General features: G+C 46.1%; 1 protein-coding gene across 2 annotated transcripts; it reads left to right on the forward strand.

Moving 5' to 3' along the window:
- The first annotated feature begins 27,995 nt into the window (after nt 1-27,995).
- Nucleotides 27,996-103,961, forward strand: PPP1R12B (protein phosphatase 1 regulatory subunit 12B). Of its 2 annotated transcripts, none has more exons than XM_075335735.1 (7): nt 27,996-28,125; nt 77,776-77,792; nt 80,821-80,965; nt 83,648-83,752; nt 90,140-90,190; nt 90,276-90,326; nt 97,508-103,961. In XM_075335735.1, the coding sequence occupies exons 1-7, from the start codon at nt 28,021-28,023 to the stop codon at nt 97,592-97,594; spliced, it is 561 nt and encodes a 186-aa protein (XP_075191850.1). In that variant the 5' UTR covers nt 27,996-28,020; the 3' UTR covers nt 97,595-103,961. The 2 variants fall into 2 exon arrangements, with proteins under 2 accessions (XP_075191850.1, XP_075191851.1); XM_075335736.1 differs by lacking the exon at nt 27,996-28,125 and adding an exon at nt 52,272-52,584.
- The last annotated feature ends 38,464 nt before the right edge of the window (nt 103,962-142,425 follow it).

Here is a 142,425-nt window from a genome sequence, read left to right on the forward strand (position 1 = left end):
CAGTGTTCTCCCGCCTACCCGGTGACCGAGGTACTGGACCTCGCTCATGGCCAGCTGACACTTTCCCGGCTTGATGGTCAAACCTGCCCGGTGGAGCCGCCTGAGCACCTGTGCTAGATGCTCTAGGTGGTCCTCCCAGGTGGGACTGAAGACGGCAATGTCATCCAGGTACGCGGCCGCGTACCCTTCAAGTCCCTTGAGCAGGGTGTTGACCATCCGCTGGAAAGTGGCAGGGGCATTCCTCATCCCGAATGGCATCACCGTGGACTCGTATAGTCCAAATGGGGTAATAAAGGCAGAGCGTTCCCTGGCCTTGCGAGTCAGGGGGATCTGCCAATATCCCCGGCTCAGGTCCATGATGGTCAGGTACTGAGCCCCGGCCAACTGATCGAGCAGGTCATCGATGCGTGGCATTGGGTACGCATCGGCGACCGTGACAGCATTGAGCCCCCTGTAGTCCACGCAGAACCGAGTGGTTCGGTCCTTCTTAGGGACGAGGACTACAGGCGAGGCCCAAGCGCTGTTGGATGCCTGGATCACCCCCAGCTTCAGCATCTCGTCAATCTCCTGGCGCATGTGTTGCTGCACCTCCAGGGAGACCCGATATGCTGAACGCCGGATCGGGGGATGATCCCCAGTGTCCACGTGATGGACAGCCAAGTCAGTCCTTCCGGGCTGGTTGGTAAACAACCCCCGGAAGGGGAGTAGGGTGGCCCACAGCTGGGACCGTTGGTCCTCCAAGAGCTGGTGGCCAACCTCCACATCCTCAATGGATCCGCCTGCCCTAACCTGGGCTAGCATATCCAAGAGGGTTTCCGCTTCTCCCTCCTCGGGCAGGTTGCACACGGGGAGCGCACATGCCTCCCGCTCATGATGTGCCTTCATCATGTTCACATGGACGGGCTTCCGCCTTCCACGGGCAGGGTCCAGGGTGACCAGGTACGTCACAGGGTTGAGCTGCTGGTACACGAGGTATGGGCCTTCCCAGGCTGCCTGAAGCTTGTCCTGTGGTACGGGGACCAGTACCCACACCTTTTGACCCACTTGGTAGGTCCTCTCACAAGCGTTCTGGTCGTACCAACGCTTCTGATCGGCCTGGCTTGAGCCATATTGTCGTGTACCAGTTGCGTCAAGGCCTGCATTTTGTCCCGGAAGCGCACGACATACTCGATAACCGACACTCCAGGGGTGGCCAAATCCCCTTCCCAAGCCTCTTTCACCAGAGCCAGGGGGCCCCGCACACGTCGCCCGTACAGGAGCTCAATCGGTGAGAATCCTGTTGAGGCCTGTGGAACCTCCCGGTAAGCAAATAACAGGTGTGGGAGATACCGCTCCCAGTCACGCCCGTGGGAGTCGACCAACATCTTAAGCATCTGCTTTAAGGTGCCATTGAACCGCTCGCACAGGCCATTAGTCTGTGGATGGTACGGGCTGGCCACCAGATGTCGCACCTGGACTTGCTTACAGAGGGCCTCCATCAGCTGGGACATGAATTGGGTTCCCCGGTCAGTGAGCATTTCCTGGGGAAAACCCACTCGGGAGAAAATCTCCAGCAATGCGGTGGCCACCTTGTCAGCCCGAATGGACGACAAGGCCACTGCTTCTGGGTACCGGGTGGCATAGTCCACTACCGTCAGTATGAAGCGTTTCCCGGAGCTACTGGGGATGGCCAGCGGGCCGACCAGATCCACAGCCACCCTCCTGAAAGGCTCATCGATGATGGGCAGAGATACCAGTGGGGCTTTGGGGTGTGGCCCCGCCTTCCCCACTCTCTGACAGGTTTCACACGAACGGCAGTAGGCAGCCACATCGGCCCCCATTTTTGGCCAGTAGAAATGCTGGTTTAACCTGGCCTTGGTCTTAGCGATCCCTAGGTGTCCGGCCATCGGAATCTCATGTGCGATCCGCAACAACTCCGTCCGGAACGGATATGGTACCACCAACTGTCGGTCCCTGGGCCACGCCTCCGGTGAACCCTGCTGGACCGTGACCCGGTACAGCCGTCCTTGGTCCCAGACCACTCGCTCCGGGTCCGAGTCCGAGGGAGGCTGTGCCGCCTGCTCCTTAAGAGCTTTCAGGCTGTCGTCAGCTTCTAACGCTGCCTGAAACCCCTGACTAGATGTGGCCAGAATCGACGAGACTGTCACATCTTCGGTCAGTACCCCGGGACCTGTGTCCTGGCCTCCGCCTGACTCGGCTGCCACTTGGTCAGAAGGGGAAGAGCTATCGGACCTCCGGGAGGCCCCTTGGCTTCCAGCACTCCCACTGCGGGTGACAGCGGCCACAGCCGCTGCGACCGTGGGTCGTGCCTGCTCCTCCTCCGTTCCTGACCAAGTCGCCGGTTCAGGCAGACCTACCTGGCTTCCTGACACCCCGGTTGTGGGGGAACCATGCACCGAGATCTTACCTGGGAGCACTTCCGCTCCTGGACCGGCCCCAATCTCACCTGCCTGTTCCCCTCCTGCAGCAACAGAACCCCGCTGTGAAATCTCTGGGGACCCCACATTTGCTGTGGTAGCCCCCACCCCACACACTGGTCCTCCCCCTGCAGCACCCTGCTCTCTGCTTATCCCTGCAGAGGGCAACAGATCCCAGCTCACTGGCTGGTTACTTGTAGAGGCATTGTCACACCTTTCTCTGACCCCCTCCCCTGTCACAGCTGCAGCTGAGTGTGTGTCTATGGTGTCTATGCAAGCAGAAATATCAGAGTTCACTCCCTCCTCCCTTACATCATTCATAGATAACACATTAACATTGTTAGGAGTCATGTCAGTACGGGCTGAAGGTTCAGCCCTTGGGGGGGGCCCAAACTGGGAGGTTATCTGCCCCAAATCTGTCCCAAGTAGCACGTTTGCAGGGATCCGATCAGTTACCCCCACCTCCCTCACCCCTCGCCCTGCGCCCCAGTCCACATAAATGTCAGCAACAGGCAGCGCCGGGTCAATGCCTCCAATCCCGGAGACAGCGAGGGTTTTTCCCGGGATCAAGTCTTGGGGGGACACCATGTCAGGCCGCACCAGAGTCACCTCCGAGGCGCTGTCTCGCAGTCCTATGGTCACAGACCGGCCGACGGTGACAGGTTGGAAGCTGTCCAGGGACCTACCACCACCCCCACCCACACAATACACCTTGGGCGGCCCTTGGGACGGGGACGGAGCCGGGGCCTTGGGACGCTGAGGGCACATGGCCTTGAAGTGTCCAGGTAGGTTGCACTGGTGGCACCGTCTTGGTTCTGCCACGGGCCTGGAGAGGGGAGTTGAGGGGGACACCCCCTGCAGTCTAGGGGCAGGTGGGGCAGTCGCAGAGTTCATCTTACCCCCTCTCTAGGTGCTGCTGGTGGCTGCTCTCCTGGCCTCAGGAGCCCGATTGTTGGTGTAGTCATCGGCCAGGGCAGCTGTAGCCGTGGACCCCTTTGGCTTCTGGTCTCGGATGAACTGGCGGAGATCCTCAGGGCAGTTCCACAAGAGTTGCTCCGTGATGAACAAGTCCAGGATCTCCGGTCCGGTGGAAAGCTGCAGGCCTTGGGTCCAGTGGTCGGCAGCTCGGGCAAGTGCCCGCCGGTGGTCAGCCCAGGAGTCCTTTGGTCCCTTTTGCAGGGTCCGGAACTTCTTGCGGTAGGACTCTGGAGTGAGGTTGTACTGTTGGATCAGGGCCCGCTTGATGGTGTCGTAGCCCTGATCTGCCTCAGCAGGCAAGTCCCCAAGGATATCCAGGGCCTTACCCCTTAGACGGGGGGTCAGGTATTTGGCCCACTGATCCTTGTCCAGATGGTGCTGCAAGCAAGTCCGTTCAAAAGCAGTCAGGAAAGAGTCCAAGTCTCCATCCTTCTCCAGCACTGGGAAGTCCTCAACACGGACCTTTGGAAGTTTGGTGTTTTGAAGGTCACATGTGGCTGATGAGGGCCGGAGCTGAGCTAGCTGCAGCTGGTAGTCACGGTCTGCCTGTCGCTCTCGCTCTCGCTCTTCACGCGCTGCCTGCCGCTCCGCAGCCTCACGCGCTGCTTGCCGTTCCGCAGCCTCAGCGTCACGCGCTGCTTGCCGCTCCGCAGCCTCAGCGTCACGCGCTGCCTGTCGCCCACGCTCGGCCATGAGTATCTCGTAGGTATCCCGGTCTCCAGCCATAAGCCTGGCCAAGGCAGCTTGAAGGAGGGCCTCTGCACCTCTCAGGCCGGAGGGATTGGCAAGTGGTGATCTGCGGCACGCTGCAGAGCCAGGTGATTCACTGTCCATTTCAGAGCGGAGGGCTGGCATCTGGCTCGTTGAGGACCCTTGGGCGAGCTCCTCCTCATTTTGTCCAGCAGTGCCAGGTTGTGCGATGTCCTCTGCAGAGCTGTTCTCTGACGTCTGGCTCCTGGAGGACTCGTGGACAACCTCCTCATCGTCTCTGGCCTTAGCATCGGCCATTCCTTTGGCTTTGCTCCTGGTGCTCTCAGCCATTCTTGCAGACTTTTGGTCACTGACACAGAACTGACACCTGATGCCTCCACACACCTTACAGTATCTGCACTCTGACACTCTAGTGTTGAGCTAGTCTGAAGACCCCAGCAGCCACAGCTGCTGCAGGCAGTCTTTAGTGTCTGGGAGTATGGGTCTCACACTCACACACACTATTATCTCGATCCCACCGCTATGCCACCAATATGTCACAAACCACCGGGGGGGTCACTCAGAAATCCCCCGCGCTGGCTACCAGTACGTCACAATCGGGGGGTAACAAGTGGGGGTCACCCCTCCTTTATACCTCCCGACCGACAGACAGAGCACGTGACGCGCTCTCTAGCGCCCCTCTTATAGTCAGGCCAATTATGGAATTGCCCAACAATAAGCAAGGAGGCCGCTATACTACTTATGCCGATTATTGAAGGGTCCCCGGTGAGAGTAGGGTATATATTCCCCCGACCTCCGCGGGCGGAATATATAAAACCTCCCCGAATCTCACTGGCCTCCCCACAATAATCCTTGGCACAACTCGCTGCCACCAACCGCTTCACGGTAACTATTAGCCGAACACACAGACGTGGGATTCAAGATCGAGATAACAGAACAGCCCAAGATTAATTATATAATTTAATCAGCCTAAAGCCACACTAGAAACTACAATATATACAATAGGGAATCTACAGAATATACATATGTCAGAGTACAGTTACAGATAAAGCATGGTTTACAAACAGGCATACACAGTTCCAGCAGTTACCTTGTGCGTCTGGCCACAGGGGGGCGCTGTAGGCCAGGTTTCCAGGAACTCCCACAGATGTTTCCTACACGTGACCCCCAGCGAAAGAACCCTGGAAAATGGCCGAAGTAGGGTTATCAACCTGGGCAAATCCAGGTCCCCTCCTACCTTAGTGACCTCAGAGGGAGCACTGCTCCACCCCTGGCTGGAGTTATGGACAATCCACAACATGGAATATGGGCCATAACTTTGCCTGGGAGCGTCGTAGGCGGACGCCAATGCTCTCATTGTGACAGTTATGAATTTAGCTACAGAATGAGAGGACTCATGACTCGTCTACTAGTTCCACATTGGCTGATATCACGCCTGGGGTATTTCCCAAGCTCCCGCTCCCATAAAAAGGGTGTGCCAGCATCGTCCGCATGCGGAGACACCATTTTTATGGTTGCCATATTTATCGGAAATATGGCTTGCGAGATATGAACCATTTTTTACTGGAGTCGTTCTGTCTGGATACTTCCAAGCTTGCTAATTAGATAGCAGCTCCTACCACAGGGTCACGGCAGGGAGTCCTCCTGTGTCCATTGTTCCCACATCATCTCATCTCCATATCACAGGAGATGGCCATGGAGGTGTAACACCTTCACAGATGCTGGACATTGAGAACAAGAAGGGAGGGGGGCACTGCCAGGGAGTGATGAGCGATTATGACTGGAAGTCATAATTCATCTTCATATCCCGGGATTTGCCTCACAGGTACACACAGGGACCAGGGACAGTGGCAGCTACCCTCCCATGCTGCATGCTGGGAGGGGCCGGAAGACCCATCCCTGCTTCCATAGGGTGGGAGCTTAGCAACTGGGTGAGTGGGAGGAGCCAGCTGAGAGTAGAGTAGTTACAGGAAGGTCAAGTGAGAGAGTTTCAGTTTACCTCAGGGAGGAGGGGAGTGAGGAGGTCTGCGTGAGGCAGAAGAGCAGTGAGTTTGGAGGTTTACCTCAGAGAAGGAGAGGAGTAAGAAGAGAAGTGCTCTAGTCAGACAGGAGCAAGAAGGAGAAAGTGACGCTTCCTGGTGAAGACCCTGGGACCCAGCTAGGTCCAGGTGACACCACGACCGAGAAATACAGAAGGGATTCCAGGGCCACTGTAAAGCTTTCAAGCTGGTGGCCTGTTCCACAAAGTCATTCGGTGGAGGGATCAAGCTGCAGACAGGGGACGGTCCCTAGAAACTGGAGGAAGAGAAGTCAATTCCAAAGGTAAAAACCGAGGCCCAGGGTAGTTGCAAGCACCCCGGGCCACAGCCCACAGCAGAACCTCTGGAAAGGGGGTAGAACACCCACTAGGAAAGCCCCTGGCCCGGAGGTTGTAGTGGAGGCCAAGCCAGGTTCATCCAGTAAAGGCAAGGCTTAGAAGTCAGCTGAAGAAAGGAACACAATAGAGGGGTCCACCGGCTTTCACCCCCAGAGCTACCCAGGATTGGAGGAGGTCCCTGACAGTGGGTTCCAGCAGTCCAACGGCACCAGTGTGCACCAGCCAGGAACTGTGAGTAAAGACCTTGAAACTGCACCCCCTGGTGTTGTCTCCGTTATTTCACTGCACAGACTTCCATCACTACATCGACACTTACAAGCACCAACTGTTGCCCCGGGGCACCGCTCCACCTGTGGGGAGCAGTACCACCATTGCTGCCGTTCCATCACCCCGGAGGCCCCATACAGCAGCGGCGGCTTAATAGCCGCAAACCACAGGTGGCGTCACGAATAATATAAACTTTAAGCACCCCCACTGAAGCCATATTAATTGACTCTCACCAGGGTCACGGAGTCGGGCCCCGCCACCACTGACTACCCCCGGACTAGTCCGGCCCGGCACCGGGTGCCTGGGGTAGGTGAGTCACATTTCCTTCCAAGGGAGGGTTCCTTAAATGCTTAGTGTCTTCCAGCCATAGCCTGGGGAACACTTTCTTAGTACACATGCTGCCCTTTAAAAGGTGGAGAGAGTGCACGTTACCTAAAAACATTGCCAGGAGATCTGCACAACGTGTAAAGGTCTTGGAGCGTGGGAACTGCAGAAGGAGCAGGATAGCGAGCAGGCCAGAGGCAGTGGTGAGTATGTTCGCAACCCTACCGATGAGAGGAGGTGTCACAGTGCTAGACCGGCAGCATTGCAATTGCTATAAAATTGGGGAACCCTGTAAATGTTTATATCTATTGCGCCTCATTCAGTTGCCCATTTTTCACGTATATATTCTGTCCGTATTTTCATGGATAGAAAACGTAACCCCTTATAGTCTATGGCTGTTCATATGTCTACATTTTATTGTGTATACTCAAGCCATAGCTCAAACTCACCAATAAAAGATTATGGGTCTGAGAAAAACTTGGACAGTGCATTGATGTCATCCTTATTCTGTTTGTTTATAGTTGACTATTTGCTGGGGAAAGCTTGGGAAATCTTAATCAGTTTAAGTTGCATCTGAGAAAAACTGATCAAACGCTGATGATAAAAACTGACACCCCTACCAAACACAGCACATAGATGTAAATCCATTGTCTTTTCACATATGAAAAATAAGGCTTTCTAAGGAAAGGGATAGTGTCACGCTCACCACCGGGTGATGGTACTGCGGCAAGCAGAAGTGGACCCACTGCACCCCGGACCTTCCCTTTATGTGGGAGAGGCTTGACTAAGTGCCCACCGCGAGGCGGACACCAGGTGTTACTCCCAGGGCAGGGACCGGGACTGTGGCAGCTGACTTCCAGAGCAGGTGCGGACACTGGAGTACACAGGACTGATTCTCAAATGTAGACTGGGACCACGAGGGTAGCAGAGGCAGATGGCACGGTCAGGGCAGAAAAGTCTCTAGCAAGGCTGGGACCACCGAAGTGGCCGAGGCAGAGGGCATGGCCGGGATGGACAGGCAATCTCTGGTGTGGCATGGACCACTGGTATAGCTGGTACTGGAGGCACAGCCGAGGCGGACAGTCACAGTCTCTTGCTTGGCGAGGGCCACAGGGATAGCTGAGGTTGGAGGCACGGCCGGGGTGGACAGGAACAGTCTCTAGTGTGGAAAGAGCCACAGGGATAGCTAAGGCTGGAGGCACGGCCGGGGTGGACAGGCACAGTCTCTAGTGTGGGGAGGGCCACCTGGATAGCTTAGGCTGGAGGCACGGCCAGGATGGACAGGCACAGTCTCTGGTGTGGCAGGGGCCACTGGGGTAACTGAGGCTCAGCTGGGATGGACAGGCCTGGATACTAGTACCAAATGAATAGGATGGGAGCCGTCAGAAGCCAAATGAACGGCAGCCAAAAGGACGGGACAGACACAGGGACCTGACAACTAGCTAGCTGAGGTACTGGACACTGACTAGCTAAACTAGGGCATTGATTGGGCAACTCCCTTAGTGGGAGCTTGCACTAAATACCAAGTGCCTCTCAGACCTATACACCCACACCTACTTTGAAATCTGTTTTTTTTCTGAACTACAATTGGCTTATAAAAGTAATATTAAGTCCTGGTGGAAAGTCCAGTCTCCGGATCATTATATTAAAAACAATATTGTTTCAAGGCGTGTTAGGATCACCATTCATCCAGCAGAGAACTCAAAAACTCCAAATCTACTAAAAAAGGGAGAAGAGGACTCAATTTCTTCCTCTATTCATTTTACGGTAATATTATTAGAGGAGGAAAACACTGCGTTAGAAACTTCTTATAAAAGATTACAAATTCTAAGGGAGGATGCCCTGAAATTTAAGTCAGACCCCGAATTCCAAAGTATGGAAATTCAGTTACAGACTTCCATTGATAAGTACCAATTGAATTTAATAAACAGTAAACACAAACATTCTCTTTGGGACCAGGGGGATTTTAAAGAGAAGAAAGCATATACCTTCTCAGAACCCCAAGGAGATATCACTTTCTCCGATATTTCGGATTCTGGATCTAGATCTAAGCCCACTAGGACAAAAAACTGTAGGGGGAGTGGGAATACAAAGAGAGGAGGTGGATTTAGATGGGGAAAGTCCTCAGACAGAGGAACCATGGCATATGGAAATGTGACGCCCTGGCAAAACCAGGTAGTCACAGATGACTGTACCCCCCACCAAGGGTACAGGAATCGCCTCCTCCTTGGAAATTAACACCACTTCCACATCAGGAACACCAGCCACAAAGCCTAGTTGCCCCCCCTATGACAGCCAGGACACACCAGTGCGTGGGATCAGGCGGATGGGAACGCCCACCTAGGGGTCTTGAGATGACAAGGGGTGGGAACCAGTCAGTGTAGTGTAGTTGAGTTTTGAGTTTGGAGTTGAGAGGAGCTGAAGTGCAGCGTGGTCAGGGTTGGAGCCCTTGGACCACGGGAGAGCCGACTAGGTGGCAGACGGCAGAGTGGGGCCACAGGCGACGGAGATCCAGTCACGGGAGACCTGAAGTGGACCGGGGCAGGGTTTTAGCCCGCCGGTACCGACAACGGGAAACCGGTCCGGAGGCCGTGCACAGGAGGGGTACCTGGACCCTAGGACGAGGCAAGCTTCAAGCCCCTTGTTAATTGACCAGCGGGACAAAGTTTCAGGCCTTGTTTCTAGAGAGAGAAGCCCAGAGAGATCAAAACGGCAGCCCAACGCGGGGGATAGGGTGTCTGCCAAGAACCCATTAAAATCCCATGGGTCAGATTTTGCGGGCACGGTTCACCCTGTATACAAAACATCATGGGAGCGGATTTCTCCCATTCCAAGCGGGTTAAATGAACACACAGCAAGACGCGAGTGCAGGAGGAAGGGTCCCTACTTTGCTAACCCGTGTGCTGGACCAGCAGACCTCTCCAACGGCAACCGGCATCTGGCCTTGGTTTACAGTACAGACTCTGTGTGGATTATTCCTAATAGTGTGTACATCAGTGTCATCTGGTCCAACCTGCAGATGGAGCCCCAGCACTGCTTCCCCACCTACACCTAGGCCCTGGGACTACACCTCCCCTACCCGTGGAGGGGATACCATCTTGCTGCCCAGCATCATCGGTCCTGGGCGCTTGCACAAGAGGCAGTGGCGGTGCCACCATCCCATCACCGCAACCTACGGGTGGCGTCACAGACAAAAACTATCTCCCTTGTAAATACCCCCTTTTTTCACTGTTTTGAGGACGGGCGGTTGCACAAGCCCCGGGTCCGGTCACCACTCAAGCCCCAGACACGATCCCGGACCTGAGCGCACCCGAGCAGCCCCTCTGCCGCGGCATGGCACCCGTCTGCGAGAGAAACACACTACCCAAGGCCACCTTCTCCCTCATTACCATCATCCTCATCATTGGGGGGACCCCCTCTATAACTTTTTTAGACATACGGGAACCAAGGAGTCTCAGACCACGGGTTCAGGGATTTTCCAAACGTAAGTAAGTAACTCATTGGATCAAAAACTGATTAATGTGTCCAGTTATAAATTTGACTGGTTCTGAAGAAAAGGTGTTGGGGTTTCGTCTGTCCTTTGTACCTATGGTCAGATTTGACCCTTTTTTATGGATTAAGAACATTAAATTATTCCTCAGAAAGCTACAATGCAGAAAATTCTTTAGTAACCATGATGGACTGGAATGGAAAAGATTAGGGATCTTCCCTGACCAACTTTCGGATGTTAGGTTGCTTTCAGAGATGGCAGAGGAGAGGGGCTGCAACATTGGTGATGGTCCATTCAAAGACTTTAGACCAAAAAGCACCAAGATGCCCCCACCATCTGACTATAGCAGCATAGACATATTTGGTAAACTGGTCACAAAGGCAATAAGGGGGATAAAACCCAAATTAGTGTCAAATAAATCAAACCTATCAGTTACTGAAAGGGAGGCACTTTTGGGTATTGAAAATAACGAGAGAATTGTAATTAAGCCATCGGACAAGGGTGGCAATCTGGTGGTAATGAATGCAGATAAATACCCACAAATGTACAAAGCCATCTTGTCTGATGGTTTTACATATGAAATTCTAACCTCTGATCTCACTGATGAGTATGTGGGGCTTCTCTTTGACATTTTATATAAGGCATTAACAGATTAACTGATCTCAAAAAATGAATTCCAATTCATGTTTCCAAAGCATCCAGTCGTAGCAACTTTCTGCTCTATACCCAAGATGCAAAAGGGCCTGAACCCCCTAAAAGGTCGCCCGATCATGTCAGGAGTGGATGCATTGTGCCAAAATGTCAGTCAATATCTTGACAGAATCTTAAGGCCATTCATTACCACTGTGCCCTACCACATAAGGGACGCAACAGACCTCTCTTCTAAACTCGAAGGCATCCAAATTGGTCCAAATACTATCTTGGCTGCAATAGATGTCAAACAGGGGTAGAGCGGCATCTCTCATGATAAGGGTCTGGCGGCTGTTTGGCTTTTTATCTCCACAAGAGGTACTCATCTTTGCAGACATAATTGTTTTATTATGGAACTACTCGAGTTTGTGTTGTGCCATAACTATTTTATCTTCATTAATAAAATTTACCACCAACTCAGGGTCACTGATATGGGGAACCCATGTGCTCCCTCTTACGCAAATCTGTTCCTGGGTTGGTTGGAAGATAAGATAGTGTTTCAGGATAAGGATGTCATCTGGACCCCCCCACATTCTGTTTGGGGTCGCCACATTGATGACATCCTCGTCCTGTGGTCAGGCGACCTTACATCTTTCAAAAATGTTGTGAGCTTTTTGAACAATAATGATTTGGGCCTTTCTTTCACTTTTGAGTTTGATTTTGAATGCCCACCTTTTTTGGATCGCCATATCCGAAAAAAATCAGGATGGTACCCTTTCTACCACGATTTTTCTGTCTGCAGCAACTAACAGCCTCCTGAGATGGGAGAGTTTTCACCCACTGCCCTTGAGGAAAGGTATTCCCAAGGGTCAGTTCCTCTATCTCAGGAGGAATTGTTCATCTCTCTCTTATTTTCATCACCAGTCTCAGGATTTGAAATGTAGACTTAGAAACAGAGGGTATGCAATAGATGTCATTGAACTGGCTTTCAAACAAGTATGGTCTTGAAACAGGGCTGAACTTTTGTTAACACATCCCAAATAAGAGTCTGAAATAATTATCTTTCTCATCGGTACATATGACGACCATAATGAACAGATTATGGATATCCTGAGATGCTACTGGGGTGTTTTGATATTGACATCTGTGGCTCCATTTAGTCACATCCGAGTGTGACATATAGGAGAGGAAAATCCATCCATGACAGTGTTGTACACAGCCATTTTGTCTCTCCTAGATAGGCAGGTACATGATTAGATCGGAAACCTCGTTGCACATTTAGATATGGTTCATGTTTCTTTTGCCCACATATTAACCCATCTAAGAAGTGTGTTAACTTTGAAACTGGCAGATCATTTAATATACTTGGGTTTGCTAATTGCAGGACAGAGGGTGTGGTCTATGTTTGTACATGCAGCTGCCCCCTGAGTTATGTAGGAAAAAGCAAAAGACAACTAGGGGTCCGGATTAGCGAACGCCTTGGGGACATTGCACATACAAGTGACGCCCGTTTTGCCAGTGGCGTAACTAGAGTTGGATGGGCCACGGTGCAAAGTTTAGACCTGGGCCCCCCCTCCACATACACAGACACTTGGGGTAGGGGATAATGACACTGACACTCGGGGTACAGGATAATGACGCTGACACTTGGCTCTCACCCACAGCACCCTGAAATCCCTCTATCAGCACCCAGCTTTCCTATGTTCTGATATTTATCTTGTCCTCAGCACCCAGCTTTCCCATATCAGAGCATGAGAAAGCTGGGTGCTGAGAGATGTATATCAGAACATGGGAAAGCTGGGTGCTGAGAGATGTATAGCAGAGCATGGGAAAGTTGGCTGCTGAGGGAAAGAGCCTTTTTCCCTCAGCACAAAACATTTCATCCCATACTTGTATCTTTGTCCCCCCTGTATAAAGTTCTCAAAATACTATAACAGCCCCCACATAGCCTTCCAAATAATTGTATAAAGCAGGGGTGGGGAACCTCCGGCCCGCGGGCCGCATGCGGCCCGCCATGACCTTTTATGCGGCCCCCGGGCACATTCCCGGGGGCTGTAGTGCTGGGGCCGCCAGCCCTTTAAATGACCACATGCACTGTTTGGGAGAACCAATGAGCTCTCCCGCTGTCCAGTAGCGTAATCAGCGGTGTGTGCCTGCCCCTCTGTCCCCTCGTGCTTGTGTGTGCCCGCCCCTCTGCCCTCCGGAGCGATGTGCCCGCCCCTCTTTCCCCTCGTGCTGTGTGTGCCTGCCCCTCTGCCCTCTGGAGGGCAAGCTGCCCGCCTCTCTTTCCCCTCGTTTGGTGTGCCCGCCCCTCTGCCCTCCGGAGCGATCTGCCCGCCCCTCTTTCCCCTCGTGTGGTGTGCCCGCCCCTCTGCCCTCCGGAGCGATCTGCCCCCTCTGCCCTCGGCGCGATGTGCCTGCCCCTATGTCCTGTCGTGTGGTGTGACCGCACCTTTCAACTCCAGAGCGATCTGCCCGCCCCTCTGCCCTCCGGCCTGCACTGTCTCCGGCGCTGTGTGTGCGCGCCTGCACTCTGCTCCCTGTCCAGTACTTTGTGTACCCTCCCTCCAGAGTTGTGTGCAACAATCAGTGCTGTGTCCCTCACCCCATGCTGTCTATCACCTCAGGTTTGTGGCTCCCCGTTAATGTCAGGGCTCTGCAGGTGCTGTGTGCAGAGCCTTGACATTACTGGGGGGCAGTGCTGTGTGCCCTCCCAATGCTGTGCATCACCCCCAGTGTGGTGTTCCCCCAGTGATGTCTGTGCCCCCCTCAGTGATGGCTTTGCCCCCAGCTCCTCTTGTGATGTGTATGTCCCCCAGCCCCTCTTGTGTTGTGTATGCCCCCCAGTATCTCTTGCGTTGTGTATGCCCCCCAGCCCCTCTTGCGTTGTGTATGCCCCCCAGCCCCTCTTGCGTTGTGTATGCCCCCCAGCCCCTCTTGTGGTGTTTGCCTTCAGCGTCTCCTGTGACTTGTACATCACATTGGAGATGCTGGGGGCATATACATCACAGGAGACACTGGGGACATACACAACACAGGAGGGGCTGTGGGCATTTACATCACAGGAGGGGCTGGGAGCATATATAGCTCCTCATGTGATGTATGTGCATCCAGTGTCTCCTGTGTTGTGTATATACAGCAGTCCCAGCGTTTCCTTTCTGTGGTGTATACGTCAGTCCCAGCGTTTTCAATGTGATGTATATGCCCCCAGCCCCTCCAGTGATGTATGTGCCTTCAGTGACTCCTGTAATGTATATAGAGCAGTCCCAGTGTCTCCTATGTGTTGTGTGTGCCTCCAGCGTCTCCTATGTGTTGTGTGTGCCTCCAGCGTCTCCTATGTGTTGTGTGTGCCTCCAGCGTCTCCTATGTGTTGTGTGTACCTCCAGCGTCTCCTATGTGATGTATATGATTTAGCAAATATTATCACAAAGAGTTGACTGCGCTTCAGACCGAGACAGAAAAGCAGTTGTGAGAAGAAACATGATTAGTATCATCAAACATCACAGCCGCACCAAAGAGAAGCCGCCACAGTAGGGGTGAGTTAATTGTTTGACCAAATATAGCCGGGTAATTTTCACATTGATAATTTTGTGCGGCCCCCGAAGGTTGGTAGAAATTTCCAAATGGCCCCCGGCTGAAAAAAGGTTCCCCACCCCTGGTATAAAGGGTCCCACATAACCCTTCATATATTAGAATGCAGATACATAGCCCTCCATATATTATAATGCACCCCCATAATCCTCCATGTATAAAGTAGCCCTTCAATTATAATGCATTTCCCATAGTTCTCCATGTATTAAAATTCACCCCATAGTTCTCCATATATTATACTGCACCACATAGTCCTCCATGTTTTATAATGCACTTCCATAGTCCGTGTATAAGGTAGCCTCCATAGTCCTCCATATATTATAATGTAGCCCCCATAGTCCTATATGTATTATAACACAACCCCATAAAACTTCAGATGGTATTATGCAGCCCCATACTCCTCCATGTATAATTCACCCCTATATTCCATGTATAAGGTGTCCCTTCATTTTGTATTATACAGCCCCCCACCTCCATTTTAATGCAGCCCTATAGACCTCCAGTATAATGCAGCCTCATAGACCTCTATGTATATTACACCTCTATATTCAATGTATAAGGTGTCCTTCATGTTTATTATGCAGCCTCACCAGGCCTCCATATATAATAATGCAGCCAACCTCTCCAGGCCTCCATGTATAATATAGCAGCCAGCCTCCCAGGCCTCCATGTATAATATAGCAGCCAGCCTCCCCAGGCCTCCATGTATAATATAGCAGCCAGCCTCCCAGGCCTCCATGTATAATATAGCAGCCAGCCTCCCCAGACCTCCATGTATAATAATGCAGCCAGTTTCCCCAGACCTCCATGTATAATAATGCAGCCAGCCTCCCCAGGCCCCCATGTATAATAATGCAGCCAGCCTCCCCAGACCTCCATGTATAATAATGCAGCCAGCCTCCCCAGGCATCCATGTATAATAATGCAGCCAGCCTCCCCAGGCCTCCATGTATAAAAATGCAGCCAGCCTCCCCAGGCCTCCATGTATAATAATGCAGCCAGCCTCCCCAGACCTCCATGTATAATAATGCAGCCAGCCTCCCCAGGCCTCCATGTATAATAATGCAGCCAGCCTCCCCAGGCCTCCATGTATAATAATGCAGCCAGCCTCCCCAGGCCTCATGTATAATAATGCAGCCAGCCTCCCCAGGCCTCCATGTATAATAATGCTGCCAGCCTCCCCAGGCCTCCATGTACAGTATCATACAGCCTCCTCACCCCAGGCCTCCATGTACAGTATCATGCAGCCTCCCCACCCCAGGCCTCCATGTACAGTATCATGCAGCCTCCCCACCCCAGGCCTCCATGTACAGTATCATGCAGCCTCCCCACCCCAGGCCTCCATGTACAGTATCATGCAGCCTCCCCACCCCAGGCCTCCATGTACAGTATCAGGCAGCCTTCCCACCCCAGGCCTCCATGTGCAGTATAATGCAGCCTCCCCACTCCAGGCCTCTGACCACCGTGTACTCACTTATATATATATATAAAAAAAAAACAAGTACTCACCGCTCTCCTCCTTCCACTGCTGCTCTGTCCTGACGTCTCCTTGTTCCACTGCTGCTGTACTCCCTGCTCTCCTCCTTCCACTGCTGCTCGTCCTCCCCTCTCCTCGTTCTCCCGGTGCTGCGGTCGGCGTCCTCCCTCCCTGCGCTCTGTGCACTCAGCACAGCAGTCGCACAGGAGTGACGTCACCGCGCAGGCACAGGGGGAGAATGATGATGCAGAGCGGCGCCGGCCGCTCTATGCTTCATTATTACTGTGCGCGGTGACGGGGAGGGGGGCCCCGGTGCCGCCGCTGACATCGGGCAGGAGGGCCCGGTGTCGGGGGCGGCAGCGGGTCATATAGTGGGCGCGTGCACTGTGACAGATCAGCGCAGCTTCTCTCTCACTGAGAGGAGCTGGCTGCTGATCTGCCGGGTCCCCGCGGGCCCCAAACCGCCCGGGCCCAGTCGCGATGGCGACCGCGGTAGTTACGCCACTGCGTTTTGCTATAAACACACATTGGGGCAATATTAAGGAAATATCGTCAAAGTAATAGAGGTCGTCCCAAAACCAATTAGACAGGGGCACTGGGATAAACGAATTCTACAATGGTAGACCAGATGGATATGCTTTCTGGACACCGTCAGCCAAAGAGGTATGAATAAGCTCCTTAGTTTTACTAGCTTTATCTAGAATGTTTATGCTGCACTCTGTGGGTCATATCCGTGGCTGGGTCCAGGGATAGGCTGTACTCCCAGCCTGGATGTTACGGCCATTGGACCACATTAACCTCTTTTTATAAGATTTAAGTACCTTTTTATATGCCTACTATCCCCGTTTGAAGATATTAGGGCTACCCTGGCATTGTGTCAGTCCATATACATTATCTTGCTATGGAATGGGTAGCGTCTTTTAACAGTCCATAATGACATCAGGCACTAAAAATCTGTCTTAGTGTTTTTGTGATCTATGTTAATACAGGTCACAAGGAGATTCATTTACAGATATATGATATATACAATTTTTTTTTGTTTCTTATTGGGATAACTAATGACATCATACATATCACCATGTGATATGTTAAGCTATGGAGAGATTACATTTTTCAATTCTTCATTTACCTGTGTGTTCTGTAATGATGGAATATATCTTTTAACCTGTACTTCTGCGTTTTTTAGGTGGAACGCATTTGCGTTCCACCCTGCCCATGCATGACAGGCTATTCCAGCAATAACACACAATGCGTTTCATGGAGCAAATGCCGAAAATGCCCGAAGCAGCACCGATGATAATGCGCACGTGCGGAGTGTTCTGGTATATGGAGTGCATCTGCGTTCCACAAGGAATTCCTCCTCTGATCAGGTGATGTGGTTACCTGATGCGAACAGAAAATGTACGCTGATTCATTTAAACAGCGTGGTGCCAACACAACTGCATTCACAAAGGGGAGATAACATCTCTTTATACCCCACGTGAATCCCAAATATGGATTATGTTATACAAGTGAATGAGGGTCTAAAAAGGTCATTTGAATGATTATTTATATACTCTCCTCGGAATGACTCGATCTGGTGACCTTGTGTTGCATGGTCAGTTTCCATTCTTGCTGAGCCTGGTCAGCCACTGTCCAAATGTTGATTGTCTTTTACCTTTGCTTCTATCCTTTTGGTTTGCGGTTATCAGGTGTTTTAAATTGCTCACTTTCTCTGTCCTACCACATCCCAGGTAGGGCTATATATACCCTTCTGATACTAGACTTCTCTGCGGGTTGTATTTCTATGTGCTACGGAGTTCCAACCCTGCAGCTAATGGATTTAAGCAGAGATCAGTGTTGTTTTCTCATTTGCCTTTCTGTCACCTATCTTTGTTTTCTGTTAGGTTGTTAGGAGTTTACCTTTGCTTGCATTATTTCTTCTTTGTCCACTTGTGCTAATGTTTTATGTTTCTTCACTTTGGGTCCCTACTTGTCTCTGCATGCTTTTCCTAATTTTGTTTATAGTCCTTAGAAAACTCCCCTCTAGCTCCTCAGGGGGTACAAGGAACAACTTGACAGCCTGTTAAGCAAATCCGTCTGAGTTTTGGTTTCTAATGTTGTGGCTAAGGTTATTCCAGCCTGTGCAGGAGCGATTAGGGGCTGTGCAGCTAGGGATACTAGTATGTACTGCCTGGAAACATTTGGGTGCAGGTGTGGCTACATTAAGATAGGCTTTATTTCTCTTTTTACCTGTGTTGAAATAGCTATGTACATAACAACTATATTTACATGTAGAGATAACAGGACATTTGAACAAGCACACAGCTCAGAGAGATGTGCTTTGGGAGGAGCCAATGCTAGGAGGCTGGCGATTTTACAAGACTTATAACAGCTGATTGTCAGGAACTGGGACAGGGAGGGGGAAGAAGGTGAGCAGCTAACTGCTGTAGAAATTAATGGGCTGCAGAGAGGTGGTTGGTATGTTAGGAAATTATCATTATCAGACCCTCAGCCAGGGTCTGTGAAGGCTCTAGTTGCCGGGCTCCATGGAAACCAGCTGTACACTGAGATAAAAATGCTCATTGCAGGAGAATGACAGCAGATAGATAAAGCAAGTCAATTGCAAGATTGTTTATTTTCATATTGGCTAATTAATTAAAGCAATGCAATAACTTGAGAACACCCCTTTAAAGACCATCAATAATTTCTATACCACTAAGAAAACAATGTTCTGTCTACTGATTAAGCAAATGTTCAAACTTGTCTCAACTGGAAGGATAATGGTATGGGAGTAATATGTTATTTCAGGGCGGACTTCCAGGGTTTTAAAGGATTAAATTCTAAATTGTATTAGGAAATTTCATTGCAAATTATTGAGACACTTTTTTGTGATCTAATCTTCAAAATAAGGTGACTCATAGTAGTTAACAAAATATGAAGCCAGCTCAGTCCTGACCTCACCACAATAAAGCACTGAGGCGTAAGCTGCAGCAGGCTGATAATAAAGGAATCTAAAAAATATAGAGGACTTAAAACAATTTTACATCAGGAAATCCATCAAAATAGCCTCTAAACCTGGCCATGCACACAAGAATGCTGGTAGGCAATGCTATTGATTGAACGTCTCCACACTCTCCATAAAAGAATATTCATCTGGTGAGTTCAGTGGTTGATCCCAAAGGATTGAACAGGTATAAATCCAACTTTTATTTGACCATTGTTTTCTGTTTAGCTGTTCTAGTATAAGGAGTAGACACTATCCCTTTCTACAGTGTTTACGGAGCATAGACTGCCTCCCATACAAGAATCCAATGATAGGAACAACTTAAAGTTGCTTTATATACAGTCATACAATAAGGAAGTATTTTCATTTTTGATGTTGTATAGCAGCAGTAGTTGTCCAAAAATATATAATCTTTGGGCTCTTTACCTTTCCTGACATGCCTGAGCTTGAGTAGCCACTTAGCACTACTCCCACCCTGTCATAGGCAATTACTCATGTCTGGTTTCAGTGAGGCGGCCCGCACTCACACTGGTATATGTGACTTCTCTCCAAATCATCTGTTCTCTTTGAACTTGAGGACCTCACCCTCACAGTGCCCATTTGCACATCTGGAAGGTTCTGGATTCTAATCTACACCTCAGACCTTCATCTTTGAAATGGCTTCCTCCTCACTGGCAGTTTGGACCTTACATGGGCTAGTCTTTCCCATTTGGTATTGCCCCTCACAGCTACTTCAGGTGGCACACGGTTACTCTCTCAGCTGTTCTCACCTGGACTTTGACAATTACACATAGCATGCATTCACTCCCCAACCTCCCACCTAAGCTCTTATTTCTTATTTCCTCTATGGTGGGTACACTTTATCAGAGAATTCTTTACCTCCGGGAGCGGACACAGAATGCAGAGGGCCCCTGTGCAATGAATATGTCTGGGCAAAGTTATCTAAATATATTTTTCATGTTATTATTAGCTGAAATCATTTTTGAAAATGGAAAAGATTGAGATCCAAGACAACTATGAGTCAGAAGATGTCATTTCAGAATGCTTCTAGAGTAACAGGTACCTGGTCTTATAGCTCCTTTAGCTGATGGTTATCTTATCTCCTGTTTTATTATTGAAGGCAGAAATTATTTTATTGTGTGCCGCCCCCGCGTCAGCAGCCAGGTTGCTCGGATCCGGACCCGCGGTGGCTCGAGAGGCGTCCGGACCAGGGGGGGTGCGGACACTCAAATAAAGAGGGTATTTACAGGGGATTGTGTTTAGAGTTCGTGATGCCACCCGTGGTGTGTGGTAAGATGGAGTACCACCGCTGCAATTGGGAGTACCCGGGGGTGATGGAGTGGGGCGGCCAGGTGTTGGGACCCTCCATGGGTAGGGAAAATGCCCCGGGACTCGGTGCTGGTGCTTGAGAAGTGCCGTTGGGGGTGAAAGGGTCAACTGCGTACTCACTCAGTCCATAAAGCTGACACCAACAACTTGATAAATCAAAGTTCTGGACACTGCTGCCGCCGAGGGGAGCTAGTTTGGGTCCCGTTCTCACTGGTGTTGCCTGATGATCTGTGACCTTTTCCTTGGCACTGAGTTCTCTGCTGGTTGGCCCCTGTGGTGTAAAACTAGTCGGGTCCCGCTCCCCAGTGTGGCTAACTGTGGGAGCTTGCTCTCAGGGTTCACGCTTTGGATTTCCTGGACCGTTTTAGTGGAAAGTCCTATCCCCCTCATTGCGCTAGTACCCCCGTGGAGAGCGGATCTTGAAGGCTCCGTTCTCGTCGGGTTAACTGTCAGGTTGCCTGAAGCTACTCCCTGACCTAGGGTCCACGTACCCCGTCGTGCCATGGTCCCAGCCCGGTGATGGTACATGGATGGATACCCCACAGGACGAGCGATCTACCTCTGCGGCACCACGGGTTCATGCCAGCTACCTTTGACTCCCTCCAGGGCCAACGGACCTCCCTCCAGGCCATATCACTAAAGTCATTAGCTGAGGTAACAAACAGGCACATCACCTTGACGACAAGTGTGAACTCTGGACTCTGACTCCGTGCTACAGGAGCTGTCCTCTGTGTGACCCCCTCATGATTGCTGTATTCTCCAAGTCCAACGGACCTTCCTCCAGGCTATATCTCTGAAGTCACAAGCAGAATTTCAATCAGGCACAATATCCTGATTCCTAGCATGAGCCCGGGACCCTGACTCCACACACAGGAGCTGCCCTTTTCCTTATTATCTTATGACTGTAATATATCCCAGGCCGTGCGGATCTTTCTCCAGGCCATACCACCGGAGCCAATAGGAGCTGCCTTCTTCCTTAGACTTACATGGTCGCCACCCTTTCCAAGCATCTGGATACTTCAGCAAGGGGTAAAAACAACCACTGAGACTTCCCCACCATGATCCACATACTTTCCTAGGATCTGATCCCATATGCCGACATTACCCAGGGATTTCCACATTTGATATAGGCTATCTCCGCACGGAGGGCACTGCATTCTTGCAGCCACCCTACATATTTACCAGGTTGCCATCCCAGTATAAGTCAAGCCTGTCCGACCTGATGAAGGCTTGTTAGCCGAAACGTCGACACCTGGCGAACAATTGTACAGCACCGTTTTTCTCACATTTTTGCACTTACAAAATGAAATAAAAGAAAAGGATTTATAACATCCAACTACTGCGTTCTGTTTTTTGGTTTATGGGAAATCGGTAGTGTGCCGGAGTTAGCCTCTTATGACTGTTTATTTTCTCCCGAGCACCTTCGAGAGGTGATGCGAGGTCTTCATTCCTTCACGGTGATGGTACAAGGCCGCCGGCTGTCCTCCTCGACAATTCCGTGCCCCTTGTCCCGATCTCCTGTGACCAGGGGTCCAGCTCCTACTAGGCCCAGACCACCGTCTGCCACCTAGTACTTCCAAGGAGCCCAGCTCCTGACCTCCTCTCTCCTTCACTTCCAACACTTCACTAACCTACTCCTGACACTCCTGACCTCCCCTTACCAACCCCCAAAGTGGGCGACCCTATTCCACTCAGGCCATCCACTGGTATGTCTGGTGGGTGTGGTGCAGAGTGTTCCTAGGATTTTGATTTCCTGGTTTTGGCAACACCATAAATTGTGGACCCGTAACCAAGGAGGAGGTGGATATTGCACAGAAGGGCAGATTGCACGATACCCTGTGACGACCTGATAGGCCAGGACGTCACATTTGCTCATCTGTTGCTGGAATTTCTTTTCCAGGTAAAGACTCAGTTCAGAGTTTCTTTATTGGCTCTGGCTCATCCTACTGGATTGTGATGAACTAGAATTCATGACCACTAAATGTAGAGTGGGTCAAGTTTGGACTATAGAAAGATTTCAGTTTTATTTAACAGCCATAAGCCCCAAAGCAGTCTCGAGGCTGCTGACAAACCTAGTATGCTCCTGATAGGCACAAACCCAAACAGTTTGTGGTTTATGACAGTACATGATGGGCAAGAAGACAAGACAATAGCATGGCTACAGCTGTATGTCACCAATAGATTATGGGCACCAAGCCAAAATGTGAGCCACTTGCCTTACATAGCTGGTGCTAGGGATGCCATTGCAGTCAAAATGTATCTTTCTGAATATGAATGTTGATGCTTATCAGCTGATTCCTGACACCTGCACAGCAGCTTGATCGCCAATTCAAGAAACTGACCAGGCATGGAAACTGGTCCCAAAAAATCTCCAGTATGTCTTACTGTGGGTTACTAATTGCACGACACGGCACTCGAGTAGGTGATGCACTCTTATGGTAGACCCCTCACCATTGTGGTTATGCTGACTTTCAACTAGCATGTCCGTACCATACATGTCTCTCCTAAATGCAATCTGTGTACCTGAAAAAGGTCTACGTTTTTGACCAAAAAATTGTATGTACAATTAATATGCCTATTGGATTGCATTGAATCTTCAGATTTACTGTGGGCTACTGTACCCTGTAACATGTAAGTTAGAATTACCCAAAAATTAGAATTACCAAAAAATATGTTGGAACCTAGGGAACATGTTTTTATAGATCCACATTTACAACATAATTACTGGGAGTGAATCCAGATTTATTTCCATTTTGTGTACACAATGTAATATTCCTCAATTTATTTACATGTACAGTTTGAGTAAAACATTTCTAAACCAGTCAAATGTGAAGTTATCCATCATGTGCGGTTGTTTTGAATTGTACATAATGTGACAAATCTTTTCTGAAGGATCTTTTTGTACAAATACCCTACTGAAAATTGAACTGATAAAGGAAAATGCCAATCACAATATAGAACAGAGGTTCAAGAGAGAGTCACATGTGGCTCATGGGCCTATAATGGGCTTGCAGCTGTCTTTCAGCTTGCTACATTACTATCATGTATAGCAAACCAATATAAAGAGCAGGTCTGCAGATGGTGACTTTGAAGAATGCTGCATCCAAAACGCAGCAAACACAGATCATGGGAACACAGCCTTATAGAGTTGTACGCTCTGCGATTGCTGGGTGGGGCTGGGGAAAACCCAGCGGTCATGGTGCACATTGGTACTAATGACAAAGTTAGAGGCCAGGTGGAAGGTCCTTAAAAATGATTACAGGAAACTAGGAGAGAAGCTGAAGTCCAGGACCTCCAAGGTGGTGTTTTCAGAAATACTACTGGTGCCATGAGCGTCACTAGAAAGACAGCGGGAGCTTAGGGAGATAAATACAAGGCTTAGAAATTGGTGCAGGAAGGAAGGGTTCGGATTCATGGAGAACTGGGCCGACTTCTCAGTCGGCTACAGGCTCTATGGTAGGAATGGGCTGTAACTCAATGGGGAAGGTGCAGCTGTGCTGGGGGAGAAAATGGGCAGATGGATGGAGGAGCTTTTAAACTAGGATCTGGGGGGAGGGTAGTGGAGCAAAAAAGGGGATAGATAGAGCAGATACAGACAGTGAGATGGTAGGGGTCAATGAAGGTTAAGAGGGGATGGGACATGCAAGGAACGTAGGGAGGCTAGGAGTAATAAAGGTGTTAATAGTATTAAATGTCTACTGGCAAATGCAAGAAGTCTTGCAAATAAAATGAATGAATTGGAGACTCTTATGTCAACCATGGATTATGATGTGATGGGCATTACAGAAACCTGGCTGGATGAAAGCCATGACTGGGTGACAAACATGCAGGGTTACAGTACATTTAGGAGGGACAGGAAAGACAAAAAAGGTGGTGGGGTGTGTATATTTATCAAATCTAACCTAAAACCTGTGTTGAATGATGACATTGGGGGGAACTGCAACAATGTAGAGTCAGTATGGGTAAATGTACATGGGGAGGGGAATAATGGAAAAATGCTAATTGGAGTTTGCTATAAGCCTCCTAACATACCTGAACAAATAGAGGGTGAAATGCTGGAACAAATTGAAAAGGCAGCTAATAATAATAATTGGGTTCTTATTATGGGGGATTTCAACTATCCAGACATACAGTGGGACATAGAATCTTCTGGTTCTGCTAAAAGCTGTAAGTTCTTATCTACTATTCAAGACAATTTCTTCTCTCAGATGGTAGATGAACCGACGAGGGGAGATAATTTGCTAGATTTGGTCCTGTCAAATAGACCGGATACAATTTCAGATCTACAGGTCTGGGTGCACTTGGGAACCAGCGATCATAATATGGTAAGCTTCAAAGTAATATTCAATAGAACATTTCAAAGGGGAAATGCTAAAACCTGGAATTTTAGGAAAGCTGATTTCAACAAATTAAGGGAAGAGCTTAAATGTGTAGATTGGGACAAAGTCATGATAACTGGGGATACTGAACATAAAAGGGGTAAGTTTAAGGATATACTGCTACAGTCCTGTAAAAAACTTATACCCTCTGGTAATAAAAAGTCCAGGAATAAAAAGAAACCACTATGGATAAATAAGACTGTACAAAGTATAATAAAGCAAAAACAGAGAGTGTTTAAAAACTTAAAGGCTGAGAATACAGAAATAGCATTTCAGAAGTATAAAGATATCAATAGGAAATGCAAAAAAGAAATCAAACAAGCAAAACTAGCTACTGAAACAAAAATCGCCAATGACATTAAAATAAATCCCAAAATCTTTTATAAATACATTAATGCCAAAAGGAAAACAAAGGATAGTATCGGCCCCTTAAAATATAATAACAAGTTAGTTATAGAGGACAAACAGAAGACTGAGATATTAAATAGGCATTTCTCATCTATGTTCACCAAGGAACTGACTGTACCAGGGATCATTCAACAAGTGAAAAATAAAAGTTCACCATCCGATATAATTAATTTAACACAAGAATAAGTACGACTACGTCTGAGTAAATTAAACATTGACAAATCCCCAGGGCCAGATGGCATTCATCCACGAATATTGAGGGAATTGAGCTCCATAATCTACAGACCGCTGTATCTCATCTTTATCTTTCTAGACTCACTTGTAACAGGGTTGGTGCCTCAGGATTGGAGGATTGCTGATGTGGTACCGATATTTAAGAAAGGTAAGAGGGTAGATGCAGGCAACTACCGTCCAGTAAGCCTGACATCAGTAGTATGCAAAGTTTTTGAGGGCATTTTAAGGGATGACATGCAAAAATATATTGCAGAAAATAATATAATAACTGACAGACATCATGGATTCATGAAAGATAAGTCGTGTCTAACCAACCTGTTGGGGTTCTATGAGGGGGTAAGTGCAAACATGGATATTGGTAATGCAGCTGATGTGATTTACTTGGACTTTGCAAAGGCATTTGATACTGTACCACATAATAGCCTTATACTAAAGCTCCTGAAGCAAGGACTAGAGGAAACTATATGCAACTTGGTAAGGAATTGGCTAAAAGATAGGAAACAAAGAGTAGTCATAAATGGTACATTCTCTAAATGGGCTATAGTCAGCAGTGGGGTGCCGCAGGGATCTGTGCTAGGACCGATTCTTTTTAATCTCTTTATTAATGACCTTGTGGATGGGATTGATAGTACAGTGTCAGTCTTTGCCGATGACACCAAACTATGTAGGATATTAAAAACTGACCTTGATAGTACAATATTACAAAAAGATCTGGATAAGATGTCAGAATGGGCAGATACTTGGCAAATGAGATTTAATGTTGATAAATGTAAAGTAATGCACCTAGGACGGAGTAATCCTATAGCTGTGTATACATTAAATGGAAGTAAATTCGGGACTACAGAACAGAAGAAGGACTTGGGTATTCTCATTACAAATAAGCTGAGCACCAGCACTCAATGTCAAGCACCAGCTGCTAAAGCAAACAAGATTTTAGGGTGTATAAAAAGAGAAATAAGATCCCGTGATCCCAACGTATTATTACCCCTCTATAAATAACTTGTAAGGCCACATCTGGAATATGGGATCCAGTTTTGGGCTCCACATTTTAAAAAGGACATTCAGAAGTTAGAGTCAGTTCAAAGGCGGGCAACTAGACTACTACAAGGAATGGAAGGCCTCCCATATGATGACAGGTTGAAAAAGTTAGATATGTTTAGCTTAGAAAAAAGACGTCTCAGAGGAGATCTCAATTACCGTATATGTATAAATACATGTGTGGTCAATATAAAGGACTGGCACATGACTTATGTCTTCCAAAGACAATACTAAGGACCAGGGGGCATACGCTGTGAGTGGAAGAAAAGCGATTCCAACAGCTAAATAGGAAAGGGTTCTTTACAGTTAGAGCAGTCAGACTGTGGAATGCCCTACCACAAGAGGTAGTAATGGCAGATACTATAACAGCTTTTAAAAAAAGGCTGGATCATTTCCTCATCACACAACATTGTTGGTTATAAATGACTTAGTGACCAAATGTAGAACTGGTGGAGGAAGGTTGAACTAGATGGACCTAGGTCTTTTTTCAACCTAAGTAACTATGTAACTATGTAACTATGCTCATTGACTATTAAAAGACATTTTTTGCATAGTGCAACTTTGTCTTTATATATTTATATTTTTACTGCCAAGAGAACAGGTTTTGGCTGCAACAAAAACACATTGCATGAACGTAGCCTGATTAAGGCTATGTTCACATGCGGTATCTTTTATTTTTACCACAAAGATGCAGCGTTTTTGTCCCAAAAAACACACCAGAAGCGCACCGCGGCAAAAACGCATCCAAAAATGCAATACCGCATTTTGCCTAATGCGTTTAAGTCAAATCTATTGACTGGAAGGGCTCAAAAACGCTAGAAAAACGCAAAAAGAATTGACATGTTGCATCTTCAAAAACGCAGCTAAGATAAGATGCTCTGTGTGGACTGAAATATAGAAATCTCATAGATTTTGCTGGGAGAAGGAAATGCATGCATTTTAGTGCATCTTTGTGACCTCAAAAACGCACTAAAAATGCAGGAAAAGATGCCCTGTGTGAACTTAGCCTTAGGCGTCCCCATAGTAGAGTTGCTCATGATTGTACAGTCACTGCCATAGAGGCATTTATATCATCATCAACTAAATATAGATAAGCTTTTTTGTCATGCAATCTTAAAACCGCAAGTTTAAAGGAAATGGTGGCTGCAAACTCATGAACTGCATATAATAAACATCTACAGTACATTGTTTCAATGGTAAATACAATCCACTGACACGTGCTGCTGAACATGTTGCATCCTATGGGTGGAGGAGGTGCACGGGCAGACACACCTGCCGCAGGAAGCCTTCACTTAGAACTACTCACACATAATCAATCCACCCTACTTCATCTGTATAGTTGGTAGCTTGGCTATAGAAAGGGAATAAGGAGAAACACTCAGTTATGACAGAACAACGCTGGTTGTGGAGCGCTCCGTCTTATGAAAGGTTCGGATCACACGTCAGAGAGAGGTCCCCACGAAGCACTGAAAGCCTGCGGAGCAGTTGGGTAAGTAGAATCTGCACTAGATGGGTTTACGAGTTTATTTAAACTTGTGTCAGTATTTTTTTGTTGGATTTGCTTTAAATGCTTAGATCTTCTTCTAATCAGAGGACTCTTCCCTCAAATCCCCCGATTATCACATCGCTTCTGTTTTAATTATAACCTATAACACAGGGGTCTCAAACTCGGCTGGGTGTATGGGCCGCACAGAGGAAAAAAAATAATGTGGGGGATGCATTCTTTGCAGGACAAAGTGGCATTTTTATTGGTACCATATTTTTTTACACACATTTGGATCACTGGTTTTGAACATTTTTCACTTGTTTATTATAACAAACATGCATGTTCTTTAAGTATAAAAAAGAACCCCAAAACATTTTTGATGGTAAAAAAAAAAGTCATGCCTTATTTTTATTTTTTTTTAACATTTTATCCCTTTCTTGTAACTAATAGTGCTACAATTAGCACCATATAGTAATTTTGGTCAACATCTTTTAGTAATGTTCCCTATCTTGTTGTAATGTGCCCATCCTTGTCCCCTTGTTGTATTGTGCCTCACCCTACAGTAATGTGCCCATCCTTGTCCCCATTCTATAATAATGTAACAACCGACGGGGGCGGGTACGCTCGCTAGTGATATCGATACCGATATTGCAGCATGTAAAGCCCGCTTTATTCCAAGAGCCATAACATTTTTATTTTTTGGTCAATATAGCCATATCGGACTTGTTTTTTGCGGGACGAGTTATACTTTTGAATGACACCATTCATTCTGCCACATATTGTACTGGAAAATGGGGCATAAAATTCCAAGTGCGGTGAAATTGAAAAAAATAAGTGCAATTGCACAATTATTTTTTTTTTTTCGCACCAAGTTCACTATATGGTAAAATAGATCTGGCAATGTGATTCCCAATGTCAGGACGAGTTTGTAGATACCAAACATGTATAGTTTTACTTTTATCTAAGTGGTGAAAAAAAAAAAAAGAGAAATGTGTCAAAAAAAAAAATTGCGCTTTTGTCACCATTTTCCTAAACCTGTAATGCTCTCATTTTTCAGGATCTGAGGCTCAGTGACTGCTTATTTTTTTGCACCTTGAGCTGACGTTTTTAATCACACTGTTTTTGGCTATATGCAATGTTTTGATCACCTGATACTGCATTTTAATGCAATGTTGAACAACCAAAAACAAACATAATTCTGGAGTTTTGATTTGTATTCTCTCTATGTCCCTTTTACTGATCAGTTTGGGCATTTCTGAACTCAAAGATACCAAATATGTGCATTTTTTTTCTTGTTTTATTTTCAATGGAGCAAGATTTAAACTTTTAGTTTTGTTTTTTATTTTTTTCATATTTTTAAAAACTTTTAATAATTTTATAGCCCCATTTAGGGGACTTGAAGCCTGCACTGTCCGATCACTACTACTAATCAAAGCGGTGCTTCAGCATCCCTCTGAACAGCAGAAATGCTCATGATCTGTGAAAGCTGATGCTCTGCCGTCATTCACAGGAAGCACGTCATGACAGTAACAGGGGTCATCAGCTGCCCACCCCCCCACTGTCATGACAACCCATCGGCGCCCCGCGATCAAGTCACGGGGCTGCTGATGGTGGCAAGAACAGCGCGATCTCAATCACGGAGCGTTAGATCGCACTACCAGAGTTTCACAGCACAATCTAACTAGTTAACGCTGGTATGTCAGAGATCCACCAGCACCTCTTAGCTGCACATGTCTAATGAGATCAGATCAGCAGACATGGACAGCGAATAATGTGGGCTCGCCTCGTGAGCCTGCATTAAAGGGAAAAATACAACCTTGGTCGTATAGGTACATCTATAGTCATAAAGGGGTTAAGAGATGATGGCTTTCTGGTGGACCCCTTCAGGTGACAGAAGACACATTACTAAATAAATCTTGGCCAACTATCAGCTTTTATTATGGAGACACTATGGTTTTTAGCCATGGAGGCACAGTAATGGCTGACAACTCCAAAATTTGCACCTTTCAAAAATTGTGGGTAAACAACTTTATTTCAAGCATGTGATACACATTTAAGCTCACCTGTGGCAAGTAACAGATATTAGCAATATGAAAATCGCATCTGAAAACAGATAAAAAGGGAGAAGTTGACTGAATCTTTGCACTGTGTGTGCCATACTAAGCATGGAAAACAGAAAGATTGGAAGAGAACGATCTGAGGACTTGAGAACCAAAATTGTTGAAATATATGAACAATCACAAAGTTACAAGTCCATCTCCAGAGATCTTGATGTTACTTTGTCCATGGTGCGCAACATAATCAAGAAGTTTAGAACCCATGGCACTGTATCTAATCTCCCTGGACGTGGATGGCAGAGAAAAATTGATGAAAAGTTGCAACACAGGATAATCCGAATGGTGGCTGAGCAGGCGCAATCATCTTTCAAAGAAATTCAAGTTGTACTGCAGACTGGGGTTGCATCAGCATCAGTGCAAGTTATCCGTCGACATTTGAATAAAATGAAGTGCTATGCAAGAGACCCAGTAGGACCTCACTGCTGACACAGACAAAAAAAAAATCTAGACTGCACTTTGCGAAAATGTAGGTAAGCTGAAATCCTTCTAATAAAGTGTCTTGTGGACATATGATAGAACTTTTTGGTAAAGTACATCATTCTACTGTTTACTGAAATAAATAAAAGAAAAAAAATGAGGCCTACAAAGAAAAGAACACAGTAACTACAGGCAAATACGGTGGAGGTTCAAAGATGTTTTGTGGTTGTTTTGCTGCCTCTGGCACTGGATTCCCTGACTGTGTGCAAGACATCATAAAATCTGAAGATTACCAAAAAATTTTGGGTCGCAATGCAGTGTCTGCAAGCTAGGTTTGCTTCGTAAGTCATGGGACTTGTAGCAGGAATGTGACTCCAAACATATTTCAAAAAGCACCCAGAAAATGGATGGAAACAAAGCCCTGGAGAGTTCTGAAGTGGCCAACAATGAGTCTGGATCTAAATCCCATTGAACACTTGTGGAGAGATTCTAAAATTACTGTTGGGAGAAGGCACCTTCAAATATGAGAGACCTGAAGCAGTTTGCAAAAGAGTGATCCAAAATTCCAGCTGAGAGATGTAAGAAGCTTGTTGACTGGTATAGGAAGTGATTGATTGCAGCTATTTATTCCAAAAGGTGTGCATAGGTGGGAGAAAATACAGCTCTGAGGGTTATACAGCACTGGGGTGGGGGGACATACAGCTCTGGGGGGTACACAGCACTGGATTGGGGTACATACAGCTCTGGGGGAGAATGATAGTTCATTCCGAAGGTGGAGAGACAGAAGCTGGTAGTGATTGGACGTGGGGCTCCCGTGATGTCACAATGTAATGTGAGCCACAAATCATTACTGACAGCGCTGAAATGGTGCCAGCACATAAGTTGAGGGCGCCAATAATTTACTTCAGCCCATTTTGGGGTTTTTGTGTAACATTATGTCCAATTTGCCTTTTTGGTTTTTTTTTTTGTTTGTTTTTTTGTGTACAATAACATCTGGCCTAATTGCATTAAAAATAAAGACTCTTGATAAATGTGCCCTATTCCTATACGGAAATGGTGGTTTGTGCTCACTGTTAGCAGCAGTGTCCTCATTAGGGCCTGCATAGAAATACACTTTCTACAAAGGTTACCCCAATAGTAAAAAGGGTGAGAAGAGTTTGTCTGGACCAATGGATAAGAACTGTGTGTGCATCACTGGTATGGATGGGTAATATAGATTACAGGTGCTGAAATATTAAGTCTCAGTGATGTCAATAGGTCAAGTATTGTGCACACCTGAATATTATAGTGTTCTTCATGATATAATTATAGGGTGGAGTAGGGAAGAAATAAAAGCCTGGGATGACAGATCCCGAATACTGGTACTGCCACATTCATGTCTTCCATTCATTGTAATCACTATGATACATTCAGCACCATTTATTACACAATGTTCGTCGTGCACTCAGAGAATTACTGTTTTACAACAGCTGGATATCACGTATGCATATGGCTGTTTATAAACTTCCATACCATGTACGGTACCAACAGCTTTGTGCAGAATTCTCACTCTGATTTGCCTTGTTTAGAAGAACCAAATTACAGGGAACCTGTCAGGTCCAATATGAAGCCAGAACCATGAGCAGTTCTGGGTGCATATTCTAATCCCTACCTAACCATCCCTGTATACACTAGCATGGATAAAGGGATCTTTAGAAAAAGTTTGGGAGTTTGGGTCATGCGCACTACTTCAATTTGAAGCCAGGACACGTACACCCGTCTTCATAGTGCGCATGACCGAAACTCCAGGGTCATACACACTGAGTCGAAATCCAGTGTCGGGTGGCGATTGTGGCAAAGAGGTGAGTGAGATCATCCTGTGACTCTGCACATTCATTAGCATGTTAGTGCACCCCTGTGGGCGTACTTCCATGCTAATGGAGCTGACAAGACAGGGGAACTAATGCCCAGGGGACTAGTGCCCTCGCTCATTAGCATAAGATAAGATCTTTAGCAATACTCTTTCTAAAGATCTCTTTATCTATGCTACTGCATACAGGGATGGTTGGGCAGGGATTAGAATATGCACCCAGGACTGCTCGTGGTTCTGAGTGCATATTGGACCTGACAGGTTCACTTCAAGGGTTGTCCAGGTGTCTGCAGACTTTTAAATCCTCACCATGTGCGTAATGAAAGATGATTTTTTTCAGGGAAACTATTTCTATTTAAGTATGACTTTGTGTTTTTATTGCATTTTTTTTTTGTTGCCTGTATAATGTAAACAGGTTTTGCTACTATTTTTTTTTTTTTTTTCTTCACTGTAGGGATCAAATGAGACCGTTTTATAGATCAGGTCATTCTGAATGCAACAATGACAAGTGTACTTTTTTATTCTTCTTTTTACATAAATATGCCTATTTATTAGCATAACAGAATTTTTGTTTGTTTTTTTTTTTCTTTATTTTTATATATATATTTATTATGTGAGGCATCAGCTTTCTATAGCCAGAAAAGTGAGGCAGTGACCCAGGAGCGTGATCACACCAAACAGATTTTTAATGACCAAACACAAAACACTTTTCTACAGTTCTGGAAGTACAGACTGTTGCGGGCAGGGGGCGCTGCCGTCTTCCTGGGGCCCGCTCGGATCCGGGTTCGCTGCTGCGGCTCGAGTGGTGATCGGACCCGGGCTCGCACGGCCGGCCGTCCTCACAACCGTTGGAAAGGGGGATATTTACAGGAGGGAATTGTCTGTGATGCCACTCGTGGGTTGTGGTGAGGGATGGTGACACCGCCGCTGCCTGGTGATGGGACGCCCGGGGCTGGTGGAACGGGGCAGCTAGATGTGATCCCCTGCACGGGTAGGGGAGGTGTAGTCCCGGGGCCCTGTGTCGGTACAGGGGAGTGATGGGTGCCGAAGGTGGTGCGCCAGACTGGGCCGGGGGTCAATGGTGTACTCACAGTTCAGTAATTTCACACAAGTCCAGTGGTAAACCAAGTTGCCAGTGGCCGGCTGCCATTGGAGGGTGTATTCGGGTCCCACTCCCTGGTTAGTGAACAGGTGTCCCTTCCTCCTCCAAGCTGTGTTTGTCTCTCCTTTTGTACGACTTCGCATGGAACGGAGAAGTCCACTCCTGGTTCTGTATGTATTTGGGAGCTGTGGCCTGCGAAATCTGACCCTTGGGATCTCTGTGGGTTCTGACAAGACACCCTATCCCCCGCGCTGGGCTTCCGTTTCGCTCTCTGAGCTTCTATAGAACAAGGCCTGAAACCTTGTCCCCGGCTGGTCAATTAACAAAGGAGCTTGCAATCTTCCTCGCCCTAGGGTCCAGGTACCCCGACTGTGCACGGCCTCCGGACTGGATTCCCGCTGTTGGCACCGACAGGCTACAACCCTGCCCCAGTCCACTTTGGGTCTCCCACTACCGGATCTCCGTCGCCTGTGGCCCTGTTCACTGTCTGCCACTTAGCCATGTAGTCCAAGGGCCCCTACCCCTGCCTACACTACACAGTCTCCGCTTTACTTCTCCTCCACTGTCAACTTCAACTCTCCAAACTCAACTTCACACTGCACTCTCCTCAACTCAACTGACGTGTTCCCGCCTCTGACACCTCAGGACCCCTAGGTGGGCGTTCTCATCCGCCTGATCCTGCCCACTGGTGTGTCCCTATTATCATGAGGGGGTGGCTAGGCTTTAATGGCTGTGTGTTGTACCTGAGTGTGGGTTTCTGGTGGTAATAAGGAGGATGTACTCTTTTGTGACTACCTGGTTTTGCCAGGGCGTCACACACTCTCCAATGTCCCGGTCGACAAGTGGACCGCTGTAGGAATCTTAGATGCAGGGTTGTGCTCTGTGTCTGTTTGACTCCTGCACCGCTGTAGGAATCTCGGGTGCAGGGGTCTGTTTACAGTGTCCCGTTCTCACAGCGCTTGCCTGTGTTACTCCCCACAGCCAGCTCACTCAGCATCTGCTGCTAAAGCAGCCTGGATCCTATCTAAGTCACCTTGCTGTGCACAATAAGATTAAATGCAATTCCCCGGACATGAGCCTGTTGCAAGACCTGGACTGGGGGAGAGATCCGTTCACTTCCAGACCTACAGATCTCTCCAAAAATAAAAGCCTTAATAGGTTTACTTCAACACCTATTTGACCAAGTATTTTGTTTAACATTTGCCATCATACAGGGACCCCTAAACAGCACATCCACATTTCCCTGCAACTTCCCCACAGGATGCTCCACAATAAAGGTAAAGTTTTGCAAGAAGAGAAATCACCTGGTAACTCTGGAGTTCCTCTCCTTGGCATTTCTAATCCAGACCAGCAGTGAATGATCTGTCACCAGGCGAAACTGTCATCCCAGCAGGTAATAATGCAGGGAATCCAAGACCCACTTTACGGCCAGGCACTCTTTTTCTACCACGCTATACGTTTTCTCTCCTGGGGTGAGCTTCCTACTCAAGTAGGTGATCGGGTGTTCCTCTCCATTTATCTCCTGTGACAGGACCGATCCCAGACCCACCTCTGAGGTATCTGACTGCACTACAAACCACTTTCTAAAATTGAGATAGAAGAGGATGGGCCGTTCGCACAGGACCAACTCTAGTGACTGGAACGCTTCCAGCGTACCATGACAGACTTCTTCCCTTTTTAAGAGATTGGTCAAGGGTGCTGATGTCCCAGCAAAATTGGGTATGAAACACCTGTAATAGCCAATTATGTCAAGAAAAGCTCTTACCTGTTTTGTGGTAAGGGGGCGTGGTCAGTTTTGAAGGGCTTCAACTTAATTTGTGGTTTGATAACCCTTAGGCCTATCACATAACTCAAGTAGCGAGCTGTTTTGAGACCTATTGCACATTTTTTTGGGTTTCCCAGCAAACCTGCAGCCCTGAGCGAGTCCACTACTGCTTGTATCTGAGATAAGTGAGAATGCCAGTCAGTGTTATAGATGATATCCTCCAAATACACTAATGCATACTTCTGATGGGGCTCTAACACTATAACCATCAGCCTCTGAAATATGGCCAGAGCCCCATGTAGGCCATAAGGCAAGACGACATGATGACAAACCCTCTGGCATGACAAAAGTGGTCTTTTCTTTTGCTGACTCTGTCAGCGCTACTTGCCAGTAACCCTTGGTCAGATAGAGAGTTGTGAAATACTGTGCTTGTCCCAGTCTCTCAATTAGCTCATCCACCCTGGGCATAGGGTAAAGGCCAAATTTTGACACTTCATTCAACTTTCGGAAATTGTACAAAATCGTAACGAACCATCTGGCGTCGAGATCAACACAAAATAGGGCTAGCCCATTCACTCCTGGACTTTTCAATAATGCCTAATTGTAGAATTTTTATTTTTTTTACCTCCCCTGGGATGGATTGCCAACGAGCCTCCGGCATGTCGTTGTCATGCCGGATTACGGACGTTCGGCAGGGTAAGTCTGAGAATACGTCCGCATTCTGCTGTACTAATTTCTGACTCCCGTGTCTGCTGTTTTGTGAGAACTTCCCCTATCTTCACTCCGAATTCCTAATCACCGGTGTCCACCTTGGCAGGTGTCAGAGGGACCGAAGGAGATACAACGGGGGTTACATCAGTCACCGTACACTCTCTATCCTTCAAGGCCTTCAAGATGTTTACATGTTTTATTTGTTATGGTTTTCTCCCAACAGCCTGATACACTTTGTAATTTATTTTCTCAATTTTCTTGCGGATCTCATAGGGCCCTTGCCAATTGGCTAAGACCCTACTTTCAACAGTGGGTACCAACACTAACATGTGGTGTTTTGTTTTTTTTGTTTGTTTTTTCTCCCCCCCTTTTTTAAAAGGTCCTGACTGTAGCCTTTCTATTATACCTAGAGCTTTGAGTCGCCTGGATATCCACCAGATGTTCTTTAACCCCTTTACGACCGCCGATACGCCTTTTAACGGCGGCATATTCGGGTACTTTTTCCGATCCGCCGCTTTTTAACGGCGGTCGGAAAAAAGGGTCTAGCGCCCCCCAGAGTCGGAAAATTTCCGGGGTCTCAGCTGCCGGGGGTAGCTGAGACCCTGGAGATTACGGTTCAGGCCGGTTTTTTCATTTAAAGGTACGGTGATCGCCGTTATTAACCGAATAACGGCAAGCATGTACCTGCAAAATGAAATGCCGGTTTTCAATGCATTTTAATGGTTTCTCTCACATTTGACGTGATCCAACAGTCAAATGTGAGAGAACGGTCCTTGTCCGGTCCCTCTCGGTCCCCCCCCGGTACCTGGGTCTCGTTACCGAGTTCCCACGGCATTCCCCCGGCCCCCCTCCTTCTCGTGTCCGTGTAAAATGGCGGGCGCATGCGCAGTTCGACCGCCAAAGTCTGCCTCCTTCCACCTAGCAACGTCAGGAATTTATTTCATTGGTTCCTGACATTTGAACACTGTGTTAGACCCTATCACAGTGATCAAATACCCCAAATATTTTGGAAATGGCAGCATTTGGGTCTGCCTCCCTCTTCTCTCCCTTGTAGTTGATCTGGGAGAGAAGAGAGAGAGAGACTACATTTGCTGCCGTTTTCTGTCAGAAAAAAAAACACCAATTTTTATTATAAATCAGTCATCCTCATCCCCAATATCCTCACCCAAAATATCCCCCCCCCAAATATCCTCATCACCTCCGTCAGAATCCCCCCTTAGTTAGAATTTTTATTTTAGATTTTTTTTTTCTTATATCAGGGTTAGATCAGGGTTAGCATCAGGGTTAGCATCAGGGTTAGATCAGGGTTAGATCAGGGTTAGGATCAGGGTTAGGATCAGGGTTAGGGTTAAAAAAATCTAAAAAAAAATTTTCAAAAAATTTAAAAAAAAAAAAAAAAATTGTAGTATTTTTTTTTCTTTTTTTTGCTAGGCAGTGAAAAATACTGTAATGGCGCGGAGAACATTTACCGCCGAGCAAGCATACATGCTTCTTGCCTCCGGCAGTTCAGGCTCGGATACAGAGTCTGCCTCTGAAATCGAGCGATTTTCGGATGGTGACGACTCGGCTTCCTCCTCGGGATCCGACAGCCCGATGGTAGCGGAGTCGGTCGTCACTGCTGAAACGTCAGAGGCAGGTCCAAGTAGTGCCCTTCCCCGGCCACTGTGGTATCCTGACCCGTCCTTCTCCCCTCAAATTCCTCCGTTTGTAGCAACCCCCGGTATAAATGTAAATGTCACAAATTTTACCCCATTAGATTTTTTCCAAATTTATGTTACCCCAGAAGTCCTCCAATTATTTGTCCACCAAACCAATTTATATGCCCGTCAATATATATCCCAACATCCTACCTCCATCCATTCCCGCTCCTGGATCCCCACAAATGTCCCCGAACTTAAAAAATTTTTGGGCATAACTTTTAACATGGGGTTAGTGAAAAAATCTACACTCCGCTCGTACTGGGCAACAAAAACAGTGCACAGCACCCCTGTGTTTGCAGCCATCATGACCCGATCCCGATATGAGACCCTTTTGCGATTCCTGCACTTTAACGATAATTCCCAAGCCCTCCAAAGAAATGACCCAAACTATGACCGACTTTATAAATTGAGACCCCTAATATCCCTTCTAAAAACTACCTTCCTAAATTCGTATACCCCTGACAAAAATGTTTCTATAGACGAGTCCCTTATGAGCTATAAGGGCCGTCTGTCTTTCCGCCAATTTATCCCCTCCAAGCGTGCCAAATATGGTATAAAATTATACAAAATGTGCGAAAGCACAACCGGTTACACGTGTGCCTTTCTCATTTACGAAGGGAGGGACCGCCAAATCAACCCCCCAAACTGCCCCCAGACAATTGGCATCCCTGGCAAAATTGTTTGGGAGCTAATGACCCCCTTCCTTGAGAAAGGCTATCACGTGTATACCGATAATTACTATACCAGTGTCCCCCTTTCTAAATCCCTCCACGCTGCAAACACAGGGGCCTGTGGAACAATCAGAAAAAACAGAGTTGGTCTACCCCCACAGTTGGTGTCTAAACGTGTGGAGAAGGGTGCGTCCTCCTCAATGGCAAGTGACCATCTTCTTGCCATAAAATGGAGAGACCGCAAGGATGTTTTCATGCTCACCACATTGCATGCGGACACCACTGTGACGGTCAGGGACAGGGGCGCCACCAGTGACAAACAGAAGCCGCTCTGTGTCGCAGACTACAATAAGTTCATGGGAGGTGTAGATTTGTCTGACCAGGTGCTTCAGCCTTATCTAGTGAAGCGAAAAACCAAAACCTGGTATAAAAAGGTAGCAATCTATCTCCTACAGGTTGCTACCTATAATAGCTTCATCCTCTATAGAAAATCTCAAGGACCGCTCTCTTTCCTCCAATACCAGGAGAAAATTATTGAGAGCCTCCTCTTTGACTCGGAGGCACAGGAGGAAGCCTTCGAGTCAGAGGATGTCCGGAGACTTTCCGAGCGTCATTTCATTCGCCCCATCCCTTCCACTCCCACCCAAAGGTATCCCCAAAAAAGATGCCGTGTTTGTAGAAAGCACGGCACAAGGAGCGATTCCCGGTACTTCTGCCCCATGTGCCCCTCCCAACCAGGCCTTTGCATCTCCCCCTGTTTTGAAACCTATCACACATCCCTCAATTATTAATTGGCATAAATAAATTACACCAAACTGTGTGGTAGCAGCTTTTTTTTAATTTTGAAAATACTTTACTTTTATATTTCTGTTCAGTAATTTTTTTTTCTTGGACTAGTAATAAAGAGAAAATTTTCCGCAGTAAAACACATTTTACCCCATTTCACAATTAATTCCAGGACTTTATCATCACATACCAAACAATTATTCAGACGAAACCCAGTCCACATGCCCACGTCTTTAGACTCCAGAGTGTGGACCCCACTAACGTTCTTGAAAAGTCTCATCATTTGACAACTTTCCAGGACTTCATTACTCAAACATTTTTTTTACCAATTATTTTAGTTTGACTCATATTACCACTAGGTCTTACTACACAAAACTTTTCTTTGCATTTATCTTGGTATTATGGGCATGATCATTTTATTGGAGGATCCCCTAACAATGATGCTGTGCCATATTCAAACACTATGGGCTTTACTGCAGGGTTCTTGCCGAACCACCTGCATCGAACAATACTTTCAGAATTCTGTAACGAATTGGTCGTTTTGTGCACATAGCGGTTCCTACCTTGGCGGGCAGGAGCCTGTTATGATGTACCATGTCGCTTGGCACATTTGTCCCTCATATAGGGATTGATGGAGCTAAGAAGACATTGTACGACCAGTTATTTGGAAGATAAAGCTGTCCTTCCGGCCCTGCTGGTGTTCTGTCATCTTTGGCACACTCAGGTTTGCCACATAGTGGCTGCCAACTCCTCCACATTTGAACATTTTGCCCTTCCGTCCAATAAAGTTTATTCTTCCTTCTACAACTGTTTTGTTAGCAAGACCAAGTCCAGTAAATGTGTTTTTAGGGGCATGCCGCCCTTTGTGAGTAATAATTCCTGGAAGGATTTTCTTGTTTGGTAGCACAATGTCTCTGTAAGCTTTGAATAGGTTCTGGGATTCCATCAGTTTTACCCTGAAGACCAAATGGTGCACCATCTATAATAGGCATCAGCTGCATAAAAAATGGTGTCAAACTACTCCCTACCTCTGTAAACAAATACATTACAGGGTATAACTTACAAAGACATTTATGGGGTTTTTCTGTTCTTGAAACCCAAAAGCTCTGCAAATTTGAGAATATATTCCAAATTCAGCCAAATTTGCTTTCAAAAATTCAAATATTGCTCCTTTCGTTCCAAGCTCTACCATTTGCCCGTACAGAGGTTTCTCGCCACATGTGGGGTATCGGCGCGCTCATAAGAAAGTGGGTAACAAAGTGTGAGCTCCAATTTTTGGAGCTACCTCTTGAAAAAGTGAGAAAATTGATGCTAAAGCAACATTTTTGCTAAAAAAATGAAAATTTTCAATATGACAACCTAATGTTATCAAATTCTGTGAAGTACCTGTCAGTCCAAAATGCTCACTATACCCCTAGATAGAAGCCTTAAGGGGTCTAGTTTCCAAAATGGAGTCACTTGAGGGGGGTTTCTGCTGTTTAGGTACCTTAGGGGACCTGTAAATGTAACATGGTGCCCGCAATCTGTTTCTGCCAAATTTGCTTTCAAAAATTCAAATATTGCTCCTTTCGTTCCAAGCTCTACCATTTGCCCGTACAGAGGTTTCTCGCCACATGTGGGGTATCGGCGCGCTCATAAGAAAGTGGGTAACAAAGTGTGAGCTCCAATTTTTGGAGCTACCTCTTGAAAAAGTGAGAAAATTGATGCTAAAGCAACATTTTTGCTAAAAAAATGAAAATTTTCAATATGACAACCTAATGTTATCAAATTCTGTGAAGTACCTGTCAGTCCAAAATGCTCACTATACCCCTAGATAGAAGCCTTAAGGGGTCTAGTTTCCAAAATGGAGTCACTTGAGGGGGGTTTCTGCTGTTTAGGTACCTTAGGGGACCTGTAAATGTAACATGGTGCCCGCAATCTGTTTCTGCCAAATTTGCTTTCAAAAATTTAAATATTGCTCCTTTCGTTCCAAGCTCTACCATTTGCCCGTACAGAGGTTTCTCGCCACATGTGGGGTATCGGCGCGCTCATAAGAAAGTGGGTAACAAAGTGTGAGCTCCAATTTTTGGAGCTACCTCTTGAAAAAGTGAGAAAATTGATGCTAAAGCAACATTTTTGCTAAAAAAATGAAAATTTTCAATATGACAACCTAATGTTATCAAATTCTGTGAAGTACCTGTCAGTCCAAAATGCTCACTATACCCCTAGATAGAAGCCTTAAGGGGTCTAGTTTCCAAAATGGAGTCACTTGAGGGGGGTTTCTGCTGTTTAGGTACCTTAGGGGACCTGTAAATGTAACATGGTGCCCGCAATCTGTTTCTGCCAAATTTGCTTTCAAAAATTCAAATATTGCTCCTTTCGTTCCAAGCTCTACCATTTGCCCGTACAGAGGTTTCTCGCCACATGTGGGGTATCGGCGCGCTCATAAGAAAGTGGGTAACAAAGTGTGAGCTCCAATTTTTGGAGCTACCTCTTGAAAAAGTGAGAAAATTGATGCTAAAGCAACATTTTTGCTAAAAAAATGAAAATTTTCAATATGACAACCTAATGTTATCAAATTCTGTGAAGTACCTGTCAGTCCAAAATGCTCACTATACCCCTAGATAGAAGCCTTAAGGGGTCTAGTTTCCAAAATGGAGTCACTTGAGGGGGGTTTCTGCTGTTTAGGTACCTTAGGGGACCTGTAAATGTAACATGGTGCCCGCAATCTGTTTCTGCCAAATTTGCTTTCAAAAATTCAAATATTGCTCCTTTCGTTCCAAGCTCTACCATTTGCCCGTACAGAGGTTTCTCGCCACATGTGGGGTATCGGCGCGCTCATAAGAAAGTGGGTAACAAAGTGTGAGCTCCAATTTTTGGAGCTACCTCTTGAAAAAGTGAGAAAATTGATGCTAAAGCAACATTTTTGCTAAAAAAATGAAAATTTTCAATATGACAACCTAATGTTATCAAATTCTGTGAAGTACCTGTCAGTCCAAAATGCTCACTATACCCCTAGATAGAAGCCTTAAGGGGTCTAGTTTCCAAAATGGAGTCACTTGAGGGGGGTTTCTGCTGTTTAGGTACCTTAGGGGACCTGTAAATGTAACATGGTGCCCGCAATCTGTTTCTGCCAAATTTGCTTTCAAAAATTTAAATATTGCTCCTTTCGTTCCAAGCTCTACCATTTGCCCGTACAGAGGTTTCTCGCCACATGTGGGGTATCGGCGCGCTCATAAGAAAGTGGGTAACAAAGTGTGAGCTCCAATTTTTGGAGCTACCTCTTGAAAAAGTGAGAAAATTGATGCTAAAGCAACATTTTTGGGTAAAATGTTATTTTTTTTTTTTTTCATTCCACATTACTTTAGTTCATGTGAGGCACCTGAAGGGTTAATAAACTTCTTTGATGTGGTTTTGAGTACCTTGAGGGGTGCAGATTTTAGAATGGGGTCACTTTTGGGTATTTTCTGTCACCTAGGACTCTCAAAGTCACTTCAAATGTGATGTGGTCCCTAAAAAAATGGTTTTGTAAATTTTCTTGAAAAAATGGGAAATTGCTGATGAACTTTGACCCCTTATAACTTCCTAACCCCAAAAAATTTTGTTTCAAAAATTGTGATGATGTAAAGTAGACATGTGGGAAATGTTGTTTATTAACTATTTTGTGTGACATAACTCTCTGGTTTATGGGCATAAAAATTAAAAGTTTGAAAATTGCAAAATTTTAATTTTTTTTGTCAAATTTCATATTTTTTCACAAAAAAAAAATAAAAATATCATCCTAAATTTACCTCTAACATGAAGCCCAATATGTCACGAAAAAACAATCTCAGAATCACCGGGATCCATTGAAGCGTTCCAGAGTTATAGCCTTATAAATGGACACTGGTCAAAATTGCAAAAAATGGCCTGGTCATTAAGTACAAAACTGGCTTCGTCCTAAAGGGGTTAATAGAGCTAGGCAGACTTTCAACAAAGTGGGTCCTGCTCTCTTTTAAAAAAAAAAAAATCCAGATCCGGTCCAGAATCTGTCCCCATATAAATCTACGGGGATCAGAATCCGGAGATTAAAAATGGTGGTAGAAAGGATAGAGTAACGGGAGCAAGCCCGCTGTACTTACCAAGACTCTGGCATGGCTGTACATTGCTCCCATGCCTTGCATTCACTTCCTAGACCGCTAATTACAGTCAGACGCGTACCCCAACCTGAATGGCAGGGTGCAGCTGATTGCATCAAATCACAGGTGCCAGGACACGTCGCCCTTTCCCCCAAACCACCCCCCCACTGCACTCACCCTATCTGGGGTCTCATGACCAGACCCCTGCTTCTATTATAAACAAATCCATGCCCATGTGGACTTGGAAACAGAATGGCTTGTCCTGGCTGGAAACATCAGTCGGCATTTTGAACATGCCCATATTTTGTGATAGGTTGCGTGTTAAAACGACATTTTTTAATTCCCCCCCCCCCCCGCCTCCCAATTTTGATATGCAGCCATGACAAAACCAGCTGGGGGCTGGTAATCTCAGGCTGGAGAGACCCAGCCTAAAAAATATAAGCGTTCAGCCGCCTGGAATTGTCACATGCGTTAGATACGACAAGCCCGACGCTTTACCGACTCTTCCCGATTGCCCTGATGCTGTGGCAATCAGGGTAATAAGGGGTTAATAACAGCGCACTGCTGCTACTAAGCCCCAGGTTAGGCTGCTTTCACACTACATTTTTTTAACATGCGTCATGAATGTTTTTTGCTGCAAAAGCGGATCCTGCTTTTACAGCAAAAAAACGCATGCAAACACATGTGTTATTTTGCAGGATCCTGTCACTTTAAGTTTATGGGCGGGCATTGGAGTCATGTGATCGGGAGTGAGGGGAATTGAACGTGACAGACTGGGAGCCGGCATCTAACAGCTGTGGAGGCTCGTAACCAAGGTAAGCATCGGGTAACTTGCTTGGATACGCGATATTTACATTGGTTACGAGCGTCTGCAGCTGCTAGGAGCCGGCTCCCTGCACACGTTACCAACGTAAACATCAGGTAACTAAGACCGCGGTTACCCGATGTTTACCTTGGTTACGAGCGTCCTCCACTCTCAGGCAAGGGAGAGTGGAGAGAGGGGGAGGGGGAGGCAGGGAGGTGGAGAGAGAGAGGGAGGAAGGGAGAGAGGGAGGGAGGTGGAGAGAGGTGGAGAGACTGATCACCCGAGGCTGGTTTCTGTGCATGCTCAGTAGAGCAAGCAGGATCCTGTCTATCAGCATGCCAGCGTTCACATGCGTTTGCGTGCTGTTTAGTCAGGATCCAGCAATTTGCAGTATTTGGACGCAGCTCAAAAACGCTACAAGTAGCGTTTTTGAAATAAGTTAAAAAACTGCAAGTCGCTGGATCCTTACTATAACGCACGCAAACGCAGGTGAACGCATGCTGACGCGAGTCCATTGCAAATGCATTGAAATGAAAACGCATTTGCACTGGATCCGTTTTTTCGTTAAAAAAACGTTAATGACGGATGTTAAAAAAACGTAGTGTGAAAGCAGCGTTAGTGATGGCAGCGTCTGTGACACTCGCATTATTAGTCAGTAAGCAAAAATACACAAACGCCCAAAAAATCTTTATTTTGAATAAAAAGTAATCCACACGAGATCCCATGGCGATTCAGCTGCTACATCCAAGTCACAGCAAGCGGACATACCGTATTTTTCGGACTATAAGACGCACCGGACCGTAAGACTCACCCTGGTTTTAGAGGAGGAAAATAGGAAAATAAAATTTTAAGCAAAAAATGTGGTCATGACACACTGTTATGGGGGTAATGTCCCCAAATACCCCATCCTGATAATGATCCTCCTGCCTTGTATATGATCCCCCATCCTTGTGTATATATATCCCTCATCCAGGTATATATTCCCATCCTGCTATATACCGCCATCATGGTATATCCCCCATCCTGCTGCATAGCGCCATCCTGGTATATGCTCTTATCCTGCTATATACCGCCATCCTGCTATATACTCCCATCCATCCTGCTATATACCCCCATCCATCCTGCTATATGACCCGCTACATGTGACACACAAAAAAAACATTCATACTCACCTTTCCTCGCTCCATGAAGTATCGCTCCTCCTCCTGTCAGTGCCGGCAGCAGCGCCGCTGGAGTGTGGACCTGTCACCGTTGTCTGCAGCATCGCGATCTCCTCCTGTCTGCCTGTCAGCTGACCTGTGTGGAGACTAGCGGTGCGCACAGCGATGACGTCGTCGCTGTGCTCACCGTTTCTACACAGATCAGCTGGCCGGCAGACAGGAGGCGATCACGATGCTGCAGGGGAACGGTGACTGGTGAGTATACTTACTCACTGACCCCCACGCTCATGATGACGCGCAGGGAGCAATGAATATAGCCGCACATGATCACTCCAGGCTGTAGTTGCCAGGGGTGATCATGCAGGCTGGCTCTTTACTATGCGCGCACCCCCCGCTCACCTGTCAGCACCGGTTTCAGCGCTGAGGGATGATGGGCGGGAGGATGGCTGCGCATATGAAATGAGCGGGCTCGCGTGGTCACGGCAGGCGCTGCTACAGCCTGCTCATGCCACAGATGACCCGCTCCACCTCAGCACCCTCATTCCCCGCAGCCACATTCAGACTATAAGACGCACCTCCCCCCTTCTTTCCCCCAATATTTGGAGGGGAAAAAGTGCGTCTTATAGTCCGAAAAATACGGTAGTACATGACTGCCCGCTGTGAGTGCAGAGAATGAATGAGCTGTGCAATGAGCGGTGACGTCACTCAGGTCATTTGTGGTCACAACTGGAGGTTCCCATGGTCCTTCACCTGTGATTGCAAATAACCTGACCTCAGGTGAAGTCACTGAGTTCACAGACCTGCATCTCCTGGCAGAAAACTGCAGTTTTTTTTGTGAAGAGATGCAGATTTGGTGCTGACATTTTTACACCATATTCCTGCACCCAATCTACACCTCCTGGCATTATAACTGTAATCAGGTCCTGCATACCCATAATGTGCTCAACTATGTTTTTATGAAGGGTAGGTGCCTGCTCCCATGCTTCTTTAACAATGTTCAACAGATCCTGAGGATGTCTGCCATATAACAATTCAAATGGTGAAAATCCTGTGGAAGACTGTGGTACTTCTCGGATGGCGAATATTAAATACGGTAATAACATGTTCCATCCTTCCCGACCTTGGAAACCACCATTTTTAACATAGTTTTCAGTGTTTTATTGAACAATTCTACTAGTTAATCAGTCTGTAGATGGTACACCGAAGTACGTAGCTGCTTAATCTGGAGAAGTCTGCACAGTTCTCTGGTGACCTTAGACATAAACGGGGTTCCCTGCTCCTTAAGGATCTCCTTGGGCAACCCAACACGACAGAACATGGCAAATAACTCCCAAGTGACAAACTTCACCAAGATGAAGCACGTGCATTGCGATGCATTAAAGCAGGGATCTCAAACACACCGGTCAATCAAAGGCCAGCTAGTAGCTGATGCATATAACGTCAGTTGCTGCCCTCTGATTGGCCGGCGGCTGCCAGTGGATTAGCTGTGCACAAAGCTTGTCTCTGCGCAGCGCCTGCAAATCAGTCATCTGAAATAAAGTGCTATAACACATATAATTAATGCAAAAAAAATCTGCTTTTTCATTAATATTCTTTTCCAATAATTATGTTTTATGCCATTATTAAGTCAAAGTGAGGGATTTGCCAGCTGCAAACTGAAGTTTGATTGATGCGCTGGTGTCAATCCTTAAAGGGGGGGGCCGCAGCAGTTAGCAGTTTATTTCATAAAAAAAAATATATACAGTGTGTGTATATATAATATACTCACTGTATATATTTTTTTATGAAATAAAGTGCTGACTGCGGCGGCCCCCTGCACAGGCTGCGATCATCAAGGGGACTGCGAGCTGCAAAAAAGACAGGGAAGAGGAGACCGAGGGAACTGAGAACAGGTGAGAATTGCTTTGTGTGTGAAGAATGGCACAATATGTGACACTTCTACAGGATGGGGCATTGCTAGAAGAAGAGGGCCAGAAAAGGGGACATTACTACAAGAAGAGCACCAGCATGGGCACATTAGTAAAAGGTGACAGTGATGGGCACATTACTACTGGAAGGGGACAATTATGGACACATTACTACAGGATGGGGACATTATTACAGGATGGTGACAAGGATGGGGCACATTACTACAGAATGGGGACCAGGATGGGGCACATTACTAAAAGATGAGGACCAGGATGAGAAAATTACTTTAAGATGCTGGCTAAAATTACTATATGGTGCTAATTGTAAGACAATATTATTTACAAGAACGAGAGAAAATGTTAAAAAATAAAGATAAAGCATGATTTTTTTTTTCCTATAAAAATGCGCATATACATACTGTATATGTGCACGTTTGTTATAATAAACGAGCAAAATGTTCAAAACAGTGATCCAAAGGTGTATCTAAAAAAAGGTACCACTAAGAATGTCACTTGGCCCTGTAGAATGCAGTCCCCCAAATTAAGTTGTTTTTTTTTTCTCTATGTGCGGCCCATATATCCAGCCATGTCTGAGACCCCTGTATTAGAGCTAACAGTATGACACTGACGGAACGCCTTTTAGACCATGCTCCTGGGTCATGACATGGTCTAACAAGTAACCCCCAACAGGCAGACCCCAGAGGTCATTATCTGACCTCCAGTTGCCATGACTAGCATCGGCACCCCGTAATTACGGTGCAGAAGTCCCGATTGGGTGGGAGAGAGATCCCGCTACCTCTCATAACCTTCTAAATGCAGTAATCACTATTGATCATGGCATGAGTTTTATACGCCCAGGGCCAGTGGGGGCATCGGCCCTGGCTGTGATAGCTGGAGCTCAGCTATCACTTAAGTCAAGCTACTGGCGGCGATTGTGTGGGTACTATTCCTGTGCCTGCATAATCGCCATGATGCAGTGATACGTCAGGGGCGGACATGTCATTGGTGCAACATGCACAGAGGCCCAAGAGGTGGAATTAAGCATTATGATGAGCTGTTGGGCTGGAAAGGGCTCCTATATTGTTCTTGCACAGGGGCCCTTTTCTGTCTATGTCCACCAGTGCGGTATGTCAAATGTCAGGAATGGATTAGGAGGTTCGCTACTGTAAGAAATGAATAAAATCTACAGACATAAACTGTGCTGATCAGACTCCAAGGGTCCGGCTGACTGGCATTTTCTTCAGATGTACAGTGGCTAAGTATTCAGACCCCTTTAAATTTTTCACTGTGTTTCATTGCAGCCATTTGGTAAATTCAAAAAAGTTATTTTTTTTATCAATAATGTATGCTCTGCACCCATCTTGACAGGAAAAAACAAATGTAGAAATTTTTGCAAATTTATTAAACAAGAAAAACTGAAATATCACATGGCCATAAGTATTCAGACAAGGCTCAGACACACATATTTAAGTCACATGCTGTCCATTTCCTTGTGATCCTCCTTGAGATGGTTCTAGACCTTCATTGGAGTCCAGCTGTGTTTAATTAAACTGATTGGACTTGATTTGGAAAGTCACACACCTGTCTATATAAGACCTGACAGCTCACAGGGCATGTCAGACCAAATGAGAATCATGAGGCCAAAGGAACTTCCCAAGGAGCTCAGAGACAGAATTATGGCAAGGCACAGATCTGGCCAAGGTTGCTAAAGAATTTCTGCAGTACTCAAGATTCCTAAGAGCACAGTGGCCTCCATAATCCTTAAAGGGAACCTGTCAGGTGCAGAATAAACCCAGAACCATGAACCGTTCTGGATATATATTGCTATTCCCTGCCTAACCATCCCTGTATACACTATCATAAATAAAAAGATCTTTAGAAAAAGTATTTCTAAATATCTTTTATCTTATACTAATGAGCGTGGGCTAGTCGGCCCACATAACATGCTAGCATGCCACTGTATGCGTACTAACCTACTAATGAATACGCAGCGATGCCGCATATACCTCACTGTTCATGGCGGCCGGCGGAGGATGGATGTGCAGTGCGCAAGATCCGGAGTACCCGCTGCTTCCGATCTAAACGGATGTCGGGTGTAAGCTTCCCGGCTTCAGTGAGGTACAGTGTGCATGACCAGAAGTGCTGAGGACTACGGATTATGCCAAGTGCGCATCCATCCATCGAAATGAACCGTGAGGTATGTGCAGCGTTGCTGCGTATTCATTAGCATGTTAGTATGCCCACAGGGGCATGCTAGCTAAGGGGAGAAACGCCCTTGGGACTAGTCCCTGCACTCATTAGCATAAGATAAAAGCTCTTTAGAAATACTTTTTCTAAAGATCTCTTTATCTATGCTAGTGTATACAAGGATGGTTAGGCAGAGATTAGAATATGCACCCAGAACTTCTCATGGGTCTGGGTGTACATTGCACCTGACAGGTTCTCTTTAAATCGAAGAAGTTTGGGACCACCAGAACTCTTCCTAGACCTGGCTGTCTAGCCAAACTGAGCAATCGTGGGAGAAGAGCCTTGGTGGGAGAGGTAAAGAAGAACCCCATGATCACTGTGGCTGAGCTCCAGAGATGCAGTAGGGAGATGGAATAAAGTTCCACAAAGTCAACTATCACTGCAGCCCTCCACCAGTCGGGCCTTTATGGCAGAGTGGCCTGACGGAAGCCTTTCATCAGTGCAAGACATATGAAAGCCTGCATAGTTTGCAAAAAACACATGAAGGACTCCCAGACTATGAGATTCTCTGGTCTGATGAGACGGAGATAGAACTTTTTTTGTGATAATTCTAACCGGTATGTGTGGAGAAAACCAGGCACTGCTCATAACCTGACCAATACAATCCCCACAGTGAAACATGGTGGCAGCAGCATGTTATGGGGGTGTTTTTCAGCTGCAGGGACAGGACAACTGGTTGCAATTGAAGGAAAGATGAATGCGGCCAAGTACAGAACTATCCTGGAAGCAAACCTCTTCCAGAGTGCTCTGGACCTCAGACTTGGTCGAAGATTCACCTTCCAACAAGACAATGACCCTCAGCACACAGCTAAAATAACAAAGTAGTGGATTCAGAACAACTCTGTGACCATTCTTGACTGGCCCAGCCAGAGCCCTGACCTAAACCCAATTGAGCATCTCTGGAGAGACCTGAAAATGGCTGTCCACCAACGTTCACCATCCAACCTGATGGAACTGGAGAGGATCTGCAAGGAAGAATGGCAGAGGATCCCCAAATCCAGGTGTGAAAAATTTGTTGCATCATTCCCAAGAATCTCATGGCTGTACTAGCTCAAAAGGGTGCTTCTACTCAATACTGAGCAAAGGGTCTGAATACATATGACCATGTGATATTTCAGTTTTTCTTGTTTAATAAATTTGCAAAAATTTCTGCATTTCTGTTTTTTTTCCTGTCAAGATGAGGTGCAGTGTGTTCATTAAGGAGAAGAAAATGAACTTTTTTGAATTGATCAAATGGCTGCACTGAAACAGAGTGAAAATGTAAAGGGGCCTGAATACTTTCCGTACCCACTGTAAATAATGGAGCCTGTGATGGGAGACTCTCACATTAAGACTCATACAGAGGTATAAATCCGCGTGCCATGGGGCTGCTGTTCTCATGCCCAGAACCTGTAGGAATCGATAGTTCAGACACGAGAGCCGGACAGCATTAGTGACGTAGGAAGCAGAATTTTAGGAATACGGCCATCCCTCTGTGTAGACACCAATACTATCGGGCACGACACCTACTGACCCACGGTGTAGATGTAGCGCCCCTGAGACCCTCAGGGCACTACAGGGAACTGCGTCCTCTTGGGGATGCAGGACCTACCTCCTGGGGCCTGGAGTACCAGTGCCTTTTCCACCAAAACACAATCTAAATCCTAGTTCTCCTCTCCACACTGGGAATAGAGGGTTAACCACGTAAGGGGACGGTCGCCATGGGAACAAGTCCCTGGGATTAGCCAGCCTGGTGGGAGGGGTCAGTCAGTCAGAGAGGAGTCTAGAGTCGGGAGCACACAGGAGAGGTGTGAGGATGTGCCTGAGCTGGGTCCGTGTAACGGTGACCCCCGGGGGCACAGGAGAGAGGTCGCCAGGACGGGTACCGGAGATACCTTTGGGACTGGAGCACGCACTGGACACAGGGCCTTAGGTCAAGCGCAAGTTTTAGACTGCCAAATATCTGCCCGGTGAGGACATCTTCAAGGACTTCACCGAACCAAATAATCCGGGGGCATCAGCCGTTAACTAGGATCGGGGTTCAGACACTTACCTCCCCGCAGGGTCCGCACTGCCCGCCGTACGGAGGAGACTGTACCCCAAAAGGGACAGTCCGGGTCCCCAAATGATCCCTGCTACGGGAACTCAATCTACAGAGTGTGCCGAGGACAGAGCAACCTGGGTCACTACATTGGCACTGGTCCTCCGGGGACCTGAACCAGCAACCCCTGGGTCCACAGTGAGTAGAGACTATTAAAGACAACCTGGTGTGGTCTCCATTATTGCCCCACTACAACTCTCAGGCACAGCCCTACCTGCGAAGGGCCTACCATCTCAGCTGCCATTACCACCAGCCCTGGGAGTACCCACATTGAGCAGCGGTGGTCCTCCATCATTAACCGCAACCCACAGGTGGCGTCACATGACAAAAACTCTTATCTCCCCTATAAATACCCCCCATAACAAAAGGGGCCCAGAGCACGGGACCGGGCAACGGCCACCAGAGTGACATTCCCATTTGTTACCGCCCGGGACCGAGTCCCCCCTTCTCTGGGCGCTACAGACAGGGGACTGGCCCTTGAGTAGACACTAAGCAGGTGACGTCCCCTCCTGGCCCTATGTGTAGACAAGGGGCTGGTCTTTGGTGTAAACAGAGCCCTTGGTGTAGACCCCTCCCGGCCCTCGGCGTAGACACTAGACAGGTGACTGCCCCTCTATGTAGAGGGGACGGGCCCTCGGTGCACACAGGGGACCGACCCTCTGTGTAAATATGGCACGGCTCCTCCCGACCCTCAGTGCAGACGGGGGGTCGGCCCTCGGTGCACACACGGGCGCCCCTCCCACCATGTCCATACGCGGAGCCCGCCGCCTACATGTGGCGGATTGTTGTTTCCGCCGTCCCCGGGTCTCCAGTAAGATGCTGAGCGCCTGCATTGGTCCGGACGTGCCTGTAATTCCAGGACTCGCCCTCCCCCGTCTCTCCCGGCCGGAGGCTGCAGCTCCTGTGTACACGGCGTGCGGTGAGGACCTGCGGACCGTGAGGAGCCAGGATGTCCACGTACAGCCGCTCCAAGGATTACACCAGATCCCGGATCTCTCAGTCGGACTCTCCGCCCTCCTCCCCTTCACCGACGGCAAAGACGTTACGTGTACGAAACTTTCCGTTTTATGTGCTGTGTGTCCCGGCCGTGACCGCCGCTCACCGCATACCGGCTGCCGTGACTCGCACTGCTCTGAGCTTCTGTACCCGGTGCACCGGTCACCGCGCTCTGCCACCTGCTGTGCCAGGAGACCGGGGTCCAATGGCAAATACACGCCTGATTGTGGGGGCAATGCTGGGCTCCGAGATAAGGGAATGGGGGCTGGGGAAAACCAGAGGGGTCCCGGGGGGGACACATGGAGAAAACACTGAGCTCTCCTGCTGCACAGGGCACTGAGCTATTGTCTCTGGCACTGAGCTATTGTCCCTGGCACTGGGCTGCTGGCACTGAGATATTGGCACTGGCACTGGGTCGCACAGGGCACTGAGCTATTGTCTCTGGCACTGGGCTGCTGGCACTGAGCTATTGTCCCTGACACTGGGCTGCTGGCACTGAGCTATTGGCACTGGGTCGCACAGGGCACTGAGCTATTGTCCCTGGCACTGGGTCGCACAGGGCACTGAGCTATTGTCCCTGGCACTGGGTCGCACAGGGCACTGAGCTATTGTCCCTGACACTGGGCTGCTGGCACTGAGCTATTGTCCCTGGCACTGGGTTGCACAGGGCACTGAGCTATTGTTTCTGCCACTGGGCTGCTGGCACTGAGCTATTGTCCCTGACACTGGGCTGCTGGCACTGAGCTATTGGCACTGGGTCGCACAGGGCACTGAGCTATTGTCCCTGGCACTGGGTCGCACAGGGCACTGAGCTATTGTCCCTGGCACTGGGTCGCACAGGGCACTGAGCTATTGTCCCTGGCACTGGGTCGCACAGGGCACTGAGCTATTGTCCCTGGCACTGGGTCGCACAGGGCACTGAGCTATTGTCCCTGGCACTGGGTCGCACAGGGCACTGAGCTATTGTCCCTGGCACTGGGTCGCACAGGGCACTGAGCTATTGTCTCTGGCACTGGGCTGCTGGCACTGAGCTATTGGCACTGGGCTGCTGGGACTGAGCTATTGTCCCTGACACTGGGCTGCACAGGGCACTGAGCTATTGTCTCTGGCACTGAGCTATTGTCTCTGGCACTGAGCTATTGTCTCTGGCACTGAGCTATTGTCCCTGGCACTGGGTCGCACAGGGCACTGAGCTATTGTCCCTGGCACTGGGTCGCACAGGGCACTGAGCTATTGTCTCTGGCACTGGGCTGCTGGCACTGAGCTATTGGCACTGGGCTGCTGGGACTGAGCTATTGTCCCTGACACTGGGCTGCTGGCACTGAGCTATTGTCCCTGACACTGGGCTGCTGGCACTGAGCTATTGTCCCTGACACTGGGCTGCACAGGGCACTGAGCTATTGTCTCTGGCACTGAGCTATTGTCCCTGGCACTGGGTCGCACAGGGCACTGAGCTATTGGCCCTGGGTCGCACAGGGCACTGAGCTATTGTCCCTGGCACTGGGTCGCACAGGGCACTGAGCTATTGTCCCTGGCACTGGGTCGCACAGGGCACTGAGCTATTGTCCCTGACACTGGGCTGCTGGCACTGAGCTATTGTCCCTGGCACTGGGTTGCACAGGGCACTGAGCTATTGTTTCTGGCACTGGGCTGCTGGCACTGAGCTATTGTCCCTGACACTGGGCTGCTGGCACTGAGCTATTGGCACTGGGTCGCACAGGGCACTGAGCTATTGTCCCTGGCACTGGGTCGCACAGGGCACTGAGCTATTGTCCCTGGCACTGGGTCGCACAGGGCACTGAGCTATTGTCCCTGGCACTGGGTCGCACAGGGCACTGAGCTATTGTCCCTGGCACTGGGTCGCACAGGGCACTGAGCTATTGTCCCTGGCACTGGGTCGCACAGGGCACTGAGCTATTGTCTCTGGCACTGGGCTGCTGGCACTGAGCTATTGGCACTGGGCTGCTGGGACTGAGCTATTGTCCCTGACACTGGGCTGCACAGGGCACTGAGCTATTGTCTCTGGCACTGAGCTATTGTCTCTGGCACTGAGCTATTGTCTCTGGCACTGAGCTATTGTCTCTGGCACTGAGCTATTGTCCCTGGCACTGGGTCGCACAGGGCACTGAGCTATTGTCCCTGGCACTGGGTCGCACAGGGCACTGAGCTATTGTCTCTGGCACTGGGCTGCTGGCACTGAGCTATTGGCACTGGGCTGCTAGGACTGAGCTATTGTCCCTGACACTGGGCTGCTGGCACTGAGCTATTGTCCCTGACACTGGGCTGCTGGCACTGAGCTATTGTCCCTGACACTGGGCTGCACAGGGCACTGAGCTATTGTCTCTGGCACTGAGCTATTGTCCCTGGCACTGGGTCGCACAGGGCACTGAGCTATTGGCCCTGGGTCGCACAGGGCACTGAGCTATTGTCCCTGGCCCTGGGTCGCACAGGGCACTGAGCTATTGTCCCTGGCACTGGGTCGCACAGGGCACTGAGCTATTGTCCCTGGCCCTGGGTCGCACAGGGCACTGAGCTATTGGCCCTGGGTCGCACAGGGCACTGAGCTATTGGCCCTGGGTCGCACAGGGCACTGAGCTATTGGCCCTGGCCCTGGGTCGCACAGGGCACTGAGCTATTGTCCTTGCCACTAGGGTATTGGGAGTGAGCTACTAGTACTGAGCTATTGTCCTTGGCACTGAGCTATTGTCACTGGGATAATGGCACTGGCACATTATCCATTGGCACTAAGCTAATAGCACTGAGTTATGGTCATTGCACTACTGGCACTGCTCACAGGTGCACAGAGCGGGTTTCATCACTGAAATATTTGATGACTTATACACTGCCACTATTAACATATTGAAAGGCTCACTGTCCCAGCCCTATGCTTGTGGGGTACAATATACAGTGCCAGCCCTATGCTTGTGGGGTACAATATACAGTGCCAGCCCTATGCTTGTGGGGTACAATATACAGTGCCAGCCGTATGCTTCTGGGGTACAATATACAGAGCCAGCCGTATGCTTCTGGGGTACAATATACAGTGCCAGCCGTATGCTTCTGGGGTACAATATACAGTGCCAGCCGTATGCTTCTGGGGTACAATATACAGTGCCAGCCGTATGCTTCTGGGGTACAATATACAGTGCCAGCCGTATGCTTCTGGGGTACAATATACAGAGCCAGCCGTATGCTTCTGGGGTACAATATACAGAGCCAGCCGTATCCTTCTGGGGTACAATATACAGTGCCAGCCCTATGCTTCTGGGGTACAATATACAGTGCCAGCCGTATGCTTCTGGGGTACAATATACAGTGCCAGCCGTATGCTTCTGGGGTACAATATACAGTGCCAGCCCTATGCTTCTGGGGTACAATATACAGTGCCAGCCCTATGCTTCTGGGGTACAATATACAGTGCCAGCCGTATGCTTCTGGGGTACAATATACAGTGCCAGCCCTATGCTTCTGGGGTACAATATACAGTGCCAGCCCTATGCTTCTGGGGTACAATATACAGTGCCAGCCGTATGCTTCTGGGGTACAATATACAGTGCCAGCCCTATGCTTCTGGGGTACAATATACAGTGCCAGCCGTATGCTTCTGGGGTACAATATACAGTGCCAGCCCTATGCTTCTGGGGTACAATATACAGTGCCAGCCCTATGCTTCTGGGGTACAATATACAGTGCCAGCCCTATGCTTCTGGGGTACAATATACAGTGCCAGCCCTCTGTGATAACCTCACACAGCGTAGTGGCATCATCACACAGCGGCATGGCCACACAGCTTAGCAATATTATCACACAGCTTACATGACTCACTATTAAATGTGTGCTATAGCCATTCACTATTACTGAGTTTTGTTTGTGTTTTTGTTTGTTTTTTATCACTAGTGTTTTATAGTCTGAGCCAATGTATTAAAGGGAATGTCATGAGAGATTATCACTAGAGGACTAGTAAACCTGCCTCCATTTAGTCCTCCATATTCATGAGCTCTGTATAACCCTGCCCCGATCACTGATTATGCATAGGCAGAAAGCTGCCAATCGGTGCTGTTGGCAGGGTTATACAAAGCTCAATATTCAGAAAACTAGAAGATTCCAAATAAATAAAACTGATTTTTATCAAAACTGCAGTAAGCAGCCCAGTAAGTGACATATCGCTGGAATTAGGATCTCTGCCCCTACATTATGCTGCTGTCAGATGGTGTAGCAAAAACCTAGCGACAAGATTTTTATTTTTTTTTTCCCCCTTCAAGAACTGGGCTTGTACCATCATACGTGCACTGGGCTTGTATCATCCCTGAGCTATTGTATCACATGTGCACTGGGCTTGTATCATCCCTGAGCTATTGTATCACACGTGCACTGGGCTTGTACCATCCCTGAGCTATTGTATCACATGTGCACTGGGCGTGTACCATCACTGAGCTATTGTATCACACGTGCACTGGGCTTGTATCATCCCTGAGCTATTGTATCACATGTGCACTGGGCTTGTATCATCCCTGAGCTATTGTATCACACGTGCACTGGGCTTGTACCATCCCTGAGCTATTGTATCACACGTGCACTGGGCTTGTATCATCCCTGAGCTATTGTATCACACGTGCACTGGGCTTGTATCATCCCTGAGCTATTGTATCACACGTGCACTGGGCTTGTTCCATCCCTGAGCTATTGTATCACACGTGCACTGGGCTTGTTCCATCCCTGAGCTATTGTATCACACGTGCACTGGGCGTGTACCATCACTGAGCTATTGTATCATACGTGCACTGGGCGTGTACCATCACTGAGCTATTGTATCACACGTGCACTGGGCTTGTTCCATCCCTGAGCTATTGTATCACACGTGCACTGGGCTTGTTCCATCCCTGAGCTATTGTATCACACGTGCACTGGGCTTGTACCATCCCTGAGCTATTGTATCACACGTGCACTGGGCTTGTATCATCCCTGAGCTATTGTATCACATGTGCACTGGGCTTGTATCATCCCTGAGCTATTGTATCACACGTGCACTGGGCTTGTACCATCCCTGAGCTATTGTATCACACGTGCACTGGGCTTGTACCATCCCTGAGCTATTGTATCACACGTGCACTGGGCTTGTACCATCCCTGAGCTATTGTATCACACGTGCACTGGGCTTGTACCATCCCTGAGCTATTGTATCACACGTGCACTGGGCTTGTATCATCCCTGAGCTATTGTATCCAACGTGCACTGGGCTTGTACCATCCCTGAGCTATTGTATCACATGTGCACTGGGCTTGTATCATCCCTGAGCTATTGTATCACACGTGCACTGGGCTTGTACCATCCCTGAGCTATTGTATCACACGTGCACTGGGCTTGTATCATCCCTGAGCTATTGTATCACACGTGCACTGGGCTTGTTCCATCCCTGAGCTATTGTATCACACGTGCACTGGGCTTGTTCCATCCCTGAGCTATTGTATCATACGTGCACTGGGCGTGTACCATCACTGAGCTATTGTATCACACGTGCACTGGGCTTGTTCCATCCCTGAGCTATTGTATCACACGTGCACTGGGCTTGTTCCATCCCTGAGCTATTGTATCACACGTGCACTGGGCTTGTACCATCCCTGAGCTATTGTATCACACGTGCACTGGGCTTGTATCATCCCTGAGCTATTGTATCACATGTGCACTGGGCTTGTATCATCCCTGAGCTATTGTATCACACGTGCACTGGGCTTGTACCATCCCTGAGCTATTGTATCACACGTGCACTGGGCTTGTACCATCCCTGAGCTATTGTATCACACGTGCACTGGGCTTGTACCATCCCTGAGCTATTGTATCACACGTGCACTGGGCTTGTACCATCCCTGAGCTATTGTATCACACGTGCACTGGGCTTGTACCATCCCTGAGCTATTGTATCACACGTGCACTGGGCTTGTACCATCCCTGAGCTATTGTATCACACGTGCACTGGGCTTGTACCATCCCTGAGCTATTGTATCACATGTGCACTGGGCTTGTACCATCCCTGAGCTATTGTATCACACGTGCACTGGGCTTGTACCATCCCTGAGCTATTGTATCACACGTGCACTGGGCTTGTACCATCCCTGAGCTATTGTATCACACGTGCACTGGGCGTGTACCATCACTGAGCTATTGTATCATACGTGCACTGGGCGTGTACCATCACTGAGCTATTGTATCATACGTGCACTGGGCGTGTACCATCCCTGAGCTATTGTATCACACGTGCACTGGGCTTGTACCATCCCTGAGCTATTGTATCACACGTGCACTGGGCTTGTATCATCCCTGAGCTATTGTATCACACGTGCACTGGGCTTGTACCATCCCTGAGCTATTGTATCACACGTGCACTGGGCTTGTACCATCCCTGAGCTATTGTATCACACGTGCACTGGGCGTGTACCATCACTGAGCTATTGTATCACACGTGCACTGGGCGTGTACCATCCCTGAGCTATTGTATCATACGTGCACTGGGCGTGTACCATCCCTGAGCTATTGTATCACACGTGCACTGGGCTTGTACCATCCCTGAGCTATTGTATCACACGTGCACTGGGCGTGTACCATCCCTGAGCTATTGTATCACACGTGCACTGGGCGTGTACCATCCCTGAGCTATTGTATCACATGTGCACTGGGCGTGTACCATCCCTGAGCTATTGTATCACACGTGCACTGGGCGTGTACCATCCCTGAGCTATTGTATCACACGTGCACTGGGCGTGTACCATCCCTGAGCTATTGTATCACACGTGCACTGGGCTTGTACCATCCCTGAGCTATTGTATCACACGTGCACTGGGCTTGTACCATCCCTGAGCTATTGTGTCACACGTGCACTGGGCTTGTATCATCCCTGAGCTATTGTGTCACACGTGCACTGGGCTTGTATCATCCCTGAGCTATTGTATCACACGTGCACTGGGCTTGTACCATCCCTGAGCTATTGTATCACACGTGCACTGGGCTTGTATCATCCCTGAGCTATTGTGTCACACGTGCACTGGGCTTGTACCATCCCTGAGCTATTGTATCACACGTGCACTGGGCTTGTACCATCCCTGAGCTATTGTATCACACGTGCACTGGGCTTGTATCATCCCTGAGCTATTGTATCACACGTGCACTGGGCTTGTACCATCCCTGAGCTATTGTATCACACGTGCACTGGGCGTGTACCATCACTGAGCTATTGTATCATACGTGCACTGGGCGTGTACCATCACTGAGCTATTGTATCACATGTGCACTGGGCTTGTATCATCTCTGAGCTATTGTATCACACGTGCACTGGGCTTGTACCATCCCTGAGCTATTGTATCACACGTGCACTGGGCGTGTACCATCACTGAGCTATTGTATCATACGTGCACTGGGCGTGTACCATCCCTGAGCTATTGTATCACACGTGCACTGGGCTTGTATCATCCCTGAGCTATTGCATCACACGTGCACTGGGCTTGTACCATCCCTGAGCTATTGTATCACACGTGCACTGGGCTTGTATCATCCCTGAGCTATTGTATCACACGTGCACTGGGCTTGTATCATCCCTGAGCTATTGCATCACACGTGCACTGGGCTTGTACCATCCCTGAGCTATTGTATCACACGTGCACTGGGCTTGTACCATCCCTGAGCTATTGTATCACACGTGCACTGGGCTTGTTCCATCCCTGAGCTATTGTATCACACGTGCACTGGGCTTGTTCCATCCCTGAGCTATTGTATCACACGTGCACTGGGCTTGTACCATCCCTGAGCTATTGTATCACACGTGCACTGGGCTTGTACCATCCCTGAGCTATTGTATCACACGTGCACTGGGCTTGTACCATCCCTGAGCTATTGTATCACAATTCTGCAGGACGTTTGACGTCATTGAGTTAGAAGGGTCTCCTCAGCATTACTTGGCAGACTGTACCAGTGCCGGGCTTCCTATGTGTTGGGGGGTCTTCGGGAGCTGCAGTTGTGCTCCTGCTTGATTGACCCTGCGCTCTACAATGTTACAAGCAGAGGCAGATTTGCCTGTGCAACATCGGAGGAGCGCAGGGGCACTGAAGTGGTCCACCTGTTTATAAAAGCCATTCCATTCTCTATTGGAAACCCCTTGTAAGCACTGCTCCCCTTCACTAGGAGACCGGCCACCGCTGATAAACAGTGGCCCCAGCCTAGGCAAGGTGCACCCATTGAGAAAGGAGAAGATTATTCAACAAGTATATGTCAAAATGTATTTGTTTTTACAAGCACGTTGTACTTTTACCCACTTCTGCTTGGACGGGCTGATAAGTAGAAACAGGGGCTCCGCTTTTACTATAAGTGAGCCATGGTATCACTAGTGCTAGCACTGTGCACTAATCACATAAATCCTGGATCACACGTCTCTGAACCTTTCACGGCTAATAGGAGCCATTGTTGCCAAAGTGCACGGAGTTGACATTTTCTGGTTTTCTATTTGCTTTGACTTCCATCCTATTTTTGTTCCTTCGCTTATACAGCTCATCCTTGTCTTGTCCTAATATGGGAATACAAGTAGAGCCTTGCGCAAAATGCGTGCTGGAGGCTGCCCGGCTGCTGATGGCTCCGCTCCCCCTTGTACGTAACACAGCTGTTTAGGGTCTGGGGAAAAGTACATCTGAAAGTTAGAGTCACAGTGCTATAGATTTTCCATTTATAACCACAAGATTAATGGGAACTGCCTGTAAAGGGTTAACGCAGCGTTAGACAGTACATTGCTCTCAGGGTTACTAGTAAGCTTGGTTCCCATCTGCATTAGACCTCATGTAGAGGTCCGTGAGTCACGTACGTGTTCTAGGTTTTTTGTTTGTTTTGGGGGGGGAAAGTGTGCCCACAAAAAATCATGTTGACATGTCCGTTTTTATCTGAGTCATAACTAGAGAAACTAAGGCAGAAAGCAAGTTCAGTAGGGTCTTGACTAGTGATGTGCGGACTCGCAGGTAACAGGCCCAGAATCGATCCCGGTTATCTGGATGGATGCTAATCCCATATGTCTATGGGGTCTAGAATCCCGTGATTAAAAATGGTGGTAGAAGGGTTAAAGGGATAAGAGCAAGCGTACTATACTTACTGAGGCTCTAGATATAACTGCTCCTGCGACTGCTCATTCATTTCCGGGGCCCCTCATTTACCTTTATGCATATGCTCTGCTTTTCCCGCCCACCGGCATCTGTGATTGGTTGCAGTCAGACATGCATGACAGTGTGTCTGATGCTTCCAATCACAGACATTGTCTGCAAGTCTATAGTGTACAGTAAAAACAGATAAGTTAAAAAAATGTCATAGGGTCCTCCCATATTATGATAATCATCTCAGATAAAGCCCACTGCTACAGGCTGCAAGATAAAATCTGGGTATACCCATGGACATTCTCCCCTTCCCCCCCAGCCTAAAAATAGCAGCCTGCAGCTGCCAAAGATTGCCGCATCCATTAGATGTGACAGTCCCAAAACTTTACCCAGCTCTTGCCAATTGCCCTAGTACGGGGGCAATAATAGTAATACGGTGTTAATTGTAGCTCACAGCTGCCACTAAGCCCTAGATTAGTGATGGGACGTGTCATGAGATCCCCCCCCCCACCTTTACTAATCTGTAAGTGAAAAGAAATAAAGGATTTTTTTGGTATTTGTGTTTATTTGAAGTAAAATACAAAAAAACACACCTTCTTTCACCACATTATAAATCCTCAACACACCCCTGCAGGACCGTTATAATCCACACGACATCCCACGACAATTCCAGCTCTGCTACATCTTAATTCCCAGCGAGCGCTATAGAACATGACTGCTATCTGTGAGCTTCAGGCAGAGAATGAGTGAGCTGCGTGATCATCAGTGATGTCACTCAGGTGATTTGCGGTCATAGCTAGAGGTTCCCATGGCCCTTCACCTGTAACTTGACCTCAGGGTACTTCATTAAAATAAGTGATCCCACCTGACTTTACTAAGATCACCTGAGGTCAGGTTGCCTGTTTCACAGGTGGAGGGCCGTGGGAACCTCTAGCTGTGACCGCAAATCACTTGAGTGACGTCACCGGTGATCGCGCGGCTCACTTAGTCTCCGCTTGAAGCTCACAGCGGGCAGTTATATTTTATAGCGCTCGCTGTGAATTCAGGTGCAGCAGAGCTAGAATCCTTGTCGGATCTGCAGGGGTGTTTTGGGGGTTAACAAAGGGGTCAAACAATTTTGTTTTGTTTTTTTTGTATTTTAATTCAAATAAAGGATTTTTTTCAGTGTTTTGTGTTTTTATTTCTTTTCACTTTCAGATTAGTAACAGGGGGATCTCATAGACTCCTCCCATTACTAATCTAGGGCTTAGTGGCAGCTGTGAGCTGACATTTACCCCGAGTGCCACCGCACCAGGGCAATCGGGAAAAGCGGGGTAAAGTTCCGAAATTGTCGCATCTAATGGATCTGACCATTTCGGGCAGGTGCAGATTGCTATCTTTAGGCTGGGAGGGCCAAGAAGCACGGGTCTCCCCAGCTGTCGGATTTTTATCATGGCTATGTATCCAAATTAGAGGGGACCGCACACTTTTTTTTTTTTTTTTTTTGTTTTTTTAAATTTAATATTTATTTTTTTTTTTTTTAAAAAGTTGCATGGGGTCCCTCTTATGTTGATACACATCCAAGCTAAGCACACTGCTGGGGGCTGCAGCCTGTAGCCGTAGGCTTTATTTATTCTTACTGTACGATATAGACCCGCAGACAGGGTGTGTGATTGGAAACATCAGACGCTGTTACTCATTTTTGGGGAGCGTCTGACTGCAACCAGTCACAGACGCCAGTGGGCGGGGAAAGCCGTGCATATGCAATGAAGGATAATGAGCGGCCCTGGAGGTGAATGAGCGGCCACGGAAGCAGTTATAGCTGCGCTGGAGCCTTTGTAAGTATGAAGCGCTTGCTTCATTCTTATTTTCCCTTTTTATTCTCTTTTTTTTTTTTTTTAATTTCCTGAGTTGCTGGATCCAGATCAATACCCAGAATTCCCTGAAAATTCCGGGGCTAGCACTCGGGTACATTTGAAACCGTGCCTATCCGTACTTTTACAGGCCAGGTGCGCCCATCACTAGTCTTAACTGGTTACACTAGGGGTAGAGATGAGATCATCATTTCCTCACCTGGGACAGTTTTGTGTGACACTACTACCGTGTTTCCCCGAAAGTAGGACCCCCCCGAAAGTAAGGCAGGGTGGGGGTTTTGGGGGGGTCCGCCAATGTAGGGCACCCCCCGATTGTAAGGCAGGGTAGCGGGGGGGGCCGGGGAATGTAAGGCCGCCTATGGGTGGTGGTCGCGGCGTAATGTAAGGCCGCATATGGGTGGGGTCCCTGGGGAAAGTACAGGAACTTACCGCTGCCGCTGTTCCCTCGCTCCATCCAGGCCTTCTCCAGTCTCCGCCTCCGGTGAATGGCCCCCGCAAGGCTCCCTGCTGGCCATCAGCTCGAGCTGTGATTGGCCAGTCAGCCGGCTCGCAGCTGATTGGCCCTCAGCTCGAGCTGCGATTGGCCAGTCAGCCGGCTCGCAGCTGATTGGCCCTCAGCTCGAGCTGCGATTGGCCAGTCAGCCGGCTCGCAGCTGATTGGCCGAAATCAGCCGCGACGTCACCGCCTGCAGGCTCGCTCCGATTTCGGTAAGTTCCGAAACTCTGTGTGTGTACGGTATGTGTATGGGTGCCGTATGGGGCTGTATGTGTCAGTGTGTGTGTGTGTACGGTACCGGTACGATATGTGTGTGGGTGCCGTGTGGGGCTGTACCGGTACCGTATGTGTCAGTGTGTGTGGTGGCAGAGTGGGGGGCAGAACCACTGTATGTGGAGGCTGCAGGGGGGAGGAAGGAGGAAGGGGTGGATGCCGGATCTCAAACAATGGGGAGGCTACAGGGGGGAGGAAGGGGTGGATGCCGGATCTCAAACAATGGGGAGGCTGCAGGGGGGAGGAAGGGGTGGATGCCGGATCTCAAACAATGGGGAGGCTGCAGGGGGGAGGAAGGGGTGGATGCCGGATCTCAAACAATGGGGAGGCTGCAGGGAGGAGGAAGGGGTGGATGCCGGATCTCAAACAATGGGGAGGCTGCAGGGGGGAGGAAGGGGTGGATGCCGGATCTCAAACAATGGGGAGGCTGCAGGGGGGAGGATTGTCATTTTTTTTCCAATGTAAGGCCTCCCCCGAAAGTAAGGCAGGGTGGGACTTTTGGGGGTAAAATTAATGTAAGACAGGGCCTTACTTTCGGGGAAACACGGTAGTGTGTAACAGGCTGCTGCAGATCCGCGGGTGATGCACACTGTGATAGGAGACGATCAGAAAAAAAAATGGAATTCCTCTGCGCAGCTTCAATGGACGAGAGACTCCAAATGGATCAAGTTGAAAATGGTTTTTGTCTACACGTTTCAAGGGAATCTAGCCCCTTCCTCAGGACAAAACCATAGTATCTATGGCTTTGTCCTGAGGAAGGGTCTAAATAGCATTGAAATGCATAGACAAGTATACCATTTTCAACTTACTCCATTTGTGAGTTTTCTCGACCATTGAAGCTGCGCAGAGGAACCTGACTTTATCCTGATGAATCAAAACTAACATGTTTCTGCACTGGATCGCTGCCTTTCTCAAGGTATTAAAACCTTCCCATTCACTGCCATTATGCTCGGTACTTGAGCCTGTTCGAGGGTCCGACCTGCTGATTTTAGTACCGAGCACCCAAGCATGGTAGTGTTCGCTCATCAATAGTCTGCAGTTATCACACTTTCTCCGAGTGTTTGTTGAAACAATAAGATGTCACAGAAAATCTGATATCTGTGGCCCCTTGACAAACTACCAGGGGCCAGAGATGGCCATGGATAAGTACTAAGTATTTCATGGTTTACCGCATGTAATATGAAGTTATATCCACTCAACAAAACATTCTCCAAAATTAGAATTTAATGTTAATTTTTCATTGCTCAGAAAAGTAGAAGTGCACTATTCATCATGTGGGTGCGGGGAAGTGAAAACTAGCGATAGGACCTTTTTATAGACCCCTGACCTAAACCCATATAGGATTCCGGTTATAGTGTAATGGAGGACTGGGAGGTCTTTGTCCAAAAGTATAAGTTATGTTTTTAATATCTCAAGAATGGAAACAAGTGTGACTTTTCACAAAAATAAAACCTATTTATGTGTTTTGTTTCCCGCCCTTCCTTGAATAAATCGCCCCAAAATCATTTATGAACGTGGAAATGTTATTTTACTTACCCTAAGAATCAATAAGGCTCTTAAATGGTTATGTGCCAACCATCAGGACTCACTGCATTCTGGACGCAGCGTCTCCTGACCTGCGGGGCCACGAGTCTCCTCCGCTGGAGAACGCAGGAGACCGCAGCTGCTTCAGGGTTCAGTGCGCTGCGGTCTCCTGCTTGTGTTCTCCGTACGGAGGACGCATGCAAATCCGCAGTAAACAGTTGACATGCTGCGGTCTGGAAAGCCGCATCGCAGGTCAGTGTTTGCTGCTGAAAAAACAAGCACAGTGGGCACGGGATTTCTAGAAATCCCTCCACTGTGCTTTTACTGTACATTGCAGCAAAACCACGCTACATCCAAAACACTGCAAACCCTGATCGTGGGTACGCAGCCTTAAATGTTTTACCAACCATATACGATGGACCGATTTTACAAGGCCATAATATGTTAACGGATATATAGATCACCAGGTTTTCCTATCTCATATGTGAGCAGCGTGCTGTAAGGCAGAGGCCTAGCAGCTCCCTGAATGATGAGCTGTGTAGAACCCCTCCCACACCACTGGGAGCTCATGAATATGGAGAACTTCAGGGTAGCTGGAAAACTAGTCTTCTTGTGATAATCTCCTGCTGATAAAACAGCGATGTTATCAAAACGACAGCAAGCCGTTTTTAGAGGCAGAGGTTTCGTTTTAATGTCAGGAATTGAGTTTTGAGAATTTATTTATAAATTTTAGTAGTTGATATAGATTCAATATCTTTTTTCCTATTACCCAAACACTTAGATACTAGTCCTGTCTATGATGAAAGAGAACCTTTCAACACTATTTTGTAAAGTAAAGACATGGCTGTAATACCGCTGTAATAGTGAGTAAAGGGGTGGTCCATTACACTGCATAGTGGCCAGACATCGATTTTAATCTTAGAAAGAAAGCTTTTCTCAAATACCTTGTTTAGTCAATTTTGCCCCTGAGCGGTGCTATTGCGGTCCGCTTATCCCCATCACGTTACCCCCCCCCCCCCAGGCTTCGTGACCTCTGAAATCCAGTGATGTCACGTCAACTTTCAGTTGACCCAACATCACCGATGTGGGCCCCAGTCTTTCCTGAGTGACTGGGCTGTGGGTGGAGGTTCAACTTTCAGTTGACCTGACATCACCGGATCCCAGAGGTGCGCTTTAAATGCTGTTGCTACTTACTGGTTTTGAAGTTCAGCGCACCTATACCACACATCCACATTCTGTGATAGTGGGTAGATGCACACAAAATTGTTCCTTTATGCTCTTGATGACCAAGGATGCCTCCAGAGCCATAAATGTATAGTATGAACACCTCCTAGAAAAAGGAAAGCCATTCATTCCAGTTTGCATATAGTACTGTCAAGCTCGTATCTGTGAAAGACATGGAAACCAAGGTTCTGATGGGGGTTGTGAGTTCTACTCCTCTGTGTACAACAAGGGGGCACTGGAAGGGTACGTGCCCACGATGAGCTTTACTTGCGTGTTTGACGCTGCATATTTTCTGTAAATAAAAAACGCAACGTTTTGCAGTACAAGCAAAGTAGATGGGATTAACTTTCACCACATGGCTAATTTTCATCTTAGCATTGTCCTCTTTTTCCAAGAGCCATAACTTTTTTTTAACTTTCTGTTAATATAGCCATATGAAGGCTTGTTTTTTGCGGGCCACGTACTTTTGAATGACTTTGTTAATTCTGCCCCATATTGTCCTTGAAAATGGGAAAAAAATACCAAGTTTTTAGGGTGTTTTTTTTTTTTTATTATTTTTGTTTTTTTTTAAACCGTGCTCACTATATGGTAAAACTGATCTGGAATATGATTCCCCAGTACGAGTTTGTAGATACCAAACATGTATAGTTTGTTTATTTACATGGTGAAAAATTCAAGTATTTGTAAATACTTTGTATTTGTATTTCTGGTGTTTTTTGATTTTATGTCTTGTTATGCCCTTTACCAAACTAATTAATTTATTTTATATGTTGATAGATCGGGCATTTCTGAAAGTGGCAATATAGATATTCATTGTTTTATTTTCAATAGGGCAAAAGAGGTGATTTGAACTTGTGTTTTTGGTTGTTGTGTGTGTTTGTTTTTTTTTTGTTAAACTTTTTTCACTTTTTATTGTTTTTACTAGTCCCCTTGACGCTATGATCTTCCGATCGCTTGTGCTATACAGATCTTCTTGTGGCATGGCAATCCTCTTTTTCTGATGTAGCTAACCTCACTCCTTTGCCTATATTGGCTGGTGCACTCTTTCCATACAGATTTAGGCTATGTGCGCACGTTGCGTAATTGCAAGTTACGCTGCGATCTGCACCGCAGCGTAACTGCATGCATCCTGCGTCCCCAGCATAATCTATGAAGATTATGCAGTAGCCATGCGCACGTGGCGTATTAGAGCGCAGCACTTCGGCTGCTGCCCGAAGCGCGCGATCTAAGAAGTGACATGTCACTTCTTTCCTCTGCTCTGCCTGCAGCCCCCGCTCTGTCTATGGGAGGGGCTGCAGTCAGAGCGCATGAAATCGGCTTTTTTTTTTTTTTTTTTTCCATTACAGACTGTTTCTGCAGCGATTTGAAGCGCACGTGTGCTGTTCAAATCGCTGCAGAAATTTCTGCAGGGACAGAACGCAAACGTGGGCACATAGCCTAAACCTTACTACTCTCCACTGCGGTGGCAATCTGTGCCATTTGCTAATGTAGACTTTTTTTTTTTTTCTCATGTAGGGGCGGTGGCCTCCTCCCCCTAGGATATTCCTCACATTCTACAGGTCAGGATGGAGCCTTTTTTGCTCCCCTGTTGCCCTTTTCTAAAACCCTAAGTAGTGCATCCAAATACCAAGTGTGGACTTCTAGCTTTAGGTATTGGCATTTGTCCAGAACAACCTCCTATAGTCATGGTTGAAAGTGTTGGCACCCTTGAAGTTATCCCGGAAACTAAATGTTTTGTACTAGAAAGTTATTGCAATTACACATGTTTTGTTATACAAATCTTTATTTCCTGTGTATGTAGTGGAACAGTACAAAAAAAAACTGAGGAAAAAAAGCAAAATGGACATAATTTTACACAAAGCCTAAAAAATGGGCCTGACAAAATTGTTGGCACCTTTCCAAAATTATGGGTAAACAACTTTCTTTCAAGCATGTGATGCTTGTTCAAACTCACCTGTGGCAAGTAACAGGTGTGGGCAATATGAAAATCTCACCTGAACCAGAGGGAAGAACTTTGTTCTCTATGGTTAGTGTGACACAATGCAAAGTTTGAATTAAGATGCGAAGAGAATGGTTTGAAGACTTGAGAACCAAACTTGTTGAAAAATATCAATAATCTCAAGGTTACAAGTCCATCTCCAGAGATCTTGATGTTTCTTTGTCCATGGTTTACAACCAATGGTACTGTAGTTAATCTCCCTGGATGTGTACAGAAGGAAGAAGAAAACTGATGAAAGCTCGCAATGCAGGAAAGTCTGGATGGTGGATAAGCAGCCCCAATCAAGTGCAAAGAAATTCAACTTGTTCTGCAGGCTCAGGGAGCTTCAGTGTCAGCCCACACTATTCATCAATATTTGAATTACATGAAACACTATGGCAGAAGATCCAGGAGGACCCCACTGCTGACCCAGATACATAAAAAAGCTAGACTGCAGTTTGCTAAAATGTACGTAAGCCAAAATGAGGCCTACAAAGAAAAGAACACAGTACCCACAGTTAAATATGGTGGAGGTTCAAAGATGTTTTGGGGTTTTGCTGACCCTGGCACTGGAAGCCATGTGACTGTGTGCAAGGCATCATGAAATCTGAAGATTACCAAAGGATTTTGGGTCACAATGTAGTGCCCAGTGTCAGAAAGCTGGGTTTGAGTCCTACTTCATGAGTCTTCCAGCAGGATATTGACCCCAAACATACGAGGGGCGATCCAAAAGTAATGATAATCTGTTATTTCTATTGCACACAGAAATTAAAATAAAATGTTTTCTTCTATCTTAGGTACCCACTAGTCCAGGAAAAATAAATCACTTAAATAGGCCACAATTCCCGGGAGCTACATTCATTTGAATATGAACTGCCGAGGAGTGAACATCAAAATGGAAAAAAACGAGCTCCGAGCTGTCATCAAATACCTCTGCTTGAAAAAAATGACTACCAAAGACATACACAGCGACTTGGTGGAAACATTGGGGGACTCTTCTCCTCCATATTCCACAGTTGCACTCTGGGCCAAGGAATTTAAGCTGGGAAGAACATCAACGGAAGATGAACATCGTCAAGGACGCCCATCCACGTCCCTCAATGAAGAAAACGTGAAAAAAGTTGAAGTTGTATTCGCAGATCAAAGAGTGACTATCAGGCATGTAGCTGAGGTCACAGGGATCTCATATGGCAGTATTCAAAGAATCCTTGCAAAAGAATTGCATATGAGAAAGGTCTCCGCGTTGGGTGCCAAAAATGTTAACCGACGAGCAAAAGAAGAAACGAGTTGACATTTCAAAAGCAAATCTCAAAGTTCCAAGCAGACAAGGAGAATTTTTTTCGTCACGTTTTTTGACCATGGACGAGACCTGGATCCACCACTTTGATCCCGAAACTAAACAACAATCGATGACATGGAAACGAACCGACGCTGAAGAAATTCAAAGTGTCAAGCTCAGCAGGGATGGTTATGGCGTCCGTTTGGGACGCTGAAGGAATTATTATGGTGGACTATTTGGAGAAGGGAGCCACTATTACGGGCTCCTACTACGCAGAACAAATAAGAAGATTGCGGGAGGCTATCAAGGAGAAAAGGCACGGCAAACTGCGGGCTGGAGTACTGTTTTACCAAGATAACGCGCCAGATCACAAAGCTGCAGTTGCCATGGCAACCACTCAAGAAGCGGGCTTTGAACTGGTGGAACACCCCCCCCCCCCTTCCCATTCGCCAGATCTAGCCCCCGGTGACTTTCCTCGCCTCAAGGAACACCTCCGGGGCAAGAAATTTGACGACAATAGCGACGTGATAACCGCTGTTGGGTATTTTTTTGAGGGTCAAGATCAAGAATTTTTTTCGAAGGGAATTCTAAGTTTAGAAAAGAGATGGACTAAATGTATAGACTTGTTAGGAGACTATGTAGAAAAATATATATATTTTTTTTAATCATTGTGTTTATTATTGGTTATCATTATTTTTGGATCGCTCCTCGTACTTAAAGAAATGGATAGAAACAAAGTGCTGGAGAGTTCTGAAGGGGTCAGCAATGAGTTCAGATCTAAATCCCATTGAAACCTGTGGAGAGATCTTAAAATTGCTGTTGGGAAAAGAGACCCTTCAAATATGAGAGACCTGGAGCAGTTTGCAAAGAAGAGTGCTGCTATATTCCAGGTTGTTGATGGTTATAGGTAGCAATTGATTGCAGTTATTTATACTAAAGGGTGTGCAACCAAATATTAAGTTGACGATGCCAACAATTTTGTCCGGCACATTTTTGGAGTTTTGTGTGAAATTTTCTCCAATTTTTGCCTTTTCTTATCTGTGCTTTTGTGTTTTCCAATACACACAAGAAATAAACATGTATAACAAAATGTGTAATTGCAATAATTTTCTGGAAGATATGTACTTAATTTTCTCGAACAATATCAAGGGTGCCAACACTTTTGGCCATGACTGTATTTCATCTGTGAGTTTGGGGGGAACATTCTCTTTTATGCTCTCTGGGGCTGCAGTGACACATGCCTGCTGCGCTGACCAGCCATCTAACCTGCAAAACCCTTTCCCACTACTGGCAACGCTTCAGAAACGTAGTTCGCCCTCAAAACAATGAATGCAGCGTTCTGACCCAAGGCCAATCTTCCATATGGTCTTTAGCAATGATATCAATAAAGATGTCATTCGCATTTGTCACGCAATGGCATTAATCATACATTAGGATGTTATTGCTGGAAAAATAAAGCTTGTATAAACCATTACATTGCCGTAACATATTGTAACTAAGAGCATAATACTACAGAGAGAGCATCTTCCTGACAGCGCGCAACATATATAGCACAACGTGATTTACATGACATACCATTATTTATATACCTGTGTGACCCTGACCTTATGCTAACAATATCTAGACCTTTTCCCTGAATCCACATAGGAACCTATGGTGCTTTTAGTCCGGTTCATTAGAATCACAGGCGGTTTGGGTGTATTGAAGGCAATATGGGTGGGCAATATGCCCATATATTACCATCTGAGAGCGACGTTGGGCCAAATTGCAGGGTTTTAGTTTGTATTTTGCCTTCGAACCAGGAGTGGTTGGGAACAAATGGGAAAAGGTATAATGTAAAGACTTGTGCTGGTTCTGGACCTATACTGCCCCAAGAACACTGGTTCAAATATATGGAAGTGAACAAGATGTTTTTAGGAATGGAAGACAATAAAGACCACAGGGCAAGTTCTTGGAGGTGGTAGATTGATTCAGAGCTATGATATCTGTAAGGGGGATGACCAAGGAGTTAGACTGTGGACAGGATGTATAGGGGAAAACGTCATTTCATCAAAATATTCACTAAAAATTATCAAGAAACCAGGTTCTTTGTACAGTAGGCCTCTCCACAACTACTGACCATGCTGTTCTGTCGTACAGTAGTATAGCTTATTGGAGTTCCCCATGGTGCTACCTAGCCTATATTTTACCATAGGTAAAATACTGTGTGTGTGTGTGTGTGTGTGTGTGTGTGTGTGTGTGTGTGTGTGTATAATATATATAGTTAGTAATATAGTTAGTAGTATGTAATATCTATGTAGTTAGTGTGATGGGGCTCCATTTACAGTATGAATAGAAGTTCCTCTGAGTGCTTGAGCTACCATAGTTCCTCTACTTACGCATTATAAAATATATATATATATATATATATATATATATAAAATGTGTGTATATATAAATTATAATGCGTAAGTAGAGGAACTATGGTAGCTCAAGCACTCAGAGGAACTTCTATTCATACTGTAAATGGAGCCCCATCACACTAACTACATAGATTCAGTAAATACATTGTGGTTTTGCTTTGATAAAAGGGAATTTATCACCAGATGTATGTCACTTAATCTGAGAGCAGCATAATGCAGGGGCAGATACTGTGAGTCCGGCAATGTATCACTTATTGGGCTACATGCTGTAGTTTTGATAAAATCAGCATGTGATCCATGGAGGACTAGTAAACCTGCTGCCATCCTTCATAGTCATGAGCTCTGTATAATCCATCTTCCATCACTGATTGTTAGCTTTCTGCCTATGAATTGTGTACACAGAAAATTGAACAGCTGGAATCGGGGTCTATCCCCCTAACATTATGCTGCTCTGAAATTGGGTAGCAAAATCCTGGTGACAGATTCCCTTTAGACCTGCATCAATGGTGAACTTTCTGAAATCCTCTAAAGGACACGCGTCAGGAGGCTGCTCTTTCTGCTGATTAATCTTTAATGAACGCTGTCATTGACTTTCCCTTCACTAAGATGGCTGATCTTGTTTATGTAAAAGTCCTCTTGCTCACTGTTTGGGTCTATTCCAGAAAATGTGAATGTCTCAGGCTCTTCCGCACTCCTGCAAGCTGTCTTCCCTAAACTGTTCCTACTTCTTACAACAGGAGTGCTCAACCTTTCTTACCATGAGAGCCACATTCAGCTGTATAGAGGGTCACGAGCCACATCTAGAGCCCCTGAGGCAGTGACATCCAGCTCCTGCCTCCCCCATAATAGTGACACCCAGAGCCCCATTACCAGTGTAGTGATAGCCATATCACACAGATACAGTATACCTAGATCCATGGGTTTCCAACTTATCTTTGGTTTCTTTCATCATACTGTCCCCCAGCTTCAAGCACCTTCTGTGACTGGCAGTATCATCCCATATACCAGTATATATGCCAGTAGATGCTTATCCAGATCTGTTCTTCTGTGTGGGGCTACTCACAAAAAGTCACCATCTGTAAACCTGCTCTTCATAACTATTACTTACACCTGGTGCTAATGTTCCATGCTGATAGATGGCGATGACCCACACCTCAAGAGCCTGCAAGCCCCATGTGCCTCCCGTGCCACAAGCTGGGGACCTCTGCCTTACAGGATAGCTCCTATAGTTTCAAGCTGCTACTCTCCAGGACATTACTTACTACATTGCTTTGTTATGTTCCTGCTCTTCAGGCTGTTTTGATTTCATTAATTCCTTACGAGTTTCATAACAACATGGATGTATTAAGAAAAAACAAAGCTTGGTTAAATGATCTAAAATATTCTGCGCAACTGTGTATTTTAGTGCATGAAATATTTAGATGTGTGCATTTATCTTACGTAAGGGATGCTTTGAAGGGAGTATGTCATCAGAAAATTACCTATTTATTTCCAATAAGTTTTTATGCTAAATGTGTTTTTGTTTTTTTTTTGTTTTTGTTACATTTTTCATACTATCTGTATATTTTTAGATAAAACGTCTTACCATTTTCACATTGGCCTCCAGGACTTACGGTATATTAGACGGAGTCATATGTCCTGTTCTGTACAGTGGATCTTACAGCTGGCTTACAATGAAAAGTGACACTTTCATATTCACTAGATAACACAGGATCATCACAAGCATCACAAGATGTGATGTTAAAGGGATGGTCCAAAATACTAATTACCGTACTGTATTTTTCGGTTTATAAGATTCACTGGATTATAAGACGCACCCCAAATTTAGAGGTGGAAAAAAAAGGGGTCAGTCTTATAATGCGGTGGTGTCAGACCGGAGGAGGGCAGCAGCGGTGGTGGAGCGGGTCACAGAAGGCTGGTAGAGCAGGGCGATGCTACGGGCGATGCAGCCGCTGGATGTCCCAGATGCTGTACCAGAAACTGTCATTGGTGGCGGCTGTGCTGGTGCGGCACTGCTGATACTGGGGCAGCTGTGCTGGGGCTGCAAGGGCTTCAAATAGTAGCGCCTAGGGCCGAAACGTGGGCAGATTGAGCTCTCAACTCCATGACAAGCCAAGATCTCATCTGCGCATGCGCCACCTCCAGGCGCCATTTTCCTTAAGTCCGCTTCTGGGAGATCAATGGGCTGGAGGCAGCGCTTGCGCAGATGAGATCTCGAGCTGAGACCTCCATCTGCGCATGCGCTGACTCTGGGCACCATTATTTGAAGCACTCACCGCCCGCAACCCCAGCCTAGACGCAGCCGCCGCAGACCCTGCACAGCCGCCGCAGCATTGGCCCTGCCTCCTGCTACCCCTCTCCACAGCCCCCCCCCCTCCCCCCGTAAGCTACATTCGGATTTTAAGACTCACCCTTCACTTTCCCCCAAAATATTTGGGAGAAAAAGTGCGTGTTATAATCCAAAAAATACAGTAATTTTCTTTCTAAATCCCTATTTATGTAGTGCCATAATCTGAACTATTTTCTACTATACTTCATTTTCAAATTCCCTCTCCTTCCCTAACTACACAAAATGCTTTCCTTTTTTTTTTTTCCTACTTTCTTTATGATGATGCTTAATTTAACAATCCTAGTGCATATTGAGATACTCAAATGAAGCGTCATCAGTGACACTTGTTTCAGGAGCTGGGCTAGTCTCGATGTGCACAATGACAGCGCACTCTCTTGCCTGATCAGATCAGAAGTAAAGAACTGGCTGGAGAGCGTACTGTCAGAATATCCAGCATGGAGAGGCCAGCACCGCCCCTGCGAGTAGCAAATGGCATTATTACATTAAGTCTAGTGGCCCTGTGGAAAAATTGCCTTTTTTTTTTCTTTCTCTAAACACAGACATTGATCTGAAAAATAAAAAAGGAAACATTATCACAAAATGTTGCACTTATAATAAAACCAAGATTTAAACAATAGGTCATTTTCTGAAGATATGTTTCCCTTTAAAACATTGCTTTTCATTCTTTGTCTACAAGGAACCTATAGGCCATAACTTACTAATGCTTAGGCCTCCCCAATAGCTGTAAGCCATACCAATATTTAAAGAAAATACCAAAATAGATCTAACCCTAGCAGGGCCGTAGGCACGCAATGAGATTGTGTTTTTGTTATTTTGTTGTTTTAACAACCCTGCTTAACACTTCACACCTTTTTATCCCTGACCTGTCTGGTGTATTCCTTGGTTTTCATGATGTGATTTGATCCCTAATGTCTTAAACAAACTATGAAGCCTTGACAGAGCAGCTGTAGTAATATTAAGGTTTCGTTGTTTTAGGTTTGTGGGAGTAAGGTGAAAAAAAAATGTGAAAATTCACGGTGCATGAATAGTTTTTCTAGGTACTAATACTCGTGTATATAATATTTTTGCAAATTTATTTTTGCAAATTTTTTAATTGTATCTTTTTTCATGGAAAAATACTGAAGATATGAAAGTGTGTGATAAAATTTAAAGTAGTTAGTTTACAGCTTGTATAATAGTGCAAATTTGGTGTGCCCTCTAACTCAAAACACAGCCATTAATGTCTAACAAATGTCTATCAACAAAAGCGAGTACACGCCTAAGTGAAAATGGCCAAATTGTGGCCAAAGTGTTAATATTTTGTGTGGCCACCATTATTTTTAAGCAATGCCTTAACTCTTTTGGGCATGGAGTTCACTAGAGTTTCACAGGTTGCAATTGGAATCCTCTTTCACTCCTCCATGACAACATCACCGAGCTGGTGGATGTTAGAGACCTTGTTCTCCTCCGCCTTCTGTTTGATAATGCCCCACAAATGCTTAATAGGGTTTAGGTTTGGAGACCTGCTTGGCCAGTCCAGCACCTTTACCCTCAGTTTTCTTAGCAAGGCAGTGGTCATCTTGGAGGGGTGTCTGGGGTCATGATCAGTCCCAAATCTGCGTCCCAGTTTCCGAAGGCAGGGGATCATGCTCTGCTTTAGTATGTCACAGTACATGTTGACATTCATGGTTCCCTCAATAAATTTTAGGTCCCCACAGCCGGCAGCACTCATGCAGCCCCAAGCCATGACACTCCCACCACCATGCTTGAGTGTAGGCAAGACACACTTTACTTTGTACTTATCACCTGATTGCCACCACACATGTTTGACATCTTCTGAACCAAATATGTTTTATCTTAGTCTCATCAGACCACAGACATGGTTCCACTAATCCATGTCCTTTGTCTGTTTCTCTTCAGCAAACTGTTTGCAGGCTTTCTTGTGCATCATCTTTAGAAGATGCTTCCTTCTGGGACAACAGCCATGCAGACCAATTTAATGCAGTGAACGGCGTATGGTCTGAGCGCTTCCAGGCTAACCTTCATATCCCTATAACTTCTGTAGCAATGGTGGTCGTACGCTTACATCTCTTTTGAAAAGATAACCCTTGAATATGACACTGAGGACGTGCACTTAACATCTTTGACCATGGCGAGGCCTGTTCTGCGTGGAACCTGTCCTGTTAAACCACTGTATGGTCTTGGCTATCTTGCTGCAGCTCAGTTTAAGGGTGTTGGCCTAGGCAATCTTTATGTAGAGCAACAATTCTTTTTTTAGATTCTCAGAGAATTCTTTGCCATGAGGTGCCATGTTGAACTTCCAGTGACCAGTATCAGAGTGTGTGCGCGATAACACCAAATGTAACACACCTGCTGCCCATTCACGCGCTGAGACCTTGTAACACTAATGAGTCACAAGACATGGGGGAGGGAAAAGATGGCTAACTGGGCACGATTTGGCCATTCTCACATAGGGGTGTACTCACGTTTTTGCCAGCAGTTTAGGCATTAATAGCTGCGTGTTGAGTTATTTAGAGGGCACACCAAATTTACACTGTTATACAAGCTGGACAATGACTACTTTACATTACCTCAAACTGCCATATCTCCCGTGTTGTCCAATGAAAAGATGTAATAATATATTTACAAACATGTCAGAAGTGTACTCACTTTTGTGATATACTGTATGTGTTATCTTGTGAACTGTACACTTTGCTTTCTCAAATCCTAAAGCTAATAGTCTATTTTATGTCTTTTTTTTTACAGCATGAAAGATTAGCAAGGTAAGTTACTTTTCTTATTAATTTGTGTGAAAAGAAATCACAACATTTCCATCACGTATTTTGGTGGCGTAACCCTTCCAATCTCTAAATGGCCAACTGTATCCACCTGACAGCATAGAGGAACAGGTTCAATTTGTGTGTTTCAAGGCCGCTTTACACGCAACGATATCGCTAGCGATCTCGTTAGCGATGCAACACGCCCAGATTGTTGCTACGATTTGCCGAGATCGCTCATAGGTCGTTTTGTAGCGGTCACACGTACCCATCTCACAAACGACGCTACATCGTTCAGTGATATATTGTTTGACCAAGGTGGTCGTGCGGACACCGTCACACAGCATTCCTCCCAACGATTCCGGCAACGTCAGGCGTATAATTGTCCATAGCATACACCCTGGTGTGACACCAATCAGAGCGGAGGAGGCATGGAGCATTGCTCGTAACGACACACCCGCGTCGCTGATGACGAATGCACTAACGATGTTGTTCATCGTTGGCAGAATGTCAAACGTAGCAATATCTTAGCTGCGTTCACAACGACGAACAATATTTTGAAAATCAACGACGTGTCAACGATCAACGATTTTCGCTAGTTTTACGTTCGTTCGGAGTCGCTCGTAGGGGTCACATGCAATGACGTCGCTAACGACGACGGAAGTGCGTCATGAAAACCGTGACCCTGACGACATATCATTAGATAAATCGTAGCGTGTAACGGGGCCTTAAAGGGGTACTCCAAGAATGTGATTACATGTTCTCATCATATAAATCAAACTGCAGCCCCTTCAAGTGATTTGTCAGGATAGGTCGAAGTCTGAAGAAACACAGCTCAAGACGTGTGTCTCATCTGACAGAAGAGCTGTATCGTAACCATGCATACCTCTGCTGAAACAGGGCTGTGACATGATAAGAAATAAATCTTTTATCTCAATGAGCACAAAGAATTTTTTTTTTTCTTGGCCTGCTCTGACAGCTCACTGAGGTATGTGTTTTTACGATACAGCTCTTCTGTCAGTTGAGATACACGTCTTGAGCTATTTCTTCAGACCGAAACCTGTCCTGACATGTGACAAGGGCAGATTTCCATTTGAATTACTTGAATGAGGGTATTTTATCACATTTTGATGAACCTTTTTAACCATAGACCTCTACCATAGAAAATGACTTAGTAGGCCTACGAGGCCCTAGGTATGCGTTTTAGGGTTAAGCAAGTGTTGCTATTGGATTATGGACCTTATGAATGAAGGAAAACTGTGTTCATAAGTTGTTTGGTACGTGGATCGTGGATGGGTCTTTTTTTTATAAGTAAAGTATGTAAAAATGTGTTTCATGCGTAATAATGGACACAAATCAGCCTACAATTTTATCGTTGATCTACTTTGTGTCACTATAAAAATGATTATAGGCTCAATGATCAAACAAATCAAACTTGTGAGAGCAATCTTTATAGTTCAATAACGTACTGAAAACATAGGTATCATACAGTTAATCAGTACTAAGAAATATTACTGTGTAACAAAACCCAGTGTCCATCTGGCATCAAGACATCAGGAATGTATAGAATTGGCAAGCACACACCTGCAAATTATATCCTGTAAATTTCATTGCTAGAGCAAATAAATTAAAATTGGTTTATATGACCAATATCAGACTATGATGACACGGAGATAAAGGAAAGGGTGATACAGAAATGAGAAGGAACAAGAGAAGACAAAGAAAAAAATTGCATTTTTTTTTTCATATCAGTCACGGTTTTTATAAAAAAAAAAAATTAGTAATTTAGCACTTTTTTTCACCCAAGCTTCTTATCGAAGGCAGGATTACAATAACAGATCACACCGCTATACACAGCTGATAACTCATAAACCACCAATCACAATATGCGATGTCACAATTGATCAAGTCCCCCCCCCCACCCCTCCTCCCTTTCATAATGATCTTTGAACACACTCAAAAGATGTTTCAATCCACAATATAGGGTCAGGATATGACCATTTTTTTTTCCATGTACATTTGTTGTTTCCTGAAACACCAGGACGTAAAGTCTAAAAGCCACTGTGAAAATTGCAAGACTAAGTTTTATCTTTACTTCAGATTTAATATAATTTAATTTAGATTTAATTGTAGAAAAAAAATACCAAAAATAACCCAACAAGCTGATTTATACATTGTCACTTTCTGATAAGTTTCCCTATAAGTTGATTGAAATATCATTCGGAGCCTTCCTCACAATTTATCTAATCACTGATCATTTTGTTAAAAATAGTGTTTTGTCCACAATGACAAGTTTGGCAAAGTTGCTTAGACATCTGTACATTACTGGAGCTTTGTGGACCAGCATCAAGCATCATCACCGGAGCTATCTTTCATAAATGACAGGCAATACAGCAGGATCCTGCCTGCCATATTCGCGACCGGGTCTTTAAATAAACAGTAATTTACTTAACAATTGCTTAACTTAATCTTAATGAGGCATGAATAGATTATATGGCCATCTTGGTAATTTTTGGACTATACTGAATGGAGGCAACATACTATCTTTAGGGTATGCCTAAAATTTCCTCATTGAGTTCGTCAGTTTTCACTTATCTCATCTACAATAAAATGTTATCCTCCTACAGCCGTTCAAATTGATATCATTTTGTCATAACACCAAACTCTACATCCCATTTATTATTTACCAGTAACAGACCTGTCTGTACTCTTGCACATGAATGGTCCAGAGTTGTAATGAACTGCAATGCCAGGCCAGCCAGTACTAAAATTAACGAAACTAAGCCTGGTAAAAAAAATAAGGCTGATGTGGCGCTCGGCGGACTATGATGGCCCTCTCAATCAGCTGATATGTGTCCACCTGGCACCACAACTAATCTGATATTGAAGGTCTATCCTAAGGATAGTTAAATAGTCTTTTTTCCAGTTTAATTGTTAAAAAAAACAAAACATACAGTGTAAACATACAAAATTATATGGGTGTACAGTGTTTGTGTTTTTTTATTTATTTATTTATTTATTTTTTATATTTTAGGTTAGATTCCGGGGGCTCAAGTCTCACATCAACAGACAGTGACCGTGCATCAAGCCGTACGAGTGCTTATTCACGAAAGGACAATAATCGCTTGCCATCCATTGGGAATAAGACAGACGACGAACCACAAAAAGATTTCAAAAAGGTTGCTTATCCTTAGGTTAGGTATTGAGCTTAAGAAAGACTCCTACGTTTAGGCCATTACCTTCAGAAAGCAATAAACTCTAGTCCTTCAGCTAATGTAATTTAATGTAGTGATATCTTGAGTCTTGTGAAGAAAGATAATGTATTGCCCTACTGTTCCCACTCGGATACTGCAATATCAACAGAAAAATTGAATTAATTTAGCAGAAATTCTGGTGTGGGGAAAAGTCAGAGCTGCTCTCTGAAAGATGGAGATTTGAAAGTGTTTGTAATGATACATAATTCAGCTCTGCTGTATCTCTACACAGTAGCTGCACAATTATGTATCATCACAAACGCTTCCAAATCTCTCTCAGGCCGGTTTCAGACATCCATGTTTAATGAGGAACAAGCAACACGCATGGTTATGGTCATACGTGTATCACACGTGTGACATCTGTGTTTGCATACGTGTGACAGGTACCAGAAAAAACCCATGTTTTCTTCAGTACGTGTCACACTTCAGTGTGCGATCCGTGTGACACCCGTGCTACCGGCGAAAAAACTGACGTCTCCGTGTTTGCGTGCGGGGCCACGAGGGGTCACACAATCTGTGTAAAAACACGACCGTGTGAGTACAGCATAGAATAAAATGGGTATGTGCGACATCTGTGTTTAAAAATGGATGTCACACGTACCTGAAACACCGACGTCTGAAACCGGCCTCACAGTGGAGCTATGATCCTTTCCCCACACTGACTGCAGTAAAATGAGATCTAGAAGTGTTTCTAACCATGCATAATTCAGTGCTGCTGTTATCTCTAAACAGTAACTGCAGAGGTCAGTGAGAAGAAAAGGGCGTGTTCCTTTCTCCCCTGCATGACACTGCCTGCTCATGATTAGTCAACCTCATACAGGGAAAGAAGTACAAGCCCCCAGAGTCAAATCTCTGGTAATTTCCCATTGAACTAGAACATACTACTTTGTAGAGTTTAGGATAAAATGTATCTCTACTACAAAAGACACAGGAAAAATTCAAAATTGTAAATTTTACTCAGCTCTACAGTTCCTTTTTCATGAAGTGGCCAGTTTATCATAGTCAAACTGGTGAAAGGTGCTCTTTAAGCTCAATTCACACCATATTTGAAGTACACTTTGTGTATATGCTAGGAATATATCCCAATTTATACCCTGATGTGCACTCAGTCTTTAAAGGGCAAATACTGTATATTCAAAAATGAAATCAGGATTGTGTAGACCCAATTGTAGTAAAAAGCATAATTGACTGCATAGTTCAGTGCAGCCGTATACTAAAATAAAAAAATGCATGCTATACTGTATATAAAAGTAGTCCAACTTTTAAATCGTAGGTGGTATATACACTGCTGTGCAAAAGTTTATGTAAATGTGGAAAAAATGCTGCAAAGTAGGAATGCTGTCAAAATTAGAAATGTAAGATTATTTGTGTCAATGAATGCAAAGTGAGAGAACAATAGAGAAATCTAAATCGCATCAATATTTGATTAGTCCACCCTTTTGCCATCAAAATGGTATCAAGTCTTCTAGGTACAGTTTCATAGAATTTTTGAAGGAAGTCGGCAGGGATGTAAATGAATTATTAACATTAATATAAACTATGAACACTTCAGTTTTTTTTAAATCATTTATACTTGGTTGCATTTTTTTCCCCACACCTGTTTATAACCTTTGCACAGTACTGTACATTCAATGAGTTTCAGTTAGGCTAAGTTCACACTTCCGTTGTTTTGCATCAGTCACAATCCGTCGCCTAGAGGAATTACGGTATCTTGCAAAATATTTTAAATATCCTGTTTTTCCCCATAGGCTTCTATTAGTGACGGATTGTGACTGATGATGCTGCGTTGCATCCGCTGCGTCGCGGTCAGTCGTTTTTTAACTGACCGCCGGGCGGGAGCAACGCAGCCTATAACGTTTTTTGAGCAGCGCGATCTGTAGGATTTCGCTGCACATGCGCTCTCTGGCTCCCCGCCCCCTTAACGGTGCAGGGAGCCCGCGCTAAGCGGTGCATGCTGGTAACCAAGATAAATATCGAGTAACCAAACAAAAAGTGCTTTGCTTTTAGTTACCCGATATTTACCCTGGATACAGTGTGCAAGGAGGCCGACACTTCCCCACTCTGCTCCGCCCCCTCCCGCACTCCGCATGTGTACACACACACACATTCGCTTGTCCCCAGCCCTGCAGTCCCCGCGGCACTGACGCCCTCAGCTCCACGGCCCCGCATGGCTCCGCCCCCTCACACTCCGCCCCCTCCCGCACTCCGCATGTACACACACACACACACACACACACACACACACACATATATATATATATATATATATATATATATATATATATATATATATATATATATATATATATATATATACGCACTCACCCACCTGTCCCCAGCCATGCAGACCGCGGCACTGCACTGATGTCCTCAGCTCCGCCTCCCGCACACAACTGAGTCCGACAAAAAAATTATTTTCTTTGTCACCGTTGTTATCCGTTGTACAACGCATCAGTCACATGCGTCAAGCAACACATGTGACTGATGCAAAACAACGGAAGTGTGAACTTAGCCTTAGGAGGATGATACAATTGAGCATTATATTACGCACATTACAATAAATATTAAAATGTTATATTTTTTCTTTCTACTCTTCTTCTTTGCAAGCTATATGAAAGTGCCTATAATGAAAATGAGAAGCTTAAAAGCAACCTGCGTGAGGCCCAGCTGGAGCTTGCGGATATCAAATCCAAGCTGGAAAGGGTTGTAAAGGTAGCTATATACAGATGTGAGATACATAGATGACTTGTTAATTTTCAGAAAAACATATTTGTGAGAAAAATGCAATATAGACTTTCTTCTTCCCATGGGAGAAAAACCAAGCATAACAGCATTATATAGACTGTTCAAAGGGATTTTTATCCAGAAAGAGCCAGATCAAATTTTTAAAAGTTGGCTGCAGCAATTGGGAGGGACCAGTATGGAGATAGGACAACAAATTTTAGATGGATGGAGAATCTTGAGGAAAAGTGTACTGAGCGAGGTGTGGAGGGATACGCAGTTCTGAATTATGCACAGGGCAATCATAGCATTCAACATCCCAGCATTAGCTGCAATGAGGGATCGCAAAATACACTGCCCAAAATGTAAGCTCAGACCTTTTCCATGGTCTTTGGCACTGCCCAACAGTAAGAGCTTTATGGGAAAACATAAGAAATATGGCGGACAGGTTGTTGAAGAAAAACATACCTCTAAGTCCACTGAGATACCTAATCCACTGTGAGTCAGGCGAGGGTGAGAAATCTATGGAGGGAGGGGGGGCTAGTCCGATTTTTGTTTTCACTCTATATGCCTAATGGTTAAACGATTAATCCTAAAGCACTGGCTAGATGACCGGCTACCTGAATTTGGCGAGATTATCGGGCAGCTTAAAGCCTTACTCAATCTAGACTGGCGGGAGGCAGAACGAAGTAAGGAGCAAGGAATTAAAACATTTATAACAAAATGGAGGGCATTTTTGCTGCACGGTCACACTGAAACAGAAATAATTAACTACATGACACCATTTAGATCAACGACATGGTATTTACTGGAGGACATAAATGGCTCGTTGAGAAAGTTGAAAGTACCCATAGATAATTGGAAGAAGAACCTATGCTGTTAGACATAAAGAATGGGAGTTGGTATTTCCGGGGTGGAGTGGACCACCTCTATAAAGTCAGAAAAGAAGCTAGCTGCGTGGGTTGAGGGAGGGCTAGGGAAGTTCAAGGTTCTTGATTTATAGTTTTAAAGAGAGATAACACAAAAGAACACAATGCTATTATGACCCAATTGTGATTAATGTCTAGCTCATGTTTATGTTATGATATGTAAAAAAAATAAAAATTATTGTTTAAAAAAAAAAAAGTGCAATATAAATGATTAGGTAGATTTTAAGATCTTGCAAATCTTGACACACATGTAAAAGTTGCATGTTTGGTAGAGCTGTCCTTGCTAATGAAATCATAAGGTCTTCTATCGCCATATTCTAAAGGAATAGTTTTTGAGATACTGGCATTTTGATTCCAACAGCATTAGGTCTTGTTGCGTTTTTTTATTATATGATGTCTCCTGTGGTCAAATGTGGTATTACAAGTATATTCCAGAACTACCAGATACTACATTATCTTCCATATATAGCTGTAAGAATAGAATATAATCCGATGTTATGAATAGCTCCTCTGAAGGAGCTAAGTAACCCTGTAGTTCCACGAGCTCTGTGCTCATGCCTATCATTCACAATGTACAAGTGTCTTGTACACTACAAAATATCAATGTTGCTGAGAACACCGCTTACTTGCTGAGCATTAGACTGACTGGGGCTCCTCATATTCTGGAAGCAGTATATTGAAATACTGTGTAACTACCAATATAAATGGTGTCTGTTAACCCTAACTAAACTTATTATACATATACATGCATGCTGGGACCTTAGCTTCTTTAAAAATCACTTTAGTGATTTTATGTCATAAAAATATGATTTATTTTGGATGCTTAAGTTAACCCTTGGCATGGCCTAGGACTCTGTGTACTATCGTGTCACTTCAATTTGCACACTGAGCACCGTCATATCTTGATTAACTCAATTAGCGGCTCTACATGGACACTGCAGCCACGCTCACATAGCGACAGATTTCAGCGTTTGCTCCTATCTGTGGCTTATGCAGACAGGCACCAGCAAAGACACGGAGTACGGCTACAAATGATTTTCAGGCAGGTCTTGGGTGCTATCAATCAAGGTATGATAGTACTCATATTGCAAATTGAGGAAGCTTAACGGCACACATCTTGGCCACACCGAGGGTGCACCGAAAAGTAGTTGTTCTTTTTTGCCAACTAAACCAATAAAAGTTGGATGTTCTATTGTGTAAGTGTTTTTTATTATTAATTATTATAATATAGAAAGTCACATTCTATATATCAGTTTAATAGCTTGCAACAAGTTATGGACCACTTAGCTCCGCAAAGAGATCCTGCCTACATACTTTCTCTGCTGGTGAATTCCATAGGAGTATGGCAGTGTCCATGAGCACGAATTCTTTCTCTTTGGCTTCATGGTACTTGCACAAACACAACAACATGTTTGGGCAATCTTGAAACTGTACGATAGAGCCGTGGTTGTCAACCAGTGGCACTTTTGACTTATCATAGTATCATAGTTTTTAAGGTTGAAGGGAGACTCTAAGTCCATCTAGTTCAACCCGTAGCCTAACATGTTGATCCAGAGGAAGGCAAAAAATACCCCAATGTGGCAAACAAGTTCCAATGGGGAAAAAATTTCCTTCCTGACTCCACATCCGGCAATCAGACTAGTTCCCTGGATCAATACCCTGTCATAAAATCTAATATACATAACTGGTAATATTAAATTTTTCAAGAAAGGCGTCCAGGCTCTGCTTAAATGTTAGTAGTGAATCACTCATTACAACATCATGCGGCAGAGAGTTCCATAGTCTCACTGCTCGTACAGTAAAGAATCCTCGCCTGTGATTATGATTAAACCTTCTTTCCTCAAGACGTAGCGGATGCCCCCGTGTTCCAGTCGCAGGCCTAGGTGTAAAAAGATCTTTGGAAAGGTCTCTGTACTGTCCCCTCATATATTTATACATTGTGATTAGATCCCCCCTAAGGCTATGTGCACACAGTGCGTCTTTTTGACGCTGTGTTTTTGTGCGTTTTTGGCCGCTAAAAACGCACAAAAACGCACCTGCGTCGAAAAAACGCGGCAAAAAACGCACGCGTTTTGCCGCGATTTGGTGCGTTTTTTTGCTGCGTTTTGCTCACTGCGTCTTTATGCGTTTTTTATCAGTGAACAAAAAAAAAAGGTCTGATGTCATTTCCTTCTTCAATGTGTTCTTCATTCTCCACTAGTGTATGCAGAAGAGCAGACAGCTGCAGAACTACAAGGCTCAGCATCCTCCATCCAATAGTGTATGCAGGAGAGCAGACAGCAGCTGTCGAACTACAAGGCTCAGCATCCTCCTTCCAGGACTGTATGCAGGATTTCTTTGCCCCCCCAAACAAAAAAAAATGACGTGGGCTTCGCCATATTTTTGTATGCTAGCCGGGTACAGCAGGCAGGTACGGGCTGCCCCCAACCCCCAGCTGCTTATTTGTACCCGGCTGGGAACCAAAAATATAGGGAAGCCCTTTTTTTTAAAATTATTTCATGAATTTCATGAAATAATTTAAAAAAAAAATGGCGTGAGCTTCGCCCAATTTTTGAGTCCAGCCGGGTACAACTAGGCAGCTGGGGATTGGAATCCACAGTGCAGGGTGCCCATGCTTTCTGGGCACCCCCGTTGTGAATTGCAGTCCCGTAGCCACCCCAGAAAATGGCGCTTTCATAGAAGCGCCATCTTCTGGCGCTGTATCCAACTCTTCCAGCTGCCCTGAAGCCGGGTGGCTAGCTGGGTAATAATAATGGAGTTAGGGCTAGCTGTATATTATCAGCTAGCCCTAAGCCCGAAATTCATGGTGTCACGCCAATATTAGACATGGCCACCATGAATTTCTAGTAAAGATAAAAAAAAAACACAACACAGAAAAATATTTTTATTAGAAATAAAACACAACACAATTAGTGACTCCATCTTTATTGAAATAAATCCCCCTCCGCAGTAATCCTGGGTCAGGGTCCCGCGCCGTCCAATCCGGATCCAATATCATCTGATCGGTTTGCTGGAAGGCAAAGCGATCAGATGATGTGTCAGGATCAAGTGCCTGAATCACATCACACATCAGCTGATTGTATAAAAGCCGATTATACAATCAGCTGATGCATCGGTTTAAAAAAAAAAAATAATACTCACTTATGTGCTGATTACCGGCAGCTCCTGGAGCGATGGGGCGGGAGTCTGATCCCGTCCGATCGCTGCAGCAGCTGCCGGTAATCAGGGATGAAGTCTCCTGACGCATCCGCTGATACCAGCCGGGCGCCCGCGTCACCGCGATACTTACGATCACCTGATGCGTCAGGTGACTGCATCAGGTGATCCATCGCCAGGTCCTGCATCCATCGGAGCTTTCCCGGCCGTCTGCACACAGCCGGAGCGGCGGTACCGGGAGGAGATGGGAGCAGGCATGACACCGGGAGGCTGCAGACAGGTGAGTATTGACTTTTTTTTTTTCTACTGTTCACTTTTGATTTCGCAGCCGCTTCCACCTCCCGCCCAGACATGGCGCCGCACGGCAGCATACATGCACAGGACGGGAGGTGGAAGCGGCGGTGACGGTACCGGGAGGATTCACGCTTCTGTCTATACTGACAGAAGGATTCCTCTTCCTGTACACGTCACTTTACTACCCACCTCCTGCGTTTATAGCTGCGTTTTTGGTCTTAGAAACGCACCAAAACGCAGCTATTTGCGTTTCTCATTGCGTCTTTCAACATCCCATTGAACTCAATGGATGAAAAGCGCAATTAAAAACGCGGGAATAATTGACATGCTGCGTTTTTGTGGCACCACAAAAACGCAGCTGAAAAAAAACGCTGTGTGGGGACAGCAAAAATGAAAACTCATAGACTTTGCTGGGGAAGCAAAGTCATGCAGTTTTGAGGCCAAAAACGCACCCGAAAAACGCGCAAAAACGCCGAGAAAAACGCACTGTGTGCACATAGCCTAAGCCTTCATTTTTCCAGACTAAATAACCCCAAGTTTAATAACCTGTCTTGGTATTGCAGCCCACCCATTCCTCTAATAATCTTGGTCGCTCTTTTCTGCACCCTCTCCAGTTCAGCTATGTCCTTCTTATATATCGGTGACCAGAATTGTACACAGTATTCTAAGTGCGGTCGCACTAGTGACTTGTACAGAGGTAGAACTATATTTTTTTCATGAACACTTATACCTCTTTTAATACATCCCATTATTTTATTAGCCGTGGCAGCAGCTGCCTGACACTGTCCACTAAAGTGAAGTTTACCATCCACCCATACACCCAAGTCTTTTTCTGTGTCTGTTTTACCCAGTGTTCTACAATTAAGTACATAATCATAAATGTTATTTCCTCTACCCAAGTGCATGACCTTACATTTATCTACATTAAACTTCAATTGCCACTTCTCAGCCCAATCCTCCAATTTACATAAATCTCCCTGTAATATAAAATTATCCTCCTCTGTATTGATTACCCTGCAGAGTTTAGTATCATCTGCAAATATTGAAATTCTACTCCGCATGCCCCCAACAAGGTCATTTATAAATATGTTGAAAAGAAGCGGGCCCAATACTGACCCCTGTGGTACCCCACTATGAACTGAGACCCAGTCCGAGTACGTACCATTAATAACCACCCCTTGTTTCCTATCACTGAGCCAGTTTTTAACCCAGTTACACATATTTTCCCCTATCCCCATTATTCTCATTTTATGTACCAACCTTTTGTGTGGCACCGTATCAAAAGCTTTTGAAAAGTCCATATACACAACATCCACTGCATTTCCCTGGTCCAGGCTTGAACTTACATCTTCATAGAAGCTGATCAAATTAGTTTGACAGGATCGATCCCTCATAAACCCATGTTGATACTCTGTCATAAGGTTATTTTTCTTGAGATACTCCAGTATAGCATCTCTCAAGAAACCCTCAAGGATTTTACCAACCGTAGAGGTTAAACTTACCGGCCTATAATTTCCTGGCTCAGTTTTTGTCCCCTTTTTGAATATTGGCACCACATTTGCGATGCGCCAGTCCTGCGGTACCGACCCTGTTATGACTACCAACTGTGTGGCTCACCATTGGGGTGCTCTGTTATTGCCATTTGCACAGGTTATATTATATACTGACAATGTTGTGGACATATCCTAACCCTTTATCACTGCCGGTTTGGATGATTGGTTTTATACCAATGTGTAACATGGAAATATGTTTACAATATTATGATATAATTCTCCAAATTTAGTATTATTCCTTTTTTTATACATAAATTGGGCTCTCGACCAGCACTCCAAGTAGAATGTGGCTTTCAGTACAGAAGTTCAGAGACCTCTCTATTAGTGGAGTACTCTGAACAATCACTTGTATTACTGAACTATCTCTGAAATGGTTCTCCATATGGAAAAACTTATTAATAAATGTAATTTACAAAATAATGTGTGCAATATTACTTTTATCCTAGAAACAGGATCACTCTTCAAGCCAGGTTGGGCTATTAGAGGCTGAAAAAAGAGTAAGTGCCTATTATTTTTCTTGGCAAGCCCCATTTATAGGTTGCATGTAAACCTGTTAACATCTAAGACTATTTGTTGTTGCAGGAGAAAAGAGTTTTAGAGCGCAGGATGTCTGAAATGGAAGATGACCTAAAGGTAAAAACCTGTGATGATATACCCATCATATAATAACATCTGCGGACACTGTGTAACAGGACAATGAGTGAGGGATGTGACTTACTATTGGCTTGCTGCCAAGATGCCTGCAAATATCATGATGAAAGTTTATTAAAGCCATTAAGAATCATCAGCAAATTATCACTACAGGACTAGTTGTCTCATGCCATGTAGTCCTCTATGTTCATGAGCTCTGTATAACCCCCATCACTACTGAATAGTAGTCAGGGTACTTTACACACTGCAACATCGCTAGCGATCTCGTTAGCGATGTGAAATTCTAGATCGCAAATGCGATCTCTCGAGATCGCACATGGGTCATTTTACGCATGTGCGATCTCGAAAGATCGCACTTGCGATCTAGAATTTCACATCGCTAACGAGATCGCTAGCGATGTCGCAGTGTGTAAAGTACCCTTTAGGGTTGGCTCACATCTGTGAATAAATACACCAAGTGCGATCCTATGAAAAAAAAATCCGATTGCACTTGTACTAGTGGTAAACAATAAGGCAGTGCTGATCCATTAATTTTTTTCCTGAGAAGTTTTTGGCGTGAGGAAAAAATCACAGCATGGTGCGTATGGTCTCGTTCATCGGATGAGACTCGCCAATGCAAGTCTGTGGGTGCGAGAAAAAAGTCGGATGTCACACGGACTATCCATATGGTGTCCAATTTTTAGGGATACATTAACATTCTGTACCATGGAACCCTGATTGTAGAATAATAGTTGCTGAGAAAAAAATTGATTCTATACAAATGGCATAAGTATCATACCAATGCTAGGCGAGAAAAACTCACATAACCCTCGCATGATATATTGAATACCTAATGGATTGCACTCCTCCAACTTTTCTGGATGAAATTCATAGTGATTTTTTTTTTTATTTTTTATACGCAGATGTGAATGAACCTTTTATGCCAATATTCAGTGTACACACAAAGCTGTCAATTAGTTGTGTGGCCGGGTTATACAGAGCTAGGCATTAGTGATTGGGGGGGGGGGGGACCCGGACTTTAAGGCTATGTGCGCACTTTGCTTTTTTTTCATGCGTTTTTGCAGCGTTATAATGCCAAAATGCATGCGTTTTGATTTTCAAGCACAGTTTATAGGAAATAGGGCTTTCTTATGCTGTTAACGCAGCGTTTTAGTTGCAGAAAATTTGTCAAAATATCTGTGTTTAAAGAAGCAACATGTCAATTATTTTTGCCATTTTGGCAGCGTTTTGCTAACATTAGAGTCAATGAGAAGTTTAAAGACGCATCCTAAATCAAAATCCTAGCGTTTTACATGCTTTTTTGTTGCAGAAAACATGCTTTTTTGACAAAATAAACGCATGCGTTTTTGACTTTATAATAAGGGCATGTGTCCCTTTACACACACACACATAGTCCGACAATTAAATTAATGAAAATCCATAATTTAACGCTATTTTATGCATAAATATTAGAACACAGTTATCATTGTAATAAAATTAGCTATCTTGTGTATGACCTTACTCATGATATTTATCATTTTTTTTCCGTTTTTTTCATAGTGTTTGAATGTTAAAACTTTATTTAGTAGTGTATTTGTATTCAAAACGCAACTGACTTTAAGAAATTAAAAAGCATGTAAAACGCGGTTAACAATGCAAGCGTATTTTTAGCGTTTTTGTGGTCAAAACCAAATTTGCCAAAGACAATTTCTGCCAGAGGATGCGTTTAGAACTGCAATAAACGCAACGCAAAGTGCGCACATAGCCTAAAAGTTTCAAACGGACACAAGTACCGGACCCAGGCCCGGAATTCTTAGGGAATTCTGGCTAATGATCCAGGTCCAGCAATTCGGGACATAAAGGAAAAATATAAGAATGAAGCAAGTGCTTCATAGTTACAAAGTCTCCGGCGTGGCTGTACACTGCTCCCGTGGCTGCTCATTCTTCTACCAGGGCCGCTCATTATTGCTCATTCATACTCTCTGCTTCCCCTGCCCATCGGCCATCCTGGCATCTATGACTGGTTGCAGTCAGATGCGCCCCCAGCCTGTGTGACAGCGTCTGACTGCAACTGATCACAGACCCTATCTGCGGGTCACTATCGTGGTATAAAAATAAATTAATTAATAAAAAAATAGGGCGGCAGCATCCTCCCATATTATGATACCCAGCACAGATAAAGCATACGGCTACAGTCTGCAGATCTCAGCCTTGATAAAGCCCTACAGCTGGGGGTTGGTATTTTCAGGCTGGGGAGACCCATGCTTATTGGACCCCCTCAGTCTAAAAATAGCCTGCAGCTGCCCAGGATTGCCGCAACCATTAGATGCGACAGTCCCGGCACTTAGTGGCAATAAGGGGTTATAACAGCTTACAGCTTTCACTAAGCCCTAGATTAGTAACGGGAGGCATCTATGAGACCCCCTCCATTACTTATCTGTAAGTGAAAAGAAATAAGCACAAACACTAAAAAAAATCCTTTATTTGAAAAATAAAATACAAAAAACACATCCTCTTTCACCACTATATTAACCCCCAAAACACCCATGTATGACTTAATCCACACGAGGTTCCTCGACGCTCCCAGTTCTACTACATCTGATGTCAAAGCAGACAGCCATAGAATGACCGCCCACTGTGAACTTCAGGAAGAGAATGTCTAAGCAGTGTCACTCAGGTTATTTGCAGTCACAGCTGGAGCTTCCCAAGGTCCTCCACCTATGATCACAGTTAACCTTACCTCAGTAAACTCTGGGAGTTTACGTCAGGTGAGACCTGCATCTCCTGGCAGAAAACGCTTTTTTGTTTTTTTCTTTTTTTTTTTCCACGAGATGTAGATTTGGTGCTGAAATCTTTACACAGTATTCCTGCACCAATCTCACAGAGGCAAGTATAAGAAAAAAAACAATTAAAAACAGGCAGAGACACCACACATGAGTTTGCATTTTTTAATATTTTGTCCCTCTGTTATCAGAGTATTAATAATAATGGTTCCCTCAGGCACCAAATTCAGAAAATAGAGACAATCTCTGGAGCCAATACAGATAACAAAACATGGCTGCATGATTGCAATTGTGCCCAAAGGCAGAAGGGTTATATACATACTAGAAGGTGGCCCGATTCTACGCATCGGGTATTCTAGAATTTACGTATTGTGTAGTTCATGTATGATTTTTGTTATATATATATATATATATATATAATATATATATATATATATATATATATGTTGTTGTGTGTAGTTACCAAGTGTTTGTGTAGGGCGCTGTACATGTTCTGGGTGTTGTCTGGGTGTGATGGGGGGGGTGAGAGCAGTGTTGTTTGTGTGTTGCGTTGTTTGTGGAGCGCTGTGTGTGTAGCGTTGTGTGTGTGTGTGTGTGTTGCGCGGTTTGTGTGTGTGTGGTGTGTTTTGGGGGAGGTATGTTTTGTGCAATGTGTGTGTTGTGCGGTATGTGCGTATATTTGTGTGTGCAGCGTTGTCTGTGTGTGGGTGTCTGTGTAGGGCAGTTGTTTGTGGTTCCCAGTGTGTGTGTGTGGTGTGTTGTGCAGTGCGCGCGCGCGTGTGTGTGTGTGTGTGTGTGTTGGGGGGAGGTGTGCACTTCCCATCGTGCTCCATCTCCCATGCAGCGCACTCCCTATCGTGCTCCATCCCCTATGCTGCGCACCCCCCATCATGCTCCATCCCCCATGCTGCGCACTCCCCATCGTGCTCCATCCCCCATGCTGCGCACTCCCCATCGTGCTCCATCCCCCATGCTGCGCACTCCCCATCGTGCTCCATCCGCCATGCTGCGCACTCCCCATCGTGCTCCATCTCCCATGCTGCGCACTCCCAAACGTGCTCCATCCGCCATGCTGCGCACTCCCAAACGTGCTCCATCCCCTATGCTGCGCACCCTCCATCGTGCTCCATCTCCCATCCTGCGCATTCCCAAACTTGCTCCATCCGCCATGCTGCGCACTCCCAAACGTGCTTCATCCGCCATACTCCGCACTCCCCATCGTGCTCCATCCCCTATGCTGCGCACCCCCCATCGTGCTCCATCTCCCATGCTGCGCACTCCCAAACGTGCTCCATCCGCCATGCTGCGCACTCCCAAACGTGGTCCATCCACCATGCTGCGCACTCCCAAACGTGCTCCATCCGCCATACTCCGCACTCCCCATCGTGCTGAATCCCCCATGCTGCGCACTCCCAAACGTGCTCCATCCGCCATGCTGCGCACTCCCAAACGTGCTCCATCCGCCATGCTGCGCACTCCCAAACGTGCTCCATCCGCCATGCTGCGCACTCCCAAACGTGCTCCATCCGCCATGCTGCGCACTCCCAAACATGCTCCATCCGCCATGCTGCGCACTCCCAAACGTGTTCCATCCGCCATGCTGCGCACTCCCAAACGTGCTCCATCCGCCATGCTGCGCACTCCCAAACGTGCTCCATCCGCCATGCTGCGCCAGCATCAGCCTCTCTGCCCGCAGCATCAGCCTCTCTGCCTGCAGCATCAGCCTCTCTCCCCGCAGCATCAGCCACTCTGTCCCCAGCATCAGCCACTCTGTCCCCAGCATCAGCCTCTCTGCCTGCAGCATCAGCCTCTCTGCCTGCAGCATCAGCCTCTCTCCCCGCAGCATCAGCCTCTCTCCCCGCAGCATCAGCCTCTCTGTCCCCAGCATCAGCCTCTCTGTCCCCAGCATCAGCCTCTCTGTCCCCAGCATCAGCCTCTCTGTCCCCAGCATCAGCCTCTCTGTCCCCAGCATCAGCCTCTCTGTCCCCAGCATCAGCCTCTCTGTCCCCAGCATCAGCCTCTCTGTCCCCAGCATCAGCCTCTCTGTCCCCAGCATCAGCCTCTCTGTCCCCAGCATCAGCCTCTCTGTCCCCAGCATCAGCCTCTCTGTCCCCAGCATCAGCCTCTCTGTCCCCAGCATCAGCCTCTCTGTCCCCAGCATCAGCCTCTCTGTCCCCAGCATCAGCCTCTCTGTCCCCAGCATCAGCCTCTCTTCTCCCAGCATCAGCCTCTCTGTCCCCAGCATCAGCCTCTCTGTCCCCAGCATCAGCCTCTCTGTCCCCAGCATCAGCCTCTCTGTCCCCAGCATCAGCCTCTCTGTCCCCAGCATCAGCCTCTCCTCTCTGTCCCCAGCATCAGCCTCTCTCCTCCCAGCCTTCCCCAGCATCAGCCTCTCTCCTCCCAGCCTCCCCCAGCATCAGCCTCTCTCCTCCCAGCCTCCCCCAGCATCAGCCTTCCCCAGGATCAGCCTCTCTCCTCCCAGCCTCCGTCCTCCCAGCCTTCCCCAGCATCAGCTTTCCCCTCCCAGCCTCAGCCTCTCTCCTTCCAGCCTCCCCCAGCATCAGCCTCTCTCCTTCCAGCCTCCCTCAGCATCAGCCTCCCCTTCCCAGCCTTCCCCAGGATCAGCCTGATCCCGACACTCCCACACACCCGATCCCGACACTCACACACACCCGATCGCATACACTCACACACACAGACACTGACGATATCGCACATACGCGCTCACAGTCACAACATCCGGAGATACCACATGCTTCTGGCCATGTGATCCTCCGTCAGGTCCTGGAAGGTCACAACAGCACAGTATCGAGGCCGAGAAGCAAGCGATATCGCCGGATGCTGTGAGTGTGTGGATGCGATGTGATGTGTGTGTGATGTGTGTGTGAGGTGTGTGTGTGAGAGTGAGTGTGATCTGATGTGTGTGTATGTGTGTGTGTGTGCTGCTATGTGTGTGCGTGTGGATCTTCCGCCGCTGCAGGACCTTGATGCGCTTGTAACCATGCCAACGTATCCCGTCCCCCGCTCGCACGGGAGCCCACACCACTCCCGTGCGAGCGGGGGATGGGGAACGGGGGGGGGTGGGGGGAGTGCTCTACTCACTGACAGCCGTGTCAGTTCGGGGAATGCGCGGGGGGAGGTGGGCGGGGCCAGAGCTAGCGTGCGTTGCGTGAGGGGGGCGGGGCGTGGCGTGGCCGAATTGCCAATGCCTGCAGGGTGCCGGGGCGAGAGGCCAATCTGTGGGGGGGGCGGAGCATGGGCGAGCGGCTGGCCAATCCGTGTGGGGGCGCAGCCTGGGCGAGCTGCCAATCGGTGTGGGGGGGCGGGGCCATGGCGAGCCCAGCGGCCAATCAGCTTTGTGTCACCGTAAGGACACAATGTCACCGGAAGGACACAATTAGAATAAGGCAATTATATATATAGATAAATATATCTTCAAAGACAGCAAATATAAACCATATACACCATTGCACAAATCCCCTGACAATTCATAAATCAAAAACAATACATAAATAACCTCCATAGAAATAATCAAGCCCAGGTTTTGTAACATGTATGCATGAGTCCTGGTGGGAGGCCAAAGTTGCAGAGACAGCAAGAGTCTATGCAGTCTGTGATAATCAACCAAAATAAAAGATCCCTGGAGCTGGTGGTCTCCGATGACCCAACGCGTGTCACTGCTTGTGCCTGCGGTTTTGTCAGGGCTTCTTTTATTTTGGTTGAGTATCAACCAACATGAATAGTATACTAAAACAGATGCGGTTCTGCACCACCGCATTATACCTTGAAATGATGTAGGGAAGGAGTAGGTAATGCTTGGGTCTTTATCCAATAGCACACTGGTCATGGGTGCACATTGAAGAGGGAAAAGAATTCCAATATGAGTCCCAGATGATCAGAAGACAACGGCACAATCCATTCAGTATCCAAAATGTGCTTTATTTAATTCAAGAAGTGCATTAAAAAGTGCGAAGAGAGTCGGGTGCAGGCCCCCAGGGGACAACGGCTGTTTCACACCTCCTAGTGCTTCCACAGGTCCACTACTAGTAATGGTGAACTGGTAGTGGACCCGTGGAAGCACTAGGAGGTGCAAAATGGCCGTTGTCCTCTGGGGGCCTGCACCCGGCTCTCTTCACACTTTTAATGCACTTCTTGGATAGAATAAAGCACGTTTTGGATATCGAATGGATTGTGCCGTTGTCTTCTCATCTCCTGGGACTCAACCAGCATGAAGCACTTGACGCATTTGAAAACAACCTAGTCTAAAAGTCAGACAGCTTTTAGTAAATCAGCCTCAATGTGTTTTTCTACTATTGTTTTTTTGGTAAGGAAACTAAATCTGCCTTCTTTAATTTTCAAACCACAGAAGTGTAATTTTGGAATCTCACACATTCCTTGCAGGCACTCACGGACCTTAAATCTGACAACCAGCGTCTAAAGGATGAAAATGGAGCTTTAATCAGAGTAATAAGCAAACTTTCCAAATAACACCATGCACTGGAGTGACGAAGTTGCAATCATTCCTTAAGACTTTTGCACAGCTTTAACCACAACAAAGACCAAAATGCCAGTCCACAAATGACACAAGATGTTTATATGCCTATGTGCCTATGTTTTTGTATATATTTTGAGAAGGGCATGTTATGTGGGATCTATGAATATACTGTTATTGACAGCCTTTCACTGCGATCCCAGCAGAAGACCAGCAACAACAAGAAAAGAAATTGATTTTATTCATTATTTTTGTCAGAGAGGGATATGTCAGGTAGTGTATCCAGGGTTTATGTATACAACTTAGGTGCTCACGTAATAGCTCATTTTTTTGCTGATACAATCAGTGCACATTTTTAGTAGCCTTAAAGGTAACTTGTGTGGTCCAGAAACATTATTTATCTGCAGATATTTGAATAATCTTAAGGTAAGTAGTGCTTAAATACTATTTAGCTGGGTTAGCAGAGCAGCAGCTAAAGGGAGAAGATGAAGTTTTAGTTCCCTTGCAGCCGCTTGCTTCCAGTCATCGGTGTGGTGCAGGAGGCTGTAAAGGCCCCGTCACACTAAGCAACATCGCTAGCAACATCGCTGCTAACGAACAACTTTTGTGACGTTGCTAGCGATGTTGCTGTGTGTGACATCCAGCAACAACCTGGCCCCTGCTGTGAGGTCGTTGCTTGTTGCTGAATGTCCTGGACCATTTTTTAGTTGTTGCTGTCCCACTGTGAAGCACAGATCGCTGTGTGTGACAGCGAGACAGCAACAACTAAATGTGCAGGCAGCAGGAGCCGGCTTCTGCGGAGGCTGGTAACCACAGTAAACATCGGGTAACCAAGAAGCCCTGTCCTTGGTTACCCGATATTTACCTTTGTTACCAGCCTCCGCCGCTCTCACTGTCAGTGCCGGCTCCTGCTCTGTGCACATGTAGCTGCAGGACACATCGGGTTAATTAACCCGATGTGTGCTGTAGCTAGGAGAGCAGGGAGCCAGCGCTAAGCATTGTGCGCTGTTCCCTGCTCTGTGCACATTTAGCTGCAGTACACATCGGGTAATTAACCCGATGTGTGCTGTAACTAGGAGAGCAGGGAGCCAGCGCTCAGTGTGCGCTGCTCCCTGTTCTCTGCACGTGTAGCTCTGTGCGCTGGTAACCAAGGTAAATATCGGGTTAGTTACCCGATATTTACCTTAGTTACCAAGCGCAGCATCTTCCACGCGGCGCTGGGGACTGGTCACTGGTTGCTGGTGAGCTCACCAGCAACTCGTGTAGCCACGCTCCAGCGATCCCTGCCAGGTCAGGTTGCTGGTGGGATCGCTGGAGCGTCGCAGTGTGACATCTCACCAGCAACCTCCTAGCAACTTACCAGCGATCCCTATCGCTGGTAAGTTGCTTAGTGTGACTGGACCTTTAGACACCAATGGCTATACAATGAGCGTATTGTAATCACTTCTCTGTAGTTTGTTTGCCAGCATGCTCTGTAGTGTGTGTCTAGAAAAGGCTGTCAATCAAAGCGACCGATTACAGAGGTATATGATTCAAATGGAAAGTGAGCGGGTGCAGGAAGAATGTAATTTCATTTTCTCCCGGTAGCCGCTGCTCCAGTAAGTTGGCTATACAGGATATAAATAGTATTTATCTTCAGATTACCACTATATCTGTATGTAAGTAGTGTTTCTGGACATGACAGATTCTTTTTAAATATTGTAGCTTCTTTTAAGCTAAGTACACCTATCGTTTTTTACTACTGTCTGGCAAATACTCCCTGACACTGGTATTCCCTGTACACTGTAGGGCCCTATTGTAAAAAAAAAGCCAAAAAACATAAATTGAATGGTACGGTATACTTTTTTGGCCTCACCTAGATAGCAAAGTGTTTTTTCCAATACAGTTAAATAGTATGCTAATACATAGCCATCCAACAGAGGCCGAAATGACAATCAGGGTGGTGAATAGGGGCCCATAGATTACACTGGGAGCTTTTTATCATGTATACATTTTTGCCAAATGTGAAAGCGAAACACATTTTTCAGTTTGAACGTCACTGTCACATGATTGTTTTTCCTGTTATTTATCACTGCGTTGTTTTCTATGCACGGACAGATTTAGAAGTTACCCATTATGAAGACTATGTAGAAATGTAAACTGTATATAAAGGTAGACATTGTTTTAAACTATTTATTTAAGGTTTCATATATTCTTCTTAAATCTATGTTTTAAAGTCTTTGATTGTCACAACACACCCGGTATAACCACAAATGTTCTCTCTCTGTTTACTTATTTTTATAAAAAAGTGGAATTGCAGGCGGATATATTTCATTATCAAAATACTGAAGACCACAGTCAACCAATATGAACATATAGCCAGTCACACATTTACTAAGAAAGTTGTGTGTAAAAGTGGAGATGTGATTTGAGAAAACTATTAAAGTTTTTTTTCTGCTCAATTTGAGAGCAGTATGATGTAGGGACAGAGACCCTGATTCCAGCGATGTGTCACTTACTGCGTTCTGTAGGTTTGATAAAACCATGGTTTTATCAGCAAGAGGTTATCAGTAGGGGACTAGTAAACCTGCTGCCAAATTTCATGCTACTCTCAGATTAGGTAGCAGTTGTGACACAATCGGAGTTCTTGGATGTAGCATAGCTCAGAAAGCTAACCACAACCACACCACAGCTTTCTGTGTACATTGTCTATTGACAGTGAGCTGCTTATCAGAGGCAGGGGTGTGGTCGGACCAAGGTTCAAGGCAGCTGTAGTTGTGGCAATGGTAATCTGATGATAATACTCTCAGCCCCTATCACCTGCTGTCCTCCCATTACATAGCAAAAACCTGCTGAAAGATTAAAATGATCGACTAAAGATTTCTGACTGTCTTCTGCCATCTAGTAGTCAAAATGTATAGGAATGTGCTCATCCACCTAATGAGCGGGTGCAAGTGGACACTGATACGCAGTCACTCTTCCCACAACTGAGTTTCAGTAGTGATACTCTGATGACTGCACAGCAGCCAATGATGTGAGCTTTCTGCCCTGCTTGTCAGGAAAGGAGCTGAGCATCCTCCTCAGCCTGTGTGATTTGTAAGATCCTGTTTAATGCTCTAGATTTTTTATTACCTACATTCAGTGGAAGCAAATCCAGTGGAACCTTGGATTACGAGCATAATTGGTTCCGGGAGTGTGCTCTTAAACCAAGTTACTCTTATATCAAAGCGAATGTTCCCATAGGAAATGATTGAAACGCAGACAATTCGTTCCACAAAACAAATATTTACTGTATTTATACAAACTTATTACAGTAACACAAATCCTGTATTCATATAAAATTACAGTACACTAATACAAAATATTGTACAGTAAAAGCATATAAAACACATTAAACTGCACATTAGCTTCCAATAGAATTGTTGGTGTGCGAGAGGCACAGTATAAGCAATGTGCTGTACTGGTTATCATTAAGTACAATACTGCATCCACAAATGCAAATTGATAGACGTGCTATATAGTATATACTGTACTGTACAATGGTATACTGTATACATTACATATGTACAGAAAATTACCATCAGAGCGCAGTGAAAGCTCGGAACCAGACGTGTGCACGGTGAGGATTTGCTCTTATTGCAAAGCATTGCTCTTAAACCAAACTACAAATTATTAGAAAGCTTTGCTTGTCTTGCAAAATGCTCTCAAACCAAGTTACTCTTAAACCAAGGTTCCACTGTAAATTTCGTCACATCACTAAAGAAATAATCTACCCATGGGACAAGGCTAATCCTGGTGTCAGCCTCAGATTTCTGGTGCGGTCATCTGCATACTGACAAGCTGTGCTGGAGTCACATGTGACAAAGTTATCATCAGTCCTTCCTTTCTCGAACCTCTTTGTAGGGAGGCAACTTGGTAGCCAAGGATATATGAGATATGTCATGGCTAGTAATGTCCATATCGCAGCCTGAATCATAGCTGCAGAAGTGTTTCAGGGCTCATTTGAAAGCTGAGGTTCACAGAATGGTCACTGTAGTTGTATCGCAGGGTGATATATTTAGAGGTAAAGTGAGGGCTGCAAGTGTGTGGAAGCTTGCATTCTGAACTAGCACCACAACAGTGTTTTTTTTTTTTTTTTTATTTTACCGCTGGAGTGGTGCTTCAAATCTAAGTCCTCTGCCCTCAGTCTTATACTCACCCATCATCTGTTATCAGTGCTGCTCTAGTCAGTGTCCGGCAATTTGTGACCTGTCAGCTGCACCAGTGTTTCATGGTGCGTGCTGGAGGTCACAACTCAATACAAGTCTATGAGAGCCTTGTTCTGGCTCTCATAGACTTGCAATGAGAGCTTGTGACCTAAATTGACCTAAATTGTGACTTTGGTCCAGACACAAGTTGAGGTCACAAAATAGCGCCGCTGGACCAGTGCGGTGTCAGTAAAAGATGAAAACACCAAATTATAAGTATAAGAGTAGGAGCAGGCTAAAATCACCACTCCAGCACTGAAAAAAAACTCCCGCAGGAGTGGTGCGTTAACTCAGCATGCCGTGATCAGGGAGAGCACTACAGAGTTGATTTTTGGACTCATTTTGGATCTGAGAATAATAAATACTTTTTGTATCTGCAATCCAGGCTCAGATACAACCTGTTATAATGCGGCCTCTCCTGGACTTCAGCCAGTGTGAAGGGTGAGGCCGCAGAGGAGCCGGTGGGCTGCAGGGACAGGAAAGATGTGTCATCTCCTCCTATGTGTGATATGTGAACACTTAGGGGTACTTTGCACACTACGACATCGCAGCTGCGATGTCGGTGGGGTCAAATTGAAAATGACGCACTTCCGGCATCGCATGCGACATCGTAGTGTGTAAAGGCTCGATGATACTATTAACGAGCGCAAAAGCGTCGTAATCGTATCATCGGTGCAGCGTCGGCGTAATCCATAATTACGCTGACGCGACAGTCCGATGTTGTTCCTCGCTCCTGTGGCAGCACACATCGCTGTGTGTGAAGCCGCAGGAGCAAGGAACATCTCCTACCGGCGTCACTGCGGCTTCCGTAGGATATGCGGAAGGAAGGAGATGGGCGGGATGTTTACATCCCACTCATCTCCGCTCCGATTGGCCGCCTGGCGTGTGACGTCGCTATGACGCCGCACGACCCGCCCCCTTAACAAGGAGGCGGGTCGCCGGCCAGAGTGACGGTCGCAGGACAGGTAAGTGCATGTGAAGCTGCCGTAGCGATAATGTTCGCTACGGCAGCTATCACAAGGATATCGCAGTTGCGACGGGGGCGGGCACTATCGCGCTCGGCCTGCGATGTCGCAGCGTGCAAAGTGCCCCTTAGTATTTGCAGCAGATTATTCTACACCAAAAAAAAGATTGTAGCCAGGAAAATTGCTGTATAGTATGAGCACATTTTTTATGTGTTTTTACTTGCATTTTTTTTTACAATTTTTGAGTGAAAAACTCTGACATGCTGCAGATCTGAAAAAAGCTTGTATGGTTAAAATCTGCAACAAAAAAAATGAGGAACATGGCCATGAGTTTTCACAAATCTTATTCACTTTGATGGTACGTTAAAGGGCAGTGTGTTTTACCCTTGAAAACCCTTGGAAAAATTGTGGCAAAAACACAGCCTGTTAAAAGATCCTAAATTTTATGTATCACACCTGAAATGTTAAGTGTTCACAAAGATTTTTTTTTTTTTTTTTAAAAATATGTAAAAAAAAATTGTAAATTTCCCCCTTCTGATACAATGCTCAGGTGCCCGTGGAGTGGTTACAGCCACCGGTGACTATGTACTGAGCTGTGAGTGAAACTGTTCCACCGCTACAACTGAAAGCTGGAGGCTGCCAGGAGGAATAAAGTTAATTTCCTCCCAGTAGCCGGGCTTTCAGTGCGACAACCAGTCAATTTTAGAATGCTACACACCTGCAGATTAACCCCATATCTGCACGTTAATAGCGACATTAACCCTAGAACACGCAAGCATAGAAATCTAGCATAGAAAACAAGTAACCTAGCAGGCCTGCGAGGCCCCAGGTATGTGTTCTACTGTTGTTTAAAAGGTAAAGGTGCGACATTTGGTAAATTTGGAGCAGTGGAGATTAACTGAGTACTGTAATGATTTGGCGCAAATTACACCATTATTTCTATCAGTGTTCCTTAACTTTAGGGAAAAGCTTACATTACAATTCATGAGTATATTGCCATCATTAACCTCAGAAGCAACATAGCAACTCCTCCTGATCACTGCAATAGTCTTATGACATTAGAAGAATACCCTAAATCGTTTTCTAATACAGTCTGCAATGTATCTAAAGTGTGGAGTTACACAGCAACTGTGATACTTATCTGTTAATAAAAGTTTTCACTTTCAATATTATGTCAATCGAGAGTTTAATTCCACATTCACATTTTTTTGGGGGGTGGATGTCTGGTTTCCTTTGTGTTGATATGAAATGTGACCTGAGCGAGTTAGAAAAGGTGCAGCATCTAAGGCTATGTGCGCACGTTGCGTCGGAGTACCTGCAGTTTATTCTGCACGTTTTCCTTCCCTTGGTTTTTGACCAAATGGCTTCTGACCATTTTTTAGCGCTAAAAACGCATGCGTTTTTACCGCGTTTTTAGTGCGTTTTTAGCGCTTTTTACATGCGTTTTCACCTGCGTTTCTGCAGATGCGTTTTTGAGATCAAGACACTGAGAAATAAAGTTGAATTAGTCAAAAAGAATGAAAAAAGAGAAAAAAAGTATAAAATTAACTATTAATAAAATTATATGGGAAATTATCAATTTTAATGTAATAATAGTGGTTATGCACATTTTAACAGAAAAATAGCTAAAGTTTATTATTTTTTAACATTTAAATTTTCGGTTATTGTGTGTGTGTAAAGGAACATTAGAACCCATTAATTTTTGCCCAGAAAAGCATGCGTTTTTGGAGCCAAAAACGCAGTTGAAAAGCAGGTAAAAAGCATGAAAAACGCAGGAATTGTGATTTTGGTTGCTTTTTGCCATTTCTCATTGACTCCAATGTTAAGGAAACGCTGCAGAAATGGCAAAAACAACTGACATGCTGCTTCTTTTTCAGCATGGTTTTTGACCACAAATATGCAAATTAAACGCTGCTGACAAAAAAGCAAAGTGCAGACAGGATTTCTGCTTTTACCATAGACTTTGCTGGAAATCAAAAACGCATGCCTTTTTGCCCAAAAACGCTGCTGCCAAAAACGCTGCAGAAACGCGGTAAAAAACGCAACGTGCGAACATAGCCTTAGGCTGCTTTCACACATCCGGTTTTTGCTGAGCGGCACAATACGGCGCTTTGCAGGAAAAACGCAACCGTTTTTGGTTTTTTTGGGGTTTTTTTTTTGCCGCCGTTGCGTTTTTCCCCGCATAGACTCGCATTAGCGCCGTATTGTGCCGCATGGCCTTGCGTTGAGTCCTTTTTTGCCGGATGCGGCATATTTAGCCCATGCGGCAGCCGAATGGAACGTTGCCTGGCATGTTTTTTTGTGCGGCGAAAAAACCGCATCGCAACCGCATGCGATGTGGCGCAATTTACAATGCAAGCCTATGGACGCCAGATGCGGTTTTTGAACTGCCCATGCTCAGTATCAAGCCGCATCCGTCAAAAAATGGACGGGCAGCATGGAAAAACGTATGCAGTGGATCCGGTTTTTCCGCCGCATCCGTCGCATAGGTCTTTGAGCTGGATTGAGCCGCACTGCAAAAACCAGATGTGTGAAAGCAGCCTAATGGGAGGGAAAGGGTGGGAAATCTCAAAAGACTTTTTTGTAGTTATGAGTAAAGTCTTTAAGTCTGATAAACTCTAAATCCAGCCCCTTAAAGCTGTGCAGAGGGGTGCAGTACAAACTAATAGGCCACGTTACCATGATGGGAATTTGGTGAGTTTTTGATTTTACAGATTAGGTAAATTTTAAGATTTTTTTTTTTTTTTTTTTCTTCATAGCATTTTTTTGAGCGTTTTTTTTTTTTTTTCCACATGCGTTGACAAAACTGCATTGCTGCAAACATTTGCGGATTACATGTGTATTTAGTGTATTTCAGTAGCGGAATCGCACTAAACACACATGCCGATTTTCCCTGCGGATTGTGTGCATCTACTGCAAGTCTATAGGGAAAAACCACAAATAAAAATCGGCATACCCGCAAGAGAAGTTGGCACGTTGCAAGTTTGAAAAACACACTGCAGGTCATTTTACGGTATGTAAAAGAAAAAAAACAAATCAAAACCCAGAGGGTATGACATTTCTATACATTCCATCCACTTTGCTGGAACTGTAAGATGCTGCTGTTTTTTTAAACTGCGAAAATATGCAGCATTAAAAAAAGTATTGTGGGAACTTATCCTTAAAAGGGTGGTCCAAAACTAATGATTTTCATGCTAAAGCACTATTTATTGTAATAATATATTTGCATTTCTAAGTATGCTTTAATTAAGAAGTCCAGTGCTGGGATAGTGAAATGGGGAGGGGATTGGCAGATGCGGAGGGGGAAGGGGTCACTGCTGCAGGCTTTGTTCTCACCCTGAACCAAAGCGTTAGTGACATCTGATGGGCTAGATGTGTTGGTTGTCAGTTCTGATGTATGTTCAACAGAGTCATGTCACTTAGCACTATTCTTCTAAGGCCTCCTTCACACCTCCATGTCTCAGGTCCATGTGGTGTCCGTTTTGACACATGCCCATGGCACGTTCACACAAGAGATCTTAACACCTGAAAGTTTTCACATTGCCCCTGTGTCCATGTGAAACACCTGCGTGTGCGGGTGACTCACACGGAATAAAGTCGTTTTTTTGCCAGCAGGACGAGTCAAATACGTCATCCATGTGACACGTACCGGAAAAAAAAACGGATCTTAACTGTAATGTTTTCTTATGTGTAAAAGATGTGCAAAGCTAGAAAAATGAAAGATAAATGCTAGATAAAATAGATGGAATAGATGAATCGATATAGATAGGTTGTACAGATATTTAGCCAAATTAATGACTAATTGTAGAAAAGAAAAGGAAAAGGGGGGGGGGGGAGTCCCCTAATATTCATGATCAGTACAAGTACAGCAGCAGCTGCGGCCTGTAACCCTCAGCTGTCCTTTAGCTGGTTGTCCAAAGTACCAAGGATCCCACGCTGATATTTTTAATTATTTAAAAAAATAAAAATGACTTGGGGTCCCGCCCCCATTTTTTTCTAAACCAACCAAGGGACAGAAGACCACTGGGGGCTGATAGGTTTACAGTGGGATGGTTCATGGGTTTTTTTGGCCCTTCCCAGCCTAAATATAGCAGCCCAGAGATGCACGAAATATGGCGCTGGATTCGGCTCTTCCAATTGGCCAGTGGCAAATGAGGTAATTTATGGGGTTGATGCTGGCTGTGAGTTGCCAGTTGGCATCAAGCCCTGGTATTAGTAATGGGTGGGTGTCTAGCAGACACCGCCATTACTAATCCAGTATAAATATTAACAAAAAATGTATTTGAACAAACACCCCCTGACTACAGCCCTCATTCACCAATATATTAAAAATGTATTTGGGGGAAAAAAAAAGTCTGCCATTATCCAGAGCAATATCCCACGACGTTTCCCAAAAGTGAACCTGAAAGATATAAAAAGAGAAAATGATTAAAGAAGGACAAGAGACACCCTAATTCACCAATTTTATTACCCTGCAAAAACCCTAATCCATGGTCCAAAATAATCCAAAAGGGGGTCCCATGATGTTTCCAAGATTCACTGTCCCAGCCAATGAAGAACAGATGGTTCCTCATTAGCCGGGAGAGCAGTTACTGCACGCTCACATACTGTGCTGTGTGAGAATCACAGTAATGAGCTGAGATGACCTCCATGAGGTCACCCCAGGTCACTGCAGCAGGTCGCACAGCAGTGTGTGAGCGGCTGTGGGCAGAGACTAATGGTGACTGCATGAATTCACCGCAGTTCAATGCCCGCGGCTCTTGCGTCAAGTATCGCAAGAGGCCATAGGAATTAACTTTGTTGAACTCATGAGTTCAACTGAGTTCACTGGGCGAGTGCTTCTTCGATACTTGACGTGAGAACCAACAATTTGTTGTGCAATTTCTCCTGAGTACAACGATGACACATACGTGGTGGAAAACTACTGTTTGGGCGCATGGCAGGGCTCAGTAGGGAAGAAGTGCCATTTGACTTTTGAAGTTCAAAATTGGCTGGAATCATTAGCAGATGCCAAGTTGCATTTGCAGAGACCCTGATGTTCCTAAATAGAGGAAACTCCTCACAAATGACCCCATTTTGGAAACTAGACCTCTCAAGGAATTAAGTAAGCTAGGTGATGAACACCTTGAACCCGCATGTGCTTCACAGAATTTTACAACATTGGCCTTGGAAATAAGGAAATACATTTTTCCCAGAAAAATGTTTCTTTAGCCCAAATTTTTTTACTTTCACAAGAGTAAGGGCTCATGTGCACGTTGCCGAATTTCATGCATTTACGCTGCGTATTTCACCGCAGCGTAAATGCATGCAACCTGAGAGCGCAGTGATTTTGATGCTAAAATTTAGTTCCAAATCGCTGCGTTCTAAGAAGCAGCATGTCACTTCTTTCGTGCGCTTTGGATGCAGCTCCTGCTCTGTCTATGGAAGAAGCTGCATCCATAGCGCATGAAATCGGCTTTTTTTCTGCAGAAACATTGCATCCATTATGCAGTGTTTCTGCAGCGATTTGATGCGCACATGTGCTGTCAAATCCCTTCCGAAATTTCGTCAGGGAAACGACGCAATGTACGCATACAGCCTTACAGGAGAAAATGGACCATACATGGACCAGAACTGCAGAACCCTAAGTGACGACATTGTACAAACTAAACCTCTCTAATGAATTTATCTAGGGGTGCAGTGATCATATTAACACCACAGATGTGTCACACATTTTCTACTATTGGGTGGTGAAGAAAAAAATAATAAAATTTTTACTACATAAATGTTGTTTTAGACCCAGAGTTTCCGTTTTCACATGGTGAAATGGATAAAATAGGCACCAAAATTTGTCCCATAAATTCTGCTAAGCATGTCAAAACTCTGGCTGTACAGTACTGCTCAGCAACGCTGAGCCTCAAAGAGAAGGAGTGCTATTCAACTTTTGGAGCACAGATTTTCCTAGAATACTTTTCATACTCCATATACAGAGCACCTAAGTGCCAAAAGAACAGAATCCTCCTCAAGTGACCCTATTTTTTTTAAATTCTACACTTACATTGTGTTTCCATCTAAATCTCTGACATGATTCAGATGACCCCATCGGAGGGCTCTATTTAATGAGGAAGCAGAATTACGCTGTACCCTGTTTGGCCTGTGTTGAGCATTTTCCTTTTCAGAAGTGCACAAACCTGGTTGACTGCACTTTTATGAATGCTTAAAAAAAATAAATACCACCAAATCATAGAATAGACAGTCCAAAATTACTCCCTGTGCCTCATTATAGTGAATTTTTCATTGGAGGTCTTGTCCGAATCCTGTATTTCAGAGATTTTACACGTAACCCGCGATGTAACCACTCAGCACAGAATGCAGGATAAAGGTGAGCCGTACCTTACTGTGATCTTTGTGAGGAATAATGAATAAATCATCAGCAAGTCAAGAATTGCTTTTATTTATTTTTTACACCATTCACCGTGCAGTTTAAGTGATTAGATGGCTTTACTGTTCAGGTTGGTGCAATTACAGGGATACCATATTTATATAACCAGAAATACAAAGTCATCCAGGGAAGAAGCCACATCACGGCCAGCCAGTTTGTCCTTTGATCCTTCCAGACAGAATCTTGCAGAATGCAGCTAACACCTCATTATTCCAGCTTCGTTTGAAGGACAAGGTGCGGAAACTGATGGCATACTGGCCTATGGTGAGACTTCCCTTGCGAAGACTAAGGAGCAAAGATGCTGCTGAGAAAACTCAAGCCTGTACATTGAATACCTTGCAGAATGCCACCAGGAAGGTTTGGAAGTCCAAGTTGACCGGATCACTTCTCTCCTATAATGTATTAATCCAAGCAAGGACCTTGCTGGTCATGTGCAACATCATAAAGGCGACTTTGGCACTATCTGAAACTAACTGATGAGACAAAAGTTCTAGGAGCAAGGAGCATTGATTTATGAATCCCCTGCATTGCTTGGGATCACTGTCAATCCACGGAAGACCAGAAAAATGGGGACTGGAGCTTAGAGCTGGATAAACTGCTGAGGTGGCGACTACAGCCTGAACAAGATCTGGTGGAGATGTTTGTGTCCAGGCTTACAAGCAGGTGACAGCAAGGAGGACAGAATCCAGTCTTGTTGTATGCGTTGATGGACTAACTTTTGCTGTAGGCCTGTGAGCTGAGGCATACTAGACCTAGTGAGATCCATGGCCTGGGCAAACTATTATGCTCACAGATGCGAGCAGGAGTGAACCCACTGGGCCACAGCACCGGCTCAACCTGGAGGGGCGTAGCTAAGTGGCTACCTCCTCTGCAGTAGAGCCTCTGATGGTGAGGATAGGCTTGTGCAGAAAAGTAGACACCAGGTGCTACTCCAGGGAGTCCCGCTACTGCAACAGCTGGCTCCAAGGGTTGGGAATAGGACAATGACAGTCTTTGGTGTGATCAGAATGGCTGATGCGAAGTGGACGACTGGGACCGCCAGGTATGGAAGATTTGGCTGATATGACAGCTGCATCAAGTAAGAGAAGTACAGCTGGTATGGACAGATGCAGTAGGTATGGTAGGCTTGGATGGTATAGGTAAGTGCAGTGGGTACAGCAATCTTTACTAATATAGATAAGTGCAGCAGGTACAGAAGGTATAACAGATAGTAGGATACAGACACGTGTTAGCACACACAGTGTAGAGCTCAGCAAATAGGGACATGTTGCTAGTGGTCAGGTCCTGTTCTTAAGGATAGACCACGTTGCCCAGGCACCTCCCATAGTGTGAAGATCTTGGATGATTTCTTTTGACTTTCCCATGATGCTACACAAAGAAGCAGTGTGTTTCAGGTGTGCATTAAAATACATCCAGAGGTGTGTCTCTAAATAACTCAATGTTGCCAATAAACTTATCAGAAGCTTCCAAAGACATGACATCATCATATGGGCTGTCCCATATTGTTTAAAAGCATAGTACTCTTAAGGGGGCTTTATACGCAACGACATCGCTAACGAGATGTTGTTGGGGTCATGGAATTCGTGACGCACATCTGGCCTCGTTAGCGACGTCGTTACGTGTGAAACGCACGAACGACCGTTAACTATCAAAATTACTCACCTAATCGTTGATCGTTGACACGTCGTTCTAATCCCAAATATCGTTGCTGTTGCAGGTACGATGTTGTTCATCGTTCCTGCGGCAGCACAAATCGCTATGTGTGACACCGCAGGAACGAGGAACAACATCGTACCTGCGGCCACCGGCAATGAGGAAGGAAGGAGGTGGGCTGGATATTCCGGCCGCTCATCTCCGCTTCTATTGGGCGGCCGCTTATTTACGCCGCTGTGACGCCGAACAAACTTCCCCCTTAAAAAGGAGGTGGTTCGCCGGCCACAGCGACGTCGCTAGTCAGGTAAGTACGTGTGACCGTTCCTAGCGATGTTGTGCGCCACGGGCAGCGATTTGCCCTTGACGCACAACAGACTGGGGCGGGTGCTTTCACCAGTGACATCGCTACCGATGTCGCTGTGTGTAAAGTGCCCTTTAGTGTATGTAAACTTTTGACTTTGCAAAAAATAATAAAAATGCCTTTAAATATTGTCTCTCATTATTCTGGCATTTGGCAAATATAATTAATTTTTGTAATCCAAATTGCCTTAAAACGTTAAAGTTTTATTTTGATTTCATGTCAGATAACGAGAAAACATGCATTTGTGTCTTTTTAGATAGTGTATGTAAACTTCTGGTTTCAACTACAGTATATATAATATATATTATATACTGTGTGTATATGTGTAATATATATATATTACAGTTGTGCTCAAAAGTTTGCATACCCCGGCAGATTTTTTTGCTTTCTTGGCCTTTTTTCATAGAATATGACTGATAACACAAAATCATTTTTACCACTCATGGTTAGTGGTTGGGTGAAGCCATTTATGTCAAACTACTGTGTTTTCTCTTTTTAAATCATAATGGCAACTAAAAAAATCTAAATGACCCTGATCAAAACTTCACATACCCTGGTGATTGTGGCCTGATAACATGTGCAGAAGTTGACACAAATTGGTTGGCTAATAAAGGTAACATCCTCATCTGTAATCTGTTTGCTTGTAATCAGTGTATGGGTGCATAAAAGTGGAGTGAGTTTCTTGGATCCAGACAGACTCTTGCATTTTTCATCCAGCCACTGGCGTTTCTGGATTGTGAGTTAGTGACGCCCCGCTGATTGCGCCGCTCCCTTCTGTCACTCTGGTGATTTGCTGTTACAGCTGGAGTCCTCCACCTGTGACCTCAAATCAAGCCGTGACTGAAGTGAGCCGCGTGATCAGCGGGACCTCACTCAGGTGATTTGCTGTCACAGCTGGAGCCCCCAAGCTGTGACCGGAAATCACCTGAGTGACGTCACCGCTTAGCGCACCGCTCACTTCAGTTGCTGTGTGGAGCTCACAGCGGGCAGTCTTGTTCTATGATGCTCACTGTGAGCTTCAGATATGTAGCAGTGCTGAAAGCGTTGTGGGACCTCGTGTGGATTATATCGGACCTGGAGGGGTGTTTGGGGTGTTAATAAAGTGGTGAAAGAGGGTGCTTTTTGTCTTTTATTTCAAAGAAAGGATCTTTTGGATGTTTGTGTTTACTTTCACTTACAGATTAGTAATGGGGGGTTGTCTCATAGACGCCTGCCATGACTAATCTAGGACTTAGTAGCAGCTGTGGGCTGCCATTAACTCCTTATTATCTAGATTCCCACCGCACCAGGGCAATCTGGATGAGCCGGGTAAAGACCCGGGACTGTCACATCTAATGGATGGGGCAATTCCGGGCAGCTGCTGGCTGATATCTTCAGGCCGGGGGGGTCTCCCAATAACATGGGTCTCCCCAGCCTGAAAATACCAGCCCTTAGCTGTAAGGCTTTATCTTAGCTAAGTATCAAAATTGGGGGGGACCGAACTCCGTTTTGTTTTGTTTTTTTATTTTATTGTACTGTACAATATAGACCCACCCACTGGCGGCTGTGATTAGTTGCACATCAAACTTAGATAATACATACAGAGATTGATCAAATAAAAATACAACCATACACAACACTAGAAAATATGTGGTTTAAAGAAAGTTAGTACATGTTCGGAGGAATAGTGTGTGGGTCGAATGGATGTAACTGACCTACGGTAACAAAGATTAGGCACCAAGATATAGAACAAAAAATTCTAAAGACAACCGATTTAGTCCAAAAATATCAAATTTTATTATTAAAAATGAATGCCAACTGGCAGAGAACTTAAAAAAGGGCATCACATGTATAAATATTGGAAAAGTAGGGACAGGTATCAATGCACAGGTATTAAGATATTAGAACTGGTGGTGAAGACGTTTAAATATACAATACCATATCAGATTAACACAGTTGTTTGCAGTAGTATCTATGGCATATATGCAGTAACTAGCCCTCAGATTTCTTTTTAATAAAAAAAGAGGATAATAGTGAACACATACTTTACTAGCCATAGAGGATGTAAAAAGCAGAACCATATGAATAGATGTGCGGTAATGATGGTTGTAATATGCAATATAAATAGAGGTTATAAGGTGTACATACACAGCACAGAGAAACATAAGTATGGCCTGTTGTGCAAAGGTAGCTGCAGCAGATATGTATGGGACCACCAAAGTAGGGGTATGGTAATTAAACAGAGAGCGTTTTTTTACCTGGACACGAAATAACCTGTTGCTCACATGTGACGCCAGCCCCGACGCGCATGTTTCGGCGTCACCTTCGTCAGGGTTTTTCGTTTCAGGGGCTTTCTCTGTTTAATTACCATACTCCTACTTTGGTGGTCCCATACATATCTGCTGCAGCTACCTTTTCCCAACAGGCCATACTTATGTTTCTCTGTGCTGTGTATGTACACCTTTATAACCTCTATTTATATTGCATATTAGAGCCACCATTACCGCACATCTATGCATATGTTTCTGCTTTTTACATCCTCTATGGCTAGTAAAGTACCGTATGTGTTCACTATTATCCTCTTTTTTTTATTAAAAGATATCTGAGGGCTAGTTACTGCATATATGCCATAGATATACTACTGCAAACAACTGTGTTAATCTGATATGGTATTGTATATTTAAACGTCTTCACCACCAGCTCTACTCTAATATCTTAATACCTGTGCCTTGATACCTGTCCCTACTTTTCCAATATTTATACATGTGATGCCCCTTTTTTAAGTCCTCTGTCAGTTGGCATTCATTTCTAATAATAAAATTTGATATTTTTGGACTAAATCGGTTCTCGTTAGAATTTTTTGTTCTATATCTTGGTGCCTAAACTTAGATAATAGTATAATGCTATAAGCATACCGAAAAATATTGAAGCATACAATGAAAAATGCCACTTGCTAACTTGAAAGTGTGAATAATGAATTGCATACCTGCCATGAATATTAGGAAAAAGGAGATATTTAGCAATCGCATTGATCAATGTAACTGAGCCCCAAAACCCCGTCAAGGTATATCTCTATATTGGGGTCCCTAGCTTTTTGACCCTAACTATGTGTCATCTCATTGCAATTAAAAACTGCTATGTGTGGAGAGGGGTAACCAAGGACTTACTTATATAGGAGATGGAAAAAACATGGCCGAAAGGGGCGGAGCCCATAGTTAGGGTCACAGAGCTAGGGACCCCAATATAGAGATATACCTTGACGAGGTTTTGGGGCTCAGTTACATTGATCAATGCGATTGCTAAATATCTCCTTTTTCCTAATATTGATGGCAGGTTTGCATTTCATTATTCACACTTTCAAGTTAGCAAGTGGCATTTTTCATTGTATGCTTCATTGTTTTTCGGTATGCTTATAGCATTATACTATTATCTAAGTTTGATGTGCAGCCTTATTCTTATGTATTTGTTTTGGCTTTCACTCCTAATATATATTAGTGCTCACTTCAGTTATCCTATTTAGTATTATGATTGGTTGCAGTTAGACGCGTCCCCATGCTGAGTGACAGCTGTCTGACTGCAACCAATCACAGACAGGGGGAGGAGTGAATATGTATGAGCCTAATAAGCATGTGCAGTTGTGGCGCCCTGGGCAAGCCAGGTCATCACAGGTACTGCAACAACACACCCCACACCCCGAGATAGGCACACCAGTCACACACAAATCCTTGTTGCCTCCTTCCAGGGGCTGATATCCACACCAGGTGGGGTGGAGCCAGGCGGTTGGCCCCACCCACTGAGGAGTTCACAGTCCTGGAGGCGGGAAAGGAAGGCAGTTGAGTTAGGGAGAGTGAAGGAGAAGGAGCAAGACAGAGTAGTAGAGGAGCAGACTGACCGTGTCCGGGTATGTGGCCCGGGCACCGAGAGCAAGGTTGGTAGACGGTGGTGGCCGTCTGCAGGAGAGGCCGATCAACGCGGAACCGTAGGACCGAGGACGGGCGGTAGCCCGCCGATACCGAACCGGGGAGCGAAGAGAAGCCAGCACAAACCGGCAGGGCCTACAGACCCTGACCAGGCTTGGAGTCGCCGTTAAACCGGTCAAATCCGTTAGCGACCGGAACCTCCGGCGTTTCCTAGCAACAAAGACCCGACTGAAGGCAACCGTCCAAACCGAGAAGGGGAAATACAACTACCGCCACAGTTAGAATTCCCAGGGCCAGAGCCTGGGAGCAAAAGGGGCTCCTCCGGCCCATATCCAAGCTGGGGAGCGGGTTACCGGTGGGAAGCCATCGGGACCGAAGATACACAACAGGTGCAGGGAAAGGCAGCCACCATCAACCTTCCGGGGCAACCACAGCAGCCGACTGCAGGACCCGTCCATCCAGCCGTTTGTTTTACCAGAGACTCTGTATCCATCATTGGCTGAGTGAGTACCACCGTGCTGTCTGGCACCGCGCTGGCACCGCGCTGCCCCCGCGACCCTGCACCTCGCCAACCCTGCCTCCCCGTCCCACCTCATCGGGCCCCGGGACCACCAACCCCCTACCCACAGAGGGGAGAGAAACATCTCGGCTGCTCCCTGTCATCGCTCCCGGGATCCACGTCCAGAGCAGCGGTGGTGTCCCAACCTCACCACAAACCGTGGGTGGCGTCTCGGACCAACTCCCCAAACCCAAAATCACCCCTTTTCACTGCACGGGCGAGGAGCGCCGCTCGAGTCCCCGGATCTGGCCCACCGCTCGAGCCACCGAGCAGCAGCGCCGGACCCGAGCGCCAGCGAGAGCGCGGTGGCCTCCTCCCCGCCCGCGACACAGTGAATATGTACTGAGGCTAATGAGCGGGTCGGGAAGAAAAAGAGGCTGCAGGAGCGGTGAGTATGAAGTGCTTGGAGGGAGCAAGAGTTCCAGAATGACAAAATCAATGCTGGAGTGATTTTGGCATGTCGGTGTCTAAGTTGGTGAGCTGCGTTTTTGTTGACAAAACTGCGGGTAAAACTTTTGTAAAACGCAAACAATTTGTAACCATGTTTTTTCATGCCCTCATTGATTTCAATGGGTGACAAAAACATAAGAAAGAATGAACATGCTGCTTCTTTTTTGTCACAAAATTTTGTCAAAAAAACTGCTGACAAACTCCAATGTGCACATAGCAACTCTGACCTCTCATAGACTTTGCTGGGAAGGCAAAAGTGAGAACGTTCTGACAACAAAACTGCATCAAAAAACGCAAGAAAAAAAGCAGCGTGCGCATATAGCCTTAGAGCTGGCCACAATAAAAGGACACTCTAAAATATGAAGCTTTACAGTACTGGGGGTTTTGAGGCAGTCAGAATACCAGTCAGTATCTGGTGTGACCACCATTTGCCAGTCTACCATGTACAGTGAAAAACGGAATTCATCCGTGAAGAGTACATCTCTCAACATGACAGGCACAATTGAGTGTGAGCATCTGCCCATTCAATCCGGTTACGATGACGAACTGCAGTCAGATGGAGACCCGATGAGGATGAAGAACATGCAGATGAGCTTCCGTTGAGACACTGATTGCTGCAGCAGCTGTCCGGGTGGCTGGTCTCAGGCGATCTTGGAGGTGAAGATGCTGGATGTTGAGGTCCTTGGCTGATGTGGTTGTGAGGCCGATTGGATTTTGTGCCAAATTTTCTGAAACCTCTTTGGAGACTGCTTATGGTAGGAAAATGAACATTCAATTCACAGGCAGCAACTCTGGTGGACATTCCTGAAGTCAGCATGCCAATTGCACGCTTCCTCCAAATTTGTGACATCTTTGGCATTGTGGGGTGGGATAAGACTGCACATTTCAGAGTAGCCTTTTATTGTGTCCAGCCAAAGGTACACCTGTACAATAATCATACGGTGTAAATGTAGAGCCCCTGAACACCTCGGGGTGCTACAAGGTTCTGCATCCCCACCAGGATGCAGGGCCCACCCCCTTGGGGATCCAGAACCCCAGTGCCGTTGCCAACAAAAACCCAGGTAATCCCAGTTTTTTCCCCAACAATCCCCCATACAATGAAACCTAGCTAGGATGGGACAATGGATGGTCGCCTAGAGGTGGAGCCACTCCAGTCCACTAGTTGAACAGGTGGGAGGGGCAGACTGTGGAGAGTAGTCGGGACACAGGAAGACAGTAGACAGAAAGGAGTCTGTAGTGAAAGAGAGCAGACTTAGTCAGAAAGTGTTGACAGTGAAGTGTGAAGGTGTGATTGAGCAACGTCCTGACTCGGGTTGACGGTGACCTGGTACCCAGGAGAGGTGGTTGCAGGTGGAATACTCCCGGAACTACGCACCAACGGGGTACAGGACCCTAGGACAGGAAAGAGCTTCAAGCCGACCTGTTAACACCTGCACAGCAACGGGGACCATCAAGGACCTTGCTGATCCTAAAGAATTCGAAGTCTCAGTAGCAAAGGGAAAGCTGGGGACTGGACCAGAGACTCCAACCCCACAAGGTTCACGCTACCATCAGCCGGACAGAAGTGGACAAACCACAGACCGGGGACCCCCAGTGTTCCATACCACGGGGACCCACTTATCAGAGACAGGTGCAGGGGAAGAAGGTACCAGAGAACCAGACTGGCACTGGGACGAAGGCGACCTAAAGGCGAAACAAGCCGGCCTCGGGCAACCAGTTAACACCCGAAAAGTGAGTAAACCAGTTGCACTGAATACCCGTCTGGAACCCTTCTTCTGACGCCCATCGCACCATACACCCGCTGGGGCAATACCCTACTTGCGGAGGCACTACCATACCAGCTGCTCATACCATCAGCCCCAGTAGAGACACTGCAGCGGTGACTCCCTACACTTAGCCGCAAGTGGCATCACGAATAATTTTATTCACAAATCCCCTGTAAATATCACCGTTACAAAGGGCCCAGGGCACGGAACCAGGTAACGGCAACCATCCCCAGGACATACACTACCCGGGAACCAAGTACACATAGCCCTGGGTGCTACATAATCACCATCTTGATAAGGCACACCTGTGCAATAATCTTGCTGTCTAATCACCATCTTGATATACCACACCTGTGAGGTGAATGGATTATGTCTGCAAAGGAGAAGGGATCACTAACACAAATTTGTGAACAATATTTGAGAGAAAAAGGCCTTTTGTGTACAAAGAAAAAGTCCTAGATCTTTGAGATCAGCTCAAGAAAAATAGAGCAAAAACAGAAGTATAGCATTTATAAGTATTTATTCAGTGTATATAATGTACTTTACTATCAGCTAGAAAATGTGTTTAGAACATGACAAACGACCACTTCATACAGCATCAAATACAAGTCTGCAGCTTCTACCTTTGCCAGTAGGTGTTATTTTTAAATAGAATCTGTCAAATGACATTCTAAGTTAATTAAAGAAACAAACCCACACAAGAAAATTGTACAAAAGCAACATTTATGCCAAGCACTGCTTAAATTGTGATTTCCAGCACAGCGCCACCTGCTGTCCACAACAGGAAAAACTAGTTACTGACAGAAGATAATGTAATAGAGATGCATATAAGTATACAGTCCTGACAAACCCAGAACAAACTTAGGCCACGTGCACATGTTGCGGACGGGGGCCGCTGCCACTTCTCTGGGCCCGCTCTGATCCGGGTTCGCTGCTGAAGTTCGAGTGGTGACCGGACCCGTCCTCACAACCGTCGGAAAGGGGAATATTCACAGGGGGTTTGTTGTGTCGGTGACGCCACCCGTGGGTTGTGGTGAGGGATGGTGACACCGCCACTGCCTGGTGATGGGGCCCCCGGGGCTGGTGAAGCGTGGCAGCAAGATGGGATCCCCTCCACTGGTAAGGGATGCGTAGTCCCGGGGCCCGCGGTCGGTACACGGGAGTAATGGCTGCTGGAGGTGGCGTGCTGGGTTGGACCGGGGGTCAATGGTGTACTCCAGTTCAGTAATCTCTCACACAAGTCCAGTGGTAAACCAAGTTGCCAGTGACCGGCCACCGTTGGAGGGTGTATTCGGTTCCCACACCCGGGTATAGTAAACAGGTGTCCCTTCCTCCTACACTCTGTGTTTGTCTCTTCTGTCAGACGACTCCGCATAGAACGGGGATGTCCACTCCCGGTACTGAGTTTGTTTGGGAGCTGTGCCGTGCGAAATCTGACCCTTGGGATTTCTGTGGGTTCTGACGGACACCCTATTTCCCGCGTTGGGCTGCCATTTCGCTCTCAGGGCTTCTGGAGAACAAGGTCTGAAACCTTGTCCTCTGCTGGTTGATTAACAAGGGGCATGCAACCTTCCTTGTCCTAGGGTCCAGGCACCCCGTCTGTGCACGGCCTCCGGACCGGATTACCGCTGTCGGCACCGGCGGGCTACAATCCTGCCCCAGTCCACTTAAGGTCTCTCGCGACCGGATCTCCGTCGCCTGTGGCCCTGTTCACTGTCTGCCACCTAGCCAGGGTAGCCACTTCTCTGGCAGCTTGACTACTCCTTGACCCAACTGTCAGAACTGTTCTCCACACTTCCACTTCAAACTTGAACTAGACTCGACTTGTACTGTCGTGTTCCCGCCTCTGACACCTCAGGACCCCTAGGTGGGCATTCTAGTGAGTATTTGGTGACTTTTTACCCCAGTATCTGTAAGGTCACATGCACACGGTGAGTATTTGGTGAGTTTTTTACCTCCGTATTTGTAGCCAAAACCAGGAGTGGGTAATATATACAGAAGTGGTGACATATTTCTTTTATACTTTTCCTCTGAATTTTCCACTCCTGGTTTTGGCTTACAAAATTACTCAGGGTGAAATCTGCTGCAGGTCCATAGAATTTCAGCAGAATATCTGCATCAATATCTGTATGTAAATGTGGATTTTGTGGCTGATTTGTCAGGGAATAAATGAGTCCACATTTGTATGAGCTGCTATTTAAGGATGAGGCCACACGGGGTTATGTGCGATCCTCGCATGAAACTTGGCACACGCTTGCATCACAGCGGGAGACGAATGTCATGCGAGGGCCATGCAACTGTGGTCCGATTGTGCGATCAGACCACAGTTGCGGAGGGGCGGGCCGGTACTGAGGAGGGGAGGGCCGACGCTGAGGAGAGGGCCAGCGCTGCGGAGGAGAATGAGGGATTTATCTCCCTATCTCCTCCGTTGCCGGCTGATGCTAGAATCGCATTGATCTCGCGTTACACCGGTGTAATGCGAGTGCAGTGCGATGTTTCTCTCGCCCCATAGACTTGCATGGGTGCGAGTGGAACAGGATCACATTGCACCCGCAGCATGCTGTGACTGTTTTTTCTGTACGATTAGGGCTGAGAAAATAATTGCTCATAGGAGCTGCCCCATAGAGTAATATTGGTCCGAGTGGAATGCATTTTGTTTTGTTTTTTTTATCGCATTCCACTCGCACCGTTTTTCTCGCCGTGCGTCCTAGGCCTTATAGTACAAGCTGCTGGGGAATAACAGTAAAGGTAACAGTGGTTATTTCACTGTGGATCGATCTCTGTGCACTGATAAAACAAACCACTTATACTACTCCCACAATAAAATCTGCAATAAATGTCACACAAACTGGTGCAGATTTTGTTACTGTACATTTTTTTTTTTGCAGAAAATAATTAACTTATCCAACCTGCATGGACGGACCCTTACAGGTTTTTAATATATATTTTTTTTAATTCCCCTTTAGTTCCTTCTCTCTTTTCTTTACGCATAGGTGGATTATAAATAGGGCAATTTAGGCTACTGCTCTTGGGAGCCCATGGCCAGACTACCCTCATGGTGGTGCATATCTCTAGGAAGGGAGATTTCCTTTAGATCCATTAGAGGCAATACCGAATGGCAGCGCAACTCCTGTTACTTTTTCTGTGACGTGACAGTGCAATGACGTCATCGCACTGATATGTATATTTTTGATTTTTGTTTTATTTTAAATGGGGCAAAAGGAGGGGGGATTTGAACTTCTATTTTTTTTTTTTTTTTTTTAAACTATTTTTTAATGACTTTACTAGTCCCCCTAGGGGACTTTCTCACTGCACAGTTTGAACGCTTATGCTGATCAGAGCAACGGTTACCACATGATCGCACTGGAGTGCATTAGATCGCGCTATTGGAGGCTGATAGCGTGATCTAAGGAGTAAAAGGCATGGGTGGATCTCTGATCCACTTGCGTTTTTTAGCCGCACATGTCTGCTGATCAGATCAGAAGACATGTGCAGGGATGAACTCGGGCTCGCCACGTGAGCCCACGGTAACTGATGGAGGCGACCTAGGACATACACATACTGTATATGTATAATTTGCACTTGTGATGCGTTTCAATGGTTTAATATTCTGGATTAAAAATGTTATTTCTTTAACAATATTTTTAATTATATTTCTTAAGAGAATAAAAAGTCAGTACCACCCAGAAACTTGTAACTTGTCAAAAGTAGTAACTCTGCCGAAGTAGAAGGCAATAGGCACTGTCTCAGCCTGCAAATGTCACAATACACTTAGAAGAACACTTTCTGAGGTTACAGATGAGGCAAAACTGTTAGCGATTTCTTATGAAGTCATGAGGAGCACAGATGGATACTTTCAATTTTGGCACAAACTTGGGTTAAAAGGGTGGAGAAACTTTTCGACTCTCTTCAGTTATATCGCCACCGCACAACAGCACATGTAGGAACTCGCACACAGGGGCTGGGGTTTTTCACGCTGCTCAGAATGACTGTCTGTCCAAGCTGGGTCTAAAGGATTCAGATGCAATAGTGGTTTGCAGCCCTCGCACAGTTTCTGTTGTTGCACAGCCTTTAGCTTCCCAGGTATAAAAGAAAGTTCACAGAGCAGATTATATGGGATAACAAGCTCTTTACACCTTGGAGCATGAGGTAATGATATGCACAGTCATACAGCATTGCATCAGGAAGTGAAACCAAAACTAGGAAGAAACAAACAAGACTTTTTACAATACAGTGAGTAAGGAAACTTTACACAACATTGCCATCTACTGTTAGATCAGAATAAAGTCCTCCACACATACAAAGAAGTCCTTGTCTGTTGCATATACCAACACCCTTTCTCAACAGTAAGGACTTATTCGGTTAAGCCTAATTTCTTCATTAGTCTCTGATGTCTTACAGCATTCAATGCTTTGTGAAAATATCTGCTGTCATATCTTCAGTTGGACAATATTCTAATTTCAGGATTCCTTATTCATGGTGATCCCTCAAGAAATGATACTTCACATCAATGTGCTTGGTTCTTGGGTTAACTCTTTCCATTTGAGCAAGAACAAGACATCCTTGATTGTCCTCATTTATTTTTGTTGGTTCGAACTGCGGTTGTCCTAGGTCTGTTAGCAATTGTCTTAACCATAGAACTTCTTGACTCTCACGTTCTACTGCAACATATTCTGCTTCTGTTGATGACAGCGTTACTATAGATTGCTTTTTACTAGTCCAACTAAGTGCATTTATTACTTGTAGGTAGTTTCAGTTTAACGTTGCTAGTTCCTTTCAAATAACGTATTACTCTCTTCACGGCATTCAAATCCTTTTTATTTGGCTTCGACACTTTTCTACTCAGAATTCCTAGTGCTGCTGCGATGTCTGGCCTTGTAACAGTTGCTAGATACAGTAATTTTCCCATTGCTGTTCTGTACTCTTCATTATTTGGTAACACATTTTGCTCGCTATTCATCTCTTTAAGCCCTTAATGACCCACGATGTACGGGGTACGTCATGGTGAACTGGTACTTAACGACCCATGTCTTACCCAGTACGTCATGGCGAAATTGCGGCCCCGTAGCCCCAGTGGCTGCGATCGGTGTGCAAAAACCTTAGATTTGCGGAGGAGGGTGTGACGCCCTGAACCAGCCAGGTAGTCACAGATAGACCCCCGCACTACACCTGTCCCCCAATAAGATGTCATCAGCCAAACTTTAAACCCTAGTCACCCCTCTCAGGACTTGATATTCACACCAGGGGGCGGAGCCAGATAGTTGGCCATGCCCACCGAGTGGTTCAGAAAGCCTGAGGCGGGAAAGCAAGAGGGAGTTGAGTGGTAGACAGTTGAGAGGAGTGGAGTGAAGGAGTCTGATGGGTGCCGGGGTCGGAGCCCTGGTACCTTGGCTAGGAGGCAAACGGCCTTAGCCTGCAGGAGCTGGGAAGACTGCTCGGTGGAACCGTGGTGGACCAGGACAGGGTAGTGGCCCGCCGGTACCAACCCAGGGAACCGACTCGGAAACCAGAGCACAAAGGGGGGTACTCAGACCCTGAAACGAGGTCCAGAATCCACTAGACTGAGTTAATTAACTGATTGCGGTCTGGACCATAGGTCCTTTCCCATCCAAGTCCCGACTAAAGACAACAGCCCACCGAGGGGGATAGAAAGCCACCGCACAGGAAGAGAGATCCCACAGGCCAGCGTCTGCGGGCAAAAAGGCACTCCTGACATCTACCAAGCCGGGCAGCGGACTCCTGACGCTGAAGCGCAGGCAGCCCAAGTACACAACATGGTGCAGGAGAAAGGCCAAGACCAACGAACCGGGTGGGAGACCAGACGCAGCCGGCTGCGGGAACCGACTACCATCAACTTGGTTTACCAGAGACTTGTGTGTGTCAATAACAGTGAGTACAACAGTGCCATCTGGCCGTGCACCGCCCTGCACCGCCTATCTATCCCCAACTGATCCCGGGGCCATCATCCCTACCCACGGAGTGGTTAACATCTTGCTGCACTACCATCTCCCCAGTGTGCCCAGTAATCGCAGTGGTGGTGTCCAACTTCACCACAACCTGTGGGTGGCATCACGAAGTCAAACACTGATCCGGCCAAGCACCTACCTACCCCCCTCCAAAAGCGCCAGCACCCCTTTCAGAGCGAAGTGACCCCGTCCGTATTTTTTTTTTCACCAAACTAATATTATTTTGTATGGGGGATGGGGGTGGTCTAGGTTACAAAATGGGGTCACATGTGGGGGAGCTCCATTGTTTAGGCAGCTCAGGGGGTCTCCAATTGCAACATGGCGTCCGCTAATAATTCCAACCAATTTTGCTGTGAAATGGCACTCCTTCTCTTCTGAGCCCCACCGTGCACCCAAACAATTACTTTCCACCACATATGAGGTATCTGTGTACTCAGGAGAAATTGCACAATATGTTTTATGGTGCATTTTTTTCCTGATACCCTTGTGAAAAAAAGCTACCTAGTTGAAATAACAATTTCGTGGTAAAATAAATATATATATTTTCACGGCTGAACATTATAAATTTTTGTGAAGCCTCCAGGGCTCCAGGTGAAGCCTACAGTAACATGCTCACTAAACATCTAGATAAATTCCATGAGGGGTCTAGTTTCCAAAATGGGGTCACTTGTGGGGAAGCTTCATTGTTTAGGCAACTCAAGGGGTCTCCAAATGCAAAATCGCATCCGCTAATGATTCCAGACAATTTTGCTTTAAAAAAAATCAAATGATGTTCCTTCCCTTCCGAGCCTTGCCGTGCAGCCAAACAATTGATTTCCACCACATATAAGATATCGGTATACTCAGGAGAAATTGCACAATTAATTTTATGGTGCATTTTTTCCTGATACTCTTGTGAAAATACTAAATTTTATGGCTAAAGTAACATTTTTGTATATAAAAAAAAAAACAAACCTAAAAAAAGTAAAATTTTCATTTTTTCCTTCTACATTGCTTTGGTTGCTGTGAAACTCCTAAAGGGTTAATAAACTTCATGGATGTAGTTTTGAGCAGAGTGAGGGGTGCAGATTTTAGAATGGGGTCACTTTTGGATATTTTCTGTCGCCTAGGTTTCTCAAATCACTCCAAACGTGATGTGGTACCTAAAAATGTTTTTTTTTGTAAATTTTGTTGTAAAAATGAAAAATTGCTGATGAGCTTTGAACCCTTCCTAACTTCCTAACTGAAAAAAAATTTGTTTTGAAAATTGCGCTGGTGTAAAGTAGACATGTGGGAAATGTTATTTAGTAACTATTTTGTGTGACATATCTCTCAGATTTATGGGCATAAAACTTCAAATTTTCAAAATTGCTACATTTTCTAAATTTTCGCCAAATTTCCGAAATTTTCACAAATAAATGAAAAACATATTGGCCTAAATTTACCACTGACATGAAGTACAATATGTCATGAAAAAACAAAGTCAGAATCGCCAGGATCCGTTGAAGCGTTCCAGAGTTATAACCTCATAAAGTGACACTAGTCAAAATTGCAAAAAATGGCGGGGTCTTTAAGGTGAAAACAGGCTGGGGGCTGAAGGGGTTAAGATAATTGGTTTCCATTGGAGAATCTACTGTTTTTGCATCCTTCAATCCAAATGTTTCGATTGTCTTGAATCATGTGATGTTGATTGAGTAGGAAACTTCCATCTTCTTCTCTTTCTATCTGTATTCTTAGGTGCTGTTTCACATTTCCCAAGTCTTTGATCTTGAAATATTGATTCAGATTTCTTAGTATGTCCTCTTTGTCCCTTACTTTTTCAAAACAAACTAAAATATCATCAACATATGAGTACATACTGTAGATCCATCTGTCCATCAGTCTTTTTGTGTATAGGCAAGGATCAGCTTTTCTTCTTTGAAATTTTTCATTTGTGATCACTTCTGTGATTTTATCATTCCACGCTTTAGCAGCTTGTTTCAAACCATATATACTTTTCTGTAGTTTACAAACATTGTTTGGGTTACTTTTATCTTTGAATCCTGGAGGTTGTTCCATGTAAATATCTTCTGTTAAATCTCTATTCAAAAATGCTATTTTTATGTCCAGATGCTTCAACTCCATTTGCTTCATTGCTGCAACTGCAAACAAAGTTCTTATTTCTTATTGTAGTATGATTTGCCCGTGTCGCACAACAGATGGGGGCGGGTACCCACGCTAGCGATATCGGTACCGATATTGCAGTGTGTAAAGCGGCCTTAAGTCCTTTAGCTGTTAGATGTTTTACAGATAACAATCCTCCTTCTAATCCTGGAACATATAACACCTCCTGTACAAGTATTTTTGAATCATGCCCAAACTTATTAGAACAGTTTAGCATACCTTGTCCAATACCTTCCGCAGTTATTTTGCTTCAATCTGCAAAATAAATGGCTTGCTTCTTATTTAAATCATGTTCAGTAAAGAAACTCTCATTACTTGTCATATGACTTGTTGCTCCTGAGTCAATAAACCAACCTGATGATTTCTTATCAGTTACTTCAAATGTGCCATTCCAATTATTTACACATGAATCAGAAATTGTGTTTTTCACCTTCTGTGTATTCTCTTTATGGTGTAATTTCTGTTGTTCTGCTTTCCATATAGTACAGTCTTTCTTTAAATCTCCCTTTTTATTACATCTGAAACATTCTTGTCTCTTTATTATAGGGTCTCTTTGATTCTGTAGCTTTAAGAGCATTTCCACCATCTTTTTCAGTAGAATCATTTGTTTGCGATTTCCTCCTTTTTATATTCATCTATGAGTCTGCTCTTCACAAACTCTAATGTAATGTCTGCTTCAGGTCTAGTCTCTAGTGCATATATTAAAGCAGTGTATGAATCCGGTAAACTGCACAATAATATTGCTGCTATGTGGCTAGCCTTAATATCTTCACCAATTGATCTCAGCTGTGATATCACTTTCATCATGGACAATATATGCTTCTGCATGTCATTGTCTGCACTCAGTCTCACACTGTAAAGATTGCTTTGCAGAAATAACTTGTGATTTAAGCTGGGTCTTTCATGTAGTTTTCTTAATGCTTCCCACATTCCCTGTGCTGTATCCTCACTCCTTATGTGGATTAATTGAGAATCTTCCACTAATAGGCTGATAGTAGCTCTTGTCTATTTTTCTTAGACCCAATGATAATAATCAGACATGGGATATCTGTAGTGAGTACTTCCCATAAATCATCTTTAGACAATAACATCTCCACTTTGAACTTACATAACTGATAGTTCTCATTATTCAGCATAGCTACTGTGAGTTTTAGCTCTGTGCTATTCATTATCTTTAACTTGTCTTACTTGTTTGGAGAGAATTGTACTGAAGAAGTCTTCTGCATTCACCAGGGTCTTGATGAGCTTTCTGGTGTCCTGGATGTCTGGGATCTTGGGTGTCTGGGATTCTTGGGGTGTCTGGGAATCTTTGGGGGTGCCTGGGCCCATAACCTGTTGCACAGCTTCTAGCTTCCCAGGTATAGAAGAAAGTTCACAGAGCAGATTACATGGGATAACAAGCTCTTTACTCCTTGGAGCATGAGGTAATGATATGCACAGTCATACAGCATTGCATCAGGAAGTGAAACCAAAAACAGGAAGAAACAAAAGACTTTTTACAATACAGTGAGTAAGGAAACTTTACACCACATCGCCATCTACTGTTAGATCAGCATAAAGTCCTCCTTCACACATACAAAGAAGTCCTTGTCTGTTGCATATACCAACATCTGTCTCCGTGGAAAAATTCTGTGCCATCTCTATGTTAATTGATTCCCTGCTTACCTGTTGGCCTGGTATGGATCAGTGGCTTTTTCTACTGGATCAAGGCTCAGCAGTATGCTGCCAATTTCAGACAGTTTTCACGGTCATCTTGCCTTCCACTTATTCACCCTCAGGCCATCAATAAGCATGATCCCTCCTAGGACACCATCCTGGTGCTCCCTACTTCGTACTCTTATTTTTGGCCCATGTCTGTAAGCCTGACCTGAAGGCAACTGCCTTGTCTATACAATCTTTCTCATTTGTTGCCAACTAGCCCCTTTTATGTCAACAGCTTTGCCCATAAAACACGGAAATACTGGCTATTAAGTGACCTATGATCAGCTAGTTGACTAATGGTTACTTGCGACTCATTTAGTGCTGCCAGTCAATAAGTATAAATACACTTTTAAAGTGACAGGCCCTACCTATACTTGTCCAGCTCAACCCATGTACCCAGGAGAAATGCCACTGGTTCACAGTACACACAGTGGTTATCATTACCAAAAATAACACTGATACATGCATACACCTGGAGCGTCTCTTACAATACCAGTAGGATGGCACCAGGAGGAGTGTGTATTATGGACAATTAAGGTAGTTGGGTGAAGTTTGTTTGTTTTTTAAATAAAGTGACAAACTTCTTAAAGGGGTTATCCAGTGTTAAACAAAAATGCAGCGTATGTGATAACATTACACAATAAACTATATTCACCTCTTATTTCTCTAATGATGCAGCACAGAAGCTTTGGCAGTGCTCCCAATTTTCATTTACAAGTGTCTGGCATAAGACTGCTGCAGCCAATCAGTTACGTCAGCAGTCACCTGCCAATGACTGGATCGCCAGGAAGGGGGAGGTTGAGCACAGTTTGTTTTGTTATGCTAGAAAATCTGCTGTTTTCGTTTTTTTATTAAAGACTTAATAACCCCAATTAATCACCCTTCTTGTATACACTATTTTCTTCTAGTTTCCAGATCACTGAAAACAGTAATTTCCATATTAATCAGGCCCAATATGATGATCCCAATCTGTACTTAAAAGGGCTGTACACCGTTTTCTTAAAGGGAAGCTGTCAGCAGGTTTTTGCTATTTAATCTGTAGACAGCAGGATATGAAGGCTGAGATACAGAGTTCAATGATGTGTCATTTATTAAGCCTACAACCTACAATAGCCCTCAGCCCAGTAGACCACTGCGCAACCAGCTCTGTCCTCACCTATTGTACCATCACCCATTCCCTGTAGACTGTGAGCCCTCGCGGGCAGGGTCCTCTCTCCTCCTATACCAGTCTGTCTTGTACTGTTAATGATTGTTGTACGTATACCCTCTTTCACTTGTAAAGCGCCATGGAATAAATGGCGCTATAATAATAAATAATAATAATAATAATTACCCTGCGTGGTTTTGTTTACTTATAGTGAAGGGTTTATCACTGTAACGGCAAGCCACCCACTAAGCAGGACCCCGAGGTACCCCAAAACCCTTTAACCCCTATACAGGGATCTGGAATAACTGCAGGGTCCAGGAGTTCTCTCCTATGGTAGGCTGCAGTCCAGAGATGGGGATAGACAACAGGCCGAGGTCAAACCAAGATGTCAGGCGAGGTACAAAACAGCAAGCAGGAGGAATGTCTGGAAAACAGGCCAAGGTCAAACCGAGATTTCAGGCAAGATACAATACAGCAGGCAGGAGGGACGTCCATAAACAAAGCCAAGTTCATATGAGACCTAAAGCAAGGTGCACTGTAACAGGAAGGATGTGGCTCAAAGCAACACAAGACTATCTCTGGCAACGAACCAGGGACACTGAAGGATATAAAAAGGATGTGGTGCCTTCCCATAGGTTTGAGTAGGACCTGATACTAGCTGGAAGGCACACACCCCTACAGTCAGTCAGCAGTACTGCGAGTTCTAGCCAGACCAAGCTTGGTGGATGTGCGGCGACTCCGCTCACCAGAGCCACCGAAACTGACTTCTCCCCCATCACCAGCACTGCCTGCAGTGTGAGCAGGGCAGCGCCTGGTGACCGGGGCAGACGTCACCGGAGCAAGCCCTGGTGGAGACGTGACAGTAGAGCGACAACTGGTGACCGGGGCTGACATCACCAAAGCAGGCCCTGAAGTCGTGACAATCACCTGGCATTATCATTTCCGGACTAAGCCAGCTAGTCTGGCGCTCCCCCTCCTGTGATTAGCATCCCACTGTCTACAGACTTTGTACATACAAAGCCTAATGTGGGCAGGGGAAGCTTTCCCAGCTGTGCTGCAGTGCTAGATCTAAAAACTCTGTGTCAAAATGGCTGCACCCAGTAAACTAAGCGATACATTGTTGGATTCAGGGTCTCTCTGCCTACATCATGCTGCTGACAGATTCCCCGTACATGCTTGTATTTGGGGTTAAAAATCATTTTTGCTATTCAACTTTATTAAAAATTTTGCATATTTGACTTTTACAAGCTCTTCACTTCTTGTCACATTCAGCTATGATGTATGCCGAGCTTCAAATGAGACTGCAATACTATATACTTTAGTATTGCAGTATATAGTGTAAACAACTGATCGATCGCAGGTTCAAGTACCCTGAGGGGAGTAGAAAATAAAAAGTTGTACAACATATAATAAAGTGGCATATCAAGATGCTGACTAGACAGCATGACTATTGCACAGGTGTGCCTTTGGCTTGCCACAATAAAAGACTAAAATACGCAGTTCTACAGGATTGGTAGTGTCCAGGGGGTAAGAAAATCAGTCAATATCTGGTGTGACCACCATTTACCTCAGTGCAACACATCATCTTTGCATAAAAATAATCAGATTATTAATTGTGGCCTGTGGAATGTGGTCCACTCCTCTTCAATGGCTGTGCGAAGTTGCTGGATATTGGCAGGAATTTAAACAAACTGTCATATACGCCAATCCAGAGCATCCCAAACCTGTTCAAAGGGTGACATGTATGGGGAGTATGCTGGCCATTAAAAAATTGGGATGTTTTCAGCTTTCGTCAATGAATGTGAATGTCACAACAATGTACCTCAGGATCTCGTCACTGTATATCTGTGCATTCAAAATGGCATCAATAAAATGCACCTGTGTTCATTGTCCATAACATAAGCATTCCCATGGACCACTCGATTCACAACACTGACATCAGCAAACCACTCACCCACACGGTGCCATACACGCAGTCTGCCATTTGCCCTGTATAGTAAAAACTGGGATTCATCCATGTAGAGAACACCTCTCCAATGTGCCAGACGCCATTGAAAGTGAGCATTTACCCACTCAACTCTGTTTCGACTAGAGATAGGCGAAACTGAAGATGTTCTGGTTTGGAGGGTCCGGCAGGACTTACAAACAAATCCGGTTCGGCACAGGATTTGAATCTGAGCTTGTGTCTGGACCCCAAAGCCCACATAAGTCTATGGGGATCCGAACTTGTATGCTGTAAAATAGTGTTAGTAAGGGCTAGGGGGCTGTCAAAGGAAGCAAAATAGGGATTAAACAGGATAAGTATACTTATTGACTCTCTGCACATCTGCGACACTGCTTGCGGGTCCACTGATTTAATTTCATGCATATTCACTGCTTTCCTCACCCACCCTCTGTGACAGCGTCTGTGATTGGTTGCAGTCATACTGCCGGCATGTCGGTATCTGTGATTGATTGCTCTTACAATAGCTGTCTGGGTCACCAAAGGGGTGTTTAAAAAAAATAGGGAAACAATGCCATGGGGTCCCCCTGTAGTTTGATACCTAGTGCAGATAAAACAGACAGCTAGGGGCTACAGCCCCCAGCTGTGTGCATTATCTTGGCTGTGTATAGAAATATAAGAAACCTCATGGGGCGCTTTTTTTTATTATTATTATTTAAATAATTTTAAAAGTCGGCGTGCGGTCTCCAATTTAGATACCCTGACAAGATAAAGCAGACAACTGGGGAATGGTATTCTCAGACTGGGGAGGCCCATGTTTATTGGGCCCTCTGCAGCCTAAAAATAGTAGCCTGCAGCCACCCAGAATTACTGCATCCATTAGATGCTCCAATCTTGGTTCTTACCCTGTTCATCCTTTTTGCTCTGATGCAGTGGCAATCAGAGTAATCTAAGGGGTTAATATCAGCTGTGATTTGTGGAAAAAAATCCCACCTATTACTAATCGTGTAAGTAAAAAGAAACACAAAACACATGGAAATTTTTTTTTTTTTAAAAAACAAAACACCCTTTCTCCAATTTATTAACCCCCAAAACAAGTCTGCAGGTCCGACGTAATCCACACCAAAAGGTCCCATGATGATCTCTGCTTTGCAACATCCTGGGACACACTGACAAAGCCGCAGCTGATAGCAGTGATCTCAAATAAAATCTGCATCTCCTGGCAGAAAAACGCTTCAAAACTTTGACAAAATTAGATGCATCCCGGCTTGCAACTCCATACACAGGTGTAAGTAGTCTGGCATTAACAGAAGTTGTGTGTATCTATGTCTGACGTCAGGTAAATGTCAATATACCCCTGAGGAAGCCACTCATCATGGTGGTATAACGCGTGGGGCGTGTGGGCGGTTACACCACCTCTGATTCATGCTACTCTGGCTTTCTTTATTTTGCACCAAATATGATTGCAGGATTGTATTTTTGACTATGTATAGTGCAAACCAATGGTTTTTGTTAGCCTGTTCATGCTTTATATACTAATATCTGAGGTACCATGGTGTATGCATGCTGCATTATGGAGAGACTCTTTTTTTGAGTCTCCTCCTTTTTAATTGTGTTTTAAAGTGTGTACAAATAAACTTTTTCACGTTTTGCATATGATTGCTTGGACTCTGTGGTTTTTCTAGATTGGTACACTTAGTATTATAGACCTCCAGATCTCATTGCAAGCATCCCCCTACATTGTACACCCCACAAGACCTGCTGCAGGCATACCTACAGCATTATACACCTCAAAATATCACATCACAGTGATCCTCCAGCATTGCCCACACCCCAAATCCCACCATAGGCATAATAGACTATTAAAATTCCATGGCAGGCATACCGACAGCATTATACACCCCAAAATATCACATCACAGTGATCCTCCAGCATTGCCCACACCCCAAATCCCACCATAGGCATAATAGACTATTAAAATTCCATGGCAGGCATACCGACAGATTTATAGACTCACAAAATCCCACCACAGGCATGCCTACAATATCGCAATCCCTCAAAATCACACCCTAGGAGTCCTGCCAACATTGTATACCCCCTAAATCCCATGATAGCTATCCCTACTGTATAGCACCTCACCCCTAAATCCCAACACAGGTATCCCCACAGCATTATAGACCCTTAAAATCCCACTCCAAAACCCACCACAGGTCCCATCAGTTCACCCACATTATAGACCCCACAAATCCCACCAAAAGGATCAAATTGTATTATAATTCCCCCAAGTCCACCACAGGCATCCCCCCTGGCACTATAGACCCCCCTAACCACCATCACAGGCATACCCACAATAGCATAGACCCTCAAATCCCACCCCCTTTGCCATTTTTCACCTGTAGCTTCTCCTTGATAAAGTGAACGAGGATTGAAGATAGGGAGAGCGCGTTACATCTCTTCAGAGTACCAGCCACTTTGTCGAATGACGCACTGCGCTCCGGACTGGAAGTGACGCCGACAACACGTGACGGAAATGATATCACACCTACAGGAGCCCATACATTGTAGCATCTACTGTTTGTACTGCGCATAGCACATTCTTTAGCATAAACATTTTTAAAAATAATGGATGGTACTTTTTTCTGCCGAAACCTGTGGACGTCAGAGAAAATCACCTAGGTTTTACTGACAACTAGTGATGGGTGGACTCGCAGATAACCGGGAATGGCGGGGTCTTGTAATCTGGTTTTTCAAATGCAGTTCCAGGTAGGATGCAGGTCTCCAAATAAGTCTATGGGGAACAGAATCCAGCAATTAAAAATGTTGGTAGAGGGTATAGTGAGATGGGAGCAAGCGCGCTGTACTTACCGAGGTTCCATCGCGGCTGTACACTGCTTCAAGGCCAGAGCCGTGCATTATCATTCATGCATATGCACTGCTTTCCCTGCCCACCTGCGTCTGTGATTGGTTGCAGTCAGATGCGCTCCCACCCTGAGTGACAGCTTGTCTGACACTACAAATCAAAGACCCTGTCTGCGATTCTATATCGTACAGTAAAAATAAATAAAAATTGGCGTAGGGTCCTTCCATATTATGATACCCAGCACAGATAAAAGCATACAGCTACAGGCTGCAGTGCCCAGCCGTGTGCTTATCATGGCTGTGTATCAAAATAAGAGGGACCCCATGCAGATTTTTTTTCTTTTCTTAATTCTTTTATAAGTAATTTTAAAAAATGATGTGTGATTCCCCCCCCCCCCCTCAATTTTGATACCCAGCCAAGATAAAGCCTGACCGCTTTGGGCTGATATTCTCAGGCTGGGGAGACCAATGCTTATTGGGCGGCCCTGCAGCCTAAAACTAGCAACCTGCAGCTGCCCAGGATTGTCGCATCCATTAGATGCCACAATCCCAGCAATTTACTCTGCCTCGGCACCAGGGCTATCGGGAAGAGCAATCAGGGTAATAAGGGGTTAATAGCCCACAGCTGTAACTAAGCCCTAGATTAGTAATGGGGAGGGTCTATGACACCCCCCATTACTAATCTGTAAGCCAAAGCAAATAAACACAAACAACCAAAAAGTCCTTTATTTGGAATAAAATATATATATATATATATATATATATATATATATATATATATATAAAAAACCCTCTTTCACCACTTTATTAACCTCCAAAACACCCCTGCAGGTCCGACGTAATCCACACAAGGTTTCACAACGATTCCAGCTCTGCTACATCTGAACTGACAGCGCACAATCATGGAACACATGACTGCCCACTGAGAGCTCCAGACAGAGAATGAATAAGCTGCAGCGATGAGCGGTGACATCACTCTGGTTAGTTGTGGTCATAGCTGGATCCTCCACCTGTGACTGCAGGTAACCTAACCTCAGGCGACCTCATTAAAATCAGTGAACTCACCCGCATCTCCTGGAAGAAAACCACATTTTTTTTGCCAAGAGATGTAGATTTGGTGCTGAAATTTTTACACCATCTTCCTGCACCCATTCTACACCACTTTGGCAAAAATTGCAAGACTATAGCATCATACCGCATGCAGTTTTGATGCATTTTTTTTGCCAGGAGGTGAATTTTGGGTGAATGAATATGATATAAAAATTTCAGCACCAAATTTGTACCCCCTGGCACAAAACTGCACTGAAATGGTGTCAACTTTTTTTTTTTTCATTTTTGGGCCAAGAAATGTAGATTTGGTGATTTAAATTTTTACATCCTATTCATGCACCCAATCTACATCTCCTGGCAAAAAAATGCATCACAACCGCATGCATTAAGATGCAGTAGTGATACGTTTTTTTGCCAGGAAGTATAGTTTAGGTGCAGTAATATGGTGTAAAAATTTCAGCACCAAATCTACATCTCTTGGCAAAAATCCCCACGGTTTTCTGCCAGGAGCTGCAAGTCTCACCTGAGGTGAAGTCATTGACGTTACTGAGGTCACCCGAGGTCAGGTTGCCTGCAGTCACAAGTGGAGGACCATGGGAACCTCCAGCTGTGACCGCTAATCACCTGAGTGACATCACCACTGATTGCGCAGCTCAGTCTCTACCTGAAGTTACAGCATGTGGTCAAGTTCCATGATCGTGCTCTGTGATTTCAGATATGTAGCAGAGGTGCAATCGTCGTGGGACCTCGTGTGGATTACGTTGGACCTGCAGGGGTGTTTTGGGGTTTAATAAAGTGATGAAAGAGGGTGTTTTTTGTATTTTATTTCAAATAAAGGATTTTTTGGGTGTTTGTGTTTATTTACTTTCACTTACTGATTAGTAATGGGGGGTCTCATAGACCCCATTACTAATCTAGGGCTTAGTGACAGCTGTGGATTATTAACCCCTTATTACTCCGACTCCCACCGCACCAGGACAATCGGGAAGAGACGGGTCACGTTCTGTCACTGTCACATCTAATAGATGAGACAATTCTGGGCGGCTGCAGTCTGCTATTTTTAGGCTGGGGGGTGGCACAATAAGCTTGGGTCTCACCCTGAGAATACCAGCCCCCAGCTGACGGCCTTTATCTTGGCTGGGTATTAAAATTGGGGGGACCACATGCTGGTTTGTTAAATTATTTAAATAATTTAAAAAAAAGCGCCACATGCGGTTCCTCCTATTTTGAAACACAGTCAAGATAAATGCACGGCTGGGGGCTGCAGCCTGTAGCTGTGGGTTTTATCTGTGCTGGGTATTATTGTGGCACCCTGGACTAGCCAGGTCGTCACAGAGACTACAACACGACACCCCCACCCCGAGATAGGTACATCAGTCAGACACAAATCCTTGTTGCCCCCCTCCAGGAGCTGATGTCCACACCAGGTGTGGTGGAGCCAGGCGGTTGGCCCCACCCACTGAGGAGTTCACAGTCCTGGAGGCGGGAAAGGGAAGTCAGTTGAGTCTGAGTTAGGGAAGTGGCAGGAGAGGAGCAAACTGACTGTGTCCGGGTACGTGGCCCGGGTACCGAGAGCAAGGTTGGCAGACGGTGGTGGCCATCTGCAGGAGAGGCAGATCAACGTGGAACCGTAGGACCGGGGATGGGCGGTGGCCCGCCGGTACCGAACCGGGGAGCGAAGTGAAGCCAGCACAAACCGGCAGGGCCTGCGGACTCTAACCAGGCTTGGAGTCGCCGTTAAACAGATCAAATCCGTTAGTGACCGGAACCCCAGGAGTTTCCAAACAGCCAAGATCCGATTGAAGGCAACCGTCCAACCAGCACAAGGGAAATACAGCTACCGCCACAGCTAGAGTTCCCAGGGCCAGAGCCTGCGGGTAAAGGGCTCCTCCAGCCCATATACACGCTGGGGAGTGGGTTACCGGTGGGAAGCCATCGGGACCGAAGATACACAAAAGGTGCAGGGAAAGGCAGCCACCACCAACCGTCCAGGAGAAACCACAGCAGCCGGCTGCGGGACCCGTCCATCCAGCCGTTTGTTTTACCAGAGACTTTGCATCCATTTGTGGCTGAGTGAGTACTACCGTGCCGTCCGGCACCACGCTGCGCAGCCAAGCGACCCTGCACCTTGCCAACCTTGCCTCCCCGTCACCTCACCGGGCCCCGGGACCACCAACCCCCCTACCCACGGAGGGGAGAGAAACATCCCAGCTGCTCCCTGCCATCGCTCCCGGGATCCCCGTCAACAGCAGCGGTGGTGCCCCAACCTCACCACAAACCGTGGGTGGCGTCACGGACCAAATCCTCCAAACCACACTAAACTCATGGGTGATGAGCGCTGCTCGAGTCCCCGGATCCGGCCCACCGCTTGAGCCACCGAGCAGCCATCGCAGCAGCGCCGGACCTGAGCGTTAGCGAGCGCAGCGGCGTCCCTCCCTGCCCGCGACATCATAATATGGGGGGACCCTACTCCAAATATTTTATTTATTTTTATACCACGATACTGACCCACAGACAGCACCTGTGATTGGTTGCAGACAGACGCTGGCACACATACTTGGGCGTGTCTGACTGCAACCAATCACAGAGGCCAGTGGGAGGGGAAAGCAGTGAATATGGATTAGCAATAATGAGCGGCCCAGGAAGTGAATTCAGTATGAAGTGCTTGCTTCATTCTAATTTTCTTTATTTTTCCTTTATTTTTATTTCCTGATTTTCCGGATCAACACCCAGAATCCCAGGCTTAGGTCTGGCACTCGGGTAAGTTTGAAACTCCACGGACCTGGAATTTTACAGTCCGGGTCTAACATCACTACTGACAACCCAGCTTGCAGGCCACATAAAATGATTTGACGGGCCAGATTTGGCCTATAGGCCTTGAGTTTAACACCCGCTGTATCTAACTATAGAAGACAGAACACAAACCACCACTACAGTATTTTTATATTTCCCTGCTGGAGTGTCGCTTTAGATCTAAGTCCCCTGCCCCATCATATACACACCTTCCGTCGGTTTCACTTTCGATCACCGCTGCTCTGGTCAATCTCCTGTGATTTGTGATCTTTCCGGCTGTTCCAGTGTTTACTGGAATGCACTGGAGGTTCCAACTCAATACAAGTCTATGGAAGCCTTGTTCTGGCTCACATAGAGATATTTTGAGACCTTATGACGTAAATTCTGACTTCCAGCCAATCAGAAGTTATGATCACAAGATGGTGCCGCAGGAACAGAGCTGCATACTTCCGTAAAAGATGCCTAAAGGTGAGTATATGACGGGCCTTAGATTTGTCAAACCAAGAACGCAGCATGCGCACATACCCTTAAAGCACCACTCCAGTGCTGGAAAAAAAAACAAATGTTGGATTGGAGCTTTAAAGCACACGGTGGTTACTTTACTTTTCGCTTAGTAAATATGGGCTGTGACTGCACAGGAATACCCCAAATATTGCTCCGTTTCCCACCTCGGTTGTCAGAGGTGGTCCTATGATGCTGATACCTTCACTTTCATTATGGCCGGTGGATCATCACCGTGTAGCCCCTGCCTTATATAAGTATGGCGCCCATATGTGGCACCTCTGAGACTTCAGTCGCCACAGGGTACTGCACCTCACCAGAGGTGCAGTATTCATCTCGGATACGGAGGAGGTCATCGCCAGTAAAACCAGCACAATCCACCAAAACACACAGTTAGATGCCCTCTCACTGGGACTGGGGTAGGGTAGAGACATTGGAGGGTGGCCATCACTAATGTAGTGGACCCTCTGCTCACTAGTTCAGAAACACATGGGGAGGAGCTAAACACCGGGGAGCAAGGCGACACACAAACACACACACACACACACACACACACACATACACTTACAAGCAGTCTAGTCCATGACAGAAAACAAGTGAGATGCAGGAGGACACGGTCATTGAGGGGAGAGCTGATAGCTCCCTCAGGACCGGCGCCCACCTCAGGGTGCAGAGTCCTAGACTGGTGGGCACTGCAAGTCCCGCCAGCAGAATCCGCCGGGCAAAGGATTTCAAGTCTTCTGACTCACACACAATGCCCAGGGCACAGCACCATATAGAACCAGGAGTCATGACCATAGGGCGACTCAATCTACGAACTCGCGCCGCCTGCTGTACAGGACGGGGAATAAAACAACCCCCAGGACTCTGGTTCCAGCGTAGCTTCAAGCAGCAGAGACTCGCACAACACGGCGCAGGGAGGAAGGACTCACTGAAAGAAACACCGGTTCTGACCTCCGAACTATGCGGGATCGGCTGCACCTGCTGTGTCGTCTGATCCTTCCCGCGCTCCTTCATGAGAGTGTACTGCTCCTCCCTGGGGCCTAAGCTCTGCCTGTGGAGAGCTGTACCACCTGAGCTGCGTTATCATCCGCCCCAGAGAAGACCTCCCGCAGCGGCGGCTAATACCTGGCCACACACCACAGGTGGCATTGCAGTGGGTGAGCAGACCCCTGCAAAAGGGAACATAGTTAACCCGGAAATGTTATTAATAAAAATGTTTTATTTGTATGTGCATGTGTATTGTGTTAGAGTACCCCTAGTGGCCGGGTGGGACGGCTGTCACCACAGTGGGGAGGAGGAGCCGGCAGAGACAAGGGGAGGAGAGAGCAAGGGTGTGAGGAAAAGATTAGATCAAGGGAGCAGTCGTCTCGGGGACAGGAGCGGAGCAGCAGAGCCGGGGCAGAGTGTGGGAGCTGGAAATTAGGGAAGCCGGTGAGAAAAGGAGCGGGCGGAACCTCATAGTGTGAAGCAGTCCGGTGTGGGTCCGGGCTGTGGGTAGCCAGAAGTGGGAGCCGGGCGAAGTGGAGTAGTCAGGCACATCCCCACTGGAGGGGACGCAAGGACAGGCTTCCCCCAGCTAAGAAAGCGTATCATCACCTTTATTGCTTTGTTTGGGACTTTTGTGAAGAATAAAAGAATGTTTGTTCATTGCATCGAACCCTGCCTGAAGAGTGTTTGTGCGCCGGATAACAGCTGCATCACCACCACACTCTGCCCCACCAAGTCATCTCCTGTCCCCATAGTGACGGTGGAACCAGGGGTAAGCCTGATTGCAAGGGCCACGACTACAAGGCCAGAGGCACCCCTGGCACCCCGTTACATGTGGCGTAGTCGGCAGGATGCGATTCCCCTGCCAGGAACCCAGGAGGCTGGAGATCGGGTCGTGCCTGAAGCACAGGATCCGGACCGTGATACAGGATTTCCAGTCCCGTGGTGGGAAGAGAACCTAGTACCCGTAGCGTTGGACCGGGTACAAGATGGCGGCAAGGAGGCCGTTATCTGTGGGGAAGAAAAGGCGCGGAAAATTGGCGCCAAAAGAAGAGCCTGGGGCTGGCCGGTGCCGAAGAGAAAGCATGGAGTACTCCGCCCAAAGAGGGGAGGCGCCAGCTCCAGGGCATGGAAGAAGAAGAAAAAGAAGTACCTCAGCGGAGGAGTCAAGATGATGCGTGGGGCTGGGGGTGGAGTCTGTTTAAGAGCGGGAAACGAGGACCCGTCTCCACTCTACCCAGTCTCAGCATTGACACCGCCGCCGTTACCAGCAAGATTGTCAGGGGCAGCGACACCTTCACCACCGAGAGGAGCTGCAGCAGCTGCGCCTGTGGAGCCACCCTACGCCCCTGCGTCCTTCCAGAGGATCCGTCAGCAGCCGGGACAATCCCTGGGGGCATACATCCAGGCCCAAGCGGAGGAATGGAAGAGGGCCTGGCCCCCAGAGTAAGTCACCACTGCTGATCTGTTGTTTAAGTCCGGCGCCGTTTAGCCGGCAGAAGTTCTTTTAAAGTTTCACGGGACGAGCTCCCTGCTGTGTGTTTGTACGGGCAGTCGCCCCATCTAAGACCGGGAGCGCTGTTGCCAAGCCTCCGGGCGCCCATCTAAGACCGGGAGCGCTGTTGAGCCTCCGGGCGCTAGTTGAAAGAAGGACCGGGAGCGCTGCAGAAACCGCCGGGCGCGGGACTGGTGGCCGTCCAGAGGAGGAGAACTGGGCACACTGGTGGCCGTCCAGAGGAGGAGAGCTGCGCACACTGGTGGCCGTCCAGAGGAGGAGTGCTGCGCACACTGGTGGCCGTCCAGAGGAGGAGAGCTGCGCACACTGGTGGCCGTCCAGAGGAGGAGAACTGGGCACACTGGAGCCCTCTGTGTGGGTGCTGCGCCTATTGTGGACGGTATTGCAGACTTTACGTGCTTCTGTGTGTTTTAAGTAAGAGCCGTGCCGGGAGGCTCGGGTTTTAAGAGGGGAGGTATGCAGTGGGTGAGCAGACCCCTGCAAAAGGGAACATAGTTAACCCGGAAATGTTATTAATAAAAATGTTTTATTTGTATGTGCATGTGTATTGTGTTAGAGTACCCCTAGTGGCCGGGTGGGACGGCTGTCACCACAGTGGGGAGGAGGAGCCGGCAGAGACAAGGGGAGGAGAGAGCAAGGGTGTGAGGAAAAGATTAGATCAAGGGAGCAGTCGTCTCGGGGACAGGAGCGGAGCAGCAGGGCCGGGGCAGAGTGTGGGAGCTGGAAATTAGGGAAGCCGGTGAGAAAAGGAGCGGGCGGAACCTCATAGTGTGAAGCAGTCCGGTGTGGGTCCGGGCTGTGGGTAGCCAGAAGTGGGAGCCGGGCGAAGTGGAGTAGTCAGGCACATCCCCACTGGAGGGGACGCAAGGACAGGCTTCCCCCAGCTAAGAAAGCGTATCATCACCTTTATTGCTTTGTTTGGGACTTTTGTGAAGAATAAAAGAATGTTTGTTCATTGCATCGAACCCTGCCTGAAGAGTGTTTGTGCGCCGGATAACAGCTGCATCACCACCACACTCTGCCCCACCAAGTCATCTCCTGTCCCCATAGTGACGGTGGAACCAGGGGTAAGCCTGATTGCAAGGGCCACGACTACAAGGCCAGAGGCACCCCTGGCACCCCGTTACAGCATCACGAATAACTACTACTCCCATCATCTTTCCCCCTCATTTGGTTGACATCGCGGGATCACAGAGGCGAGCCTCGCCGCTGTGACATCCCAAACCGGCCCAGTGATGAGTAACCCTACCCCAAGACCCCATGGGTGCGTCACATATACTGCCATAAAACTCGAATAGGATGGCTGAATTCCACCATGATAAACAATCGTCGGCTGTTTTGGTGATAACAATGGCTTGTTTTGACTGAACATGAACTTTTGTAATTGTGCAAAACACTGGTCGGCCATGTTGGAGATTTTCAACTGATAGGGCGACGTCACACACTACGATATATCGGGCGATATGCGTCGGGGTCACGGATCGGCATCATTAGACATATCGTAGCATGTGACAGCTACGAACGACTGTAAACGAGCAAAAATACTCACCTTATTGCTGCTCGTTGACACGTCGTTTATTTTCTAAAGTTGTTCCTCCTTCTGCGCGCCGGTTGTTCGTCGTTCCCGAGGTAGCTCATATCGCTCCGTGTGACACCCGGGAACGACGAACACAGCTTACCTGGGGCCGCCGGAAATGCGGAAGGAAGGAGGTGGGTGGGATGTTACGTCCCGCTCATCTCCGCCCCTCCACTTCTATTGGCCGGCCGCGTAGTGACGTCGCTGTGACGCCGAACGTCCCTCCCCCTTCAGAAAGAGGATGTTCGCCGCCCACAGCAAGGTCATTCGGGAGGTAAGTACGTGTGACGGGGGTAAATGACTTTGTGCATGACTTCGAGCTACAAATTGCCCGTGACGCACAA

This window comes from Anomaloglossus baeobatrachus, chromosome 2, assembly GCF_048569485.1.
Source record: "Anomaloglossus baeobatrachus isolate aAnoBae1 chromosome 2, aAnoBae1.hap1, whole genome shotgun sequence".
NCBI lineage: Eukaryota > Metazoa > Chordata > Amphibia > Anura > Aromobatidae > Anomaloglossus > Anomaloglossus baeobatrachus.

Coding starts and splice junctions, on each gene's coding strand:
- PPP1R12B (XM_075335735.1), top strand. CDS start 28,021: ATGACAGAACAACGCTGGTTGTGGAGCGCTCCGTCTTATGAAAGGTTC. Junction 80,966..83,647: donor CACAAAAAGATTTCAAAAAG/GTTGCTTATCCT, acceptor CTTCTTTGCAAG/CTATATGAAAGTGCCTATAA. Junction 90,327..97,507: donor AAATGGAAGATGACCTAAAG/GTAAAAACCTGT, acceptor CATTCCTTGCAG/GCACTCACGGACCTTAAATC.